Here is a 121,896-nt window from a genome sequence, read left to right as displayed (position 1 = left end):
GTTTTATGAGCTGTGGAAAAGAAGTTCCTGTAAAATAGTCTAATAGGGGGTATAGGTGTTGTGTTAGTTGTCTCTTCAGAGGTTGCATGGCTTTTCACTTTCCTTCTTATGATGTCTTCGACGAAACCATTGGAGAAGCCGTTATTGACTAGGACCTGCCTTACCCTACAGAGTTCTTCGTCGACTTGCTTCCATTCTGAGCTGTAGCTGAGAGCACGGTCGACATATGCGTTAACAACACTCCTCTTGTACCTGTCTGGGCAGACGATGTTGGCATTTAGGCACATTCCTATGTTCGTTTCCTTTGTGTAGACTGCAGTGTGGAAACCTCCGCCCTTTTCCATGATTGTTACATCTAGAAAGGGCAGCTTCCCATCCTTTTCCATCTCGTAAGTGAAACGCAGCACGGAACTCTGCTCAAATGCCTCCTTCAGCTCCTGCAGATGTCTGACATCAGGTACCTGTGTAAAAATGTCGTCAACATACCTGCAGTATATGGCCGGTTTCAAGTTCATGTCGACTAACACTTTTTGCTCGATGGTACCCATGTAGAAGTTTCCAAACAGGACACCTAGGGGAGAACCCATGGCGACCCCATCTACTTGCTTATACATGTGCCCATCCGGGCTCAAGAAGGGTGCCTCTTTAGTACAAGCTTGGAGTAGTTTCCTCAGAATATTTTCTGGTATGTCAAGAGGAGTACAGGCTGGATCACGATACACTCTGTCGGCTATCATTCCGATTGTCTTGTCCACAGGTACGTTGGTAAACAGCGATTCTACGACCAACGAGGCTCTTATCCCTGTGGCCCGTGTGCCCCGCAGTAAGTCAACAAATTCCTTTGGAGACTTCAGGCTGAAGGCGCAAGGAATATAAGGAGTCAGCAGGCCGTTGAGTCGCTTCGCCAGTCTGTACGTGGGTGTGGGTATCTGGCTAATGATTGGCCGAAGTGGGTTTCCAGGCTTGTGTGTCTTGACATTTCCATACGCATATCCATTAGCCAGATACCCACACCCACGTACAGACTGGCGAAGCGACTCAACGGCCTGCTGACTCCTTATGTTCCTTGCGCCTTCAGCCTGAAGTCTCCAAAGGAATTTGTTGACTTACTGCGGGGCACACGGGCCACAGGGATAAGAGCCTCGTTGGACGTAGAATCGCTGTTTACCAACGTACCTGTGGACGAGACAATCGGAATGATAGCCGACAGAGTGTATCGTGATCCAGCCTGTACTCCTCTTGACATACCAGAAAATATTCTGAGGAAACTACTCCAAGCTTGTACTAAAGAGGCACCCTTCTTGAGCCCGGATGGGCACATGTATAAGCAAGTAGATGGGGTCGCCATGGGTTCTCCCCTAGGTGTCCTGTTTGGAAACTTCTACATGGGTACCATCGAGCAAAAAGTCTTAGTCGACATGAACTTGAAACCGGCCATATACTGCAGGTATGTTGACGACATTTTTACACAGGTACCTGATGTCAGACACCTGCAGGAGCTGAAGGAGGCATTTGAGCAGAGTTCCGTGCTGCGTTTCACTTACGAGATGGAAAAGGATGGGGAAGCTGCCCTTTCTAGATGTAACAATCATGGAAAAGGGCGGAGGTTTCCACACTGCAGTCTACACTAAGGAAACGAACATAGGAATGTGCCTAAATGCCAACAGCGACTGCCCAGACAGGTACAAGAGGAGTGTTGTTAACGCATATGTCGACCGTGCTCTCAGCCACAGCTCAGAATGGAAGCAAGTCGACGAAGAACTCTGTAGGGTAAGGCAGGTCCTAGTCAATAACGGCTTCTCCAATGGTTTCGTCGAAGACATCATAAGAAGGAAATTGAAAAGCCATGCAACCTCTGAAGAGACAACTAGCACAACACCTATACCCCCTATTAGACTATTTTACAGGAACTTCTTTTCCACAGCTCATAAAACGGAGGAAAGGGTCCTGAAAGATATTGTTAATAGAAACGTTATCCCTACAGACAAAAATCAGAGGATACAACTGACGATTTACTATAAAACCAGAAAAACGGCCAGCCTACTCATGAGAAACTCTCCAGACACAAAACAGAACGCTTTAAAAAAGACTAACGTCGTCTATGCCTTCAAATGCCCTCTTGGGGACTGTAAGCTCAAAAAACCCCAGTATATAGGCAAGACAACAACATCTCTTTCTAGGCGTTTAACGATGCATAAGCAACAAGGCTCCATTAAGGAACATATAATCTCTTCCCACAACCAAACCATCGCCAGAGAAATCCTAGTAAACAACACAGAAATCATCGACAGATACAGCGATAGCAGGCGGCTTGACGTTTGCGAGGCACTACACATCAAGAAGTCAACACCAGCAATCAACAGCCAATTATTGCACAACTATATTCTACCCACCTCAAGACTCCGCTCCAATATAGAAGCATCAAGAAATATGGACCAATAGGCTTTCTACAAACACTTCTATTCAATATCCATTGTTTCGTGTTCTGTCTTGTGTTGATGAAATTAATACCCTATTAATACCATCTTGTTCTGTCTTGTGTTGATGAAATTAATACCCTATTAATGCCACATCTTGTTCCGTCTTGTGTTAATGCCACATCACCCCTTCCACCTCACTCAAAGGTAGATATAAAATCGGAGATGCGTAAGTTCTATTCAGTTGTGTATTTGTGAACTAAAGTCTTTGAAAATGTAATAAGTTTTACGAAACGCGCTCGTGTCGCGTCAGACTAGAAATAAAAATGAATTTTGGAGAATTGATTTTTGATTTACCTCCAACAGTGAAAAGAAATGTATGAAAGATTGAGAAAATTCGTGTTAGAATTATTAATCTTACTTTTTCGGTCATATTTAATAATATATGTCTACAAGAAAGACTGCTACCAAAATATACTAATATATATATATATATATATATATCTATATATATATATATATATATATATATATATATATATATATATATATATATATATATATATGTCGTACCTAATAGCCAGAACGCACTTATCCGCCTACTATGCAAGGCCCGATTTGCCTAATAAGCCAAGTTTTCCTGAATTAATATATTTTCTCTAATTTTTTTCTTATGAAATGATAAATCTAACCATTTCACTATGTATGAGGTCAATTTTTTTTTATTGGAGTTTAAATTAACGTAGATATATGACCAAACCTAACCAACCCTACCTAACCTAACCTTACCTATCTTTATAGGTTAGGTTAGGTTAGGTGGCGGAAAAAGTTAGGTTAGGTTAGGTTAGGTAGGTTAGGTAGTCGAAAAATAATTAATTCATGAAAACTTGGCTTGTTAGGCAAATTGGGCCTTGCATAGTAGGCTGAGAAGTGAGTTCTGGCTACTAGGTACGACATATATATATATATATATATATATATATGTCGTACCTAGTAGCCAGAACGCACTTCTCGGCCTACTATGCAAGGCCCGATTTGCCTAATAAGCCAAGTTTTCCTGAATTAATATATTTTCTCTAATTTTTTTCTTATGAAATGATAAAGCTACCTATTTCGTTATGTATGAGGTCAATTTTTTTTTATTGGAGTTAAAATTAACGTAGATATATGACCGAACCTAACCAACCCTACCTAACCTAACCTAACCTATCTTTATAGGTTAGGTTAGGTTAGGTAGCCGAAAAAGTTAGGTTAGGTTAGGTTAGGTAGGTAAGGTAGTCGAAAAACAATTAATTCATGAAAACTTGGCTTATTAGGCAAATATATATATATATATATATATATATATATATATATATATATATATATATATATATATATATATATATATATATATGAATATGACGCATATATACAATAGTTATATATATATACTGTATATACAGGTACACATTCTGGCAGAGCCAATCACAATGAATTTTTATAAAGAAAAAAACTATTAATTAGAGCTAACATTATTCAGAACCTTCAAACATACACACATATCTACTGATGGTATGCAAAATATATAATCTAATAGTTGAAATGTAGTGACTTAGCTCTGTATAAACTATAACATTAAGCAACCTTTCTTGAGTTGTGTCAAACAAAGTAGCTCTTCATCTTTGAGAAAAACATAGCAATACCATAATTTAAGACTCCAAAAAAATCGTGCCATAGGAGGCGAGCCGTCTGCCTGGCTACCAGCCATCCCAGATCCCACCATGTGTGCACCACTTGCATGTCCAGCATCTCTGTCACACAGTCATTGCTGTCAATCTTGTACCGATATTTCTTGAATGTATTAACTGAATAGTAATGCCTAGTTCGTGTAATACAGAGAATTTTTATTATAGAGGGTTTTTCAGAAAGGATTCCAATTAGTGCCGACACCTCATCTGTGAAGTTTTGCTGCCTCTCTAGTCCTAACTTATGGAAGTGTCTGTCAGCGTATCCGAGACGGCGACGCCGATGGAGCTCTGACAGTGTGGCATCATCCATTTCCTCGCGGGACAGCAGAGTAATCACTCCTTTCATCACTGCCATGAAGTACTGAACCTGGGTAAAAATTTATATTCATTGTCCTAAATTCTGCTTATGTGATGCATTTTTTTGTTTTGTTGATTGGTTTTCATATCTGCAGAACAGTACTACTACCACTTCCACAGTCAAGTAATTTACTCTAGCCACCTTTTACGATCAAACATTAAATATTCCTCAACTGAATTTAGTTTTTGTAATTCTTACCAATTCTTCCTTTCAAAAATTTATTTCAACTTGCTCATCCTTAAGTAAAATATTGATCTCTCATTGAGTTACCACATTTTATTAAGGTGGTCTCTATTTCTTTAATTATCAGTACTGAAGACATTCAAACATCTTTACTAGCACTTTTATCATAGTAAATCATTTACTTGGTTTTTAATTTTCTTCACAATTAATGACCTTCATTCTTAGGAAGTAAGTAATTATCAAAACAAGGCACCAAACCGGGAAGGCTATGTAACACCATCAAATGTATGGAATAATCAGAGGGCGCTAAATATCGCTAAGGATGCCAATACGAGAACAGAAACGCATAAGGCGACCACCCCTCAAGTGACCATGACTGGCGGTCAGAAAGCAACACACACGCTCATCCTGGAAGTCAGGACATTCAACAAGGATATGCACGACGGTAAGACGGACAACGCAATTTGGACAATAAGGATCTGGGCGGCGCTCCATTAAGTGACCGTGAGTTAAGCAAGTATGGGTAAGATGCAACCTCGCCAGAGCCGTTTTCCACCGCCGGTTACGGTGGCAGGAGGAAGGCCACGGCGGAACACAACGCTTAAGAGTACACAGTTTGTTACCAACAACAGAAGACCAACAACCCTGTCAACGGGCAAGGATGGAGGAATAAATAACTGGATAAAAGTCGGAAAAAGGAATACCTTTAAGGGAAACGGGACAAGAGCGGATTGCCTCTCTAGTGGCAGCATCCACACGCTCATTTAAAGAAACACCAACATGGTTGGGAACCCAGCAAAACTCCATGGATTTTAATTTACTAGAGATAAGAAACAGCCAATGTTGATTCTCGACGACAACGAGATGGACAGGATTAAAGAACCCGAGAGTCACGAGGGCACTACGAGAGTCAACGACAATCACAAAGGAGGATTGACAACGAAAAGGCAGGAGACGGAGAGCATGGAGTATAGCATAAAGCTCTGCTGTGAAGATGCTAGTCTCCGAAGAGAGGCAACACATATAAGTGCGGTCAGGAAAACACCGGAGTAGCCCACACCGTCCGCGGACTTAGACCCATTGGTGAAGATGGAAACGGAGCGAGAGTATGAAGAAGTGCACTCACGAAAAAGGCGTTTCAGAACCATAGGAGGAGTATAAGCTTTAATAATGCAGGTCAAGGATGTACAAAACTTCGGAAGGGGGCCCCCTTCACGGAGGCAAGGAAGGAGCAATACGAGGAGAAATATGAGAAAGATGAATGGAATGAGACCTGTAAGCGAGATAGCTGGACAGAAAGAGGGAGGTGGTGAAGAGGAACAAGAACAACAGGAGGGGTAAAAGTCAAAACACGACAGAGGCAAGAGGAAGGATGTTACAAGGACTGCGCCAGATAGCGAAGACAGCAGCAATCACGTGGGTCCTGGAGAGACAGGAAACCAGCGTCAACATGCAAGCTGAGGGCAAGAGTCGAACGAAAGACACCAGAGCTGAGGCGCAACCCAGCATGGTGCAAAGCATCAAGATGGCGAAGAGTAGAAGAAGAAGTGGACGAGTAAGCAGGGCAACCATAATCAAGTTTAGACAGGACGAGTGAGGAATGTAGAGAGAGGAGCGTACACCTATCTGCCCCCCAAGAAGTATGGGACAAAACCTTAAGTAGGTTAAGGGCCTTAGAGCATTCAACTCGGAGGTAAGAGATATGGGCTGACCAAGACAAAAGCGTGTCAAAGATTAACCCCACAAACTTAGCGAAATCCTTATACACAAGGGGGATGTCCATAAATTGATAAAGAGGGACGAAGAATGACATGCTTCCGAGTAAAAGTCATAGCAAAAGTCTTAGACGCAGAGAACTTGAAGCCATGATCGGTGGCCCAAGACAACACGGCATCAATTGCAAGTTGAAGTCGCCATTGAAGGAGAGGCGAATCACCCCGACAGCAAAGGGTAAGATCGGTAAGGTAACATAGAGAGCAGAGAAGACGCCAGAAGGGAGGGAGGAAAGAAGACCATTGAGAGCAACAAGAAAATGAGTAGTGCTCAGAGTAGTAGTGAAAGGAACGATGTGCTCAGAGTGGTGAAAGTATGTGTAGAGTAGTGCTCAGAGTAGTGAAAGGAACGACGAGACAGGAAACTTTGGAGGAAGAGAGGGAGAGTCCCACGAAGGCCAAAAGAATGAAGTTGGGACAGAATATGATACCGCCAGGTAGTGTTTTAAGCCTTTTCCAGGTCAAAAAGGACGGCAACAACGGAGGTCTTCGCAACAAAAGCAGTACGAATATAGACCTCCAAGTTCACCAGGACATCTGTTGTGATGTGGCATTTGCGAAAACCAAATTGAGAAGGGGAAAGGAGGTGATAGTGCTCTAAGAACCACATCAGACGAACGTTAACCATATGTTCAAAGAGCTTGCAGACACAACTCGTAAGGGCAATAGGGCGGAAGTCCTTGGGGGAAGACCCGAGAGACCCTGGTTTCCGAATAGGGAGGACAACAGCATCGAGCCAGTCCTCAGGGACTGACGACGACTCCCAGACCCGATTAAAGACTCAGTAAATACTGAGACGAGCACGAAGGGAGATGTCGAAGCATCTCATAATGAATGCCATCGGAGCCTGCCGCCGTAGAACCGCAGAGGGTCAGGAAGACTGGAGCTCAGAAATAGAGAAGGGATTGTTGTATTGAAGGCAGAGATAGGTACAGAAATTCAAAGGACGAGATTCAAGAAGAGGCTTACGAAGAAGGAAGGAATGGGGAAGATGAGAACCAAAGTTAGCAGACGAAAAGTGGGAACCCAATTCGGTCACAACTTCCAACAGGTCCGCCACAAGAGTACCAACGAGGTGAAGGACCGGGGAGATATCGGGAACGAACTTACCTGCTATCTTGCACATACGCTTCCCATACTTGACAAGATCATTGGCAAAAATGCTTGCCCTGATGGAAAACAAGGTCAATGAGTCTACCAGGAGATAAGAAACCTTGATAGATCATATTGGCTCTGGCACAGTGAGCATCCAAGGCTTCCCCTTGGACAAGTACCAGTAGGTTTCCTTCCAACAAGTCTCCATGTATGCAGTTTCCATTACAGCACACTTAGATTATATTTGCCATTATATTGTAATAATAGTTATTAATTCTTCCACTTTCCTTTATCTTATACAGGAACTGTGTTCTAAAGACCATTCGGTAACAAGTGTCTCTATCTATAACATTTTGCAACTAAACTAAACGCATCACTCTGAACTATGACAATATATTTACCTGCAGTATATAGTGATTTTGGCTGATTTAAGGATTTGCAAAGGATTCAACACGTAACACTTCACTCAGAAATCAGCTAACAGCTTTGCTTTTAATGCTCTGGTAAACACAAACATGAGCTTCTTCATTTAATTTGCTCAAAGGTATCTGGCCCAGTGATACAAAAACAATATTCTTTATAGAACATTAGTTGCATTTTCCTCAAGTCACTTACAGCCTTATATAGTTTTAGCACAACACTTTGTAAACCTGGAATACCCGCCATTCTAGCAAGATCCTCATTATATTCCCACTGCAATCCCTGGAAACACAAACCGTAACTGTCTCTATTTTCCGCTTGTTACAACTTGTAATAAAGTTGCTACATCTTGGCTTAACGTATTTATGACGTATTAGAACGTTGTTACAACTTGCTATATTGATTATTATAACTGGTTAGGTGTTAAAACTTGTTCGAACGTTGTACCAACGTCGTAGTTTCAGTGTGTTTGGCGGGATGAACCCAATTTAGGAAAATATCTAATGGGAAGGCCTTTACTACACAGATCCCTAATAGCTTTGTCAGTATCTTCATCCATTTCCACCTTGCTAGGTAAAGTAACAATTTGTGTTACTGTCTTCAGAAAGATATCTGAAAACAGCATGAAGACTATACTATTTCTTCCTATGAAGAAGAAATACTATAGTAAGAAAAGTGCAACCATCTTTCAGTTGTTATGTCAGGTAATATATCTAAAAACATTCTACCATATACAACAATGATTTACCCAAATACTGTACTGTACGCAGATGATGAGTCACAATAACGTGGCTAAAGATATAAAGACTAAATCACACACCAAAAGATGAGGAGACGACAAAGTTTCAGTCCGTCCTGGATCATTATCAAGTCGATTGTGAGGACCATTATCACAATGGACTTGATAATGGTCCAGGACAGACCGAAACGTTGTCGTGTCCTCATCTTGTCGTCCATGTAATAGGACCCATTATCACCACACTAGAAATACATATCTCTTTGATATCCCCAGAGTCAAACTTAATCTATGTAAACACTCTATGCAAACAAAGAGACCCAGTCTATGGAACTCACTCCCTATTAAATTGAAAAGCTGTCCAACTTTTGCGTCATTCAAAAACAAAACTAAAAAGTACCTAATTTCATCTTCATAGTTTTTTACCTTGTTGCTTTAAAATTGCACTGTATCTATTGCTACCTAATCTCCCAATATTTATGTACCCAATCCGAACATCTTTACCATTGTGATCATTGCTGTCTTCTTATATATACTATCAATTTGCTGTATGATGCCTATTAATCTTGTTAAAATTATCAATCAAGCTGTCAATGTAATCAATCAGAGCTTTAATATACCAATGTGCTTTAATATACTTACTAATCTCTCTCATTTGATTTATTCTTGCAATGTATCTTATCAATTTATTAATTCTGCTAGAATTTACCTACTTAAAATTATCTGTTAAATTTTCTTTCCTCCTATTTGGACACAAAACAGGACAACTATTTTTCTCTTGAATGTGAGCGCGCGACATATTTTCATGTCTGACGAACAAATAGTTCTATAATATTGAATTCTTATCCGATCGAGTTGGGATAGTATGAAGATGTTTGCCATGAAATTTACGTTTTTTCTAATAGCCACATAACCTATTTGGGAGAACGGAATTGTCGTGTATCTTCGTGGTAGAAACTATTGTATTGTTGACATGCGAAGTGTAATCAACGAAGTTTCTTTATATGGTGCCGGTCTAACGCATTCTTGTGTGACATTTTATACATATGTTCTTCTAGAACATTCTATTGCGAACACATTTGTATAAAAATGAAATACGTACATAGAACATTAAAGTCAGGACAGTGAAAAGAATATACACTTTTCAATACTAGTTTCGCTGATGTGCAGTAACAGGTAACACTTTGCCCACGTCCCACACACTTGCGGGTGGGCCGCGATCATGATTCTACATTTATATGCATATGTCCTTGTAGAGAATTTTATTGCGATCTCTGAGATACCAAATTTAACGCTGTAGGACATGTGTGGAGTTGACAACCCTGAAAAGAATAGAAACATTTCGTCGCTGTTTGGAGCTCACGGCTAGTGATCGACGTAGTTCTTTATTTGGTGGTGGATTAACTCATACTTTAAAGACATTTTATACATATGTTCTTCTAGAACATTCTATTGCGAACACATTGGTACTAAAATGAAATGTGTACATCGAAAATTAAGGTCAGGACAGTGAAAAGAGTATACACTTTTCAGTGTTTCCGCTCCATGGCCCGAAACGCTGAGAGCACTTTGTGCTTACTTTTTTCCTAGTTTGCTGGGAGGATGAGAGTGTTAAGGACCTGCCCGAAACGCTGTACTAGTGGCTTTACAAGATTGTAATTAATTACCTAAGTGTAGTTAATTACCTAAGTATTACCATTAAATACGTCAGGCTGCGAGCCGAGTCTAACAGCCTGGTTGATCAGTCCTGCAACCAGGAGGCCTGGTCGACGACCGGGCCGTGGGGACACTAAGCCCCGGAAGCACCTCAAGGTAGCCTCAAGGTAGTTACAGGATGAGAGCTACGCTCGTGGTGTCCCGTCTTCCCAGCACTCTTTGTCATATAACGCTTTGAAACTACTGACAGTCTTGGCCTCCACCACCTTCTCCCCTAACTTGTTCCAACCGTCTATCACTCTGTTTGCGAAAGTGAATTTTCTTATATTTCTTCGGCATCTGTGTTTAGCTAGTTTATATCTATTACCTCTTGTTCTTAAAGTTCCAGGTCTCAGGAAATCTTCCGTATCGATTTTATTAATTCCTATTACTATTTTGTATGTAGTGATCATATCACCTCTTTTTCTTCTGTCTTCTAGTTTTGGCATATTTAATGCCTCTAACCTCTCCTCGTAGCTCTTGCCCTTCAGTTCTGGGAGCCACTTAGTAGCATGTCTTTGCACCTTTTCCAGTTTGTTGATGTGCTTCTTAAGATATGGGCACCACACAACTGCTCCATATTCTAGCTTTGGCCTAACAAAAGTCGTGAACAATTTCTTTAGTATATCGCCATCCATATATTTAAAAGCAATTCTGAAGTTAGAAAGCGTGGCATAGGCTCCTCGCACAATATTCTTTATGTGGTCCTCAGGTGATAGTTTTCTATCTAGAACCACCCCTAGATCTCTTTCTTTATCTGACTTCTTTAAAGATTTCTCACATAATATATAAGTTGTGTGGGGTCTATGTTCTCCTATTCCACATTCCATAACATGGCATTTATTAACATTAAATTCCATTTGCCAAGTGGTGCTAAATGTACTTATTTTGTCCAGGTCTTCTTGAAGGGCATGACAATCATCTAAGTTTCTTATCCTTCCTATTATCTTAGCATCATCAGCAAACATGTTCATATAATTCTGTATACCAACTGGTAGATCATTTATGTAGACAATAAACATCACTGGTGCAAGAACCGAACCCTGTAGTACTCCACTTGTGACATTTCTCCAGTCCGATACATTGCCTCTGATCACAGCCCTCATTTTTCTATGAGTCAGAAAATTTTTCATCCATGTTAGAAGCGTACCTGTCACTCCTCCAATATTTTCCAGTTTCCAGAACAACCTCTTATGTGGAACTCTGTCGAAAGCCTTTTGTAGGTCCAGATAGATGCAGTCAACCAAACCATCTCTTTCCTGTAATATCTCTGTTGCTCGATCATAGAAACTGAGTAAATTCGATACACAGGATCTTCCAGATCGAAAACCATACTATCTGTCGGATATTATATCGTTTCTCTCCAGGTTTTCTACCCATTTAGATTTAATTATTTTTTCCAGTATTTTGACTATTACACTTGTCAATGATACTGGTCTATAATTAAGGGGGTCTTCCCTGCTTCCACTTTTGTAGATTGGAACTATGTTAGCCTTTTTCCACACATTAGCTATTACTCCTGTAAACAGGGATGCCTGAACATCAGGGATGTTCTTATTTAGCTCCTTGAGCATTTTTTTCACTTCGTCTCTAGACACCTCTATGTGCTCTATGTTGTTCTCTGGAATTCTTATTGTATCTGGTTCCCTGAAGATTTCATTTTGTACAAACAGACTTTGGAACTTTTCGTTTAATGTTTGACACATTACCTTTTCATTTTCTGTGAATCTATTTCCCATTTTCAACCTCTGAATATTATCCTTTACCTGCAATTTGTTGTTTATGAATTTATAGAATAGACCTGGTTCTGTTTTACATTTGTTTGCAATCCCTTTTTCAAAATTTCTTTCTGCCTCTCTCCTCACTGCTGTGTAGTTGTTTCTCGCATCTTTGTATCGCTGGTATGTTTGGGGGTTTGTAAACACCATGCTATGTATTTTCACAAACCCAATATACCTTCTTGTATATATATAAATAAATAAATAAATAAATAAATAAATAAATAAATAAATAAATAAATAAATAAATAAATAAATAAATAAATAAATAAATAGCCAAACGTCTCTGACCTGCTGCAGGAATCGAACCTAGAACTTTTCAGTTAATGAACTGACTGCATTGACCATTGTATTACAGGACCCTCCTTTTATTTTATGTATATACAAAATGTACAGTGGGTCGTGAAAGTACATTTTTGCCAAGCCACTAACATGCATAGCATTTCAGGAAGGTCCTAAAGCTAACAGAATTTGCAATTGATTTAAAACTAGGTGAGACAGTCAATCTTGTATACAAAAAAAATGTGATTACAGAATCTTAATCCACATAATTACTACCATGTACAGTAATAATGCAAGGTACAAAGAATGGCCGCTAGCTTCCCAGATTCCAACTTTGTGAATCACAGATTCACGAAGCAAAACTTGTTTAAAAACTTAACACATCCTCATGAATTCAAAATAGTTCTGCAACAAACCAGAACATAACAATGAATGTAGGCAAGAAATTCACAATTCATCACTCTAGATCAAAGTAAATCTAGAATGCCAAAATCTATATATGCAGCCATTCAAGGGTTCAATCCAACTGATAAACTATACAAAAAGGTGGTTAAAAAAAAGCTTCATCATCTCAGGTATACTGTATACTTAGATAAAGCATTAGGAACATTTAACTCGTATCTAGAAATTTTCCTCTATAAAGTTATATTTACTACATCTTTAGTATATACCATACATTGCAAATTCTATACAAGAAAAATTAAACCAGATTTATGTATAATGTCTACATTAACCAGTACAGTAATATTTTATTTCCCATGAAAGACTAAAGTTGATAATATGAAAAGCATCTTTCTAAGATCATCCAGCTACTAAAGATTCCACCATGTCATAAAACAGGATCATGTACACTCACTGTTATCACAGTTGACTACCAAGAGAGAGCTCTCTCTGTACCGACCACTACAACTTGGCAGTCCCCACACACTTCTGGGTTTCCCTCACGTTAGTCACCTAACATGCTGCCATTAAAAACAAAGTAACAGAAAATGTGGAGGCCATAAGGAAGGGAACAGCAACAGCCAAATCTGATCTGAAAGGCTTTTTTCACATAAAGTGTAGGTTTTTCTGAGCTATTCCATTACGCTACACAATAACAATATCTACCAGATACATAAAAAGGAGAAATATATAGGGCGACTCCTGTGCTGCCAAAAATCCCTTGAAGGATGTTTGCGGTGTGTATGTGTAATTACCTAAATGTGTGTGTACTCCTCTAGTTGTGCTTGCGGGGGTTACACTAAGGCTCTTTGGTCCAGCCTCTCAACTGTCAATCAAATGGTGTTGTTACGACCCTGGGTTCTTCAGTGGAAACCAGAGGTCAAAAATTTAACTAATTAAGCTACGTTAGAGTAGGAAATCGCAACCCGATGTGGCTTTGTTTGTATCTTCCCTGCCAGACGTAAGACTATTCTTGTTTCTGAAAGAGCATTTAAAGACTGAGCTGGGGGTTGATTATTAAATAATAACATAGGCACCAACTATGCTTACTATTACTTTCTAATCATTTATAAAGTAAACCTGAGTAAACTTGGTATAGGGCTGCAGTACGATTAGTTGAGCAGTCTGCCGGCAGCTGTGGGGAAGGAGACTGAGACTGCATCTTTTTCTGAGCTGGCGTGGTGTGGACAGGAACCTCTTACCCTTCCTCTTCGTTTCCTTATTTCTGTGTCTTGTTCAAGCTAAGTATATACTGTGTACATTATTCAATTTCTGGCATACTCATGTTCTATGTGTAGGGTATTATATTTCGTGTGTAGTAGGTGTGTTTAGAGTTTATATTACTAGTTATTCTAAAGGGGGTCCCATTGGAACCACGTGGTCCCCTACCCTAAGCTGACTCTAACTTCAAGTTATTCAATAGTAGACCTTTACCCTAGCTTGTGCTCAGTGTAAAACCTTGTATCCTGTGTATGTGGACCAAGGCTTTTAACGTAAGGTAGTGTGGTAAAGTTATTATTATTATTGTTATTGGTGTGAATGTATATGGGAGGGCTGTTAAGGGGTTAATAAATAAGTACCTTAAAACAGAGTATCCCTTCTTCCTGTGTGGGAGTGCATTGATCAACCCTTAGACTGACATATATGGTCTAGTAACAAGTTATTATTACTGTGGATAGTTTATTTTGGGGGCCAGGCCTTTTAGCTCTCCCATATTTGATAACTCTGTCTTCTAACTACCCTTACCCCTTAATAGTACCAGTTCCCCCATAGCAAGCCCACCACCCATTTATATTTATAACAAGTGGGGGCCTGTCCGGGATGAACAGTATAAGTGTAAAAAATTAGATTCTTGAGTGCCAAAACTAAAATTTGTTGTTTTCCGCAGAACGGTTGTGTGCTAGCCTAGGGTCCAGCTCATCTAGCAAAGGACATTCTTGCACTGACTGGACACCCAGCTGGATCCCTTCACGATTAAGGTTAGTGTGGCCTTGTGTTAGGGGCCGTGCAAATTTTTTTTTTTCCAATTTTTATTTTTTAATTTTTTCTTTGGCTGGGAGCTAAAATTATTAGTGATGTCATCTGAAATGCAGAGACTGGCAAGGGAGCCTTCAGTGGTAGAGATAAAGAAACTTACCAAGTCTTATTTAGTATTGTTAGGCAAGGAATTTGGCCTAGAATTAAATGACGTGGATAAAAAGTGGACTTTGGTGAATGAAATATTACAGCATTGTATTGATGAAGAACTATTGGCAAGTGATACACCTTTATGCCAACCTAGCCAAGCAGAAAGTGCAACTCATAGGGATAGAGAATTAGCTCTAGAGTTAGCAAAAATAAAATTAGAGGAGCAAAGACTCAAAACCGAGGAGGCTAGAATTAGAGCGAATGCCACTGGACCTCCACCTGCTAGGGATTCAAACCCCAGGCATTATGAGAAAGAGCATAATTCACCTGAATTTTCTGAGTCGGACCCCGAAAGGTTTTTCAACCATTTTCAGAGATTGGCCACGTCCATGAACTGGCCAAAGGAAGAGTGGGTGAAAATCCTACAGGGAAGACTTAGGGGTAAAGCACAAGATATTTTTATAAACATGCCTGACGACGAGTGTTTTGAATATGATAAAGTCAGGGAACGTATTTTGCGGGCATATGAAATTACTCCTGAAGCTCACCGCCAAGTTTATCACAACCTTAGGCCTACTTACAACCAACCGCTCACTGAATTTGCTAATGATCAAATTAGATTGTTTGATAAATGGATTCGCTCGGCTAAAGCCGAAACATATGAGGCACTCAAGAATACTTTGTTAATTGAACAGTTTATAGATAGTATGCCAGACATTGTAGCTCAGTATATTAGAGGAAGGGTAGAGGTAAATTCTAAAATAGGGGATTTGGCCAAGTTGGCAGAAAACTACCAATTGGCGGGCAAAAGGCCCAATAAAAATAATTGTACCCCACAGAGTAGCAAAACTTATACCCACAGCCAGTCCAGACCAGCTCATTCTAACCCTTTAACTAATGCACCTTCTGTTTCAGACATAACTAACCCTGTTAAAGTGTCTAGCCCCACGGTACCTAAGGGTGAACCGAAGGGTAATTCTGTTAGTAATGTCTTTTCTCCCTGACGTTTATGTGGTCACTGTAAATGTCCAAACCACACTATTAGCCATTGTTGGCAACTGTACCCGGAAAAAAGACCCAATGCTCTAGTTGTGACACAGGGCTTGAGGCCTTCGGAAGGGTTAGGGAGTAAGACCTCAAACCCACAGTGGTTGGTCTTGCTTACCCCATTCTTATCGAAAGGGAGACTACTTTTGTCTGAGGGGTTCTTCCTGGAAAGACGTGGTGATCTTCCGAGACACCGGTGCCATCCAGACTTTAATTTTAGAGAGTGCGTTGCAAGGTGCCAACACTCTCGACACTGGAGAGGTGGTACTGGTCGAGGGTGTCACTAGTGATACTCGAGCAGTACCCCTCCATAAGGTTACCCTGGAATCTGATTTCCACAAGGGTGTACAGTTGGAATCACTTCATACCTACCTTTCCCTAATGTTGATGTAATAGTTGGTAATGATTTAGCAGGGGATAAGGTAGGGGACTCCAGACTGCCTATTATGTTGCCTACCCCTAAGGTTTGCCTGGATCCACCCGCCGCAGAGGATAATGTTGTGTACCCTGCGTGCGCAGTGACCTGGTCTATGGGACTTAAATGTAAGGGCAGCCCTTTGCTTGCCAAGGTGGTAAATCCCGAGGACACAAGGAACTTTCCGAGTGGTGAAAACCAAGTGGACCTCGCGGACACATTCATGGCCCGACTCGATGATGTGGCCGAGGACATTGTGGAGAGCCTGCCACCGCCATCTACCGAGAGTAGTGGGGAGGTGGAGGAGAACACTGTTGAGCCTCAGCCAATGGCATCTGACCAAGGCCTAGATGCCTCCTTGAGTGAGTTACAGAAAGCTGACCCCACTCTTGCAGATTGTCATGAGACGGCCGTCTCTATGGAGGAAATTGTAGACGCAGCAACTGGGTACTACTACAATGATCGGATTTTGATGAGAAAATGGAGACCACAGAGTGCTCCCTTGTCAAATGAGTGGGAGGTAGTCCACCAGGTTATGTTGCCGACCTGTTATAGAGAAAGTTTTGGCAGCTGCTCATGATGATCCTATGGGTGGACATCAAGGTATTAATATTACGTATCACAAAATTTTAAAGTATTTTTTCTGGCCCAAGCTGAAAAGCGATGTGGCAAAATTTTGTAATGCGTGTATTGTTTGTCAACTGGTTGGGAAACCAACCCAGACTCCACCTAAAGCTCCTCTAAGGCCTATTGTCGTGCCAGAGGAACCATTTTCTCATGTTGTAATGGACTGTGTTGGACCATTACCTAGAACTAAGTCTGGTAATATTTACCTAATCACGATGATGTGTATCACTACTCGTTACCCAGAGGCTTTTGCTGTAAGGAACATCCGAGCAAAAACTGTTGTTGCTCATATGTTGCAATTTTTTCCACTTTTGGACTGCCTCGGGTCGTGCAAACTGACAATGGTACTAACTTTAAGTCTGATATTTTTGAGCAATTTTGTAAGGACTGTGGAATAACTCATAAGGTTTCCATCCCATACCATCCACAAAGTCAGGGGGTAATTGAACGTTTCCATCTAACTCTGAAGCAAATGTTGAAGACATCGTGCGAGAGTTCCCACACCTTCTGGGACGAGAATTTACCGTATGTTTTGTTTGCGGCTAGAGAGGGATTACAAAGTTCACTGGGTTGTTCTCCTTTTGAGTTAGTCTTTGGCTATAAAGTTCGTGGACCCTTGCAAATGTTACAGGAGAATCTGTTAGGGAACGTAACGTTAACCGAAGGTTCGGCTTTCTTTGCGCAACACCACCAGAGACTCAAGGACTGCAAGGCGGCTGCACTAAAGTATCTTGGGAAGGCCCAAGAAAACATGAAAGACCGAAACGATGCTACGGCTAAGTTACGGGTATTTCAGCCTGGCGACCCTGTCCTGGTATTAAAGTCTCGACTAGGGAACACTATGTCCCACAAGTACGAAGGCCCCTACATTGTGACAGAAAAGACTGGGGACCTCACGTACAAAATGAGGCACTCTGACAAACGTAACCAGGTAATGCTCGTACATGTAAATCGGCTGAAGAAGTTCCAGGGCCCCAGGCCCATTGCACTAACCAATGTTTCCATTTCCAGTGAGGGAGGGGATGATTGTTCTGGGGACCCAACTAATCTCATTCTTAATAATTCTAGTTCTGTGAATGCTGTGGAGGAGGGACTGTCCCATTTGCAGATGGCCCAACGTGAAGAGGTGCAGTCGTTGGTTGATGAATTCTCCAATCTGTTCGGGGAGGCCCCGACCAAGACTGATGCCATTTGCCATGATGTTGAGTTGACGGACTACACTCCCATTCGCCTTCAACCCTATCGGATGAGTTCATAAAAGAAGGCCATCGTACGGAAGGAGGTCGACTTCTTGCTCCAGCACGGCCTCATCCAGCCGAGCCAGGGCTCTTGGTGCTCGCCCTGCCTTTTGGTCCCCAAACCAGACGGCTCCTGGCGATTATGCACCGACTATCGGCAGCTCAACAAGGTGACCATTGTGGATGCCTACCCGCTGCCCCTCCTCGAGGACTGCATCGACAAGCTGGGAAACGCCAAGTACGTCTCGAAATTCGACCTCTCGAGGGGGTATTATCAAATCCCACTCACTGAACGTGCTAAACAACTAACTGCGTTCGTGACACCCGAGGGTGTTTTTGAGTATCAAGTGTTACCGTTCGGCTTGCGTAATGCCCCTGCCACGTTCCAGAGACTCATGAACTCTCTGCTCGCTAAGGTGCCAAATTGTTGGGCGTATTTAGATGATATCGTGCTCTTTGACAGTAATTGGGCTGACCACATAGCTAGGTTACGCCAGTTGTTCGCAATCTTGAAAAAGGCAAATCTTACCTTAAATGCTAAAAAGTGTCATTTTGGCCAAGGCACAGTGACGTACCTCGGTTATGAAGTGGGCCAAGGAAAAGTGTTACCTCGGTAAGATAAAATCAGTGCCATTCTGGAATATCCAGTGCTCCAGTCTAAAAAGGACGTTCAAAGATTTATTGGTATGTGTGCGTACTATCGACGTTTTTGTCAGAACTTTTCCAGTGTTGCCACTCCTCTCACAGACTTGTTGCAGAAGGCCGTTAAATTTAAGTGGTCATCAGACTGTGCAGAGGCATTTAAAAATTTGAAATTGATCTTAGCTTCCGCCCCAGTGCTTGCTAGTCCAAGGTTCGATCGACTGTTTAAAATTCATGTGGACGTGTCTGACTTGGGTGCTGGTGCAGTGTTATTGCAAACTGGGGATGATCAAGTGGAACACCCAGTATATTATTACTCTGTGAAATTCGACAAGGCGCAACGCAATTATTCAGTGGTAGAAAAAGAGGCGTTGGCGCTAGTGTTAACATGTAAAAAAGTTCGAAGTTTACCTCACAGGTAATATAGTGGAAGTGTACACGGACCATAACCCACTAGTCTTCCTGACTCAGATAAAGGGTAAGAATAAACGCATCCTCAGGTGGGCGTTGTACCTACAGGACTTCAATCATTCCATTACCCACCTACCGGGCCGACTCAACGTGATGGCGGACGCTCTGTCCAGGTTGCCGGAATAACATTCATCTAGGCCACAGGAAGCCATTTACCTACTGTCATGCTCTAGTTATTTTTTTTTTAGGTTCTCCTGTGACATTAAATATTGCGTGTCCAAATTATTTACTTCCCTGTTTTTTTTGTGTATGTTTTTTTTTTCTTTCAGAGAACTCCTTTGTATTTTTCTTGCAGAGAAATTGTTGTTTTTGATTGATTTTTTTTTTGTCATATGATTTTCTTTTTATTCTCTGTATACTCTTACAAAAAAATATGACTACTATTCTAGTAGTCACATTTTTTTATTCTCTGAAGGGGGGAGGAGTGTTACGACCCTGGGTTCTTCAGTGGAAACCAGAGGTCAAAAATTTAACTAATTAAGCTACGTTAGAGTAGGAAATTGCAACCCGATGTGGCTTTGTTTGTATCTTCCCTGCCAGACGTAAGACTATTCTTGTTTCTGAAAGAGCATTTAAAGACTGAGCTGGGGGTTGATTATTAAATAATAACATAGGCACCAACTATGCTTACTATTACTTTCTAATCATTTGTAAAGTAAACATGAGTAAACTTGGTATAGGGCTGCAGTACGATTAGTTGAGCAGTCTGCCGGCAGCTGTGGGGAAGGAGACTGAGACTCCATCTTTTTCTGAGCTGGCGTGGTGTGGACAGGAACCTCTTACCCTTCCTCTTCGTTTCCTTATTTCTGTGTCTTGTTCAAGCTAAGTATATACTGTGTACATTATTCAATTTCTGGCATACTCATGTTCTATGTGTAGGGTATTATATTTCGTGTGTAGTAGGTGTGTTTAATGTGTAGGGTATTATATTTCGTGTGTAGTAGGTGTGTTTAGAGTTTATATTACTAGTTATTCTAAAGGGGGTCCCATTGGAACCACGTGGTCCCCTTCCCTAAGCTGACTCTAACTTCAAGTTATTCAACAGTAGAGCTTTACCCTAGCTTGTGCTCAGTGTAAAACCTTGTATCCTGTTTCTGTGGACCAAGGCTTTTAACGTAAGGTAGTGTGGTAAAGTTATTATTATTGTTATTGGTGTGAATGTATATGGTGGGGCTGTTAAGGGGTTAATAAATAAGTACCTTAAAACAGAGTATCCCTTCTTCCTGTGTGGGAGTGCATTGATCAACCCTTAGACTGACATATATGGTCTAGTAGCAAGTTATTATTACTGTGGATAGTTTATTTTGGGGGCCGGGCCTTTTAGCTCTCCCATATTTGATAACTCTGTCTTCTAACTACCCTTACCCCTTAATAGTACCAGTTCCCCCCATAGCAAGCCCACCACACATTTATATTATAACAGGTGTACAGATTCCTGACCCTACTGGGCTCTATCATATCTACATTTGAAACTGTGTATGGAGTCAGCCTCCACCACATCACTGACTGTAATGACACGAAGTGTAAACTATGTGGTATGTTAAGGTCTCACACCCTTGCCCATTATATTCTTGATTGTCCGTTGATTAGTGTATATAGAAACACTGAGATAAGGACTGTTCCTGAACAAATAGCCTGGATGTGTCACAACGGAAAGGTTGATGATATTCTTGAGAGATATAAGAATTTTGCACCAAGATTGTAATATTTTGTTGAATTATCTGCAGGTGTCTTGCAAATTGTCTATACAGTATACCTAGGTCATAAAAGTATTTGTGTGTACGTCTGATACCATACTCCTTGTGAGGGAGGAAATGTATATTTTTACCTCTCAGAATGTTTGGTAATATGTTTATTTGTGATGTGTGTATATGTATATATTAACACGTTGTACTGAACGGGGTGAGAATAGCTTGAGCTACCTCATCCCTTTGTGTGTATTTTACCTCAATAAACTTATTTCAATTTCAATTTCAATTTCACATCACTGACTAATGCATTTCATTTGTTAACGACTCTGACACTGAAGAAGTTTTTTCTGACGACCCTGAGGCTTACTTGGGTAATAAGTTTCCACCTGTTTCCCCTTGTTCACGTACCACCCATGCTATGTGTGTGTCTCCAAGACTGAACCTTTACTTTTATATTTATCATTACTTATTTTGCAAATTTTTAGAGAACGTACTGTGATTTTTTAAAAATTCTTAACCTTGCTACCATTAAAGTAACAAAAGTGACCATATAATTCTAAGTAGAGAGCCATACCATTATTTAGGGAAACTGAACATATGTTGCAAAAAATCACATTGAAAATCAGTAATTCAACAGATGTACTCTACATGCCTGGAAATCAAACATAGGAAAAGGGCAGACCATGGAAGGTATGCCAATGAATGCCATGGAGGTATACTTAGTGTTAATGAGGTGCTTGTACAGGGGTTTGACAACATTGTCTTCCACAGTAATGCCACACTCCTTTGACAAAAATGGGTATGAAAACGTATAACCTAGAACGAAAATGTAAAAAAAATGTATTAGTAGAATGTACAACATATTTATTAGTAATTTATACATTATTCATGCCTCATTGGACATGTATATGGACATCGACTGGAGATGTATATGAGTGGGATTGGGTGGTTATAGATAGGAGCTGCAACGTATCGGCCAATAGGCCTTCTGCAGTTGCTTTTGTTCTTATGTTCTTATTGTTTCCACTGTGTCTCAGCCCCATTAACTACTGTTTTTTTGTCACCAAAATTAAATAAGATTAGGTTGGTTGATCAAGTGAATATATCCATGCAAAGAATTACACACAAACACAAGATAGAAGCTAAAAAATAGAAGAAAAAGAGGTGATTTGATCACTATATACAAAACAGTAACAGGTACAGGTATTGACAAAATTGGCAAAAGAATTTTTGGAAACTGGAACTTCAAGAACAAGAGGACATATATTTAAGCTATGGAAACAAAGTTGCTAAAAACCAGCGTTGAATGTAATGAAACGCCATTTTCTGGGTGAGTCCCTGAGGCTCCCCGAAGCTATCCAGGCTGAATGGATATGTATATCTTTCTGGTATCAGTCAGTGCATGGAGTCTTTGCCTACCGGGGATCACAAGCCAGAACCTGGCCCCCTCTAGAGAGGCACGAGGAGCAATTACCTATAGAGACCCCCCTGTGGTTGGGAGCATTCTGTCTGACATCGACCGTGACAGGCACCCAGAAAGGTAGGCGCCCCAAAACAAACCCCTATTCTGGTAAAACTATTGCGACCGAAGGCCGAACAAGTGGACAGAACTCCCCAAACGAATTAGCAAACTAGCATGACGTCATCGCGCTGCTGTCTGCGCACCCCCCTCTCCCCTCCCCGGGAGGGGGAAGGGGGAGCCCCAGACCCACCCGCCGGCGACCCAACCTTTAGTTCTTAGGCTGGATCTCAAAAAGCGCGATAAACACAGCCGACCAGAGGGAGGGATGCCGGGGAGCCTCCGGGACTCACACAGAAAATTGTGTTTCATTACATTCAATGCTGATTTTCTGGTTGGAGCCCTGTCGGCTCCCCGGAGCTACCTCACCACAGATAAGGAAAAGAGCGAAGGATCCAGGAGGCGGACGCCACGTGCCCTAACATAAAATCAAGACCACAGACGAAACTAAAAGACCTTGCAGACTAACCCCAGAACAGGAAAAAGGGAAGGAAGGGAACCCAGGCAAACCAAAACGCATCCATGGGCCTGTCATGTTCACAGAAAATGGTACCATCCGTTTTCTATGTGCGGCGGCTGAGACGCCAGGGAGAGGAAGGTAAACAAGAGCGTACAGGACGCCCGCCAAGCTTGGTAGCTACTAGTCATGTAATCATATTAAGTATTAAAGTCAGTAACCAAGTCATGACTTTACATCAACCCTACAACCAAGACTTCCTCAGTAACACACAAACACCACATTGGCGACGAGGATGGGATGTGAACGCAGGTATTTGTTCAGTTTCAAACACAAGGGAGAAGCATGCTGCCTGGAGGAGGAAGAGAAGCTGTGAGCGCCATACCCGATGCTGTATGCTAACCGATGCTGTGTGCTAACCAATGCTGTGTGCTAAACGATGCTGTGTGCTAACCAATGCTGTGTGCTACCCAAGCTGTGTGCTACCCAAGCTGTGCTGAAGAAACAGTACTGAGGAATCTGCCGACGTTGTGTACGAAACGACGCATTGATGTGTACAAAACCTGATGTTTTGGTTACGAAACTACGCTTCGTGCTACAAAATTCATCACACTGAATTGACTGCTGTACCAACTGCTGCACCAACTGCTGTACCAACTGCTGCTGTACCAACTGCTGCTGTACCAACTGCTGTGCCAACTGCTGTGCTGCTGCTGTGAGTAGGAACAACACATGTACACAAGGGCTAGGTAAGAAGTCAGTTGCTGCTATATTGTGCACTGTTGTGAATTTTTGCATTAAAATGCTTGTGTGCTTTGCAAAATTAAAGTAATTACAGTGAATTCTTGACTAACATATTCAGTGCAGTAAGTGTTTAATATTCTGAGGAACATTTAAGTGATAAGTTACATTTATTCAGTAAAAATGGCAAATATACCTCTGTTTCCTGCATTTGATCCTGACTGTGACCAGACAAACCTGTCACAGAGGTGGGTCAAATGGCTTAAAAGGTTTGAAAATTTGTTGATAGTTTCTGACATCAAAAGTGCTGAAAGAAAGCGTGCCTTTCTACTTCATTATGCAGGTGATAGAGTTTGTGACATCTTTGACACACTGAAAGACACTGGTGGTGCCAAAGATTATGACACTGCCAAAGCCAAACTAACAGAGCATTTCAAACCAAGGCAAAATACTGCAATGGAAATTATGCATTTCAGGAGAGCAAAACAACTCTCTAATGAAACTGTGGATCAATACCACACACACGTCTGCAGGGTTTAGCAGCCCATTGTGAGTTTGCTGATGTTGACAAAGAAATCAAACAGCAAATAATTGAAACATGCACATCTACACGTCTCCGTCGAAGAGCTCTAGAACTTGTTGATGATGACAGTTCTCTTACCAAGATACTGGATATGGCTCGTCGAATGGAAGATGCTGCACGTGATGCTCGTGTCATGGAGTGCAGTGCCAACAACGGTTCTGCCACTGTTACTAACAGTGATGAGGTATGTAAGGTTCAGGGAGGACATCGCAATCAAAGAAGATATGCCAAACCTAACAGTAAATTTAGCCGAGAACCACGTCACAACTGGGGTCAAGGAACAAGGCTCAAGCAGTCACAACGACCCACATCAGAGGGTGTCAATAATAAATGTTACAATTGTGGAGGAGACTACCCACACCAAGATAATGTTTGTCCTGCTCAAGGTAAGAAGTGCTATGAGTGTGGAAAACTAGGTCATTTTGGTGCTATGTGTCGTTCCGCACTAAAGAAACCACAGTCAATGAATAAAAGCACTGTACGAGGATCAGGTCATAGGGGTCGAGGTGGTAAACACAATATTGCACCTCATATCCAGAATGTTAATAATATACAAGACAACATTTCATTACAACCAGTCTCAGATGACAGTGAATGTGATTATACTTATGGAGTACAAGCAATCACAGAATGGAATGATCTTCCAAACAACCCAGAGACATGTGTATACATTGCTGGTATTTGTCTCAAGGTTCTCATTGACACTGGATCAAACATTGATACCATTGCTGAGTGCCACTATGAGAAATTTAAAAAACAGTTCCCAAAGCTTGAGAACTATAATGGCAAAGCCACTGCCTATGCTTCAAAGGTAGCCTTGCCAGTGATTGGAACTTTCACTGCAGAGATTAAGTCAAAGAATGCAATGCTCATTACTACATTCCATGTTGTTAGGAATGCAAAGGAGTCTTTACTCAGTTACAAGTCTTCAACCAAATTGGGGCTACTTCAGCTTTCTAATGCTGTAGCAGTGGAATCTGCAAACAATGTTGATGGTATTGTTGCTGAATTTTCTGATCGATTTAAATCCATAGGTTGTTATACTGATAGCAAAGTACATCTGCATATCAACCCAGATGTAATTCCAGTTGCCCAACCACATCGCCGACAACCATTCCATACTCGCAAGAAAGTCGATGCCGAACTGGATAGGCTGATAGAACTAGATATCATTGAACCAGTAACAGGCCCAACACCATGGGTAAGCCCAATTGTCACTCCACCAAAGCCGAAGAATCCAGATGAGATACGCATTTGTGTGGACATGCGTGTTCCCAACAAGGCAATAATGCGTGAACGCCATCCTACACCGACTGTAGATGATATGATCTACCGCTTGAATGGTGCAACTGTATTCAGCAAGTTAGATTTAAACAAGGGCTATCATCAGCTTGAACTTGATGAGGAGAGTCGATTCATCACAACGTTTACGACACATCGAGGTCTGTATAGGTACAAGCGCCTGAGTTTTGGTATTAACAGTGCTGCCGAGGTATTCCAGCACATCATCAGCCAGGTATTGCAAGACATACCTAATGCTGACAACATGTCTGATGACATCATTGTTTATGGCCGTACCCAAGCTGAACACGACAAAGCTCTTCGTGCAACATTGCAACGCTTACGAGAAAAGAATTTGACGCTAAGCCGAGCAAAGTGTGAGTTCAATCAACATAAAATTGAATTCTTTGGACATGTACTTAGTGACAAAGGTCTGTCTCCAGATCCTAAGAAAGTTGCAGATATCAAGAATGCTGCACCTCCTTCAACGTCCACTGAAGTACATAGTTTTCTGGGAATGGCAAACTACTGTTCTCGCTTCATTCCAGATTTTCCTACCATTACGAAGCCTCTACGTGAGCTCCTGAAGAAAAATGCATCATGATACTGGAGCGATATCGAGCAAAATGCATTTGATGCTGTGAAAGATGCACTAGTAGAGAATGCGACTGCTGCGTATTTTGATCCATCAATGGACACTGAATTAACGGTGGATGCTAGTCCTGTTGGTTTAGGTGCTGTTTTAGCCCAACACAAACCTGGTCAACCAGATTCCAGAGTAGTAATTGCCTACGCCAGCCGTTCTCTCACAGATGTTGAGCAACGATACAGTCAGACAGAGAAGGAAGCTCTTGCTCTTGTATGGGGCTGTGAACACTTCAATGTGTATCTGCTTGGTGCACCCTTCACCACGATAGTCACTGACCACAAACCGTTGGAGACCATCTTCAATAATCCAAAGTCCAAACCACCAGCTCGCATTGAGAGATGGGCTCTTCGTCTGCAACCATACAACTTTACGGTGAAATACAAGCCGGGTGCAGGCAATCCCGCTGATTACATCAGTCGACATCCTGCCAACAGTTTCACCATCACCAAGCATCAGCAAGTTGCCGAGGAATATGTACACTCTGTAACCTGTGATGCAGTCCCTAAGGCTCTTACTCTTGATGAAATCCGTACTGCAACCCTAGGGGACCCAACTCTGCAAGCAACAGTGGATGCATTGACTAAGAAAAAGTTTCCACGCATCCCACCCTCAGGAGTTGACCAAGATGCATTCAAAGCACTTGAACGCATCCAGACAGAATTAAGTGTTACGCAACAACGCGACACTGTGCTGCGAGGTACTCGTATCGTGATTCCAGCTGTTCTCCAGCAACGTGCTCTGAAGCTTGCACATCAAGGACACCAAGGTCTTGTTAGGACGAAACAGCTGCTACGAGAAAAGGTGTGGTTTCCTGGCATTGATCGTCAAGCAAAGGATATGCATGATGCCTGTGTCCCTTGCCAAGCTGCAGTGGATACTTCAAGACCAACACCTCTACAACCTTCACCACTACCTGCTGCACCATGGACGGAAGTATCAATGGACTTCTGCGGACCACTACCAACTGGAGAGTACTTGATGGTAGTCATTGATGATCACTCACGTTATCCAGAAGTAGAAATCATTAATTCCACATCTGCAAAGGCCGTCATCCCGAAACTTGACAAGATCTTTTCAAATTTTGGCATTCCTGAAGTTGTCAAGACGGACAATGGACCGCCATTCAATGGACAAGACTTTGTCAACTTTGCTGAGCATATTGGATTCAAACACCGCCGTGTGATGCCACTACATCCTCAAGCAAATGGAGAAGTTGAGAGATTCATGCAACCTCTCATGAAAGCGGTACGCTGTGCTCATGCCGAAGGACGATCCTGGAAACAAGCTATGTATGCTTTTCTCAGGAACTACCGTGCAACACCACATGGAACACTGGGCAAGTCGCCTGGCGAACTTTTATTTGGACGTCCTATGAGAATCGCACTACCCGTCATGCCAGCCGAGGTAACGGATAAACGTCTCGCTCAGAAGGATGCACTAGCCAAGGGCAAAATGAAAATTGCTCATGATCAACGTGCAAAGGAACAGTTCATAAAGGTTGGAGACACTGTTCTCGTTAAAAAGAAAAAAGAGGGAAAGTTAGATATGCCGTATGATACAAAACCATATAAAGTGATTAGTGTAAAAGGAACTATGGTAACAGCTAGTAATAGAGATCATAGTATAACACGTAATATGGCTTATTTCAAAGTGATTCCAACTAGTGTAGAAAATGATGAAGTGCAAAGTCGTGCAAAAGAAAAAGAAAAAAATAGTTATAACCCGACAAACAATTCATCAAGGGATGTTATTGCATTTAAGGACTCTCGTCCTAAACGTCATGTTAAACGCCCTACACGATTTGATGATTAATTGTGTTCCTATGTAATGAAAAGTATTTACTTATTATGCTAAACTAAATTTAATATTGTTTGAATAATGCAGATCTCTCATTCAATATTTTGTAACTTTGTATTACAGTTTCTTTCATGTTTAACATTGCATATGTATTTTTAACATTGAAATCCTTTGTGGAAAAGATTAAGTTGTTTAAATTCTTTGTGTGCTTAATTAATGTTAAATGTATGCAGTATCTCTTGATATGTTAATAACTTACTTTGTGTCAATAACTTTGCTTTGTGATACAAGCATGGTAGACATCCTGTATTCATTCTTTTTAAAGAAAAGGAGGGATGTCATGTTCACAGAAAATGGTACCATCCGTTTTCTATGTGCGGCGGCTGAGACGCCAGGGAGAGGAAGGTAAACAAGAGCGTACAGGACGCCCGCCAAGCTTGGTAGCTACTAGTCATGTAATCATATTAAGTATTAAAGTCAGTAACCAAGTCATGACTTTACATCAACCCTACAACCAAGACTTCCTCAGTAACACACAAACACCACAGGGCCCAGAGGCCAAGATGCGCAGAGAACAGCGAAGAGCCGCAACCGAACAACAAAGGAGCCACCCCTGGCTTGACCAACCAGGCAGCAACCCAAGGACCCCTCCAGAAAGCAGCAGACCCAAACAGAACCCGAGAAGAAAGAGACTGCATCAAACGAACCTATCACGAGGACCAAACAAGGCAGAAAAACACGGGCGCCGGAGGAGAGCCAGAAACTCCCCGACCCGCCCCTAGAGGTCAACACCAACAGAAGAATGAGACATGAAAGATAAAACAAAAACACACCAGAACCAAAACAAACAAACCGAGGAGAAGAAAGAAAATGACCACCCGGGCCAACGACCAGGATGGCACCGGAAGCGCAACAGCAGGCCGGAGGTGAAACAACGCCCAAGACAGCAAGTGGAACGGAGAAGAAGGAACAGCAACATCGAAAGTGACATCGTAAAAGCGGCCGGTCCGCCTGAGCCGGTAACCACCCCCCCCCCCTCCCCCAATATTGGGAGGGTAGGTTATGCTAATGAACAAGAGTACTAGTTAAGGACAGGGTTGTTAATTAATTTGATTTCAGCAGGAGTCTCTGTCCTTTCTGGCGGTCGATAGTAATTTTACCGACTAGCTTTTTTTTTTTGGTTTGTCTATCTTTCTAGGTAACCACCTCGGTCGATGACGGAATATGACACTTTTAATGTAAAGTGCTCACATGCCATTGTTCCCTGTTTCTCTGAGTGGACCAGGTTACCGGTATACATAAGAACTCCGGTAACTGATGACTACAAACTGTTGTAATCCACAAGTTAGTAGGAATTATTAGCTAGAGGATCATTACTACAACACTTAACGAATGATGATTGGAAGTACATGTAAGTAGTCAGACTATGGATCACATATCTAAGAAAGTTCAATGGATTAAGACCGAAGCTGTTTAGCCAAATTACTAATTCCTGGAAAGAGGAATTATTCTTCGTCAGGCTTCTAGGATCAAGGTTACCGCTCTAGGGATAAGGTTAATCGGATTATACCTTCCTTGAGAGGCGGGGTGAAATGTTTGAGGCCATGGCTGACTGGAGTCAGTCTGATTGTGGGATTTGAACTGGCAAGTCCTCTGGATCCCCGTTTGCGGCAGCAGCGAAGTGTAGCAGACAGCTATGCGAGAACCTGATGTGATCTTAGTGACGAAGTTAAGTCTGCAGTATGTGAGTATTGAATGAAAGACTAACCGGGTGTGGAGCATTGTAGTAATCATTCCGTATTAGGGACTTAGGCGGAAGTTACGAGTGTGGGTGGTGATCGCGGAGGTCAAGTGGTCTAAGGGTATTGGAAGTGTATTGACCTAATAGAGTATGTTAATATGTATTTATTTGTCAGAGTCTATTCTTTGTAATTAAATGACAAAACCCGACAGCCTTTAAATACCTTCCATATGTTCATTCATTGTGTTCAAGTACAAACCGAGTGGTACGCCTCAAGGGTCTGGTGTGTGTAGGTGTTACGAACCCGGATCCGACGTCCGAGCACGGAGCAGTGACGACCGCGCCATCTGTGGGTCCGCTCCCGAAACCCCCGCCAAACGGACGGCGACACCTGGTGAGGACGGCGAATACTGGCCACAAGGGCCAGTTTCCAGTCCTGTGCAGCTCACAACACCGCCGCTGCTGACCTCTGGTGAGGTTGTGCTCAGACACCAGCGCCATCTATGGAGTGGATAGGTGGGCGTTTGTGTCTGAGCCTGTAAGTGAGGTGCCTTAGTGTTGTCCCAGTTATTGATGACGTGTCTGCTTACAGAGTCGACCTGGGACTGCTGTGATGGAAGTTGAGTCAGTCTACCCAAGGCAGCCGTCTCCATACCTTGTGCTTTGCTGCAGCAGCTGTGAAGTCGTCCCCCAGAAGAACACTGTGGTGTTACCCTGCCAGTGGAGTGGCAGTAGAAGGATTACCCGGGACCGACTGCTGGAGACGATTATCCACTGGGGTATTGAGGACAGGAGAGTGATTTGTGGTATCACACGAGGCTCCTGTCCAGGGCGTTACCCTAATATCGCCCGTGGAGTGGCCTGACCAGCCTTGCTGATCCGGAACCTGCCAGCAGACCTGCTGGACGTGTGGTTGACGGCCTCCACGGCGGTGCCCCCAGTGGACCTGTGTTTTGGCTGACCTGTGGCCAGGGTAGGCTCAACTTCTCAGAAGAATTCGTCAATAGGCCACGAGGATCAAGAGCACCGAGGACTCAGCACCGAGAGTTTTGCACCAGAGTCTTCAGCAGAAGACAATTGTGTGACTAATTCCCCTGTATAGTGTTTATACCCCTTCCCCTGTGCACTCTTTTATATATTATTTATTTGGTGATGGTGACAATTATAGTCTTAAGTTCTTAACTTTCTTTCCCTTCCCCCTTTAAGTTTCTTGTGTCACGGATCACATCCCTTGAAAGCCACTACTGGCTTGGGGTCGGATACAACTTCCTCTAACAACATCAGAGTAAGAACCCCGTTGCGTCCAGAGAGGGCCGTAACATAATTGGCATCCCCAGCGGGATCCGTCCCCTTGTTAAGTACGTTTGACAGGGGTGGTGAAGTGCCGTAATCCCTGTATATAATTCCCCCTGTGTGTGACGATTGTGACGTTATACGTCCTGTGCGGTGCTCAAGAGTGACTAAGTGCAATATTGTGCAGTGCGGTGCTCGCTGTGACTAAGCGATTAAGTGCAATATTGACTAGTGCGGTGCTCAGTGATTCAGTGCAATATTGTAGAGCGAAGGGTTCGCTGTGATTAAGTGCAATATTGTGTAGTGCGGTGCCCGAAGTAATTACGTGCAATATTGGCAAGTGAGGCGCCAGGTGTGATAAAGTGCAATATTGGCGTAGAACAGTACTCGGGGCGTTAAGTGCTAACGTGAAAGCGGTGTGTTAAGTGCTAGTTGAGTGTTCCGTCTGTGAAAATGGCAGAAAAAGCTACCATCGATGATCTGGACGAGGTTCAGGCTTTTCTGAACAGAGAGGACTGTCTTGCCAGATTAAAATATCTGAGCAAACCGGAACTTGTGCTAGTGAGCGCCTTCCTGGAGATCAAGATCCGTGCCAGTGATTCCCGTGTGGAGATCTTGTCCAAGGTTCACCGGCACTTGAAGGCAGAGAAACAGGAAGGCGAGACTCCTAGTATAAGGGAAGGTGAGGAAATAGCTTCCACTGAACAGGAAGGTAAGAGCAGTGATATCGAAAGTGATGAGAGTGAATTAAATATAAGTGTGCTTACTGTAAAAATGCGTGAACTAGAGATCCATCGAGAAATAGAATGGAAGAAACTAGAAATCGCTAAAGAAAGGGAAGAGGAAGCGAGAAAGAGAGAAGATAAGAAATTAGAAATGGAAAGAGAAAGACAAGAAATGGAAAGAGAGAGATTACGAAAAGAATTAGAGATAAGGCGTTTCCCAGCAAACACAAATCATCTACACAACGTTCGCCTATCTCTTCCCATAGGTGTGGGAATGATTTGCATTGAGAATGGTGCAGGAGAGCCTTTGAGAAACTTTTACTCAAAAAATCCAAACACAAAGGTTTAATTATAAATTGTTTTTCTACAATTATTTTCTTCCAAATGTAAAACAAATAGTTTTTACATGTTTAAATATAAAATTTATGGTGTTTTTTTGTAAAATTCATTAATAAATTGTGAATGATATATATTGGCTGAGTGAAACCTTTAAAATCCATTTAGTTATAATATGAACAGAAAAAAGTAGTTTTCCAAATTTTCTAAAAATCGCTCTTTTTAACACAATTTGACTCCTTATGCATTCCACTAAACACTAATATCATGTTTAAATATATAATTTATGTATTATTCCCTAAGATAATTTATATAAATTTTAAAAGTTGCTGGAAAGTGGTGAGAACGAATCTGAAAACGTTTTGTTGTCTTATATTGGCGTGTTCTTATTAACTAGAGTGAGTAAGAGTGAGCGAGAGTGGGTAAGAGTGAGTAAGAGTGAATGAAGGTGAGTGAGAGTGCCAGAGAGTGTGTAAGTGTGAGTAAGAGTGAGTATAAGTAAGAGTGACTGAGAGTGAGTAAGAGTGACAGAGTGAGTAAGAGTGACAGAATGAGTAAGAGTGAGAGTAAAGTGATTGAGAGTAAGGGTGAGTATGAGAGTAAGAGTGATTGAGAGTTAGAGTGAGAGTAAGAGTGATTGAGAGTTAGTGAGAGTAAGAGTGATTGAGAGTAAGAGTGATTGAGAGTAAGAGTGATTGAGAGTAAGAGTGATTGAGAGTAAGAGTGATTGGGAGTAAGAGTGATTGAGAGTAAGAGTGATTGGGAGTAAGAGTGATTGGGAGTAGGAGTTAGAGTGAGAGTAGGAGTAAGAATGAGAATAAGAGTGATTGAGAGTAAGAGTGAGTAAGAGTAAGAATGAGAGTAAGAGTGATTGAGAGTAAGAGTGATTGAGAGTAAGAGTGATTGAGAGTAAGAGTGATTGGGAGTAAGAGTGATAGGGAGTAAGAGTAAGAGTGAGAGTAAGAATGAGAATAAGAGTGATTGAGAGTAAGAGTGATTGGGAGTAAGAGTAAGAGTAAGAATGAGAGTAGGAGTGATTGAGAGTAGGAGTGATTGGGAGTAGGAGTGATTGGGAGTAAGAGTGATTGAGAGTAAGAGTAATTGAGAGTAAGAGTATGAGAGTAAGAGTGAGAGAGTGAGTATGAATGGGTAAGGGTGACTGAGAGTGAGTAAGAATGACAGAGTAAGAGTGACAGAGAGTAAGAGTGACAGAGAGTAAGAGTGACAGAGAGTAAGAGTGAGAGAGAGTAAGAGTGACAGAGTAAGAGTGACAGAGAGTAAGAGTGACAGAGAGTAAGAGTGACAGAGAGTAAGAGTGACAGAGTAAGAGTGACAGAGTAAGAGTGACAGAGAGTAAGAGTGACAGAGTAAGAGTGACAGAGAGTAAGAGTGACAGAGAGTAAGAGTGACAGAGTAAGAGTGACAGAGAGTAAGAGTGACAGAGTAAGAGTGACAGAGAGTAAGAGTGACAGAGTAAGAGTGACAGAGAGTAAGAATGACAGAGAGTAAGAGTGACAGAGAGTAAGAGTGACAGAGAGTAAGAGTGACAGAGTAAGAGTGACAGAGTAAGAGTGACAGAGAGTAAGAGTGACAGAGAGTAAGAGTGACAGAGTAAGAGTGACAGAGAGTAAGAGTGACAGAGAGTAAGAGTGACAGAGTAAGAGTGACAGAGTGTAAGAGTGACAGAGTAAGAGTGACAGAGAGTAAGAGTGACAGAGAGTAAGAGTGACAGAGTAAGAGTGACAGAGAGTAAGAGTGACAGAGTAAGAGTGACAGAGTAAGAGTGACAGAGAGTAAGAGTGACAGAGAGTAAGAGTGACAGAGTAAGAGTGACAGAGAGTAAGAGTGACAGAGAGTAAGAGTGACAGAGAGTAAGAGTGACAGAGTAAGAGTGACAGAGTAAGAGTGACAGAGAGTAAGAGTGACAGAGTAAGAGTGACAGAGAGTAAGAGTGACAGAGAGTAAGAGTGACAGAGTAAGAGTGACAGAGAGTAAGAGTGACAGAGTAAGAGTGACAGAGAGTAAGAGTGACAGAGAGTAAGAATGACAGAGAGTAAGAGTGACAGAGAGTAAGAGTGACAGAGAGTAAGAGTGACAGAGAGTAAGAGTGACAGAGTAAGAGTGACAGAGTAAGAGTGACAGAGAGTAAGAGTGACAGAGAGTAAGAGTGACAGAGAGTAAGAGTGACAGAGTAAGAGTGACAGAGAGTAAGAGTGACAGAGTAAGAGTGACAGAGTGTAAGAGTGACAGAGTAAGAGTGACAGAGAGTAAGAGTGACAGAGAGTAAGAGTGACAGAGTAAGAGTGACAGAGAGTAAGAGTGACAGAGTAAGAGTGACAGAGTAAGAGTGACAGAGAGTAAGAGTGACAGAGAGTAAGAGTGACAGAGAGTAAGAGTGACAGAGAGTAAGAGTGACAGAGTAAGAGTGACAGAGAGTAAGAGTGACAGAGAGTAAGAGTGACAGAGAGTAAGAGTGACAGAGAGTAAGAGTGACAGAGTAAGAGTGACAGAGAGTAGGAGTGACAGAGTGTAAGAGTGACAGTAAGAGTGACAGAGAGTAAGAGTGACAGAGAGTAAGAGTGACAGAGAGTAAGAGTGACAGAGAGTAAGAGTGACAGAGTAAGAGTGACAGAGTAAGAGAGTGAGAGTGATTATGAGAGATTTAAGAGTGTGAGGTGTGTGAGTGTAGCAGGCCAGGGAGGCAGGATGTGTGGTCACAGGCGAGGCCTAGGCCTCGTGATCTCTAATGTTGGTTTTTATATATATGTGGGATTTTTTGTCCTGTTTCAAATTATAATTATTTAGCAGGAATGTAATAAGATATTGCACAGTATTAATGTGACAATAATATATGCATTATTTCCTTGATAATCAAACTTGTTGTTCAAAGATAATATACAATCTTTGAAGGAAACATTTTGAGAGCGCGAGCTGGCAACACTGGGCTGGTGGGTGAGAGAGACATATGGTTAGTTGTGCTGAGACCTTCAGTGGTGAAGGGTGTGTCCCAGCTGGCCGCCACCAGCCGCCACCCGCCGCCACCCGCCGCCACCCGCCGCCACCCGCCGCCACCCGCCGCCACCCGCCACCACCCGCCACCACCCGCCACCACCCGCCACCACCCACCACCAGCCGCCACCCACCACCAGCCGCCACCCGCCGCCACCCGCCACCCACCACCAGCCGCCACCCGCCGCCACCCGCCACCAGCCGCCACCTGCCACCACCCACCACCAGCCGCCACCCGCCGCCACCCGCCGCCACCCGCCACCACCCACCACCAGCCGCCACCCGCCACCACCCACCACCAGCCGCCACCCGCCACCAGCCACCGCCACCCACCACCGCCACTCACCACCCGCCGCCACCACCCACCACCAGCCGCCACCCGCCACCACCCACCACCAGCCGCCAGCCGCCACCCACCACCAGCCGCCACCCGCCGCCACCCGCCGCCACCCACCACCCGCCGCCACCCACCACCAGCCGCCACCCGCCGCCACCCACCACCAGCCGCCACCCGCCACCACCCACCACCAGCCGCCACCCGCCACCACCCACCACCAGCTGCCACCCGCCACCGCCCACCACCAGCCGCCACCGCCCACCACCAGCCGCCACCCGCCACCAGCCGCCACCCGCCACCGCCCACCACCAGCCGCCACCCGCCACCGCCACCCACCACCGCCACCCGCCACCCGCCACCACCCACCACCAGCCGCCACCACCCACCACCAGCCGCCACCACCCACCACCAGCCGCCACCCGCCACCAGCCACCGCCACCCGCCACCAGCCACCGCCACCCACCACCACCCGCCACCAGCCACCGCCACCCACCACCGCCACTCACCACCCGCCGCCACCACCCACCACCAGCCGCCACCCGCCACCCACCACCGCCACCCGCCGCCACCACCCACCACCACCACCCACCACCACCAGCCGCCGCCGCCACCACCACCCACCACCACCGCCGCCACCACCCATCACCGACGCCGCCACCACCACCCACCACCACCGCCGCCGCCACCACCCACCACAGCCGCCGCCGACACCACCGCCACCACCCACCACAGCCGGCACCACCACCCACCACCACCACCACCACCACCCACCACCGCCGCCACCACCAGCCGCCACAAGCCGCCACCGCCCGCCACCGCCCGCCACCAGCCGCCATCACCACCACCACCACCACCAGCCGCCATCACCGCCACCAGCTGCCACCACCACCAGCCGCCACCACCACCACCACCAGCCGCCATCACCGCCACTAGCTGCCACCACCACCAGCCGCCATCACCGCCACCAGCTGCCACCACCACCAGCCGCCACCACCGCCACCACCACCTGCCACCAGCCGCCACCACCGCCCGCTATCAGCAGTCACCGCCCGTTGCCACAGTCGCCACCGCAAGCCGCCACCGCCAGCCGCCACCAGCCCCCCCCACCGCCGATCGTCACCACCCACCACAGCCGCCGCCGCCCGCCACCGCCCGCCACCACCCACCACAGCCGCCACCACCCACCACCACCCGCCGCCACCACCCACCACCACCCGCCGCCACCACCCACCACCACCCGCCGCCACCACCCACCACCACCAGCCGCCGCCGCCACCCACCACCCGCCGCCGCCGCCACCACCACCCACCACCACCGCCACCACCACCCACCACCACCGCCGCCACCACCCACCACCACCAGCCGCCGCCGCCACCACCACCACCCACCACCACCGCCGCCACCACCAGCCGCCGCCACCGCCACCACCACCCACCACCACCGCCGCCACCACCCACCACCGCCAGCCGCCACGACTCATCACAGACCCCGCCACCGCCCGCCAGACACAGCCGCCAGTGTCCGCCACCGCCGCCACTGTCCGCCACCGCCGCCATTGTCCGCCACCGCCGTCACTGTCCGCCACCGCCGCCACTGTCCGCCACCGCCACCACTGTCCGCCCGCCGCCACCACTGTCCGCCCGCCGCCACCACTGTCCGCCCGCCGCCACCACTGTCCGCCCGCCGCCACCACTGTCCGCCCGCCGCCACCACTGTCCGCCCGCCGCCTCCACTGTCCGCCCGCCGCCTCCACTGTCCGCCCGCCGCCGCCACTGTCCGCCCGCCGCCACCACTGTCCGCCCGCCGCCGCCACTGTCCGCCCGCCGCCGCCACTGTCCGCCCGCCGCCTCCACTGTCCGCCCGCCGCCTCCACTGTCCGCCCGCCGCCTCCACTGTCCGCCCACCGCCTCCACTGTCCGCCCGCCGCCTCCACTGTCCGCCCGCCGCCTCCACTGTCCGCCCGCCGCCGCCACTGTTCGCCCGCCGCCGCCACTGTCCGCCCGCCGCCGCCACTGTCCGCCCGCCGCCGCCACTGTCCGCCCGCCGCCACTGTCCACCACCGCCGCCACGGTCCGCCCGCCGCCACTATCCGCCACAGCCGCCACTGTCCGCCCGCCGCCACTGTCCTCCCGCCGCCACTGTCCGCCCGCCGCCACTATCCGCCACCGCCGCCACTGTCCGCCCGCCGCCACTGTCCGCCCGCCGCCACTATCCGCCACCGCCGCCACTGTCCGCCCGACGCCACTGTCCGCCCGCCGCCACTGTCCGCCCGCCGCCACTGTCCGCCCGCCGCCACTGTCCGCCCGCCGCCACTGTCCGCCACCGCCGCCACTGTCCGCCACCGCCGCCACTGTCCGCCCGCCGCCACTGTCCGCCACCGCCGCTACTGTCCGCCCGCCGCCACTGTCCGCCCGCCGCCACTGTCCGCCCGCCGCCACTGTCCGCCACCGCCGCCACTGTCCGCCACCGCCGCCACTGTCCGCCCGCCGCCACTGTCCGCCACCGCCGCCACTGTCCGCCACCGTCCGCCCGCCGCCACTGTCCGCCACCGCCGCTACTGTCCGCCCGCCGCCACTGTCCGCCCGCCGCCGCCACTGTCCGCCCGCCGCCACTGTCCGCCCGCCGCCACTATCCGCCACCGCCGCCACTGTCCGCCACAGCCGCCACTCTCTGCCGTACAGCCTCCCCTCTCTCCGTTAGTAAATAATTATAATTGTTAGTAAATAATAAAAGAAATATAAATTATTAGATTTTTTTTACCCTTAAATTGGTTTTAATATTTAAATTGAAAATAATAATATAATATGAAATATAATAAAAATAATATAATATAAAATATAATTTAATTTCAAGAAATTTGACTTTAAACACAAAGATGTAAAAAGGGTTCAGATTATTGGCTCAAACCTTTCATAAGAGATTCATATTGGTATATGAATGGATTATGAATGACTCATGTTAGGAGTGTAAAGTTGCCACAACATCTCAAATTAGTGTTAGATACATATGTCTTGGTTATAAGTTTTGGAAACCTATTTAAGTCCACACACAATATCGTATCTGATACGATAAAACAAACGTTTCCAATACTTTCAAATACTTTCCAGATATGTTGTGGCAACCTAAAATTGTTTGCTGGGTTAGAATTAGAAAGAGAAGAGAAACGAGAGAGAGAAGAGAGAGAAAGAGAAGAAAGAAGAGAAGAGAGACGAGAGAGAGAACAGTGAGAGAGAGAAGAAAACGAAAGACAGAGACAACATGAACTAGAAGTATTGCGACTAGGCGGTGGTCGGAGGCCAACAACGGAAACCAGTAGTTTCGATCCGGTAAGAAACATCAAAATGGTCCCCAAATTACATGAGAAGGAAGTGTCAAAGTTCTTTGCAGCCTTCGAGAAAGTCGCTGCCTCTTTGGAGTGGCCAAGGGAGAATTGGGCCATCATGATACAGTCAGTCTTGACTGGGAAGGCCCAAATCGCCTACTCTACGTTATCCCTTGACGACTCCGGCGATTACGACAAGGTGAAGAAGGTTGTGCTCATGGCGTACCAATTGGTACCTGAGGCTTACAGGCAAAAGTTCAGAAACCTGAAGAAAACCTCAGAGCACACTTTCACCGAATTCGCCACCATCAAGGAGCGACTTTTTCAGGAATGGTGTGCCTCTCAGAAGGTGGAGACCAAGGAAGACCTCGAGCAGCTTATACTGCTAGAGGACTTCAAGGATTGTTTGTCTGGAGACCTGAAGACGTACTTGGAGGAGCAGCAGGTGGAGACCTTGAGTGCGGCAGCCACCATGGCTGAAGAGTATATCCTGACGCATAGGCCTTCTGCTAAGTACGTCCCGAGGAATTACCAGCGCCGGTTTGACAGACCTCAGGACGAAGAAGAGACCCCCGTCCCACGAAGCGCTAAGAAGACGCCCCCAAGTAGCCCTCAAAGGACTAGTCCTAGCAGTCCGAAACACCGGAGTCTGAGGAGGAATATGGTGTGCTGGACTTGTGGGCAGAAAGGGCATGTAGCTGCTATGTGCTGAGGCAGAAGAGGTGGCGGCGCACGAAGGGAGGTGATGTTGATGAGCTGTGGAACATCACCAGCAGGAAACCAGTCTACGACTACGCAGGAAGAACCCAGATTGTTTTCCCCTCACACTTCAGGCGGGTATGTATCGAGTGATCATACTAGTAGATCAGTTGTAGTGCTCAAAGATAGTGGAGCAGCCCAGTCCCTGATCGTGAAGAGCTCGTTACCCGAGGGAGTAAGTGTGGATGGGAGACAAAAGGTTGTCCTGGTTGGGTTTCCTAGGACGCAGTACATCGCCCCCTTAGTGACGGTACATCTCGACTCGCCTTACTTCAGCGGCACATGTGCGTTGGCAGTAGTCGATACCCTCCCTGTGGCTGGGATTGACGTGGTACTAGCCAACGACTTGGTGACAGATTGGAGCATCAATCTTCCCAAGGTTGCGGACGAGTCTACCGGAACAGCACGGTCTGAGGTAACAGGCAATGGTAATATCCAGGTAAAGGCAGACCCGGATTCAAACAGGTTTAATTTGTCCTCTCACCCGCAGATCGACAGAGTTCTAGCAGAGTCTCCTGATTCTTCTCTCGACAAGGAACATGAGGTTACGATGGCAGAAGTACCTGAGCAAGAAGAGAGGCCTTGTGTGCAGGCACCCACGGATACCAACGAGTCTGGAGCGAAGGCGGATGTGTACTCGCGGTATGGCATTGTACAGCGTTCATTGAACCAGCCAGAGATTCCCCAGACGTCAGAGGTATGTGAGGTGTGTTCGAAAGGTCTAGTGCCCTCTTTGGTCCAAACCAGGCTAGTGGATATAGCCGGTTATGGACATGACAGGCTCGGGAAGCTTATCCCTCGATTGGCCCCATGTTTCTTAGCGATATTTTGTTTTATTCTCGTGTGTGGTCTCGGTAAGGATCAGTGGACGACCCGAAGGATGATGGCTCCCTTGAACATCGGGAAGAAATCCCAGGGATTAGAGACGTGCACTATGAGTGTTGCAGTCGAAGAAGGGACCTAGAAGGTGATGGTTGATACAGGAGGTACGAGATATGATAATGTGAGTGACTGTTTCCGACAGGTTGGCACCCCCCGCGTGACTGCTGAGCCTCAATGCAGCGTTATGTGGAACGTTGGTCGACCTGACGATGGCAGAGCGAATGCCATCTGCGACGTACGAACAGCCCTGTTGAAACTAGGTGTAAGCCTAGTAGAGGTGTATGCAGTAAGTATTGACTTACCCACTGTCGCTATCACTCTGAATTATCAGACCCCTGTATTCCAGGTTCCTGTCTCCCTGAAGGACCATCGGACCGGTACCAGAAATGCCGTCTGTGATCAGCCATCATCGGTGCCACGACACAGAGAAGTGTCGAGTCGCCCCCAGATCGTGACTACACCGATTCTTACTCGAGAGAGGTGAGATGATGCCCCTGCTTGACATCGCAGTGGAGACGTGGAAGATTACGCCAGGCAGGACATTGCCTTACATCTGCAAGTTTCCTTTGTGCGAGAGTTCCCCAGTGGTACGGTTCTGTGGACAAGACAGCCTCGCCATTCCAGTTCATAGAGTAAGTGAATCCATTTGGAGTTGTGTCGCCGTACTAATTTGGTTTGTGTTTCTTTTTATAGAACCCCAAACCAAATTCTTTTTGGCGGGGAGGTGTTACGAACCCGGATCCGACGTCCAAGCACGGAGCAGTGACGACCGCGCCATCTGTGGGTCAGCTCCCGAAACCCCCGCCAAACGGACGACGACACCTGGTGAGGACGGCGAATACTGGCCACAAGGGCCAGTTTCCAGTCCTGTGCAGCTCACAACACCGCCGCTGCTGACCTCTGGTGAGGTGGTGCTCAGACACCAGCGCCATCTATAGAGTGGATAGGTGGGCGTTTGTGTCTGAGCCTGTAAGTGAGGTGCCTTAGTGTGTCCCAGTTATTGATGACGTGTCTGCTTACAGAGTCGACCTGGGACTGCTGTGATGGAAGTTGAGTCAGTCTACCCAAGGCAGCCGTCTCCATACCTTGTGCTTTGCTGCAGCAGCTGTGAAGTCGTCCCCCAGAAGAACACTGTGGTGTTACCCTGCCAGTGGAGTGGCAGTAGAAGGATTACCCGGGACCGACTGCTGGAGACGATTATCCACTGGGGTATTGAGGACAGGAGAGTGATTTGTGGTATCACACGAGGCTCCTGTCTAGGGCGTTACCCTAATATCGCCCGTGGAGTGGCCTGACCAGCCTTGCTGATCCGGAACCTGCCAGCAGACCTGCTGGACGTGTGGTTGACGGCCTCCACGGCGGTGCCCCCAGTGGACCTGTGTTTTGGCTGACCTGTGGCCAGGGTAGGCTCAACTTCTCAGAAGAATTCGTCAAGAGGCCACGAGAATCAAGAGCACCGAGGACTCAGCACCGAGAGTTTTGCACCAGAGTCTTCAGCAGAAGACAATTGTGTGACTAATTCCCCTGTATAGTGTTTATACCCCTTCCCCTGTGCACTCTTTTATATATTATTTATTTGGTGATGGTGACAATTATAGTCTTAAGTTCTTAACTTTCTTTCCCTTCCCCCTTTAAGTTTCTTGCGTCACGGATCACATCCCTTGAAAGCCACTACTGGCTTGGGGTCGGATACAACTTCATCTAACAACATCAGAGTAAGAACCCCGTTGCGTCCCGAGAGGGCCGTAACAGTAGGAGTATAGGTGGTAGTAACGGTTGCTGAGGCAAGGTGTTATGTGTTGTGTATTCGCTGTGTTCGGAATGAACCGGGGTTCAGCGTCACGACAAAACTAGTAACTCACATCAGCTCAGATAGCTTCAGGGAGCCGACAAGGCTTTCCCAGAAAATCACAAAACATTGAATATAAATTCAAAGAGCCACAGAAATCAAAATATGTCTGTTTTTGTGTCTAATAACACAAAAACACGAAACCATTCCAATATTGTACTTTATATTCTTCTGCCCCCCCCCCCCCTCGCACTCCTTCCCAACAAAGTTGACTTTATAATAATTTTATTTACAAGAAGGTACAATGGGTTTGTGAGTTTACATAAGATTGGTATTTTTACATTCTTCCAAATCCACTAACATGCATACTGTTTTGGGCAGGTACTTAATTTAACAAGTCATATATTAAAGTTTATTTGATATCACATATTAAAGTAAAACTCGGGTACAGAAAGCGACAATGTGTTAAAGAACATAAGCAGTGGAAATGAGAATGGAAAACATGTGGTTAAACACAGAATGTGTGATGAGTATAGTAATGAGGAAGGAAATGATAGGTTTGGAATAAGAAACGAGTGAGTGAATAAAAACAGATGATTTTCCACCCGTAGAATTATAAACCCATGGAACCCCCTATCTACCGAAGCCGTAAATGCCAAAACAATTGAATTTTTAAATCCAGCTTGAAAAAATCATCAGGACAAGTGTGGGGACCTTTGAAAAGCTGCCAGCATCCTATTCTTGGTGAGCCCACTCTAGTGTGTTAGTGGTGTACCCATTCTGGTAAATTCAGGAAATACAGTGTGGTGGGGAGGGTGACGTGCGATACACTTAAGTGGTATGGACATTGGTAGCATGACAAAGCATCATTTAACAAGATGCATAATGGTGATATAAGGGGACTAATGGTGAAATAAGGGGACAATATAATTGAGGCACATGACCAGTGTTTGGGGTAAGGCAGAGCAGAACAATACATGAAAGAAAGGGAGAGATGTTAGGACATCATGACTATAGATATTGATGCACAAATTAAGTGGTACTGCTTTGAAATATTCTAAAAATAATTTGCACAAAGTAAGAGTGGGATGTTTCACATAAAATATATACTGGTATTATAAAAGTCTCTTTTCTTACCACTACAATACATGATAGCATCAGCCTCAGCAGAGGACCCATCTCCAAACACAAAACCATTTTCCAAGGCAGACACCACACCACGAACTTGACGAACATTGGGTGGCAACTCTGATGTTACTGGTGTTGGAAGGTTGTGTGACAGTATCACCTGAAAATCACAAATAATTTTTAGATTATTTATTATTATTTGGTATAAGAGTAATTAATAAAGAATGATTATGATTGCATTGGCACCATGCTGTGGTGAAGAGCAGCATGGAAATAAGGCATACAGTGAGGAATATACATGTCTTACTACAACTTGACAACTACAATACTTGTAATAATGTTGCTATAACAGTTGCAGCTGCAACCACCAGCATGGCAACGACAATAGCTGCTACTATTTCTACAAGCACACAAAGCAGTAGTGTCATGTATTGCATATATACTGTGTCTGACCTGTAACAGTTATCTATAGGCTTTCTACAACTGTGGCATGACTAGAAACAAAACTTTCTAGGTGAAAACTTGATTCAGAAGGAGTTGACAATAGCTTGCAATTTCTGTTCTGGAAAGATTTGTAATATTTTCTGGAAAAGGGTTAAAAAGTGTATGGACCTCTGATCCTCACACAATGTTCTCTAATTGTACTTGTGGTCATCTTATACTTCACTGGGTCTATTCTATACTTCTGATCTTATCTTTCACTATGGTAAGATATTTTATTGTGTAGATTTGAGACTGGACCTCTGAGTATCATCAATTAAAATATTATTTTACAAACTCACTCATCTCTGCCCAGAGGGGCCAGTACAACTGGCAAGAGAGACCAGGAACTAAGACTGAGTCAGCCACATGGAAGACTACAAATTCTACACCAAACCTACTGTCTAGTGAAAAAACCCAGCTTTGAATGTAATGAAACACCATTTTCTGGGTGAGACCCGGAGGCTCCCCGGAGCTTACTAGGCTGATATGCAAATGTCAGACTTGGCATCAGTCATGTGTATGGAGTTCTGTGGGCCTACCGGGGACCACGAGCCAGAACCTGGTCCCCTCAGAGAGGCAAGGGGAGCAATGACCTATAGAAACCACCGTGTGGTTTGAAGCATTCTATGTCTGCCATCGACGGGTCAGGCACCCAGAAAGGTAAGCATCCCAAAACAAACCCTTATTCTGGTGAAATTATTGCTACCAAAAGCCGAACAAGTGATAGAACTCCCCTAAAAGAAACGAGCAAACGATCATGACGTCACACGTCGCCGCGACGCTGTCTGCACAGCTCCCCCCTCCCTGGGAGTGGAAATGGGGAGCCCCAGACCTCTTACGCCGGCTATCCACCCGTCAGTTCTGAGGCTGGATGTCAAAACACACACAAAAAAACGCCAACCAGGGGGAAGGAGGGATGCCAGGGAGCCTCTGGGTCTCACCCAGAAAATGGCGTTTCATTACATTCAACGCTGGTTTTCTGGGGGGAGCCCCTTCGGGTCCCCGGAGCTAACTACCTACAGAGGAAAAACTTTGGGACGTACCCCGGGAGGCGGTCGTTGCTCACTCCACAACTCTAAAGTCTAGACAATTGGCTGCAACCGCCGACACAAAATGACACAGGCCCGACTAGGCCCAGGGACGTGCACGAGGTAACGAGCAGCCAGGACCCTGTTCGACCACCAAAAGCCCCGTGCCCAAATGCCAGCCCAGGACACGGTGCCAAAGACGGCAGCAAGAGCAGCTAACTTACATACGTCATGGGTACGGGGATAGACCGCAGGCTGGCTAGCCTGAAGAACTCTGCGGACAACCTGGGAGACCCGCACCCGCGATCAGGGAAGAAGGGGAACCGGATCAACCTAAAGCGCGTCAAAGGACACAGAATTCATGGCGTGCAATAACAGCGAAGAGCCGTCACCGGACACAAAACACGATGCACCCCGGCCCAACCAATTAAGCATCAACTACCCAGGGACCCCTACGGAAAGCAGCAGTCCCATTCTTCGTCTTCGTCAGAAAAGAAGGAGACTGCTGCAAACGAACAAAACCAACACGAAGACCGAAAGAGCAGAAACCCCTGCGCCAGAGGAGAGCATGAAGCTCCCCAACCCGACCCCCAGAGCCCAATGCCAACAGAAAAAGAGCCCTGGAAAACAATCCTGAACCGAAGGGGCCACACCAAACCAAGGAGAAGAAAAGAGCACTCTGTCCAATGACCAGGACGCCTCAGGCGGCGCAAGAGCAGGTTGGAGGTGAAACAATGCACGAGACAGCTTGCTAAACGGCACAGAAGTAACATCAATACCGAAAGCAAGTGAAAGCGGCTCTGCCAGCGCCGCAGGATACGAGGCGACAGTATGGGGCAAGAGGACGGCCCCAAACCTCCAAAAGAGAAGGACAAGACAACGCCAACAAACGCAGCAACCGCAGAAGGAAAAGAAAGAACCACCAAAAACCCCACACCGCTGCCAAGAAGGAGCACGCAAGTGGGACACCATCACCGAAGCCACCCGACTACCAACAGAAGGTGAGAGACTCGAGGCAGAACCGAACCAGCCCCGCCATGGCCAATCGAGCCCAAGAAGAGGCGGAACCGCAGGAAGATCCCGGGTGCGACCACGGAGCCAGCAGAGCTGGAAACCCAAGCCGGCAAAGGAGGAGATGGAACGTTCGCCATACAGAAAAATATCCCAACGCCCGCAAGCCCACCAGGAGATCGGAGACGAAAGTCCCGACACGCGATTCTAGAGAAGAGAAACCGAGAGACTGTGAACATGCCAACAGGTCGGGTAAGCCAGGAAACCAGGAACCCAAACTTGGTAATAGGAGAGCCAAAAGGCACAAACAAAACACAACCATGTAATTACCTAAGTGTAGTTACAGGATGAGAGCTACGCTCGTGGTGTTCCGTCTTCCCAGCACTCTATCATATAACGCTTTGAAACTACTGACGGTTTTGGCCTCCACCACCTTCTCACCTAACTTGTTCCAACTGTCTACCACTCCGTTTGCGAAAGTGAATTGTCTTATATTTCTTTGGCATCTTTGTTTAATTAGTTTAAATCTATGACCACTTGTTCTTGAAGTTCCAGGTCTCAGGAAATCTTCCCTGTCGGTTTTATCAATTCCTGTTACTATTTTGTATGTAGTGATCATATCACCTCTTTTTTCTGTCTTCTAGTTTTGGCATATTTAATGCCTCTAACCTCTCCTCGTAGCTCTTGCCCTTCAGTTCTAGGAGCCACTTAGTAGCATGTCTTTGCACCTTTTCCAGTTTGTTGATGTGCTTCTTAAGATATGGGCACCACACAACCGCTGCATATTCTAGCTTTGGCCTAACGAAAGTCGTGAACAATTTCTTTAGTATTTCACCATCCATATATTTAAAAGCAATTCTGAAGTTAGAAAGCGTGGCATAGGCTCCTCGCACAACGTTCTTTATGTGGTATTCAGGAGATAGAAAACTATCTAGAACCACCCCTAGATCTATATCAGAATTCTTTAAGGATTTCTCACATAATTTATAGGTTGTGTGGGGTCTATGTTCACCTATTCCATAACATGGCCTTTATTACATGCCCGTGCCACCTCTTGGGTGGCCTAATCTTTATCAATCAATCATCTTCCTCTTCACACAGGGAAATAGCAGTTAGGTTATATAGACTACGTCTAGGTTACAGATGCAACTGGGAGATTTGTGAACCCCGACAGAGAGAGTGCATCTTCTGCCAAACTGTCACAGAAAAGCCATTACTTCACTATCTTCTGGAATGTGAAGCAACCAATGACCTTAGAAGAGCTTTAAGAGTTCCTGAATCATGCAGTGGCCACCCTGAAGCCATCAACACAGCCACTCACCTGGTCAACAAAGGTGTCCAGCAGCTGGACACCCTCATAAAGACCGTGAAGCAGTATCCTCCCCCACGATAACAGCTTGATGGTTAAATGCAACCTCAGAATACTGAGAAAAAAAAATTGTACCACTTACGGGCTATTCATGCCCGTGCCACCTCTTGGGTGGCTTAATCTTTATCAATCAATCAATCAATTCCTCTTCACACGGCACCGCTCTTGTGCCAGGTAAGTCCACTACGGGCTCACCATAGCCCATGCTATTTGCCCCGCTCCTGTGCCAGGTAAGTAGACTTACGGGCTCACCATAGCCCGTGCTATTTGCCCCGCTCCTGTGCCAGCTAAGTTACGGGCTCACCATAGCCCGTGCTACTTGGAACCTCTCTACTTGGAACCTGTTCCGAATAGCTGAATCTATAACAACAACAACATTCCTCTTCACAATCGACTTGACAATGGTCCAGGACGGACCGAAACGTCGTCGTCCCTTCACCTTCTAAAGTCTGCTCAACTTACTTTAGCCACGTTATTGTGACTCATCGCCTGCATACTCAACTATGTTATGCCATTTGGCATATACTTTTACTTATAGTCAATAAGCATAATTGGTGTTCTGCGGAATTTTGCCTTATCTTGTTACTTGGCTTTAAGTATACTTTTAATAAAGGTTACTCTGGTTATTCCCATTATAAATTTGCTTTAACTGTACTTACTGTATCTACTCAACTATGTTATAGAATTTGTCTATAACATAGACAAATATGTTTGTCTATGTTAGACAAACATATTTGTCTTATAGCCATCAAACATATTTTGTGTTACTGCAGAACTTTACATCTTTATAATCTGAAATTTTAATAAGTCCCCCATACTGGCTTGCGTCTTTCTCCCCGAACAGAAAAAAGCCATTAAAAAGCAATGACATTGATTCTTCCCTTAAAACATTAAATAAATCAAACTGAGCTTAAAAACGGCTGAAAGAACGTTTTACGAAAACTTTAATGATCACTCACTTGAGGTTTTTATACGTGCTGGAATGAATGGGCAGACCGTGTTCATCGGTTCCCGTCTGAGGGGAGTACACCCAAGTCCCTCCGACCTCTGTTGCTTTTTCCCACACCACTGGCAGCATGTCACCCGCGGCCAGGATGTGGCGGGCGGCACACAGCCCTGCGGCGCCTCCTCCTATAACTCCCACAACCTTCATTATCCTGCAATTGCATTCATGATCACTCACATATATATATATATATATATATATATATATATATATATATATATATATATATATATATATATATATATATATATATATATATATATATATATATAACTGAAAAGATACATATATATATATATATATATATATATATATATATATATATATGACAATGTCAGACCACGGAGGAAAAAAGAAACAGGAAATTTCCTTAAGTACTTTCGTATATTAAATACACCTTCTGAAGATGTATTTAATATACGAAAGTACTTAAGGAAATTTCCTGTTTCATTTTTCCTCCGTGGTCTGACATTGTCACATTCTTAATCACGTGTTTATTTTCGTGATATACACACACACATATATATATATATATATATATATATATATATATATATATATATATATATATATATATATATATATATATCCCACCATGACCAGGGCTCCCACGCTGGGCGCTCCTACAGTGTGTATGTCTCCCACCATGACCAGGGCTCCCACGCTGGGCGCTCCCACAGTGTGTATATCTCCCACCACGACCAGGGGACGCACCATGTCAGACTAGAAATATATATATATATATATATATATATATATATATATATATATATATATATATATATATATATATATATATATATATATATATATATATATATATATATATGCCTATACTTGCATAAACCACAAGTGAAGATAAACAATCTTTGGACAACACCCACCAGTGGGACTCGAACCCAGAAAGCACAACTACCTTCCAGTAGCTGGCATAACTAGTATGCTTTAACCCACTACGCCATCAGACCTTACAAAAGAAGTAGATAGTTCGAGATATATATATCTCAAACATCTCTACCTCCCGAAGGCACCAGATGAGTGAGGGGTCAGTCTGCAATTTTCGTCAAGCCACTGTCAATGTGAGAGAACTCGTGTCCAGCTTATAAGCCTATACTTGCATAAACCACAAGTGAAGATAAACAATCTTTGGACAACACCCACCAGTGGGACTCGAACCCAGAAAGCACAACTACCTTCCAGTAGCTGGCATAACTAGTATGCTTTAACCCACTACGCCATCAGACCTTACAAAAGAAGTAGATAGTTCGAGATATATATATCTCAAACATCTCTACCTCCCGAAGGCACCAGATGAGTGAGGGGTCAGTCTGCAATTTTCGTCAAGCCACTGTCAATGTGAGAGAACTCGTGTCCAGCTTATAAGCCTATACTTGCATAAACCACAAGGTTAAAGGTTAAAGTGGGTTAAAGCATACTAGTTATGCCAGCTACTGGAAGGTAGTTGTGCTTTCTGGGTTCGAGTCCCACTGGTGGGTGTTGTCCAAAGATTGTATATATATATATATATATATATATATATATATATATATATATATATATATATATATATATATATATATAATATATATATATTAGTATATTTTGGTAGCAGTCTTTCCTGTAGACATATATTATTAAATATGACCGAAAAAGTAAGATTAATAATTCTAACACGAATTTTCTCAATCTTTCGTACATTACGCTTCACTGTTGGAGGTAAATCAAAAATCAATTCTCCAAAATTAATTTTTATTTCTAGTCTGACGCGACACGGGCGCGTTTCGTAAAACTTATTACATTTTCAAAGACTTTAGTTCACAAATACACAACTGAATAGAACTTACGCATCTCCGATTTTATATCTACATTTGAGTGAGGTGGAAGGGGTGATGTGGCATTAACACAAGACAGAACAAAATGTGGTATTAATAGGGTATTAATTTCATCAACACAAGACAGAACAAGGGTATTAATAGGGTATTAATTTCATCAACACAAGACAGAACACGAAACAATGGATATTGAATAGAAGTGTTTGTAGAAAGCCTATTGGTCCATATTTCTTGATGCTTCTATATTGGAGCGGAGTCTTGAGGTGGGTAGAATATAGTTGTGCAATAATTGGCTGTTGATTGCTGGTGTTGACTTCTTGATGTGTAGTGCCTCGCAAACGTCAAGCCGCCTGCTATCGCTGTATCTATCGATGATTTCTGTGTTGTTTACTAGGATTTCTCTGGCGATGGTTTGGTTGTGGGAAGAGATTATATGTTCCTTAATGGAGCCCTGTTGCTTATGCATCGTTAAACGCCTAGAAAGAGATGTTGTTGTCTTGCCTATATACTGGTTTTTTTGGAGCTTACAGTCCCCAAGTGGGCATTTGAAGGCATAGACGACGTTAGTCTCTTTTAAAGCGTTCTGTTTTGTGTCTGGAGAGTTTCTAATGAGTAGGCTGGCCCTTTTTCTGGTTTTATAGTAAATCGTCAGTTGTATCCTCTGATTTTTGTCTGTAGGGATAACGTTTCTATTAACAATATCTTTCAGGATCCTTTCCTCCGTTTTATGAGCTGTGGAAAAGAAGTTCCTGTAAAATAGTCTAATAGGGGGTATAGGTGTTGTGTTAGTTGTCTGTTCAGAGGTTGCATGGCTTTTCACTTTCCTTCTTATGATGTCTTCGACGAAACCATTGGAGAAGCCGTTATTGACTAGGACCTGCCTTACCCTACAGAGTTCTTCTCAGAATGGAAGCAAGTCGACGAAGAACTCTGTAGGGTAAGGCAGGTCCTAGTCAATAACGGCTTCTCCAATGGTTTCGTCGAAGACATCATAAGAAGGAAAGTGAAAAGCCATGCAACCTCTGAACAGACAACTAACACAACACCTATACCCCCTATTAGACTATTTTACAGGAACTTCTTTTCCACAGCTCATAAAACGGAGGAAAGGATCCTGAAAGATATTGTTAATAGAAACGTTATCCCTACAGACAAAAATCAGAGGATACAACTGACGATTTACTATTAAACCAGAAAAACGGCCAGCCTACTCATGAGAAACTCTCCAGACACAAAACAGAACGCTTTAAAAGAGACTAACGTCGTCTATGCCTTCAAATGCCCTCTTGGGGATTGTAAGCTCCAAAAAAAACAGTATATAGGCAAGACAACAACATCTCTTTCTAGGCGTTTAACGATGCATAAGCAACAGGGCTCCATTAAGGAACATATAATCTCTTCCCACAACCAAACCATCGCCAGAGAAATCCTAGTAAACAACACAGAAATCATCGATAGATACAGCGATAGCAGGCAGCTTGACGTTTGCGAGGCACTACACATCAAGAAGTCAACACCAGCAATCAACAGCCAATTATTGCACAACTATATTCTACCCACCTCAAGACTCCGCTCCAATATAGAGGCATCAAGAAATATGGACCAATAGGCTTTCTACAAACACTTCTATTCAATATCCATTGTTTCGTGTTCTGTCTTGTGTTGATGAAATTAATACCCTATTAATACTCTTGTTCTGTCTTGTGTTGATGAAATTAATACCCTATTAATGCCACATCTTGTTCTGTCTTGTGTTAATGCCACATCACCCCTTCCACCTCACTCAAATGAAGATATAAAATCGGAGATGCGTAAGTTCTATTCAGTTGTGTATTTGTGAACTAAAGTCTTTGAAAATGTAATAAGTTTTACGAAACGCGCTCGTGTCGTGTCAGACTAGAAATAAAAATGAATTTTGGAGAAGTGATTTTTGATTTACCTCCAACAGTGAAAAGAAATGTACGAAAGATTGAGAAAATTCGTGTTAGAATTATTAATCTTACTTTTTCGGTCATATTTAATAATATATATATATATATATATATATATATATATATATATATATATATATATATATATATATATATATATATATATAATATATATATATATAATATATATATATATATATATATATATATATATATATATATATATATATATATATATATATATATATATATATATATATATATATATATATATATTGTAATAGATCTATTACAGATCTATTGTAAGATCTGTTCACTTGAGAATGAACCATGGAGGTTCGAAACGTTGTGCAAATTATATAAATAAGTGTAATACACTCTATAGTAAATCACTTCTTTTCTTCACCTTAAAAGTACGAAAATGAGTTTTGGAGAACTCCTATTTCAATTAAGCCCTGATGCTAAGAAAATAGTTAGAGGGATAGGAGCCCTAAACCAGAAAATAATAAATACAGAATATGCGGTCATATTCAATGAAACATGTTTGAAAGAAAACCTGCTGCCAGTATACACCAATATATATATATATATATATATATATATATATATATATATATATATATATATATATATATATATATATATATATATATATATATATATATATATATATATATATATATGGGTCCCCTTCTTCCAACCAGAGGAAGTACCCCTATAAATAATAAATAATATTATGCACCTCATGTACTGAATTATATAAAATATGCATTATATGCAATATATATTATATAATATACAATATATAATATATTATTAAGCTACTAGCAAGGAGACTTACTAATATGAGAGGCGACTAGAGTATGGAGAGAGAGAGAGGAAGACAGGTGTGGACGGGACGACGTCTGGGCCAGCACTGACCCCCAGCCAGCAGCCACACCTCCCAGGTATGGTCACCCACCCACCTGCACCCAGTGGGTGCTGCTCCTGTGGTCTACCACGTGTTATATTCTACATTATAAAGTTTTACTTGATGAGTTGGTCAGTACATTACGGTGGTTGGCTTCATAATAACCCTGTTGGCTAGGTTGATAGGCCATCAACTCCAAATTACTTGGGAGAGGTTAGGCGGCCTCTGCATGGTAACTAGGCGGGTCCAGCACCTATCATGACCCTCATCAGTATGTGCTTCTTAAGATATGGGCACCACACAACCGCTGCATATTCTAGCTTTGGCCTAACAAAAGTCGTGAACAATTTCTTTAGTATATCGTTATCCATGCATTTAAAAACAATTCTGAAGTTAGAAAGTGTGGCATTGGCTCTTCGAAAAACAAGAAGATAAGCTCTGTTAATCTTTCTTCAGAAACTATTTGGATAGAATTAAACGAAAAAGCAAATAACATTATAATAGGAGTTATATATAGGCCACCAAACTTAGACAGAATGGAAGCAAAGCATCTATGGGATGAAATATCTAGAGCATCTAGATCTAACAGTATTTATGTCATAGGTGACTTTAATTTTAGTGGAATAAACTGGTTGAACACAACAGGAAATAATGAAGCAGAAGATTTTCTAGAATTAATTGATGATTGCTTTCTTATGCAACACATTAAGGAACCAACGCGGGGAAATAATATTTTAGATTTAGTGTTAACTAACAGGGAAACTCAAATTATGGACATCGAAATAGGGAGTGAGCTAGGGAACAGTGATCATAAAGAAATCAGAAATCAATGGAATAGGTTTGTAGGAGAAAATTATGTTATAGTGCCTAATTCTCGAAAAGCTGATTTCAATAGCTGTTAAAAATGGGAGTCTGTACTATGGGGGATCTCGTATAAATGGATGTAGGGGCAGTAGATAGCATTAAGAGTTATCAAATATGGGAGATCTAAAAGGCCCGGCCCCCAAGGAAAATATCTACAGTGAATATTAATTGGCTACACAATGTCAGTCTAGAGGTTGATCAAGATCTCCTACACAGGAGATCTGCACAAGCGCGGGTTGGACATGTATATGAGTGGGATTGGGTGGATAGGAGCTGCCTCGTATGGGCCAATAGGCCTTCTGCAGTTACCTTTGTTCTTATGTTCTTTCCTAAATCTAAACTTATCCAATTTATACCCATTGTTTCGTGTTCTGTTTTGTGTTGATACTTTTAATACCCTATTAATATCTCCTTTGTTATGTCGATTCATCAACTTGTAAACCTCCATTATATCACCCCTAACTCTTCGCCTTTCCAGTGAATGGAAAGAATGCTAGAGTTATGGCATTAATACCATGAGCCACTATTTTTTTAATCAGTCTTTCATGTGTGCACTTTATCAAAATCTTTGCTAAGGTCAAGGTAGACAACATAACAATCATTACCATTGTCAACTGCCTCAACTATGCTGGAATAAAGTTATCAATTCAATTCAAGTAACTTTCCCACAATAGACGTTAGGCTAATTGGCCGATAGTTTGACGCAAGTAACCTATCTCCTTTCTTAAAAATTGGTACCACATTAGCTACCTTAATGACTTTGGCAGTCTGCCTAACTCTATTGATTTATTAAATATGGTAGACAGTGGCTCGGGAAGCTCCTCTTTGCATTCTTTAAGCACCCTGGCAAACACTTCATCCAGCTCTGGGGATTTGTTTGTTATTTGTTTAATTACATCCTACTTGGTAACTGCTAAACTAGCCAACCTTTCCTCTTCCCCACCCACATAGACTTCTCCGGCTGAAGGCATATTGTTAAGTTCCTCTTTAGTAAATACAGATATAAAATATTTATTAAAAAACTACTCTTCTCGTCATTATCTGTTATTCGACCTGTCTCAGCTTTTTATGGACCCAACCTTTCCATAGTCTTAGTTCGATATAACTGAAAAATAAACTTTAGGATTTGTCTTCGCTTGCCGTACTACGCGAACTTCATAGTTTCTTTTTGCTTTCTTATCTCTTTTTTTTTTATTTTTAACCAGTTTTACGAATTCCTGCTCTAAACTGACTTCCCCATTCTTAATGCGTTTGTACCACGCTCTCATTTTACCTATTAGGTTTTTCAAATCCTTTGTTATCCACTTTGGGCCATTAGCATTCGATCTATTCAATTTGTATGGTATACTACGCTCCAGTACTTTGCATACAATATTCCTAAATAAGTTATACTTTAAATCCACATCGAAATCTCCTTTTACGTGACCTATCGCTGGGTTCATGTCCCGCTCCAAGACCTGCCCACCCCCCATGCCCAAGACTTTCCAATCTCTTTGCTACCCAAAAATTATTAGGCTATTGATGTCAGCTTTTCGAAAATTTGGCCATTTAACGGAGTTTTCTCTTACAAGTCTACTCCATTCTATGCTAAATCTAATTTCTTTGTGATCAATGTTCCCTAGTTCACTCCCTATTTCGATGCCATTAATTTGTGTTTCCATGTTAGTTATCAACAATAAATCACAAGTATTATTTTCCCCGAATTGGTTCTTTAAAGTGTTGGCTTAGAAAGTAATGGTCAATTAAATCTTGAAAATCTGCTTCATTATTCCCTGTTCTGTTAGACCAATTTATTTCACTGAAATTATAGTCACACAACAACTGCAAGACCTAGATGCTCTAGATATTTCCTCCCATAGGTGCTTTGCTTCCATTCTGTTTAAATTTGGTGGCCTGTATATAACTCCTATTTTAAGATTATTTGCTCTTTCGTTTAAGTATGTGGCTCAGTTTTGATTCCTTCTTTGAGACTACATTTCAAATTTTCCCTAACATATATGGCTACTCCCCCTCCTCGTCTAATATATCTATCTGTGTAAAATAGTTTAAATCCATTTATTTGATATTTAGCTAATAGATCTCTATTTTCTACATTCATCCACGTTTCGGTAAGTGCAATAATATAAATTTTTCTCTGCAGACAAGAGCATTTAACTCATTTATTTTGTTTCTTAGACTTCTTCTGTTAGTGTAATATACCCCTAAGTGAATTATTATTTTGAGGCCTTTCTCTTTCCCCTAATCATTTTGTCAATTTGTTTCTCCAACAAACACTTACTTTTATTACCTTCTTCCTCCCTATAAATTCACATACCACTATCTACTAACTGTTTAAACCCAAACAAATGCCTCTAACCACTGGTTCCAACGAGTTCGCAACAGCAACAACCCCAGCCCTCGATACATGCACCCCATCACGAGCATGCATTTCATTTCTTCCGTAGAAGTGTTCCCAGTTGTCTATGAAAGATATTGCATTTGATTTGCAATATCTTTCCAGCCTGCAATTGACACTAAGTGCCCTCGACTATCATTCATTCCCAAACTCTTTCTTGGATGATCGGGATATGATTCCTCCCCTGCTCCTAACTAACTCTCTGGCTTTGTAAAATTTCTGTATCAGTTCCTCACTCCTAACTCGTCCATCATCATTACCCCCCTGCACTAATACAAATATTGGGTTTGTATTATAATATCTTTCATGTTGTCAACAATATATCCCATTCCAGCTCTCGGATAATAAACCCTTAACCTGTTCCCCCTATCTCTGGCACAAAACGTCCTGTTTAAATGCCTCAGCTGGGAATCTCCCCCAACCAAAATTCATTTAGGAATTTTAGTTAAGGAGTGAATTCAAAATTCACTCCTTAACTTTCTGAGCACTTTGAGGGGCCTGTGATTCGATGTTCTTCGTTGATTTCCCTTGCGAGTGAGCTGCACGCTCACCACAGCACTCGTCAAATGACTCACGGCAAATGAATTTGAAGTCCTTAGGGCGTCTGTAGACGACCTTGTCAAGATCTTCTTAAGACCCTAGTCCTTTACAACTTTCCACGACGAGGTCTTTTTAATATTGGTCCCTTCCTTCGTTTTTTTCTCGATGTTTCAGCTGTCGTACCTCTTTGTTCCATGAATGTTGTCTCCTGATGTGGTTGTGCAACTTACAGCGGGAGTTGGATTTTGGCTTCAAGGTAATTTTAATCATCAATCTTCTGTACTGGAATGTTAATAATTTGGTGCGTTGCGGTGTCCCAAAAATGCTGAAGTCAAGGAACACAGCATCACAAACCTTTCAGCTATCAACTGCTTCAACTGTGCAGGAATATAATGATAACATATTGAACAAATAAATCCACAAAGGCCAGCTTGAGTGATTTGTTCATTTGAAGTATGACGCTATTGTTATTTCTGTGTGTAATAGCATATTTGTTAAGCTGAACGGCCAATTAAATCTACATATTTATATCATACATATACATACAGAGCACATACACATATCAATTTCAAAAAATTTTCTTTGTCAACTAAGACAACTTGATGGCAATAAATCTTTTCACTGCCAGAAGTGCTTTATTAAACAAACATTACTAAACAATAACAATTATTAAAATTTTTCAACTTTATCTTGTTGCAGAGATTATAGTAAGGAGGATGTGGAATGCCAGCGAGTTCTGTCTCAGCCATGGTTTCTGTCAACTTCTGGTCCTCAGTTAGTTCTGAACGCGAAGAGCCAAGATGATCGTAATCCAAGCTATAGGGACCTGCCTGCTCGTCTTCAACCTCTCTGGCTATCATCAGAACTCCATTCAGGAAACTGAAGGGAGTTCTGAGGAATGTAAGGAATCATTCAGAACCTTGTATACCACATAGGGAAGACCAATCCTAGAGTATGCATCCCCATCATGGAGCCTCGTACCTGGACAAGCACAAGACGAAGCCTGAAAAAATTCAGCTTTTTGTATTTATGAAGACACCAAAGAGCCAGAGCTCAACCTCGGCAAGCACAACTAGGTTCGTTCAAACAAAGAACAACGTTTTCTAGCTCTTCAAGCCACAGTTTTCTCTTCATAGGAGAGAGAACAGATGCTTTTTTCGTCACAGGGCTACAAACCAATGGAACTGCTTTGTCGCCGAAGCCGTTAGCGAGAAGACTATTGAATTTCAAAATCAAACTAAAAAAGATTATCAAGACGAATCGGGGACCGCTGGCTTATTTTTATCGTCAGGAATATCATGTAAATCAGGAAACGATACACTCCTATTCGTAAAGAAAAGGAATTATGAAATCAAAGTAGCATTCATTTAAAATATTAGCAGTAAAGAAATACTTAAAATTAGCCGTAAAGAATACTTAAAATATTCCATACAATGTTCAGGAATGCTTAACAATAAGCATTCCTGAACATTATACATTATAATTACAAATATTACATTGTAATTAAAATATTACTTTATCGATAATTTAAAAAGCAAATGAGGTAGTTAAATAGTAATTAAAGGAGTTATGAAGAGGCAAAGGAATTAACACCAGCTTTAGGAAAATATGAGTTGATATTCACATTTAATAAAATATATAAATACCTTACAACTGCCATATCAGTGTTAAAAACGTTCAGTCCATTGTATGACTTTTCTTTCCCTGGTGTTCTCAATTTCAAGCAACAAGCCACAATGTTTGTTGCGTTGTTTTCTAATCATAGACCTGAGAACAGGAGATGCTTTTTTTCCCACAAGCCTATAAACATATAGAACCGCTTAGCCGCCGAAGCCGTAAATAGAAATACTGTTGAATTTCAAAATCAAACTGAAAAAGATTGTCAAGGCAAATCGGGAGACAATCCGCTGGCACCTGTCATCGTCAAGACCATCATGTAAATCAGGAATGGATATGTTCCAAATCGTCACGAAAAAGAATTATGATATAAAATATAATTCATTTAAAATATTAACAGTAAAGAAAACCTAAAATATTCATTATAATCTTAAGGATTGCTTAACAATAAGCATTCCACAACATTATAATTAAAATATTGCTTTATCGACAATGTAAAAAGAAAATGAGGTTCGTAAGCAGTAATTAAATGAGATAAGAAGAGGCACTGGCATTAACTCCAAGCCTTAAGTAAGTATGAACTGATATGCGTATTAAATATAATATATAAATACCATATTACTGCCATATCAGTGTTGAAATCATGCAGTGAAATTATTTCACGACTCTTCTCTTTCCATGGTGTTCTCAATCTGATGAAAATAATGATTGATGATTGATAAAGATTAAGCCACCCAAGAGGTGGCACGGGCATGAATAGCCCATAAGTGGTACAATTTTTTTTTTGTTTTTTTTTCTCAGTATTCTGAGGTTGCATTTAACCATCAAGCTGTTATCGCGGGGGAGGATACTGCTTCACAGTCTTTATGAGGGTGTCCTGCTGCTGGACACCTTTGTTGACCAGGAGAGTGGCTGTGTTGATGGCTTCAGGGTGGCCACTGCATGATTCAGGAACTCTTAAAGCTCTTCTAAGGGGTTTAATCATTAAACTGCATCTGTCAATCTTTTGACCATTTCAAACCCTTATTTAGATCGTCTTGAAGTGATAGTGAATCTAATGAAAAAATCTACAAGAGCAGTGACGAGAATTCGAACCTGCTTCCGGAAGCACCCCAGACGCTGCCATAATCGACTGAGCTACGGGAAGAGTTGAAACCGGAGTTCTTCTGAACTTACTGGATCTTGCAGCCTCACCGAGACACAAACCAGGGTTTTACACAACTCTATGCACTACAGCTGTAAACAGGAGGGAAGAAATATAGGGGAGTTGTGAAAAACCCTGGTTTGTGTCTCAGAGAGGCTGCAGGATCTAGTATGTTTCAAAACCGAAGTTGAAACCGAAGTTTCAACTTCGGTTTCAACTCTTTTACCATGTCGTAGCTCAGTCGATTAAGGCAGCATCTGGGATGCTTTTGGACGCATGTTCCAATCATCGTCACGGGCCTTGTGGATTTGTTCATATGATACATCACGCTATTGTGATTTCTGTGTGTGATAGTGAGTCTTTTTCGTGATTATATACCTCCTGATTTTTGTATCGACAAAAATTGCCGATTTTTGCGGCAAATTTGCAGCTCAAACATGATTCTAAACCATTTATATGTATTATGAATATATATATATATATATATATATATATATATATATATATATATATATATATATATATATATATATATATAATATATGAATATATATAAATGATTAAAGAGCCGTGCACTGATGCACTTACAACATTTTCCCACTTTGACTTAACACTCATTCATACTAAATAAAAAGTGATAATGAGGATTATTTTTCTAGTCATCATATCTTCAGCAACGATATTTTTACTCATCGTCTGTATGTAAAAATTAGGTTAATAGTTGCTAAGAAAAAATTATGAAACATTTTTATTTTAATTTTATTCTATAGGAACTCTGACAATATGGACAAAATAAATTTCAAGTTACAAATGGCATTTACCACCATGCCAAAAAACATGTGCGCCTACACATGTGTATAATGAAAACAACTGGGTCTTGTCGCTTTTGTTATTGTGCATAATTCATAGATGAATGATCACTTTATGATACACATAATCTTTCACAATGACTAATGTATTGGAAACATAGTCGTCCAATTCAATTACACACAAATAATTCGTTATATATGCATTGAATTTGTAAATGAAGTCGTAGACCGCCATTGGTTAACAGAGACAGTCAAAGCCCCCGAAAAACGTTCGGATTTTCTTAGCAGTTCTCGTGGAATTTGAGCAGCACATCTTTTTTCCGTCTACAAGAATATGTGTGGCATTACAGGCTGACCTGTAAACATATAAACATTATATATCTAGTAACTGCATTAATATAAACAAATCTCGGAATAAAATTCAATATTCATAATTTTTTTAGCAGAGGATTTATCAGATAGCCGATTTCAATTTTATAATTCGTATCCAACTATATATATTTGCACAAAATAATTCTATAGTTTTAGATATATATAACAATAAAATAATACTTACTCCTCGACGCAGTCGTCGCCACATCTTGTAGTGAAGCAAGTTTCTGGGTTGCAAATGCTGTAACCGGTACACGACGCAAACCATTGACAAAGTTTGTTGCATCGTATTGGCAACTCTGAGTAGGTCATCTGCCTCGATAAATCTAGAACCTCAACAGAGCGCCTCTCGCCTAAAGGCAGTGGTGCGATCATGGCGATAAAAGCCAAGACTATCAAAATCCACATATTCTTCATGTATGCGGAATTATCAACTATTTACGAGTAAATGACAAGTTATACCAAGATTCGTGTATAAATAAATATTTACTTCAACAAAACACTTGAAATATATGTAGCGAGACTTTTAGTACCTTCGTACAAGTGAAAAAGGCAAAGGAACGGTATGTTGGATCTTTCCTTCAGATTATATCCAGAAGTCTTTGACATGAGAGTTTGTTATTGCTGTTTTAGATTATATCTACTCAGAACGTGTCCATATAGCACGGGTTATGGTTAGAAAATATAACGTGAGAGTTGTTGTTGTTGTTTCAGATTTAGCTACTCAGAATCAAGTGTCCATGTAGCACGGGCTATGGTGAGCCCGTAATGAAGTGAGAGTCGCGCCAGGATGATAAATACTTTGTTTCAAGTCAGGTGTCTTCGCCGCAGTCGAACATAAAAAACAAATGTAGTTGCAGAAGGCCTATTGGCCCATACGAGGCAGCTCCTATCTATAACCACCCAATCCCTCTTATATACATGTTCAACCCACGTTTTGAACAATCGAGGGACCCCACCTCCACTACGTTTTGTGGTAACTGGTTCCACAAATCTACAACCCTGTTACCAAATCATATTTGGTAACTATCTAAATCTAAACTTTTTTATTTGGTAACTACCTAAATCTAAACTTATCCAATTTATACCCATTGTTTCGTGTTCTGTCTTGTGTAGATACTCTTAATACCCTATTCATATCCCCCTTTGTCATGTCTATTCATCCACTTGTAAACCTGCATCATGTAAACCCTAACTCTTCGCCTTTCCAGTGAATGCAATTTAAGCTCTGTTAATCTTTCTTCAGAAACTATTTGGATAGAATTAAACGAAAAAGCAAATAACATTATAATAGGAGTTATATATAGGCCACCAAACTTAGACAGAATGGAAGGAGAGCATCTATGAGATAAAATATCTAGAGCATCTAGATCTAACAGTATTTATGTCATAGGTGACTTTAATTTTAGTGGAATAAACTGGTTGAACACAACAGGAAATAATGAAGCAGAAGATTTTCTAGAATTAATTGATGATTGCTTTCTTACGCAACACATTAAGGAACCAACGTGGGGAAATAATATTTTAGATTTAGTGTTAACTAACAGGGAAACTCAAATTATGGACATCGAAATAGGGAGTGAGCTAGGGACCAGTGATCATAAAGAAATCAGAAATCAATGGAATAGGTTTGTAGGAGAAAATTATGTTATTGTGCCTGAATCTCGAAAAGCTGATTTCAATAGCTGTTACAAATTGGAGTCTGTACTATGGGGGATCTAGTATAAATGGATGTAGGGGCAGTAGTTAGCATTAAGAGTTATCAAATATGGGAGATCTAAAAGGCCCGGCCCCCAAGTAAAATATCATAAGAACATAAGAAGAACATAAGAACAAAGGCAACTGCAGAAGGCCTATTGGCCCATACGAGGCAGCTCCTATTTACAACCACCCAATCCAACTCATATACTTGTCCAACCCGCGCTTGAAACAATCGAGGGACCCCACCTCCACAATGTTACGCGGCAATTGGTTCCACAAATCAACAACCCTGTTACTGAACCAGTATTTACCCAAGTCTTTCCTAAATCTAAACTTATCCAATTTATACCCATTGTTTCGTGTTCTGTCTTGTGTTGATACTTTTAATACCCTATTAATATCCCCTTTGTTATGTCCATTCACCCACTTGTAAACCTCTATCATGTCACCCCTAACTCTTCGCCTTTCCAGTGAATGCAACTTAGGCTTTGTTAATCTTTCTTCATATGAAAGATTTCTAATTTGGGGAATTAACTTAGTCATCCTATGCTGGACACGTTCAAGTGAATTTATATCCATTCTATAATATGGCGACCAAAACTGAACTGCATAATCTAAATGGGGCCTAACTAGAGCATAAGAACATAAGAACATAAGAACAAGGGTAACTGCAGAAGGCCTATTGGCCCATACGAGGCAGCTCCTATTCTATAACCACCCAATCCCACTCATATACTTGTCCAACCCGTGCTTGAAACAATCGAGGGACCCCCCCTCCACAATGTTACGCGGCAATTGGTTCCACAAATCAACAACCCTGTTACTGAACCAGTATTTACCCAAGTCTTTCCTAAATCTAAACTTATCCAATTTATATCCATTGTTTCGTGTTCTGTCCTGTGTTGATACTTTTAATACCCTATTAATATCCCCCCGGTTATGTCCATTCATCCACTTGTAAACCTCTATCATGTCACCCCTAACTCTTCGCCTTTCCAGTGAATGCAACTTAAGCTTTGTTAATCTTTCTTCATATGAAAGATTTCTAATTTGGGGAATTAACTTAGTCATCCTACGCTGGACACGTTCAAGTGAATTTATATCCATTCTATAATATGGCGACCAAAACTGAACTGCATAATCTAAATGGGGCCTAACTAGAGCAAGATATAGCTTGAGAACCACACCAGGTGTCTTGTTACTAACGCTGCGATTAATAAATCCAAGTGTCCGATTTGCCTTATTACGAACATTTATGCATTGATCCTTTTGTTTTAAATTCTTACTAATCATAACTCCCAGATCCCTTTCGCAATCCGACTTCGCAATCACAACACCATCTAGCTCGTATCTTGTAACTCTATCATCATTACCTAACCTCAGAACTTTACATTTATCAGCATTAAACTGCATCTGCCAATCCTTTGACCATTTCAAAACCCTATCTAGATCAACTTGAAGTGATAGTGAGTCCTCCTCCGAATTAATTTCCCTACCGATTTTCGTATCATCGGCAAATTTGCAAATGTTGCTACTCAAACCTGAATCTAAATCATTTATATATATATTATAAACAACAGAGGTCCCAGGACAGAGCCTTGAGGCACTCCACTTACAACATTTTCCCACTCTGACTTGATTCCATTTATACTAACTCTCTGTTTCCTTTGGTATAGCCATGCCCTAATCCAGCTTAATATAGCACCCCCAATACCATGAGACTCTATCTTTTTAATCAGTCTTTCATGTGGCACTGTATCAAAAGCTTTGCTAAAGTCAAGGTATACAACATCGCAATCCTTACCACTATCAACTGCCTCAACAATGCTAGAATAAAAAGATAACAAATTTGTTAAACATGAACGGCCATTTATAAAACCATGTTGCGACTCAATTATTAATTTATGTTTTTCAAGATGAAGACGAATTTTATTTGCTATTATAGATTCGAGTAACTTTCCCACAATAGACGTTAGGCTAATTGGTCGATAGTTAGACGCAAGTGATCTATCTCCTTTCTTAAAAACTGGTATCACATTAGCAACTTTCCAAAACTCTGGCACTCTGCCTGACTCTATTGATTTATTAAATATGGTTGACAGTGGGTCACAAAGCTCCTCTTTGCATTCTTTAAGCACCCTGGCAAACACTTCATCCGGCCCTGGGGATTTGTTTGGTTTGAGTTTTACTATTTGTTTAAGAACATCCTCCCTGGTAACTGTTAAACTCGTCAACCTGTCCTCGTCCCCACCCACATAGACTTGTTTGGCTGAAGGCATATTGTTAAGTTCCTCTTTAGTAAATACAGATACAAAATATTTATTAAAAATACTACTCATCTCTTCATCACTATCTGTTATTTGACCTGTCTCAGTTTTTAATGGACCTATCCTTTCCCTAGTCTTAGTACGATATAACTGAAAAAACCCTTTAGGATTTGTCTTTGCTTGCCCTGCTATGCGAACTTCATAGTTTCTTTTTGCTTTCCTTATCTCTTTTTTAACATTTCTAACCAGTTGTACGAATTCCTGTTCTAAAGTGACCTCCCCATTTTTAATCCTTTTGTACCAAGCTCTCTTTTTACCTATAAGGTTCTTCAAATTCTTTGTTATCCACTTTGGGTCATTAGTATTCGATCTATTCAATTTGTATGGTATACTACGTTCCTGTGCTTTGTTTAGAATATTCTTAAATAAGTTATATATTGAATCCACATCGAAATCCCCATTTAAGTCACCTATCGCTGGGTTCATGTCTCGCTCCAAGACCGGACCACACCCCATACCCAAGACTTTCCAATCAATTTGACCCAAAAAATTTCTTAGGCTATTAAAATCAGCTTTTCGAAAATCTGGCACTTTAACAGAATTTTCTCCTAGACTTGGGTAAAACTATTTGGATAGAATTAAACGAAAAAGCAAATAACATTATAATAGGAGTTATATATAGGCCACCAAACTTAGACAGAATGGAAGGAGAGCATCTATGGGATAAAATATCTAGAGCATCTAGATCTAACAGTATTTATGTCATAGGTGACTTTAATTTTAGTGGAATAAACTGGTTGAACACAACAGGAAATAATGAAGCAGAAGATTTTCTAGAATTAATTAATGATTGCTTTCTTACGCAACACATTAAGGAACCAACGCGGGGAAATAATATTTTAGATTTAGTGTTAACTAACAGGGAAACTCAAATTATGGACATCGAAATAGGGAGTGAGCTAGGGACCAGTGATCATAAAGAAATCAGAAATCAATGGAATAGGTTTGTAGGAGAAAATTATGTTATTGTGCCTGAATCTCGAAAAGCTGATTTCAATAGCTGTTAAAAATGGGAGTCTGTACTATGGGGGATCTAGTATAAATGGATGTAGGGGCAGTAGTTAGCATTAAGAGTTATCAAATATGGGAGATCTAAAAGGCCCGGCCCCCAAGTAAAATATCATAAGAACATAAGAAGAACATAAGAACAAAGGCAACTGCAGAAGGCCTATTGGCCCATACGAGGCAGCTCCTATTTACAACCACCCAATCCAACTCATATACTTGTCCAACCCGCGCTTGAAACAATCGAGGGACCCCACCTCCACAATGTTACGCGGCAATTGGTTCCACAAATCAACAACCCTGTTACTGAACCAGCATTTACCCAAGTCTTTCCTAAATCTAAACTTATCCAATTTATACCCATTGTTTCGTGTTCTGTCTTGTGTTGATACTTTTAATACCCTATTAATATCCCCTTTGTTATGTCCATTCACCCACTTGTAAACCTCTATCATGTCACCCCTAACTCTTCGCCTTTCCAGTGAATGCAACTTAGGCTTTGTTAATCTTTCTTCATATGAAAGATTTCTAATTTGGGGAATTAACTTAGTCATCCTACGCTGGACACGTTCAAGTGAATTTATATCCATTCTATAATATGGCGACCAAAACTGAACTGCATAATCTAAATGGGGCCTAACTAGAGCAAGATATAGCTTGAGAACCACACCAGGTGTCTTGTTACTAACGCTGCGATTAATAAATCCAAGTGTCCGATTTGCCTTATTACGAACATTTATGCATTGATCCTTTTGTTTTAAATTCTTACTAATCATAACTCCCAGATCCCTTTCGCAATCCGACTTCGCAATCTCAACACCATCTAGCTTGTATCTTGTAACTCTATCATCATTACCTAGCCTCAGAACTTTACATTTATCAGCATTAAACTGCATTTGCCAATCCTTTGACCATTTCAAAACCCTATCTAGATCAACTTGAAGTGATAGTGAGTCCTCCTTTGAATTAATTTCTCTACCGATTTTCGTATCATCGGCAAATTTGCAAATGTTGCTACTCAAACCTGAATCTAAATCATTTATATTTAATATGAACAACAGAGGTCCGAGGACAGAGCCTTGAGGCACTCCACTTACAACATTTTCCCACTCTGACTTGATTCCATTTATACTAACTCTTTGTTTCGTTTGGTATAGCCATGCCCTAATCCAGCCTAATATAGCACTCCCAATACCATGACTGGCAATAAAATCCATTTATTTGATATTCAGCTAATAACTCTCTGGCTTTGTAAAATTTCTGTATCAGTTTCTCACTCCTAACTCCTCCAACATCATTACCCCCCTGCACTAATACAAATATTGGGTTTGTATTATAATATCTTTCATGTAGTCAACAATATATCCAATTCCAGCTCTCGGATAGCAAACCCTTAACCTGTTCCCCCTATCTCTGGCACAAAACGTCCTGTTTAAATACCTCACCTGGGAATCTCCCCCAACCAAAATTCTTTTAGGTACCTCCTTAACTTTCTGAGCACTTTGAGGGGCCTGTGATTCGACGTTCTTCGTTGATTTCCCTTGCGAGTGAGCTGCACGCTCACCACAGCACTCGTCAAATGACTCACGGCAAATGAATTTGAAGTCCTTAGGGCGTCTGTAGACGACCTTGTCAAGATCCACCCGACTACCAACAGAAGGTGAGAGACTCGAGGCAGAACCGAACCAGCCCCGCCATGGCCAATCGAGCCCAAGAAGAGGCGGAACCGCAGGAAGATCGCGGGTGCGACCACGGAGCCAGCAGAGCTGGAAACCCAAGCCGGCAAAGGAGGAGATGGAACGTTCGCCATACAGAAAAATATCCCAACGCCCGCAAGCCCACCAGGAGATCGGAGACGAAAGTCCCGACACGCGATTCTAGAGAAGGGAAACCGAGAGACTGTGAACATGCCAACAGGTCGGGTAAGCCAGGAAACCAGGAACCCAAACTTGGTAATAGGAGAGCCAAAAGGCACAAACAAAACACAACCATGTAATTACCTAAGTGTAGTTACAGGATGAGAGCTACGCTCGTGGTGTTCCGTCTTCCCAGCACTCTATCATATAACGCTTTGAAACTACTGACGGTTTTGGCCTCCACCACCTTCTCACCTAACTTGTTCCAACTGTCTACCACTCCGTTTGCGAAAGTGAATTGTCTTATATTTCTTTGGCATCTTTGTTTAATTAGTTTAAATCTATGACCACTTGTTCTTGAAGTTCCAGGTCTCAGGAAATCTTCCCTGTCGGTTTTATCAATTCCTGTTACTATTTTGTATGTAGTGATCATATCACCTCTTTTTTCTGTCTTCTAGTTTTGGCATATTTAATGCCTCTAACCTCTCCTCGTAGCTCTTGCCCTTCAGTTCTAGGAGCCACTTAGTAACATGTCTTTGCACCTTTTCCAGTTTGTTGATGTGCTTCTTAAGATCTGGGCACCACACAACCGCTGCATATTCTAGCTTTGGCCTAACGAAAGTCGTGAACAATTTCTTTAGTATTTCACCATCCATATATTTAAAAGCAATTCTGAAGTTAGAAAGCGTGGCATAGGCTCCTCGCACAACGTTCTTTATGTGGTATTCAGGAGATAGAAAACTATCTAGAACCACCCCTAGATCTATATCAGAATTCTTTAAGGATTTCTCACATAATTTATAGGTTGTGTGGGGTCTATGTTCACCTATTCCATAACATGGCCTTTATTACATGCCCGTGCCACCTCTTGGGTGGCCTAATCTTTATCAATCAATCATCTTCCTCTTCACACAGGGAAATAGCAGTTAGGTTATATAGACTACGTCTAGGTTACAGATGCAACTGGGAGATTTGTGAACCCCGACAGAGAGAGTGCATCTTCTGCCAAACTGTCACAGAAAAGCCATTACTTCACTATCTTCTGGAATGTGAAGCAACCAATGACCTTAGAAGAGCTTTAAGAGTTCCTGAATCATGCAGTGGCCACCCTGAAGCCATCAACACAGCCACTCACCTGGTCAACAAAGGTGTCCAGCAGCTGGACACCCTCATAAAGACCGTGAAGCAGTATCCTCCCCCACGATAACAGCTTGATGGTTAAATGCAACCTCAGAATACTGAGAAAAAAAAATTGTACCACTTACGGGCTATTCATGCCCGTGCCACCTCTTGGGTGGCTTAATCTTTATCAATCAATCAATCAATTCCTCTTCACACGGCACCGCTCTTGTGCCAGGTAAGTCCACTACGGGCTCACCATAGCCCATGCTATTTGCCCCGCTCCTGTGCCAGGTAAGTAGACTTACGGGCTCACCATAGCCCGTGCTATTTGCCCCGCTCCTGTGCCAGGTAAGTTACGGGCTCACCATAGCCCGTGCTACTTGGAACCTCTCTACTTGGAACCTGTTCCGAATAGCTGAATCTATAACAACAACAACATTCCTCTTCACAATCGACTTGACAATGGTCCAGGACGGACCGAAACGTCGTCGTCCCTTCACCTTCTAAAGTCTGCTCAACTTACTTTAGCCACGTTATTGTGACTCATCGCCTGCATACTCAACTATGTTATGCCATTTGGCATATACTTTTACTTATAGTCAATAAGCATAATTGGTGTTCTGCGGAATTTTGCCTTATCTTGTTACTTGGCTTTAAGTATACTTTTAATAAAGGTTACTCTGGTTATTCCCATTATAAATTTGCTTTAACTGTACTTACTGTATCTACTCAACTATGTTATAGAATTTGTCTATAACATAGACAAATATGTTTGTCTATGTTAGACAAACATATTTGTCTTATAGCCATCAAACATATTTTGTGTTACTGCAGAACTTTACATCTTTATAATCTGAAATTTTAATAAGTCCCCCATACTGGCTTGCGTCTTTCTCCCCGAACAGAAAAAGCCATTAAAAAGCAATGACATTGATTCTTCCCTTAAAACATTAAATAAATCAAACTGAGCTTAAAAACGGCTGAAAGAACGTTTTACGAAAACTTTAATGATCACTCACTTGAGGTTTTTATACGTGCTGGAATGAATGGGCAGACCGTGTTCATCGGTTCCCGTCTGAGGGGAGTACACCCAAGTCCCTCCGACCTCTGTTGCTTTTTCCCACACCACTGGCAGCATGTCACCCGCGGCCAGGATGTGGCGGGCGGCACACAGCCCTGCGGCGCCTCCTCCTATAACTCCCACAACCTTCATTATCCTGCAATTGCATTCATGATCACTCACACATATATATATATATATATATATATATATATATATATATATATATATATATATATATATATATATATATATATATATGCGAACAAGCCTGAATGGTCCCCAGGACTATATGCGAATGAAAACTCACACCCCAGAAGTGACTCGAACCCATACTCCCAGAAGCAACGCAACTGGTAACTACAGGGCGCCTTAATCCGCTTGACCATCACGGCCGTCAAAAGGAAGTGATAGCCGAGGCTATTTGAGCCACTTCCCCGACGGCAACTCGGATGGTAATCTTGGGCATAGCATTTCACCAAATCACCTCATTCTTTGGGGCACACGTGAGGAACACAAATGCGAACAAGCCTGAATGGTCCCCAGGACTATATGCGAATGAAAACTCACACCCCAGAAGTGACTCGAACCCATACTCCCAGAAGCAACGCAACTGGTAACTACAGGGCGCCTTAATCCGCTTGACCATCACGGCCGTCAAAAGGAAGTGATAGCCGAGGCTATTTGAGCCACTTCCCCGACGGCAACTCGGATGGTAATCTTGGGCATAGCATTTCACCAAATCACCTCATTCTTTGGGGCACACGTGAGGAACACAAATGCGAACAAGCCTGAATGGTCCCCAGGACTATATGCGAATGAAAACTCACACCCCAGAAGTGACTCGAACCCATACTCCCAGAAGCAACGCAACTGGTAACTACAGGGCGCCTTAATCCGCTTGACCATCACGCTTGGACCATTCAGGCTTGTTCGCATTTGTGTTCCTCACGTGTGCCCCAAAGAATGAGGTGATTTGGTGAAATGCTATGCCCAAGATTACCATCCGAGTTGCCGTCGGGGAAGTGGCTCAAATAGCCTCGGCTATCACTTCCTTTTGACGGCCGTGATGGTCAAGCGGATTAAGGCGCCCTGTAGTTACCAGTTGCGTTGCTTCTGGGAGTATGGGTTCGAGTCACTTCTGGGGTGTGAGTTTTCATTCGCATATAGTCCTGGGGACCATTCAGGCTTGTTCGCATTTGAGTTCCTCACGTGTGCCCCAAAGAATGGGTGATTTGGTGAAATGCTATGCCCAAGATTACCATCCGAGTTGCCGTCGGGGAAGTGGCTCAAATAGCCTCGGCTATCACTTCCTTTTGACGGCCGTGATGGTCAAGCGGATTAAGGCGCCCTGTAGTTACCAGTTGCGTTGCTTCTGGGAGTATGGGTTCGAGTCACTTCTGGGGTGTGAGTTTTCATTCGCATATAGTCCTGGGGACCATTCAGGCTTGTTCGCATTTGTGTTCCTCACGTGTGCCCCAAAGAATGAGGTGATTTGGTGAAATGCTATGCCCAAGATTACCATCCGAGTTGCCGTCGGGGAAGTGGCTCAAATAGCCTCGGCTATCACTTCCTTTTGACGGCCGTGATGGTCAAGCGGATTAAGGCGCCCTGTAGTTACCAGTTGCGTTGCTTCTGGGAGTATGGGTTCGAGACACTTCTGGGGTGTGAGTTTTCATTCGCATATAGTCCTGGGGACCATTCAGGCTTGTTCGCATTTGTGTTCCTCACGTGTGCCCCAAAGAATGAGGTGATTTGGTGAAATGCTATGCCCAAGATTACCATCCGAGTTGCCGTCGGGGAAGTGGCTCAAATAGCCTCGGCTATCACTTCCTTTTGACGGCCGTGATGGTCAAGCGGATTAAGGCGCCCTGTAGTTACCAGTTGCGTTGCTTCTGGGAGTATGGGTTCGAGTCACTTCTGGGGAGTGAGTTTTCATTCATATATATATATATATATATATATATATATATATATATATAACTGAAAAGATATATATATATATATATATATAACTGAAAAGATATATATATATATATATATATGACAATGTCAGACCACGGAGGAAAAAAGAAACAGGAAATTTCCTTAAGTACTTTCGTATATTAAATACACCTTCTGAAGATGTATTTAATATACGAAAGTACTTAAGGAAATTTCCTGTTTCATTTTTCCTCCGTGGTCTGACATTGTCACATTCTTAATCACGTGTTTATTTTCGTGATATACACACACACATATATATATATATATATATATATATATATATATATATATATATATATATATATATATATATATATATATATATATATATATATATATATATATATATATATATATATATATATATATATATATATATATATATATCCCACCATGACCAGGGCTCCCACGCTGGGCGCTCCTACAGTGTGTATGTCTCCCACCATGACCAGGGCTCCCACGCTGGGCGCTCCCACAGTGTGTATATCTCCCAGCATGACCAGGGGACGCACCATGTCAGACTAGAAAAATATATATATATATATATATATATATATATATATATATATATATATATATATATATATATTGTAATAGATCTATTACAGATCTATTGTAAGATCTGTTCACTTGAGAATGAACCATGGAGGTTCGAAACGTTGTGCAAATTATATAAATAAGTGTAATACACTCTATAGTAAATCACTTCTTTTCTTCACCTTAAAAGTACGAAAATGAGTTTTGGAGAACTCCTATTTCAATTAAGCCCTGATGCTAAGAAAATAGTTAGAGGGATAGGAGCCCTAAACCAGAAAATAATAAATACAGAATATGCGGTCATATTCAATGAAACATGTTTGAAAGAAAACCTGCTGCCAGTATACACCAATATATATATATATATATATATATATATATATATATATATATATATATATATATATATATATGTCGTACCTAGTAGCCAGAACTCACTTCTCAGCCTACTATTCAAGGCCCGATTTGCCTAATAAGCCAAGTTTTCCTGAATTAATATATTTACTATAATTTTTTTCTTATGAAATGATAAAGCAACCCTTTTCTCTATGTATGAGGTCAATTTTTTTTTATTGGAGTTAAAATTAACGTAGATATATGACCGAACCTAACCAACCCTACCTAACCTAACCTAACCTAAATAAATATGTAAGGTTAGGTTAGGTAGCCAAAAAAAGCTAGGTTAGGTTAGGTTAGGTAGGTTAGGTAGACGAAAAAACATTAATTCATGAAAACTTGGCTTATTAGGCAAATCGGGCCTTGAATAGTAGGCTGAGAAGTGCGTTCTGGCTATTAGGTACGACATATATATATATATATATATATATATATATATATATATATATATATATATATATATATATATATATATATATGTCGTACCTAATAGCCAGAACGCACTTCTCAGCCTACTATGCAAGGCCCGATTTGCCTAATAAGCCAAGTTTTCCTGAATTAATATATTTTTTCTAATTTTTTTCTTATGAAATGATAAAGCTACCCATTTCATTATGAATGAGGTCAATTTTTTTTTATTGGAGTTAAAATTAACGTAGATATATGACCGAACCTAACCAACCCTACCTATCCTAACCTAACCTATCTCTATCGGTTTGGTTAGGTTAGGTAGCAGAAAAAGTTAGGTTAGGTTATGTTAGGTAGGTTAGGTAGTCTAAAAAACATTAATTCATGAAAATTTGGCTTATTAGGCAAATTGGGCCATGCATAGTTGGCTGAGAAGTGCGTTCTGGCTATTAGGTACGACATATATATATATATATATATATATATATATATATATATATATATATATATATATATATATATATATATATATATATATATATATATATATATATATATATATATATGTCGTACCTAGTAGCCAGAACTCACTTCTCAGCCTACTATGCAAGGCCCGATTTGCCTAATAAGTCAAGTTTTCATGAATTAATGTTTTTTCGTCTACCTAACCTACCTAACCTAACCTAGCTTTTTTTGGCTACCTAACCTAACCTTACCTATATATATAGGTTAGGTTAGGTTAGGTAGGGTTGGTTAGGTTCGGTCATATATCTACGTTAATTTTAACTCCAATAAAAAAAAAATTGACCTCATACATAGTGAAAAGGGTAGCTTTATCATTTCATAAAAAAAAAATTATAGTAAATATATTAATTCAGGAAAACTTGGCTTATTAGGCAAATCGGGCCTTGAATAGTAGGCTGAGAAGTGAGTTCTGGCTACTAGGTACGACATATATATATATATATATATATATATATATATATATATATATATATATATATATATATATATATATATATATATATATATATATATGGGTCCCCTTCTTCCAACCAGAGGAAGTACCCCTATAAATAATAAATAATATTATGCACCTCATGTACTGAATTATATAAAATATGCATTATATGCAATATATATTGTATAATATACAATATATAATATATTATTAAGCTACTAGCAAGGAGACTTACTAATATGAGAGGCGACTAGAGTATGGAGAGAGAGAGAGGAAGACAGGTGTGGACGGGACGACGTCTGGGCCAGCACTGACCCCCAGCCAGCAGCCACACCTCCCAGGTATGGTCACCCACCCACCTGCACCCAGTGGGTGCTGCTCCTGTGGTCTACCACGTGTTATATTCTACATTATTAAGTTTTACTTGATGAGTTGGTCAGTACATTACGGTGGTTGGCTTCATAATAACCCTGTTGGCTAGGTTGATAGGCCATCAACTCCAAATTACTTGGGAGAGGTTAGGCGGCCTCTGCATGGTAACTAGGCGGGTCCAGCACCTATCATGACCCTCATCAGTATGTGCTTCTTAAGATATGGGCACCACACAACCGCTGCATATTCTAGCTTTGGCCTAACAAAAGTCGTGAACAATTTCTTTAGTATATCGTTATCCATGCATTTAAAAACAATTCTGAAGTTAGGAAGTGTGGCATTGGCTCTTCGAAAAACAAGAAGATAAGCTCTGTTAATCTTTCTTCAGAAACTATTTGGATAGAATTAAACGAAAAAGCAAATAACATTATAATAGGAGTTATATATAGGCCACCAAACTTAGACAGAATGGAAGGAGAGCATCTATGGGATAAAATATCTAGAGCATCTAGATCTAACAGTATTTATGTCATAGGTGACTTTAATTTTAGTGGAATAAACTGGTTGAACACAACAGGAAATAATGAAGCAGAAGATTTTCTAGAATTAATTGATGATTGCTTTCTTATGCAACACATTAAGGAACCAACGCGGGGAAATAATATTTTAGATTTAGTGTTAACTAACAGGGAAACTCAAATTATGGACATCGAAATAGGGAGTGAGCTAGGGAACAGTGATCATAAAGAAATCAGAAATCAATGGAATAGGTTTGTAGGAGAAAATTATGTTATAGTGCCTAATTCTCGAAAAGCTGATTTCAATAGCTGTTAAAAATGGGAGTCTGTACTATGGGGGATCTCGTATAAATGGATGTAGGGGCAGTAGATAGCATTAAGAGTTATCAAATATGGGAGATCTAAAAGGCCCGGCCCCCAAGGAAAATATCTACAGTGAATATTAATTGGCTACAGAATGTCAGTCTAGAGGTTGATCAAGATGTCCTACACAGGAGATCTGCACAAGCGCGGGTTGGACATGTATATGAGTGGGATTGGGTGGATAGGAGCTGCCTCGTATGGGCCAATAGGCCTTCTGCAGTTACCTTTGTTCTCATGTTCTTTCCTAAATCTAAACTTATCCAATTTATACCCATTGTTTCGTGTTCTGTTTTGTGTTGATACTTTTAATACCCTATTAATATCTCCTTTGTTATGTCGATTCATCAACTTGTAAACCTCCATTATATCACCCCTAACTCTTCGCCTTTCCAGTGAATGGAAAGAATGCTAGAGTTATGGCATTAATACCATGAGCCACTATTTTTTTAATCAGTCTTTCATGTGTGCACTTTATCAAAATCTTTGCTAAGGTCAAGGTAGACAACATAACAATCATTACCATTGTCAACTGCCTCAACTATGCTGGAATAAAGTTATCAATTCAATTCAAGTAACTTTCCCACAATAGACGTTAGGCTAATTGGCCGATAGTTTGACGCAAGTAACCTATCTCCTTTCTTAAAAATTGGTACCACATTAGCTACCTTAATGACTTTGGCAGTCTGCCTAACTCTATTGATTTATTAAATATGGTAGACAGTGGCTCGGGAAGCTCCTCTTTGCATTCTTTAAGCACCCTGGCAAACACTTCATCCAGCTCTGGGGATTTGTTTGTTATTTGTTTAATTACATCCTACTTGGTAACTGCTAAACTAGCCAACCTTTCCTCTTCCCCACCCACATAGACTTCTCCGGCTGAAGGCATATTGTTAAGTTCCTCTTTAGTAAATACAGATATAAAATATTTATTAAAAAACTACTCTTCTCGTCATTATCTGTTATTCGACCTGTCTCAGCTTTTTATGGACCCAACCTTTCCCTAGTCTTAGTTCGATATAACTGAAAAATAAACTTTAGGATTTGTCTTCGCTTGCCGTACTACGCGAACTTCATAGTTTCTTTTTGCTTTCTTATCTCTTTTTTTTTTATTTCTAACCAGTTTTACGAATTCCTGCTCTAAACTGACTTCCCCATTCTTAATGCGTTTGTACCACGCTCTCATTTTACCTATTAGGTTTTTCAAATCCTTTGTTATCCACTTTGGGCCATTAGCATTCGATCTATTCAATTTGTATGGTATACTACGCTCCAGTACTTTGCATACAATATTCCTAAATAAGTTATACTTTAAATCCACATCGAAATCTCCTTTTACGTGACCTATCGCTGGGTTCATGTCCCGCTCCAAGACCTGCCCACCCCCCATGCCCAAGACTTTCCAATCTCTTTGCTACCCAAAAATTATTAGGCTATTGATGTCAGCTTTTCGAAAATTTGGCCATTTAACGGAGTTTTCTCTTACAAGTCTACTCCATTCTATGCTAAATCTAATTTCTTTGTGATCAATGTTCCCTAGTTCACTCCCTATTTCGATGCCATTAATTTGTGTTTCCATGTTAGTTATCAACAATAAATCACAAGTATTATTTTCCCCGAATTGGTTCTTTAAAGTGTTGGCTTAGAAAGTAATGGTCAATTAAATCTTGAAAATCTGTTTCATTATTCCCTGTTCTGTTAGACCAATTTATTTCACTGAAATTATAGTCACACAACAACTGCAAGACCTAGATGCTCTAGATATTTCCTCCCATAGGTGCTTTGCTTCCATTCTGTTTAAATTTGGTGGCCTGTATATAACTCCTATTTTAAGATTATTTGCTCTTTCGTTTAAGTATGTGGCTCAGTTTTGATTCCTTCTTTGAGACTACATTTCAAATTTTCCCTAACATATATGGCTACTCCCCCTCCTCGTCTAATATATCTATCTGTGTAAAATAGTTTAAATCCATTTATTTGATATTTAGCTAATAGATCTCTATTTTCTACATTCATCCACGTTTCGGTAAGTGCAATAATATAAATTTTTCTCTGCAGACAAGAGCATTTAACTCATTTATTTTGTTTCTTAGACTTCTTCTGTTAGTGTAATATACCCCTAAGTGAATTATTATTTTGAGGCCTTTCTCTTTCCCCTAATCATTTTGTCAATTTGTTTCTCCAACAAACACTTACTTTTATTACCTTCTTCCTCCCTATAAATTCACATACCACTATCTACTAACTGTTTAAACCCAAACAAATGCCTCTAACCACTGGTTCCAACGAGTTCGCAACAGCAACAACCCCAGCCCTCGATACATGCACCCCATCACGAGCATGCATTTCATTTCTTCCGTAGAAGTGTTCCCAGTTGTCTATGAAAGATATTGCATTTGATTTGCAATATCTTTCCAGCCTGCAATTGACACTAAGTGCCCTCGACTATCATTCATTCCCAAACTCTTTCTTGGATGATCGGGATATGATTCCTCCCCTGCTCCTAACTAACTCTCTGGCTTTGTAAAATTTCTGTATCAGTTCCTCACTCCTAATTCGTCCAGCATCATTACCCCCCTGCACTAATACAAATATTGGGTTTGTATTATAATATCTTTCATGTTGTCAACAATATATCCCATTCCAGCTCTCGGATAATAAACCCTTAACCTGTTCCCCCTATCTCTGGCACAAAACGTCCTGTTTAAATGCCTCAGCTGGGAATCTCCCCCAACCAAAATTCATTTAGGAATTTTAGTTAAGGAGTGAATTCAAAATTCACTCCTTAACTTTCTGAGCACTTTGAGGGGCCTGTGATTCGATGTTCTTCGTTGATTTCCCTTGCGAGTGAGCTGCACGCTCACCACAGCACTCGTCAAATGACTCACGGCAAATGAATTTGAAGTCCTTAGGGCGTCTGTAGACGACCTTGTCAAGATCTTCTTAAGACCCTAGTCCTTTACAACTTTCCACGACGAGGTCTTTTTAATATTGGTCCCTTCCTTCGTTTTTTTCCCGATGTTTCAGCTGTCGTACCTCTTTGTTCCATGAATGTTGTCTCCTGATGTGGTTGTGCAACTTACAGCGGGAGTTGGATTTGGGCTTCAAGGTAATTTTAATCATCAATCTTCTGTACTGGAATGTTAATAATTTGGTGCGTTGCGGTGTCCCAAAAATGCTGAAGTCAAGGAACACAGCATCACAAACCTTTCAGCTATCAACTGCTTCAACTGTGCAGGAATATAATGATAACATATTGAACAAATAAATCCACAAAGGCCAGCTTGAGTGATTTGTTCATTTGAAGTATGACGCTATTGTTATTTCTGTGTGTAATAGCATATTTGTTAAGCTGAACGGCCAATTAAATCTACATATTTATATCATACATATACATACAGAGCACATACACATATCAATTTCAAAAAATTTTCTTTGTCAACTAAGACAACTTGATGGCAATAAATCTTTTCACTGCCAGAAGTGCTTTATTAAACAAACATTACTAAACAATAACAATTATTAAAATTTTTCAACTTTATCTTGTTGCAGAGATTATAGTATGGAGGATGTGGAATGCCAGCGAGTTCTGTCTCAGCCATGGTTTCTGTCAACTTCTGGTCCTCAGTTAGTTCTGAACGCGAAGAGCCAAGATGATCGTAATCCAAGCTATAGGGACCTGCCTGCTCGTCTTCAACCTCTCTGGCTATCATCAGAACTCCATTCAGGAAACTGAAGGGAGTTCTGAGGAATGTAAGGAATCATTCAGAACCTTGTATACCACATAGGGAAGACCAATCCTAGAGTATGCATCCCCATCATGGAGCCTCGTACCTGGACAAGCACAAGACGAAGCCTGAAAAAATTCAGCTTTTTGTATTTATGAAGACACCAAAGAGCCAGAGCTCAACCTCGGCAAGCACAACTAGGTTCGTTCAAACAAAGAACAACGTTTTCTAGCTCTTCAAGCCACAGTTTTCTCTTCATAAGAGAGAGAACAGATGCTTTTTTCGTCACAGGGCTACAAACCAATGGAACTGCTTTGTCGCCGAAGCCGTTAGCGAGAAGACTATTGAATTTCAAAATCAAACTAAAAAAGATTATCAAGACGAATCGGGGACCGCTGGCTTATTTTTATCGTCAGGAATATCATGTAAATCAGGAAACGATACACTCCTATTCGTAAAGAAAAGGAATTATGAAATCAAAGTAGCATTCATTTAAAATATTAGCAGTAAAGAAATACTTAAAATTAGCCGTAAAGAATACTTAAAATATTCCATACAATGTTCAGGAATGCTTAACAATAAGCATTCCTGAACATTATACATTATAATTACAAATATTACATTGTAATTAAAATATTACTTTATCGATAATTTAAAAAGCAAATGAGGTAGTTAAATAGTAATTAAAGGAGTTATGAAGAGGCAAAGGAATTAACACCAGCTTTAGGAAAATATGAGTTGATATTCACATTTAATAAAATATATAAATACCTTACAACTGCCATATCAGTGTTAAAAACGTTCAGTCCATTGTATGACTTTTCTTTCCCTGGTGTTCTCAATTTCAAGCAACAAGCCACAATGTTTGTTGCGTTGTTTTCTAATCATAGACCTGAGAACAGGAGATGCTTTTTTTCCCACAAGCCTATAAACATATAGAACCGCTTAGCCGCCGAAGCCGTAAATAGAAATACTGTTGAATTTCAAAATCAAACTGGAAAAGATTGTCAAGGCAAATCGGGAGACAATCCGCTGGCACCTGTCATCGTCAAGACTATCATGTAAATCAGGAATGGATATGTTCCAAATCGTCACGAAAAAGAATTATGATATAAAATATAATTCATTTAAAATATTAACAGTAAAGAAAACCTAAAATATTCATTATAATCTTAAGGATTGCTTAACAATAAGCATTCCACAACATTATAATTAAAATATTGCTTTATCGACAATGTAAAAAGAAAATGAGGTTCGTAAGCAGTAATTAAATGAGATAAGAAGAGGCACTGGCATTAACTCCGGGCCTTAAGTAAGTATGAACTGATATGCGTATTAAATATAATATATAAATACCATATTACTGTCATATCAGTGTTGAAATCATGCAGTGAAATTATTTCACGACTCTTCTCTTTCCATGGTGTTCTCAATCTGATGAAAATAATGATTGATGATTGATAAAGATTAAGCCACCCAAGAGGTGGCACGGGCATGAATAGCCCATAAGTGGTACAATTTTTTTTTTGTTTTTTTTTTTCTCAGTATTCTGAGGTTGCATTTAACCATCAAGCTGTTATCGCGGGGGAGGATACTGCTTCACAGTCTTTATGAGGGTGTCCTGCTGCTGGACACCTTTGTTGACCAGGAGAGTGGCTGTGTTGATGGCTTCAGGGTGGCCACTGCATGATTCAGGAACTCTTAAAGCTCTTCTAAGGGGTTTAATCATTAAACTGCATCTGTCAATCTTTTGACCATTTCAAACCCTTATTTAGATCGTCTTGAAGTGATAGTGAATCTAATGAAAAAATCTACAAGAGCAGTGACGAGAATTCGAACCTGCTTCCGGAAGCACCCCAGACGCTGCCATAATCGACTGAGCTACGGGAAGAGTTGAAACCGGAGTTCTTCTGAACTTACTGGATCTTGCAGCCTCACCGAGACACAAACCAGGGTTTTACACAACTCTATGCACTACAGCTGTAAATAGGAGGGAAGAAATATAGGGGAGTTGTGAAAAACCCTGGTTTGTGTCTCAGAGAGGCTGCAGGATCCAGTATGTTCAGTAGAACTTCGGTTTCAACTCTTTTACCATGTCGTAGCTCAGTCGATTAAGGCAGCATCTGGGATGCTTTTGGACGCATGTTCCAATCATCGTCACGGGCCTTGTGGATTTGTTCATATGATACATCACGCGATTGTGATTTCTGTGTGTGATAGTGAGTCTTTTTCGTGATTATATACCTCCTGATTTTTGTATCGACAAAAATTGCCGATTTTTGCGGCAAATTTGCAGCTCAAACATGATTCTAAACCATTTATATGTATTATGAATATATATATATATATATGTGTGTATATCACGAAAATAAACACGTGATTAAGAATGTGACAATGTCAGACCACGGAGGAAAAATGAAACAGGAAATTTCCTTAAGTACTTTCGTATATTAAATACATCTTCAGAAGGTCACCTTCTGAAGATGTATTTAATATACGAAAGTACTTAAGGAAATTTCCTGTTTCATTGTTTCTTCAGAAGGTCACCTTCTGAAGATGTATTTAATATACGAAAGTACTTAAGGAAATTTCCTGTTTCATTTTTCCTCCGTGGTCTGACATTGTCATATATATATATATATATATATATGACAATGAATGGTGTTAAGTCAAAGTGGGAAAATGTTGTAAGTGCATCAGTGCACGGCTCTTTAATCATTTATATATATTCATTTATATATATTCATATATTATATATATATATATTATGACAATGTCAGACCACGGAGGAAAAATGAAACAGGAAATTTCCTTAAGTACTTTCGTATATTAAATACATCTTCAGAAGGTATCATCTAAGTATCATCTTATCATCATATAAGTATCATCAGTATCATCATATCATCTTAAGTATCATCTTAAATACACCTTCTGAAGATGTATTTAATATACGAAAGTACTTAAGGAAATTTCCTGTTTCATTTTTCCTCCGTGGTCTGACATTGCCACATTCTTAATCACGTGTTTATTTTCGTGATATACACACATATATATATTATATATATATATATATATATATATATATATATATATATATATATATATATATATATATATATATATATTATATATATATATATATATATATATATATATATATATATATATATATTATATATATATATATATATATATATATATATATATATATATATATATATATATATATATATATATAATATATATATATATATATATATATATATATATATATATATATATATATATATATATATATATATATATATATATATATATAATATATATATATATAATATATGAATATATATAAATGAATATATATAAATGATTAAAGAGCCGTGCACTGATGCACTTACAACATTTTCCCACTTTGACTTAACACCATTCATACTAAATAAAAAGTGATAATGAGGATTATTTTTCAAGTCATCATATCTTCAGCAACGATATTTTTACTCATCGTCTGTATGTAAAAATTAGGTTAATAGTTGCTAAGAAAAAATTATGAAACATTTTTATTTTAATTTTATTCTATAGGAACTCTGACAATATGGACAAAATAAATTTCAAGTTACAAATGGCATTTACCACCATGCCAAAAAACATGTGCGCCTACACATGTGTATAATGAAACAACTGGGTCTTGTCGCTTTTGTTATTGTGCATAATTCATAGATGAATGATCACTTTATGATACACATAATCTTTCACAATGAATAATGTATTGGAAACATAGTCGTCCAATTCAATTACACACAAATAATTCGTTATATATGCATTGAATTTGTAAATGAAGTCGTGGACCGCCATGGGTTAACAGAGACAGTCAAAGCCCCCGAAAAACGTTCGGATTTTCTTAGCAGTTCTCGTGGAATTTGAGCAGCACATCTTTTTTCCGTCTACAAGAATATGTGTGGCATTACAGGCTGACCTGTAAACATATAAACATTATATATCTAGTAACTGCATTAATATAAACAAATCTCGGAATAAAATTCAATATTCATAATTTTTTTAGCAGAGGATTTATCAGATAGCCGATTTCAATTTTATAATTCGTATCCAACTATATATATTTGCACAAAATAATTCTATAGTTTTAGATATATATAACAATAAAATAATACTTACTCCTCGACGCAGTCGTCGCCACATCTTGTAGTGAAGCAAGTTTCTGGGTTGCAAATGCTGTAACCGGTACACGACGCAAACCATTGACAAAGTTTGTTGCATCGTATTGGCAACTCTGAGTAGGTCATCTGCCTCGATAAATCTAGAACCTCAACAGAGCGCCTCTCGCCTAAAGGCAGTGGTGCGATCATGGCGATAAAAGCCAAGACTATCAAAATCCACATATTCTTCATGTATGCGGAATTATCAACTATTTACGAGTAAATGACAAGTTATACCAAGATTCGTGTATAAATAAATATTTACTTCAACAAAACACTTGAAATATATGTAGCGAGACTTTTAGTACCTTCGTACAAGTGAAAAAGGCAAAGGAACGGTATGTTGGATCTTTCCTTCAGATTATATCCAGAAGTCTTTGACATGAGAGTTTGTTATTGCTGTTTTAGATTATATCTACTCAGAACGTGTCCATATAGCACGGGTTATGGTTAGAAAATATAACGTGAGAGTTGTTGTTGTTGTTTCAGATTTAGCTACTCAGAATCAAGTGTCCATGTAGCACGGGCTATGGTGAGCCCGTAATGAAGTGAGAGTCGCGCCAGGATGATAAATACTTTGTTTCAAGTCAGGTGTCTTCGCCGCAGTCGAACATAAAAAACAAATGTAGTTGCAGAAGGCCTATTGGCCCATACGAGGCAGCTCCTATCTATAACCACCCAATCCCTCTTATATACATGTTCAACCCACGTTTTGAACAATCGAGGGACCCCACCTCCACTACGTTTTGTGGTAACTGGTTCCACAAATCTACAACCCTGTTACCAAATCATATTTGGTAACTATCTAAATCTAAACTTTTTTATTTGGTAACTACCTAAATCTAAACTTATCCAATTTATACCCATTGTTTCGTGTTCTGTCTTGTGTAGATACTCTTAATACCCTATTCATATCCCCCTTTGTCATGTCTATTCATCCACTTGTAAACCTGTATCATGTAAACCCTAACTCTTCGCCTTTCCAGTGAATGCAATTTAAGCTCTGTTAATCTTTCTTCAGAAACTATTTGGATAGAATTAAACGAAAAAGCAAATAACATTATAATAGGAGTTATATATAGGCCACCAAACTTAGACAGAATGGAAGGAGAGCATCTATGAGATAAAATATCTAGAGCATCTAGATCTAACAGTATTTATGTCATAGGTGACTTTAATTTTAGTGGAATAAACTGGTTGAACACAACAGGAAATAATGAAGCAGAAGATTTTCTAGAATTAATTGATGATTGCTTTCTTACGCAACACATTAAGGAACCAACGTGGGGAAATAATATTTTAGATTTAGTGTTAACTAACAGGGAAACTCAAATTATGGACATCGAAATAGGGAGTGAGCTAGGGACCAGTGATCATAAAGAAATCAGAAATCAATGGAATAGGTTTGTAGGAGAAAATTATGTTATTGTGCCTGAATCTCGAAAAGCTGATTTCAATAGCTGTTACAAATTGGAGTCTGTACTATGGGGGATCTAGTATAAATGGAAGTAGGGGCAGTAGTTAGCATTAAGAGTTATCAAATATGGGAGATCTAAAAGGCCCGGCCCCCAAGTAAAATATCATAAGAACATAAGAAGAACATAAGAACAAAGGCAACTGCAGAAGGCCTATTGGCCCATACGAGGCAGCTCCTATTTACAACCACCCAATCCAACTCATATACTTGTCCAACCCGCGCTTGAAACAATCGAGGGACCCCACCTCCACAATGTTACGCGGCAATTGGTTCCACAAATCAACAACCCTGTTACTGAACCAGTATTTACCCAAGTCTTTCCTAAATCTAAACTTATCCAATTTATACCCATTGTTTCGTGTTCTGTCTTGTGTTGATACTTTTAATACCCTATTAATATCCCCTTTGTTATGTCCATTCACCCACTTGTAAACCTCTATCATGTCACCCCTAACTCTTCGCCTTTCCAGTGAATGCAACTTAGGCTTTGTTAATCTTTCTTCATATGAAAGATTTCTAATTTGGGGAATTAACTTAGTCATCCTATGCTGGACACGTTCAAGTGAATTTATATCCATTCTATAATATGGCGACCAAAACTGAACTGCATAATCTAAATGGGGCCTAACTAGAGCATAAGAACATAAGAACATAAGAACAAGGGTAACTGCAGAAGGCCTATTGGCCCATACGAGGCAGCTCCTATTCTATAACCACCCAATCCCACTCATATACTTGTCCAACCCGTGCTTGAAACAATCGAGGGACCCCCCCTCCACAATGTTACGCGGCAATTGGTTCCACAAATCAACAACCCTGTTACTGAACCAGTATTTACCCAAGTCTTTCCTAAATCTAAACTTATCCAATTTATATCCATTGTTTCGTGTTCTGTCCTGTGTTGATACTTTTAATACCCTATTAATATCCCCCCGGTTATGTCCATTCATCCACTTGTAAACCTCTATCATGTCACCCCTAACTCTTCGCCTTTCCAGTGAATGCAACTTAAGCTTTGTTAATCTTTCTTCATATGAAAGATTTCTAATTTGGGGAATTAACTTAGTCATCCTACGCTGGACACGTTCAAGTGAATTTATATCCATTCTATAATATGGCGACCAAAACTGAACTGCATAATCTAAATGGGGCCTAACTAGAGCAAGATATAGCTTGAGAACCACACCAGGTGTCTTGTTACTAACGCTGCGATTAATAAATCCAAGTGTCCGATTTGCCTTATTACGAACATTTATGCATTGATCCTTTTGTTTTAAATTCTTACTAATCATAACTCCCAGATCCCTTTCGCAATCCGACTTCGCAATCACAACACCATCTAGCTCGTATCTTGTAACTCTATCATCATTACCTAACCTCAGAACTTTACATTTATCAGCATTAAACTGCATCTGCCAATCCTTTGACCATTTCAAAACCCTATCTAGATCAACTTGAAGTGATAGTGAGTCCTCCTCCGAATTAATTTCCCTACCGATTTTCGTATCATCGGCAAATTTGCAAATGTTGCTACTCAAACCTGAATCTAAATCATTTATATATATTATAAACAACAGAGGTCCCAGGACAGAGCCTTGAGGCACTCCACTTACAACATTTTCCCACTCTGACTTGATTCCATTTATACTAACTCTCTGTTTCCTTTGGTATAGCCATGCCCTAATCCAGCTTAATATAGCACCCCCAATACCATGAGACTCTATTTTTTTAATCAGTCTTTCATGTGGCACTGTATCAAAAGCTTTGCTAAAGTCAAGGTATACAACATCGCAATCCTTACCACTATCAACTGCCTCAACAATGCTAGAATAAAAAGATAACAAATTTGTTAAACATGAACGGCCATTTATAAAACCATGTTGCGACTCAATTATTAATTTATGTTTTTCAAGATGAAGACGAATTTTATTTGCTATTATAGATTCGAGTAACTTTCCCACAATAGACGTTAGGCTAATTGGTCGATAGTTAGACGCAAGTGATCTATCTCCTTTCTTAAAAACTGGTATCACATTAGCAACTTTCCAAAACTCTGGCACTCTGCCTGACTCTATTGATTTATTAAATATGGTTGACAGTGGGTCACAAAGCTCCTCTTTGCATTCTTTAAGCACCCTAGCAAACACTTCATCCGGCCCTGGGGATTTGTTTGGTTTGAGTTTTACTATTTGTTTAAGAACATCCTCCCTGGTAACTGCTAAACTCGTCAACCTGTCCTCGTCCCCACCCACATAGACTTGTTCGGCTGAAGGCATATTGTTAAGTTCCTCTTTAGTAAATACAGATACAAAATATTTATTAAAAATACTACTCATCTCTTCATCACTATCTGTTATTTGACCTGTCTCAGTTTTTAATGGACCTATCCTTTCCCTAGTCTTAGTACGATATAACTGAAAAAACCCTTTAGGATTTGTCTTTGCTTGCCCTGCTATGCGAACTTCATAGTTTCTTTTTGCTTTCCTTATCTCTTTTTTAACATTTCTAACCAGTTGTACGAATTCCTGTTCTAAAGTGACCTCCCCATTTTTAATCCTTTTGTACCAAGCTCTCTTTTTACCTATAAGGTTCTTCAAATTCTTTGTTATCCACTTTGGGTCATTAGTATACGATCTATTCAATTTGTATGGTATACTACGTTCCTGTGCTTTGTTTAGAATATTCTTAAATAAGTTATATATTGAATCCACATCGAAATCCCCATTTAAGTCACCTATCGCTGGGTTCATGTCTCGCTCCAAGACCGGCCCACACCCCATACCCAAGCCATTCCAATCAATTTGACCCAAAAAATTTCTTAGGCTATTAAAATCAGCTTTTCGAAAATCTGGCACTTTAACAGAATTTTCTCCTACTGGTCTATTCCATTCTATGCTAAATCTGACAAGCAAGATATAGCTTGAGAACCACACCAGGTGTCTTGTTACTAACGCTGCGATTAATAAATCCAAGTGTCCGATTTGCCTTATTACGAACATTTATGCATTGATCCTTTTGTTTTAAATTCTTACTAATCATAACTCCCAGATCCCTTTCGCAATCCGACTTCGCAATCTCAACACCATCTAGCTTGTATCTTGTAACTCTATCATCATTACCTAGCCTCAGAACTTTACATTTATCAGCATTAAACTGCATTTGCCAATCCTTTGACCATTTCAAAACCCTATCTAGATCAACTTGAAGTGATAGTGAGTCCTCCTTTGAATTAATTTCTCTACCGATTTTCGTATCATCGGCAAATTTGCAAATGTTGCTACTCAAACCTGAATCTAAATCATTTATATTTAATATGAACAACAGAGGTCCGAGGACAGAGCCTTGAGGCACTCCACTTACAACATTTTCCCACTCTGACTTGATTCCATTTATACTAACTGTTTGTTTCCTTTGGTATAGCAATGCCCTAATCCAGCCTAATATAGCACTCCCAATACCATGACTGGCAATAAAATCCATTTATTTGATATTCAGCTAATAACTCTCTGGCTTTGTAAAATTTCTGTATCAGTTTCTCACTCCTAACTCCTCCAACATCATTACCCCCCTGCACTAATACAAATATTGGGTTTGTATTATAATATCTTTCATGTTGTCAACAATATATCCAATTCCAGCTCTCGGATAGCAAACCCTTAACCTGTTCCCCCTATCTCTGGCACAAAACGTCCTGTTTAAATACCTCACCTGGGAATCTCCCCCAACCAAAATTCTTTTAGGTACCTCCTTAACTTTCTGAGCACTTTGAGGGGCCTGTGATTCGACGTTCTTCGTTGATTTCCCTTGCGAGTGAGCTGCACGCTCACCACAGCACTCGTCAAATGACTCACGGCAAATGAATTTGAAGTCCTTAGGGCGTCTGTAGACGACCTTGTCAAGATCTTCTTAAGACCCTAGTCCTTTACAACTTTCCACGACGAGGTCTTTTTTAATATTGGTCTCTTCCTTCGTTTTTTCTCGATGTTTCAGCTGTCGTACCTCCTTGTTCCATGAATGTTGTCTCCTGATGTGGTTGTGCAACTTACAGCGGGAGTTGGATTTTGGCTTCAAGGTAATTTTAATCATCAATCTTCTGTACTGGAATGTTAATAATTTGGTGCGTTGCGGTGTCCCAAAAATACTGAAGTCAAGGAACACAGCATCACAAACCTTTCAGCTATCAACTGCTTCAACTGTGCAGGAATATAATGATAACATATTGAACAAATAAATCCACAAAGGCCGGCTTGAGTGATTTGTTCATTTGAAGTATGACGCTATTGTTATTTCTGTGTGTAATAGCATATTTGTTAAGCTGAACGGCCAATTAAATCTACATATTTATATCATACATATACATACAGTGCACATACACATAGCAATTTCAAAAAAATTTCTTTGTCAACTAAGACAACTTGATGGCAATAAATCTTTTCACTGCCAGAAGTGCTTTATTAAACAAACATTACTAAACAATAACAATTATTAAAAATTTTCAACTTTATCTTGTTGCAGAGATTATAGTAAGGAGGATGTGGAATGCCAGCGAGTTCTGTCTCAGCCATGGTTTCTGTCAACTTCTGGTCCTCAGTTAGTTCTGAACGCGAAGAGCCAAGATGATCGTAATCCAAGCTATAGGGACCTGCCTGCTCGTTTTCAACCTCTGGCTATCATCAGAACTCCATTCAGGAAACTGAAGGGAGTTCTGAGGAATGTAAGGAATCATTCAGAACCTTGTATACCACATAGGGAAGACCAATCCTAGAGTATGCATCCCCATCATGGAGCCTCGTACCTGGACAAGCACAAGACGAAGCCTGAAAAAATTCAGCTTTTTGTATTTATGAAGACACCAAAGAGCCAGAGCTCAACCTCGGCAAGCACAACTAGGTTCGTTCAAACAAAGAACAACGTTTTCTAGCTCTTCAAGCCACAGTTTTCTCTTCATAGGAGAGAGAACAGATGCTTTTTTCGTCACAGGGCTACAAACCAATGGAACTGCTTAGTCGCCGAAGCCGTTAGCGAGAAGACTATTGAATTTCAAAATCAAACTAAAAAAGATTATCAAGACGAATCGGGGACCGCTGGCTTATTTTTATCGTCAGGAATATCATGTAAATCAGGAAACGATACACTCCTATTCGTAAAGAAAAGGAATTATGAAATCAAAGTAGCATTCATTTAAAAAATTAGCAGTAAAGAAATACTTAAAATTAGCCGTAAAGAATACTTAAAATATTCCATACAATGTTCAGGAATGCTTAACAATAAGCATTCCTGAACATTATACATTATAATTACAAATATTACATTATAATTAAAATATTACTTTATCGATAATTTAAAAAGCAAATGAGGTAGTTAAATAGTAATTAAAGGAGTTATGAAGAGGCAAAGGAATTAACACCAGCTTTAGGAAAATATGAGTTGATATTCACATTTAATAAAATATATAAATACCTTACAACTGCCATATCAGTGTTAAAAACGTTCAGTCCATTGTATGACTTTTCTTTCCCTGGTGTTCTCAATTTCAAGCAACAAGCCACAATGTTTGTTGCGTTGTTTTCTAATCATAGACCTGAGAACAGGAGATGCTTTTTTTCCCACAAGCCTATAAACATATAGAACCGCTTAGCCGCCGAAGCCGTAAATAGAAATACTGTTTAATTTCAAAATCAAACTGGAAAAGATTGTCAAGGCAAATCGGGAGACAATCCGCTGGCACCTGTCATCGTCAAGACCATCATGTAAATCAGGAATGGATATGTTCCAAATCGTCACGAAAAAGAATTATGATATAAAATATAATTCATTTAAAATATTAACAGTAAAGAAAACCTAAAATATTCATTATAATCTTAAGGATTGCTTAACAATAAGCATTCCACAACATTATAATTAAAATATTGCTTTATCGACAATGTAAAAAGAAAATGAGGTTCGTAAGCAGTAATTAAATGAGATAAGAAGAGGCACTGGCATTAACTCCGGGCCTTAAGTAAGTATGAGCTGATATGCGTATTAAATATAATATATAAATACCATATTACTGCCATATCAGTGTTGAAATCATGCAGTGAAATTATTTCACGACTCTTCTCTTTCCATGGTGTTCTCAATCTGATGAAAATAATGATTGATGATTGATAAAGATTAAGCCACCCAAGAGGTGGCACGGGCATGAATAGCCCATAAGTGGTACAATTTTTTTTTTTTTTTTTTCTCAGTATTCTGAGGTTGCATTTAACCATCAAGCTGTTATCGCGGGGGAGGATACTGCTTCACAGTCTTTATGAGGGTGTCCTCATGTTGTATATATATATATATATATATATATATATATATATATATATATATATATATATATATATATATATATATATATATATATATATATATATATATACACTTTCCCACCAGGAGAACCACTTTAGTTCTCTAAAACCACTAAAGTTCCCACTTTAGAACACTTTCCCACCAGGAGACTCGAACCCTAGCCAGCACAGAAGCCTTCCAGCAACTGGCATAACAGGTACGCCTTAACCCTCTCCACCACCTGCTCAGACCCTTAAAAGAGATGGTAATTTTGGAGTATTTAAATACAACAAAGATCACCACCTCCCAAGAGCACTAGAGCAAGTGAGGGGTCATTTAGACGTTAATTTCATCAAGTCCCTGTTAATATGGGTAGACACAGTGTCTATGCTTAAGGCACAACTCTCCTAAACACGAGAGTCAAGTATACAACTTTAGAACACTTTCCCACCAGGAGACTCGAACCCTAGCCAGCACAGAAGCCTTCCAGCAACTGGCATAACAGGTACGCCTTAACCCTCTCCACCACCTGCTCAGACCCTTAAAAGAGATGGTAATTTCGGAGTATTTAAATACAACAAAGATCACCACCTCCCAAGAGCACTAGAGCAAGTGAGGGGTCATTTAGACGTTAATTTCATCAAGTCCCTGTTAATATGGGAAGACACAGTGTCTATGCTTAAGGCACAACTCTCCTAAACACGAGAGTCAAGTATACAACTTTAGAACACTTTCCCACCAGGAGACTCGAACCCTAGCTAGCACAGAAGCCTTCCAGCAACTGGCATAACAGGTACGCCTTAACCCTCTCCACCACCTGCTCAGACCCTTAAAAGAGATGGTAATTTCGGTGTATTTAAATACAACAAAGATCACCACCTCCCAAGAGCACTAGAGCAAGTGAGGGGTCATTTAGACATTAATTTCATCAAGTCCCTGTTAATATGGGAAGACACAGTGTCTATGCTTAAGGCACAACTCTCCTAAACACGAGAGTCAAGTATACAACTTTAGAACACTTTCCCACCAGGAGACTCGAACCCTAGCCAGCACAGAAGCCTTCCAGCAACTGGCATAACAGGTACGCCTTAACCCTCTCCACCACCTGCTCAGACCCTTAAAAGAGATGGTAATTTCGGAGTATTTAAATACAACAAAGATCACCACCTCCCAAGAGCACTAGAGCAAGTGAGGGGTCATTTAGACGTTAATTTCATCAAGTCCCTGTTAATATGGGAAGACACAGTGTCTATGCTTAAGGCACAACTCTCCTAAACACGAGAGTCAAGTATACAACTTTAGAACACTTTCCCACCAGGAGACTCGAACCCTAGCCAGCACAGAAGCCTTCCAGCAACTGGCATAACAGGTACGCCTTAACCCTCTCCACCACCTGCTCAGACCCTTAAAAGAGATGGTAATTTCGGAGTATTTAAATACAACAAAGATCACCACCTCCCAAGAGCACTAGAGCAAGTGAGGGGTCATTTAGACGTTAATTTCATCAAGTCCCTGTTAATATGGGAAGACACAGTGTCTATGCTTAAGGCACAACTCTCCTAAACACGAGAGTCAAGTATACAACTTTAGAACACTTTCCCACCAGGAGATTCGAACCCTAGCCAGCACAGAAGCCTTCCAGCAACTGGCATAACAGGTACGCCTTAACCCTCTCCACCACCTGCTCAGACCCTTAAAAGAGATGGTAATTTCGGAGTATTTAAATACAACAAAGATCACCACCTCCCAAGAGCACTAGAGCAAGTGAGGGGTCATTTAGACGTTAATTTCATCAAGTCCCTATTAATATGGGAAGACACAGTGTCTATGCTTAAGGCACAACTTTGTTGTATTTAAATACTCCGAAATTACCATCTCTTTTAAGGGTCTGAGCAGGTGGTGGAGAGGGTTAAGGCGTACCTGTTATGCCAGTTGCTGGAAGGCTTCTGTGCTGGCTAGGGTTCGAGTCTCCTGGTGGGAAAGTGTTCTAAAGTTGTATACTTGACTCTCGTGTTTAGGAGAGTTGTGCCTTAAGCATAGACACTGTGTCTTCCCATATTAACAGGGACTTGATGAAATTAACGTCTAAATGACCCCTCACTTGCTCTAGTGCTCTTGGGAGGTGGTGATCTTTGTTGTATTTAAATACTCCGAAATTACCATCTCTTTTAAGGGTCTGAGCAGGTGGTGGAGAGGGTTAAGGCGTACCTGTTATGCCAGTTGCTGGAAGGCTTCTGTGCTGGCTAGGGTTCGAGTCTCCTGGTGGGAAAGTGTTCTAAAGTTGTATACTTGACTCTCGTGTTTAGGAGAGTTGTGCCTTAAGCATAGACACTGTGTCTTCCCATATTAACAGGGACTTGATGAAATTAACGTCTAAATGACCCCTCACTTGCTCTAGTGCTCTTGGGAGGTGGTGATCTTTGTTGTATTTAAATACTCCGAAATTACCATCTCTTTTAAGGGTCTGAGCAGGTGGTGGAGAGGGTTAAGGCGTACCTGTTATGCCAGTTGCTGGAAGGCTTCTGTGCTGGCTAGGGTTCGAGTCTCCTGGTGGGAAAGTGTTCTAAAGTTGTATACTTGACTCTCGTGTTTAGGAGAGTTGTGCCTTAAGCATAGACACTGTGTCTTCCCATATTAACAGGGACTTGATGAAATTAACGTCTAAATGACCCCTCACTTGCTCTAGTGCTCTTGGGAGGTGTTGATCTTTGTTGTATTTAAATACTCCGAAATTACCATCTCTTTTAAGGGTCTGAGCAGGTGGTGGAGAGGGTTAAGGCGTACCTGTTATGCCAGTTGCTGGAAGGCTTCTGTGCTGGCTAGGGTTCGAGTCTCCTGGTGGGAAAGTGTTCTAAAGTTGTATACTTGACTCTCGTGTTTAGGAGAGTTGTGCCTTAAGCATAGACACTGTGTCTTCCCATATTAACAGGGACTTGATGAAATTAACGTCTAAATGACCCCTCACTTGCTCTAGTGCTCTTGGGAGGTGGTGATCTTTGTTGTATTTAAATACTCCGAAATTACCATCTCTTTTAAGGGTCTGAGCAGGTGGTGGAGAGGGTTAAGGCGTACCTTTTATGCCAGTTGCTGGAAGGCTTCTGTGCTGGCTAGGGTTCGAGTCTCCTGGTGGGAAAGTGTTCTAAAGTTGTATACTTGACTCTCGTGTTTAGGAGAGTTGTGCCTTAAGCATAGACACTGTGTCTTCCCATATTAACAGGGACTTGATGAAATTAACATCTAAATGACCCCTCACTTGCTCTAGTGCTCTTGGGAGGTGGTGATCTTTGTTGTATTTAAATACTCCGAAATTACCATCTCTTTTAAGGGTCTGAGCAGGTGGTGGAGAGGGTTAAGGCGTACCTGTTATGCCAGTTGCTGGAAGGCTTCTGTGCTGGCTAGGGTTCGAGTCTCCTGGTGGGAAAGTGTTCTAAAGTTGTATACTTGACTCTCGTGTTTAGGAGAGTTGTGCCTTAAGCATAGACACTGTGTCTTCCCATATTAACAGGGACTTGATGAAATTAACATCTAAATGACCCCTCACTTGCTCTAGTGCTCTTGGGAGGTGGTGATCTTTGTTGTATTTAAATACTCCGAAATTACCATCTCTTTTAAGGGTCTGAGCAGGTGGTGGAGAGGGTTAAGGCGTACCTGTTATGCCAGTTGCTGGAAGGCTTCTGTGCTGGCTAGGGTTCGAGTCTCCTGGTGGGAAAGTGTTCTAAAGTTGTATACTTGACTCTCGTGTTTAGGAGAGTTGTGCCTTAAGCATAGACACTGTGTCTTCCCATATTAACAGGGACTTGATGAAATTAACGTCTAAATGACCCCTCACTTGCTCTAGTGCTCTTGGGAGGTGGTGATCTTTGTTGTATTTAAATACTCCGAAATTACCATCTCTTTTAAGGGTCTGAGCAGGTGGTGGAGAGGGTTAAGGCGTACCTGTTATGCCAGTTGCTGGAAGGCTTCTGTGCTGGCTAGGGTTCGAGTCTCCTGGTGGGAAAGTGTTCTAAAGTTGTATACTTGACTCTCGTGTTTAGGAGAGTTGTGCCTTATATATATATATATACATTGAATATGACCGCATATTCTGTATTTATTATTTTCTGGTTTAGGGCTTCTATCCCTCTAACTATTTTCTTAGCATCAGGGCTTAATTGAAATAGGAGTTCTCCAAAACTCATTTTCGTACTTTTAAGGTGAAGAAAAGAAGTGATTTACTATAGAGTGTATTACACTTATTTATATAATTTGCACGACGTTTCGAACCTCCATGGTTCATTCTCAAGTGAACAGATCTTACAATACTAGTTGATTTTATACCCGCACTGGGTCAGGTGATAATACAATGAAGGTGAAAACATGGGGGGATACATAAGGGATAAATGTGAGGTGAAACATAGAGGCTGCAGAAGGCTTATTGGCCCATACGAGGCATCTCCTATCTAAACAAAGATTAATCCAGTGTAATTGGCCTGTTATGTTGGACATTGTCTTCTGTGTTGGCATCGATATGTTCTTGTCTTGTCCTTACTCTCATGGTGGGTAGAGTAAATAGTTCCGTGATTTGGGTGTTCATGGTAGGTCGCTCTATTCTTATGTGAATTGCCTCAAGAATTTGTAATCTTCTTGCATCTTGGGTTTTGTCTATTATGCAAGTATTCTTGTTCAACATTTCTCTTGTTAGAGTAATGTCATGGGCTTGTCTCATGTGATTCCTAGGGGCACCAGATTGAAGATGGCATGTCAAACGCCTCGTCAGCTTGGTCGACGTCATACCTATGTACTTACATTGAAGGTTACATCCTTCGTGGGGGCAAGTGTACATGTATACAACGCTTGACTGCTGTAGAGGGTTCTCCGTCGGCTTCGGGCTGTTTTTGATAAGGAGTTCGGAAGTCTTCTTGGTTTTGTAGAATATTATCAGGTTTATGTTTTGGTTAGGGGTAGTGCTTTTTACTCCTTTACGGATTATTTCTTTCATTATTCTTTCCTCTTTTATATGTTCACTGTGCATGGTTGATTTGTAATATAATTTTATTGGGGGTGTTGTGGTTTCTGTTCTAGGTTCTGAATTATACCAACGGTCCAAGTGTCTTCTTATAGCAGCGTTTATTTCTGCGTTGCTATATCCGTTGTTCACCAATACCTGAGTTACTCTTTCAAACTCTCTACTCACGTTGCTCCATTCAGAGCAGTGGGTAAGCGCTCGACGAATATAAGCATTGAGAACACTGGCTTTGTATCTTTGGGGGCACTCCTACCGTTCAGGCATAATCCTATGTTGGTGGGTTTGGTATATACGTTGGTGCTTAAAGAGGTTCCTGTTTTTGTTATTAGTACATCCAGGAATGGCAGACTGTTATTTTCACTATTTTCATGTGTAAATCGGAGTACTGACTCTCTCTCTAGGAGTTTTTTTAAGGTCAATTAGTTCATCTGAGTCTTTTACTATTACGAATATGTCATCTACATAACGGCAGTATACAGTTGGTTTTTGTCTGCTACTGAAGACCCTGTCTTCGATGGTTCCCATATAAAAATTAGCAAATAAAACTCCTAAGGGGGAGCCCATTGCTACTCCGTCTATTTGTAAATACATGTCTCCTTGTGGACTGATGAAAGGGGCTTCCTTTGTACATGCTTCGAGAAGACTTTTCAAGTGTGGCTCAGGTATGTCTAATTTGGGGGTGCTCTCGTCTCTGTATACTCTGTCCAGTATCATTCCTATGGTTGTGTCGACTGGGACGTTGGTAAATAGGGATTCAACGTCCAGGGAAGCGATGATTCCATCGGGCTGGGTAGATTTGATCAATTCTAGGAAATCTGCTGATGATTGTAGACTAAACTTACTTGGAGTGTATAGAGTTAGGAGTTCATTGAGTTTCTTTGCCAGGTGATAAGTTGGGGTTGGTATTTGGCTGATTATAGGGCGTAGTGGGTTACCTGGTTTATGCGTCTTAACATTGCCGTAGGCATATCCTAAGCCATAGTCGCCTTGAAGTTTATTGAAATGCACACTACCTTTCTTTGCGTTGATTGCTGTAATTGTTTTGTTTACTTTCCGCTTAAGGTCTTCTACGGGGTTCCTCGTGATTCGTTGAAATTTGGAGTCGTCACTAAGGTCGTATATGTCGCTAATTTTGTTCATGTATTCATGGGTACGCTTGTTCGCATTTGTGTTCCTCACGTGTGCCCCAAAGAATGAGGTGATTTGGTAAAATGCTATGCCCAAGATTACTATCCGAGTGCCGGCGGTGGGGTGGTTCAAATAGCCTCGGCTATCACCTCATTATGTCCGGTCGTGATGGTCAAGTGGATTAAGGCGTCTTGTACATACCAGTTGCGTTGCTTCTGGGAGTATGGGTTCGAGTCACTTCTGGGGTGTGAGTTTTCAGTTGCATATTGTCCTGGGGACCATTCAGGCTTGTTCGCATTTGTGTTCCTCACGTGTGCCCCAAAGAATGAGGTGATTTGGTAAAATGCTATGCCCAAGATTACTATCCGAGTGCCGGCGGTGGGGTGGTTCAAATAGCCTCGGCTATCACCTCATTATGTCCGGTCGTGATGGTCAAGTGGATTAAGGCGTCTTGTACATACCAGTTGCGTTGCATCTGGGAGTATGGGTTCGAGTCACTTCTGGGGTGTGAGTTTTCAGTTGCATATTGTTCTTGGGATCCATTCAGGCTTGTTCGCATTTGTGTTCCTCACGTGTGCCCCAAAGAATGAGGTGATTTGGTAAAATGCTATGCCCAAGATTACTATCCGAGTGCCGGCGGTGGGGTGGTTCAAATAGCCTCGGCTATCACCTCATTATGTCCGGTCGTGATATATATATATATATATATATATATATATATATATATATATATATATATATATATATATATATATATATATCTCTGAGTAGGTCATCTGCCTCGATAAATCTAGAACCTCAACAGAGCGCCTCTCGCCTAAAGGCAGTGGTGCGGTCATGGCGATAAAAGCCAAGACTATCAAAATCCACATATTCTTCTTGTATGCGGAATTATCAACTATTTACGAGTAAATGACAAGTTATACCAAGATTCGTGTATAAATAAATATTTACTTCAACAAAACACTTGAAATATCTGTAGCGAGACTTTTAGTACCTTCGTACAAGTGAAAAAGGCAAAGGAACGGTATGTTGGATCTTTCCTTCAGATTATATCCAGAAGTCTTTGACATGAGAGTTTGTTATTGCTGTTTTAGATTATATCTACTCAGAACGTGTCCATGTAGCACGGGTTATGGTTAGAAAATATAACATGAGAGTTGTTGTTGTTTCAAATTTAGCTGCTCAGAATCAAGTGTCCATGTAGCACTGGCTATGGTGAGCCCGTAATGACGTGAGAGTCGCGCCAGGATGATAAATACTTTGTTTCAAGTCAGGTGTCTTCGCCGCAGTCGAACATAAAAAACAAAGGTAGTTGCAGAGGGCCTATTGGCCCATACGAGGCAGCTCCTGTCTATAACCACCCAATCCCTCTTATATACATGTTCAACCCACGCTCTGAACAATCGAGGGACCCCACCTCCACTACGTTTCGTGGTACTTGTTCCACAAATCTACAACCCTGTTACCAAACCATATTTGTAACTATCTAAATTTGAACTTATTTATTTGGTAACTACCTAAATCTAAACTTATCCAATTTATACCCATTGTTTCGTGTTCTGTCTTGTGTAGATACTCTTAATACCCTATTAATATCCCCCTTTGTCATAAGAACATAAGAACAAAGGCAACTGCAGAAGGCCTATTGGCCCATACGAGGCAGCTCCTATTTATAACCACCCAATCCCACTCATATACTTGTCCAACCCTCGATTATGGGCATCTTTTCCTATATGTTGAATTTCTGTGAGGAGATGTATATTATCTCTGTGCTGACTGGATAACAATGCCTGGAGCGAAGATTTAGAGTCTGTATGAATGATGACATCATGTAAATCATTCTCAATTGTATAGTTTATTGCCTCCTTCAGGGCATATAATTCTGTTTGCAATGTTGAGCACCCACTATTCATGCTCCAGTAAGCTTCATGGTTGGTAGTGTAAACTGCTGCCCCAGCAGAACCTTTTTCTTGATCAACTGATCCGTATGTGAAGATGTGAGTCGTTTTGGGTCTAGAGATAGTTTCCATTTCCATACTATTACTTCCTTGAGCCTCTGCGTGTCACATGCTGATTTTTTAACTGATAATCTTTCAATGATTATCTTTAGAGTCGATTCTTCCCATGGAGGAGGCTGTCGAAAGTGTTGATATGGTCTATCTTCCCCTTTGTTTTTAATGGTCCATTTCATGTCCATTTTCTCTAAAAACTTGACCACAAGCTTGTTCTATACTGTAGGTTTTTCTGAAAGGATCTCTGTATGCTGTCTTTGATTGACAGCCTGGCGGTTGTTCCAGTAAGTTTTCCTATTATGGTGGCTATCCTTTGTTTCATCCTGTTTTCTAATGCTGGTAAATTTGTTTCCATTCTAAGGTTCTCTCTACGCGTCCATATAGGTGCTCCCAGCATTGTTCTCAGAGCATAATTTTGAGACACTTCCAGTTTCTCTCATTGGTTATCACTGAGGGATGTAAGAGCAGGAGCAGCATCGTCGATGAGTGACCTAACTGCTTGAACGTAGTACATTTTGAGTACTGGTAGAGATGCACCCTCTCTAAGACTGGTCAGAGAGCGCAAAGCTGAGTTTCTGGCTTTACAGCGTTGCCGAAGATATTAAATTTCTTGAGTGAATTTCAACTGGTTGTCTATTATGACTCCTAGGTATTGAAAAGAGTTAACCCACTCAATTTCTTGTCCTTGTATTGCCAGTCGGATGTCTTGAGTTCTCATTTTAACAGCCATTGCTTTTGTTTTATTGTTGTTTATTTTCATTGCTATGCGCTCTGCTTCCTTGCTGATAATATCAAGGCATTTTTGTGCATGGTTCCTTTCTTTTTTAGAAATGTTAAAAAAGAGATAAGGAAAGCAAAAAGAAACTATGAAGTTCGCATAGCAGGGCAAGCAAAGAGAAATCCTAAAGGGTTTTTTCAGTTATATCGTACTAAGACTAAGGAAAGGATAGGTCCATTAAAAACTGAGACAGGTCAAATAACAGACAGTGATGAAGAGATGAGTAGTATTTTTAATAAATATTTTGTATCTGTATTTACTAAAGAGGAACTTAACAATATGCCTTAAGCCGAACAAGTCTATGTGGGTGGGGACGAGGACAGGTTGACGAGTTTAACAGTTACCAGGGAGGATGTTCTTAAACAAATAGTAAAACTCAAACCAAACAAATTCCCAGGGCCGGATGAAGTGTTTGCCAGGGTGCTTAAAAAATGCAAAGAGGAGCTTTGTGACCCACTGTCATCCATATTTAATAAATCAATAGAGTCAGGCAGAGTGCCAGAGTTTTGGAAAGTTGCTAATGTGATACCAGTTTTTAAGAAAGGAGATATATCACTTGCGTCTAACTATCGACCAATTAGCCTAACGTCTATTGTGGGAAAGTTACTCGAATCTTTAATAGCAAATAAAATTCGTCTTCATCTTGAAAAACATAAATTAATAATTGAGTCGCAACATGGTTTTATAAATGGCCGTTCATGTTTAACAAATTTGTTATCTTTTTATTCTAGCATTGTTGAGGCAGTTGATAGTGGTAAGGATTGCGATGTTGTATACCTTGACTTTAGCAAAGCTTTTGATACAGTGCCACATGAAAGACTGATTAAAAAGATAGAGTCTCATGGTATTGGGGGTGCTATATTAAGCTGGATTAGGGCATGGCTATACCAAAGGAAACAGAGAGTTAGTATAAATGGAATCAAGTCAGAGTGGGAAAATGTTGTAAGTGGAGTGCCTCAAGGCTCTGTCCTGGGACCTCTGTTGTTTATAATATATATAAATGATTTAGATTCAGGTTTGAGTAGCAACATTTGCAAATTTGCCGATGATACGAAAATCGGTAGGGAAATTAATTCGGAGGAGGACTCACTATCACTTCAAGTTGATCTAGATAGGGTTTTGAAATGGTCAAAGGATTGGCAGATGCAGTTTAATGCTGATAAATGTAAAGTTCTGAGGTTAGGTAATGATGATAGAGTTACAAGATACGAGCTAGATGGTGTTGTGATTGCGAAGTCGGATTGCGAAAGGGATCTGGGAGTTATGATTAGTAAGAATTTAAAACAAAAGGATCAATGCATAAATGTTCGTAATAAGGCAAATCGGACACTTGGATTTATTAATCGCAGCGTTAGTAACAAGACACCTGGTGTGGTTCTCAAGCTATATCTTGCTCTAGTTAGGCCCCATTTAGATTATGCAGTTCAGTTTTGGTCGCCATATTATAGAATGGATATAAATTCACTTGAACGTGTCCAGCGTAGGATGACTAAGTTAATTCCCCAAATTAGAAATCTTTCATATGAAGAAAGATTAATAAAGCTTAAGTTGCATTCACTGGAAAGGCGAAGAGTTAGGGGTGACATGATAGAGGTTTACAAGTGGATGAATGGACATAACCGGGGGGATATTAATAGGGTATTAAAAGTATCAACACAGGACAGAACACGAAACAATGGGTATAAATTGGATAAGTTTAGATTTAGGAAAGACTTGGGTAAATACTGGTTCAGTAACAGGGTTGTTGATTTGTGGAACCAATTGCCGCGTAACATTGTGGAGGTGGGGTCCCTCGATTGTTTCAAGCACGGGTTGGACAAGTATATGAGTGGGATTGGGTGGTTATAGAATAGGAGCTGCCTCGTATGGGCCAATAGGCCTTCTGCAGTTACCTTTGTTCTTATGTTCTTATGTCCATTTTCTCTAGAAACTTGACCACAAGCTTGTTCTATACTGTAGGTTTTTCTGAAAGGATCTCTGTATGCTGTCTTTGATTGACAGCCTGGCGGTTGTTCCAGTAAGTTTTCCTATTATGGTGGCTATCCTTTGTTTCATCCTGTTTTCTAATGCTGGTAAATTTGTTTCCATTCTAAGGTTCTCGCTACGCGTCCATATAGGTGCTCCCAGCATTGTTCTCAGAGCATAATTTTGAGACACTTCCAGTTTCTCTCATTGGTTATCACTGAGGGATGTAAGAGCAGGAGCAGCATCGTCGATGAGTGACCTAACTGCTTGAACGTAGTACATTTTGAGTACTGGTAGAGATGCACCCTCTCTAAGACTGGTCAGAGAGCGCAAAGCTGAGTTTCTGGCTTTACAGCGTTGCCGAAGATATTAAATTTCTTGAGTGAATTTCAACTGGTTGTCTATTATGACTCCTAGGTATTGAAAAGAGTTAACCCACTCAATTTCTTGTCCTTGTATTGCCAGTCGGATGTCTTGAGTTCTCATTTTAACGGCCATTGCTTTTGTTTTATTGTTGTTTATTATCATTGCTATGCGCTCTGCTTCCTTGCTGATAATATCTAGGCATTTTTGTGCATGGTTCCTTTCTTTTTTAGAAATGTTAAAAAAGAGATAAGGAAAGCAAAAAGAAACTATGAAGTTCGCATAGCAGGGCAAGCAAAGACAAATCCTAAAGGGTTTTTTCAGTTATATCGTACTAAGACTAAGGAAAGGATAGGTCCATTAAAAACTGAGACAGGTCAAATAACAGACAGTGATGAAGAGATGAGTAGTATTTTTAATAAATATTTTGTATCTGTATTTACTAAAGAGGAACTTAACAATATGCCTTAAGCCGAACAAGTCTATGTGGGTGGGGACGAGGACAGGTTGACGAGTTTAACAGTTACCAGGGAGGATGTTCTTAAACAAATAGTAAAACTCAAACCAAACAAATTCCCAGGGCCGGATGAAGTGTTTGCCAGGGTGCTTAAAAAATGCAAAGAGGAGCTTTGTGACCCACTGTCATCCATATTTAATAAATCAATAGAGTCAGGCAGAGTGCCAGAGTTTTGGAAAGTTGCTAATGTGATACCAGTTTTTAAGAAAGGAGATATATCACTTGCGTCTAACTATCGACCAATTAGCCTAACGTCTATTGTGGGAAAGTTACTCGAATCTTTAATAGCAAATAAAATTCGTCTTCATCTTGAAAAACATAAATTAATAATTGAGTCGCAACATGGTTTTATAAATGGCCGTTCATGTTTAACAAATTTGTTATCTTTTTATTCTAGCATTGTTGAGGCAGTTGATAGTGGTAAGGATTGCGATGTTGTATACCTTGACTTTAGCAAAGCTTTTGATACAGTGCCACATGAAAGACTGATTAAAAAGTTAGAGTCTCATGGTATTGGGGGTGCTATATTAAGCTGGATTAGGGCATGGCTATACCAAAGGAAACAGAGAGTTAGTATAAATGGAGTCAAGTCAGAGTGGGAAAATGTTGTAAGTGGGGTGCCTCAGGGCTCTGTCCTGGGACCTCTGTTGTTTATAATATATATAAATGATTTAGATTCAGGTTTGAGTAGCAACATTTGCCGATGATACGAAAATCGGTAGGGAAATTAATTCGGAGGAGGACTCACTATCACTTCAAGTTAATGCTGCTAATGTAAAGTTCTGAGGTAAGGTAACGATGATAGGGTTACAAGATACGAGCTAGATGATGTTGAGATTGCGAAGTCGAATTGCGAAAGGGATCTGGGAGTTATGATTAGTAAGAATTTAAAACAAAAGATCAATGCATAAATGTTCGTAATAAGGCAAATCGGACACTTGGATTTATTAATCGCAGCGTTAGTAACAAGACACCTGGTATGGTTCTCAAGCTATATCTTGCTCTAGTTAGGCCCCATTTAGATTATGCAGTTCAGTTTTGGTCGCCATATTATAGAATGGATATAAATTCACTTGAACGTGTCCAGCGTAGGATGACTAAGTTAATTCCCCAAATTAGAAATCTTTCATATGAAGAAAGATTAACAAAGCTTAAGTTGCATTAACTGGAAAGGCGAAGAGTTAGGGGTGACATGATAGAGGTTTACAAGTGGGTGAATGGACATAACAAAGGGGATATTAATAGGGTATTAAAAGTATCAACACAAGACAGAACATGAAACAATGGGTATAAATTGGATAAGTTTAGATTTAGGAAAGACTTGGGTAAATACTGGTTCAGTAACGGGGTTGTTGATTTGTGGAACCAATTGCCGCGTAACATTGTGGAGGTGGGGTCCCTCGATTGTTTCAAGCATGGGTTGGACATGTATATGAGTGGGATTGGGTGGTTATAAATAGGAGCTGCCTAGTATGGGCCAACAGGCCTTCTGCAGTTGCCTTAGTTCTTATGTTCTTATGTTCCTTGCACCTTTGCCATTGATGATGACCACAAAGTCGTCTGCATAGTTAAGAAGCTTGGCTTTTGGTAGCTTGAGCTTCATGAATTGTTCCATGAGACAGTTGAAGAGGAAGTGGCTTAGTATTCCTCCCTGCGGAAAAATTTATAAAACCATGTTGCGACTCAATTATTAATTTTTATTTTTCAAGATGAAGACGAATTTTATTTGCAATTATAGATTCGAGTAACGTTCCCACAATTGACGTTAGGCTAATTGGTCGATAGTTAGATGCAATTGATCTATCTCCTTTCATAAAAACTGGTATCACATTAGCAACTTTCCAATACTCTGTCACTCTGCCTGACTCTATTGATTTATTAAATATGGTAGACAGTGGGTCGCAAAGCTCCTCTTTGCATTCTTTAAGCACCCTGGCAAACACTTCATCCGGCGCTGGGGATTTGTTTGGTTTGAGTTTTACTATTTGTTTAAGAACATCCTCCCTGGTAACTCGTCAACCTGTCCTCGTCCCCACCAACATAGACTTGTTCGGCTGAAGGCATATTGTTAAGTTCCTCTTTAGTAAATACAGATACAAAATATTTATTAAAAATACTACTCATCTCTTCATCACTATATGTTATTTGACCTGTCTCAGTTTTTAATGGACCTATCCTTTCCCTAGTCTTAGTTCGATATAACTGAAAAACCCTTTAGGATTTGTCTTTGCTTGCCCTGCTATGCGAACTTCATAGTTTCTTTTTGCTTTCCTTATCTCTTTTTTAACATTTCTAACCAGTTGTACGAATTCCTGTTCTAAAGTGACCTCCCCATTTTTAATCCTTTTGTACCAAGCTCTCTTTTTACCTATAAGGTTCTTCAAATTCTTTGTTATCCACTTTGGGTCATTAGTATTCGATCTATTCAATTTGTATGGTATACTACGTTCCTGTGCTTTGTTTAGAATATTCTTAAAAAAGTTATATATTGAATCCACGTCGAAATCCCCATTTACGTCACCTATCGCTAGGTTCATGTCTCGCTCCAAGACCGGCCCCCACCCCAAACCCAAGACAACAGGTCAGAAATACTAAAAAAGAGATAAGGCAAGCAAAAAGAAACTATGAAGATCGCATAGCAGAGCAAGCAAAAACAAATCCTTAAGAACATAAGAACAACGGTAACTGCAGAAGGCCTATTGGCCAATACGAGGCAGCTCCGATCAATAACCACCCAATCCTACTCATAAGAACATAAGAACAAAGGTAACTGCAGAAGGCCTATTGGCCCATACGAGGCAGCTCCTATTCTATAACCACCCAATCCCACTCATATACTTGTCCAACCCGTGCTTGAAACAATCGAGGGACCCCACCTCCACCACGTTACGCGGCAATTGGTTCCACAAATCAACAACCCTGTTACTGAACCAGTATTTACCCAAGTCTTTCCTAAATCTAAACTTATCCAATTTATATCCATTGTTTCGAGTTCTGTCCTGTGTTGATACTTTTAATACCCTATTAATATCCCCCCGGTTATGTCCATTCATCCACTTGTAAACCTCTATCATGTCACCCCTAACTCTTCGCCTTTCCAGTGAATGCAACTTAAGCTTTGTTAATCTTTCTTCATATGAAAGATTTCTAATTTGGGGAATTAACTTAGTCATCCTACGCTGGACACGTTCAAGTGAATTTATATCCATTCTATAATATGGCGACCAAAACTGAACTGCATAATCTAAATGGGGCCTAACTAGAGCAAGATATAGCTTGAGAACCACACCAGGTGTCTTGTTACTAACGCTGCGATTAATAAATCCAAGTGTCCGATTTGCCTTATTACGAACATTTATGCATTGATCCTTTTGTTTTAAATTCTTACTAATCATAACTCCCAGATCCCTTTCGCAATCCGACTTCGCAATCACAACACCATCTAGCTCGTATCTTGTAACTCTATCATCATTACCTAACCTCAGAACTTTACATTTATCAGCATTAAACTGCATCTGCCAATCCTTTGACCATTTCAAAACCCTATCTAGATCAACTTGAAGTGATAGTGAGTCCTCCTCCGAATTAATTTCCCTACCGATTTTCGTATCATCGGCAAATTTGCAAATGTTGCTACTCAAACCTGAATCTAAATCATTTATATATATTATAAACAACAGAGGTCCCAGGACAGAGCATTGAGGCACTCCACTTACAACATTTTCCCACTCTGACTTGATTCCATTTATACTAACTCTCTGTTTCCTTTGGTATAGCCATGCCCTAATCCAGCTTAATATAGCACCCCCAATACCATGAGACTCTATTTTTTTAATCAGTCTTTCATGTGGCACTGTATCAAAAGCTTTGCTAAAGTCAAGGTATACAACATCGCAATCCTTACCACTATCAACTGCCTCAACAATGCTAGAATAAAAAGATAACAAATTTGTTAAACATGAACGGCCATTTATAAAACCATGTTGCGACTCAATTATTAATTTATGTTTTTCAAGATGAAGACGAATTTTATTTGCTATTATAGATTCGAGTAACTTTCCCACAATAGACGTTAGGCTAATTGGTCGATAGTTAGACGCAAGTGATCTATCTCCTTTCTTAAAAACTGGTATCACATTAGCAACTTTCCAAAACTCTGGCACTCTGCCTGACTCTATTGATTTATTAAATATGGTTGACAGTGGGTCACAAAGCTCCTCTTTGCATTCTTTAAGCACCCTAGCAAACACTTCATCCGGCCCTGGGGATTTGTTTGGTTTGAGTTTTACTATTTGTTTAAGAACATTCTCCCTGGTAACTGCTAAACTCGTCAACCTGTCCTCGTCCCCACCCACATAGACTTGTTCGCCTGAAGGCATATTGTTAAGTTCCTCTTTAGTAAATACAGATACAAAATATTTATTAAAAATACTACTCATCTCTTCATCACTATCTGTTATTTGACCTGTCTCAGTTTTTAATGGACCTATCCTTTCCCTAGTCTTAGTACGATATAACTGAAAAAACCCTTTAGGATTTGTCTTTGCTTGCCCTGCTATGCGAACTTCATAGTTTCTTTTTGCTTTCCTTATCTCTTTTTTAACATTTCTAACCAGTTGTACGAATTCCTGTTCAGTGTTGTTATATTATCATAGCAATATGGAAGTTGTAGTTAAGGACCTGGTGACTCTAGTGGGAGCCCTAAGGACAGAGTTGGACTCTCTGCGGGAGGAGGTGCGTCAGCTTAAAAAACAACGAGAAGTAACGAAGGAGGAGACCAGCAGTAAAGGGACCTCGTCTTGGAGAGTTGCGAAAGACAGGGGCCTTAAGAAGACTTTGATAAAGCCGCCTTCAAACGCCATAGCAACTTCAAATTCATTTGACGTTTTGGAGGACGAGTGCTGTGGAGAGACTGTGGATCGCGCAAAAGGGAAAGCAACGAAGAGAAAGGAAGCGCAGGCCCCTCAGAAAGTAAAGGAAGTACCTAAGCAAACATTAGTTGTGGGAGATTCCCAGATAAGGTATTTGGATAGAACGTTTTGTGATAGAGATAGGGGGAACAGGTTAAGGGTTTGCTATCCCGGAGCTGGCATTGGTGATATTATAAACAACATGAATGATATTATGGCTGGTAATGGGAACAATCCCATTATTTGCATTAGCGTGGGAGGAAATGATGTTGGTCGAGTCAGGAGTGAGGAACTGATTCAGAGGTATAAAACAGCCATAGAGTTAGTTAGGAGCAAGGGAGGAATCCCGATCATATGTGGCATTCTTCCAAGAAAGGGAGTGGGAAATGAATGGATATCGAGGGCACTTGGTGTCAATTGCCGGCTGGAAAGATATTGCAAATCAAATGCAATATCTTTCATAGACAACTGGGAACACTTCTATGGAAGAAATGAAATGTATGCTCGTGATGGGGTGCATCTATCGAGAGCTGGGGTTGTTGCTGTTGCGAACTCGCTAGAAGAAGTGGTTAGAGGTGTTTGTTTGGGTTTAAACTGTTAGTAGTTAGAGGTATGGGAATTGATTTGGAGGAAGGAGGTAATAAAAGTATGTGTTTGTGGGAGAAAGGAATTGGCAAAACGATCAGGGAAAGAGAAGGTCCGCAAAATAACAATTCACTTAGGGTATATTACACTAACAGTAGAAGTCTAAGAAATAAAATTAACGAATTAAATGCTCTTGTCTGCACAGAAAAAATAGATATTATTGCACTTACCGAAACGTGGATGAATGTAGAAAATAGAGAACTATTAGCTGAATATCAAATATATGGATTTAAACTATTTCACACAGATAGATATATTAGACGAGGAGGTGGAGTAGCCATATATGTTAGGGACAATTAGAAATGTAGTCTCAAAGAGGGAATCAAAACAGAGCCACACACAGAAACTATTTGGATTGAATTAAACGAAAAAGCTAATAATATTATAATAGGAGTAATATATAGGCCACCAAATTTAGACAGAATGGAAGCAAAGCATCTATGGGATGAAATATCTAGAGCATCTAGATCTAACAGTATTTATGTCATGGGTGACTTTAATTTTAGCGGAATAAACTGGTTGAACAAAACAGGGAATAGTGAAGCAGAAGATTTTCTAGAATTAATTGACGATTGCTTTCTTACGCAACACATTAAGGAACCAACACGGGAAAATAATATTTTAGATTTAGTGTTAACTAACAGGGAAACGCAAATTAATGACATCGAAATAGGGAGTGAGCTAGGGAGCAGTGATCACAAAGAAATCAGATTTAGCATAGAATGGAATAGACCAGTAGGAGAAAATTCTGTTAAAGTGCCAGATTTTCGAAAAGCTGATTTTAATAGCCTAAGAAATTTTTTGGGTCAAATTGATTGGAATGGCTTGGGTATGGGGTGTGGGCCGGTCTTGGAGCGAGACATGAACCCAGCGATAGGTGACTTAAATGGGGATTTCGATGTGGATTCAATATATAACTTATTTAAGAATATTCTAAACAAAGCACAGGAACGTAGTATACCATACAAATTGAATAGATCGTATACTAATGACCCAAAGTGGATAACAAAGAATTTGAAGAACCTTATAGGTAAAAAGAGAGCTTGGTACAAAAGGATTAAAAATGGGGAGGTCACTTTAGAACAGGAATTCGTACAACTGGTTAGAAATGTTAAAAAAGAGATAAGGAAAGCAAAAAGAAACTATGAAGTTCGCATAGCAGGGCAAGCAAAGACAAATCCTAAAGGGTTTTTTCAGTTATATCGTACTAAGACTAGGGAAAGGATAGGTCCATTAAAAACTGAGACAGGTCAAATAACAGATAGTGATGAAGAGATGAGTAGTATTTTTAATAAATATTTTGTATCTGTATTTACTAAAGAGGAACTTAACAATATGCCTTCAGCCGAACAAGTCTATGTGGGTGGGGACGAGGACAGGTTGACGAGTTTAGCAGTTACCAGGGAGGATGTTCTTAAACAAATAGTAAAACTCAAACCAAACAAATCCCCAGGGCCGGATGAAGTGTTTGCTAGGGTGCTTAAAGAATGCAAAGAGGAGCTTTGTGACCCACTGTCAACCATATTTAATAAATCAATAGAGTCAGGCAGAGTGCCAGAGTTTTGGAAAGTTGCTAATGTGATACCAGTTTTTAAGAAAGGAGATAGATCACTTGCGTCTAACTATCGACCAATTAGCCTAACGTCTATTGTGGGAAAGTTACTCGAATCTATAATAGCAAATAAAATTCGTCTTCATCTTGAAAAACATAAATTAATAATTGAGTCGCAACATGGTTTTATAAATGGCCGTTCATGTTTAACAAATTTGTTATCTTTTTATTCTAGCATTGTTGAGGCAGTTGATAGTGGTAAGGATTGCGATGTTGTATACCTTGACTTTAGCAAAGCTTTTGATACAGTGCCACATGAAAGACTGATTAAAAAAATAGAGTCTCATGGTATTGGGGGTGCTATATTAAGCTGGATTAGGGCATGGCTATACCAAAGGAAACAGAGAGTTAGTATAAATGGAATCAAGTCAGAGTGGGAAAATGTTGTAAGTGGAGTGCCTCAAGGCTCTGTCCTGGGACCTCTGTTGTTTATAATATATATAAATGATTTAGATTCAGGTTTGAGTAGCAACATTTGCAAATTTGCCGATGATACGAAAATCGGTAGGGAAATTAATTCGGAGGAGGACTCACTATCACTTCAAGTTGATCTAGATAGGGTTTTGAAATGGTCAAAGGATTGGCAGATGCAGTTTAATGCTGATAAATGTAAAGTTCTGAGGTTAGGTAATGATGATAGAGTTACAAGATACGAGCTAGATGGTGTTGTGATTGCGAAGTCGGATTGCGAAAGGGATCTGGGAGTTATGATTAGTAAGAATTTAAAACAAAAGGATCAATGCATAAATGTTCGTAATAAGGCAAATCGGACACTTGGATTTATTAATCGCAGCGTTAGTAACAAGACACCTGGTGTGGTTCTCAAGCTATATCTTGCTCTAGTTAGGCCCCATTTAGATTATGCAGTTCAGTTTTGGTCGCCATATTATAGAATGGATATAAATTCACTTGAACGTGTCCAGCGTAGGATGACTAAGTTAATTCCCCAAATTAGAAATCTTTCATATGAAGAAAGATTAACAAAGCTTAAGTTGCATTCACTGGAAAGGCGAAGAGTTAGGGGTGACATGATAGAGGTTTACAAGTGGATGAATGGACATAACCGGGGGGATATTAATAGGGTATTAAAAGTATCAACACAGGACAGAACACGAAACAATGGATATAAATTGGATAAGTTTAGATTTAGGAAAGACTTGGGTAAATACTGGTTCAGTAACAGGGTTGTTGATTTGTGGAACCAATTGCCGCGTAACATTGTGGAGGGGGGGTCCCTCGATTGTTTCAAGCACGGGTTGGACAAGTATATGAGTGGGATTGGGTGGTTATAGAATAGGAGCTGCCTCGTATGGGCCAATAGGCCTTCTGCAGTTACCCTTGTTCTTATGTTCTTATGCTCTAGTTAGGCCCCATTTAGATTATGCAGTTCAGTTTTGGTCGCCATATTATAGAATGGATATAAATTCACTTGAACGTGTCCAGCGTAGGATGACTAAGTTAATTCCCCAAATTAGAAATCTTTCATATGAAGAAAGATTAACAAAACTTAAGTTGCATTCACTGGAAAGGCGAAGAGTTAGGGGTGACATGATAGAGGTTTACAAGTGGATGAATGGACATTACCGGGGGGATATTAATAGGGTATTAAAAGTATCAACACAGGACAGAACACGAAACAATGGATATAAATTGGATAAGTTTAGATTTAGGAAAGACTTGGGTAAATACTGGTTCAGTAACAGGGTTGTTGATTTGTGGAACCAATTGCCGCGTAACATTGTGGAGGTGGGGTCCCTCGATTGTTTCAAGCACGGGTTGGACAAGTATATGAGTGGGATTGGGTGGTTATAGAATAGGAGCTGCCTCGTATGGGCCAATAGGCCTTCTGCAGTTACCTTTGTTCTTATGTTCTTATGTTCTTATGTAAAGTGACCTCCCCATTTTTAATCCTTTTGTACCAAGGATTAAATATACTTGTCCAACCCACGCTTGAAACAATCGAGGGACCCCACCTCCACCACGTTACGCGGTAATTGGTTCCACAAATCTACAACCATGTTACCGAACCAGTATTTACACAAGTCTTTCCTAAATCTAAACTTATCCAATTTACACCTATTGTTTCGTGTTCTGTCTTGTGTTGATACTTTTAATACCCTATTAATATCCCCTATGTTATGTCCAATCACCCACTTGTAAACCTCTATCATGTCACCCATAACTCTTCGCCTTTCCAGTGAATGAAACTTAAGCTTTGTTAATCTTTCTTCATATGAAAGATTTCTAATTTGGGGAATTAACTTAGTCATCCTACGCTGGACACGTTCAAGTGAATTTATATCCATTCTATAATATGGGGACCAAAACTGAACTGCATAATCTAAATGGGGCCTAACTAGAGCAAGATATAGCTTGAGAACCACACCAGGTGTCTTGTTACTAACGCTGCGATTAATAAATCCAAGTGTCCGATTTGCCTTATTACGAACATTTATGCATTGATCCTTTTGTTTTAAATTCTTACTAATCATAACTCCCAGATCCCTTTCGTAATCCGACTTCGCAATCTCAACACCATCTAGCTCGTATCTTGTAACCCTATCATCATTACCTAATCTCAGAACTTTACATTTAGCAGCATTAAACTGCATCTGCCAATTCTTCGACCATTTCAAAACCCTATCTAGATCAACTTGAAGTGATAGTGAGTCCTCCTCCGAATTAATTTCCTTACCGGTTTTCGTATCATCGGCAAATTTGCAAATGTTGCTACTCAAACCTGATTCTAAATCATTTATATATATTATAAACAACAGAGGTCCCAGGACAGAGCCTTGAGGCACCCCACTTATTACATTTTCCCACTCTGACTTGACTCCATTTATACTAACTCTCTGTTTCCTTTGGTATAGCCATGCCCTAATCCAGTTTAATATAGCACCCCCAATACCATGAGACTGTCTTTTTAATCAGTCTTTCATGTGGCACTGTATCAAAAGCTTTGCTAAAGTCAAGGTACACAACATCGCAATCCTTACCACTATCAACTGCCTCAACAATGCTAGAATAAAAAGATAACAAATTTGTTAAACATGAACGGCCATTTATAAAACCATGTTGCAACTCAATTATTAATTTATGTTTTTCAAGATGAAGACGAATTTAATTTGCTATTATAGATTCGAGTAACTTTCCCACAATAGACGTTAGGCTAATTGGTCGATAGTTAGACGCAAGTGATCTATCTCCTTTCTTAAAAACTGGTATCACATTAGCAACTTTCCAATACTCTGGCACTCTGCCTGACTCTATTGATTTATTAAATATGGTTGACAGTGGGTCACAAAGCTCCTCTTTGCATTCTTTAAGCACCCTGGCAAACACTTCATCCGGCGCTGGGGATTTGTTTGGTTTGAGTTTTACTATTTGTTTAAGAACATCCTCCCTGGTAACTGCTAAACTCGTCAACCTGTCCTCGTCCCCACCCACATAGACTTGTTCGGCTGAAGGCATATTGTTAAGTTCCTCTTTAGTAAATACGAATACAAATTATTTATTAAAAATACTACTCATCTCTTCATCACTATCTGTTATTTGACCTGTCTCAGTTTTTAATGGACCTATCCTTTCCCTAGTCTTAGTACGATATAACTGAAAAAAACCCTTTAGGATTTGTCTTTGCTTGCCCTACTATGCGAACTTCATAGTTTCTTTTTGCTTTCCTTATCTCTTTTTTAACATTTCTAACCTGTTGTACGAATTCCTGTTCTAAAGTGACCTCCCCATTTTTAATCCTTTTGTACCAAGCTCTCTTTTTACCTATAAGGTTCTTCAAATTCTTTGTTATCCACTTTGGGTCATTAGTATTGGATCTATTCAATTTGTATGGTATACTACGTTCCTGTGCTTTGTTTAGAATATTTTTAAATAAGTTATATATTGAATCCACATCCAAATCCCCATTTAAGTCACCTATCGCTGGGTTCATGTCTCGCTCCAAGACCGGCCCACACCCAAGACTTTCCGAATTAATTTGACCCAAAAAAATTCTTAGGCTATTAAAATCAGCTTTTCGAAAATCTGGCACTTTAACAGAATTTTCTCCTACAGGTCTATTCCATTTTATGCTAAATCTGATTTCTTTGTGATCACTGTTCCCTAGCTCACTCCCTATTTCGATGTCATTAATTTGTGTTTCCCTGTTAGTTAACACTAAATCTAAAATATTATTTTCCCGTGTTGGTTCCTTAATGTGTTGCGTAAGAAAGCAATCGTCAATTAATTCTAGAAAATCTGCTTCACTATTCCCTGTTTTGTTCAACCAGTTTATTCCGCTAAAATTAAAGTCACCCATGACATAAATACTGTTAGATCTAGATGCTCTAGATATTTCATCCCATAGGTGCTTTGCTTCCATTCTGTCTAAATTTGGTGGTCTATATATAACTCCTATTATAATATTATTAGCTTTTTCGTTTAATTCTATCCAAATAGTTTCTGTGTGTGTGGCTTAGTTTTGATTCCCTCTTTGAGACTACATTTCAAATTGTCCCTAACATATATGGCTACTCCACCTCCTCGTCTAATATATCTTTCTGTGTGAAATAGTTTAAATCCATTTATTTGATATTCAACTGGGAACACTTCAATGGAAGAAATGCAAGTATGCTCGTGATGGGGTGCATCTATCCAGGGCTGGGGTTGTTGCTGTTGCGAACTCGTTGAAACCAGTGGTTAGAGGAGTTTGTTTGGGTTTAAACTGTTAGTAGATAGTGGTATGGGAATTGATTTGGAGGAAGGAGGTAATAAAAGTATGTCTTTGTGGGAGAAAAGAATTGGCAAAATGATCAGGGAAAGAAAAGGGCCACAAAATAACAATTCACTTAGGGTATATTACACTATTAGATGTCTAAGAAATAAAATTAACCAATTAAATGCTCTTGTCTGCACAGAAAAAATAGATATTATTGCACTTACCGAAACGTGGATGAATGTAGAAAATAGAGAACTATCAGCTGAATATCAAATAAATGGATTTAAGAACATAAGAACAAAGGTAACTGCAGAAGGCCTCTTGGCCCATACGAGGCAGCTCCTATTTTATAACCACCCAATCCCACTCATATACTTGTCCAACCCACGCTTGAAACAATCGAGGGACACCACCTCCACCACGTTACGCGGCAATTGGTTCCACAAATCAACAAACCTGTTACTGAACCAGTATTTACCCAAGTCTTTCCTAAATCTAAACTTATCCAATTTATACCCATTGTTTCGTGTTCTGTCTTGTGTTGATATTTTTAATACCCTATTAATATCCCCTATGTTATGTCCGTTCATCCACTTGTAAACCTCTATCATGTCACCCCTAACTCTTCGCCTTTCCAGTGAATGCAACTTAAGCTTTGTTAATCTTTCTTCATATGAAAGATTTCTAATTTGGGGAATTAACTTAGTCATCCTACGTTGGACACGTTCAAGTGAATTTATATCCATTCTATAATACGGCGACCAAAACTGAACTGCATAATCTAAATGGGGCCTAACCAGAGCAAGATATAGCTTAAGAACCACACCAGGTGTCTTGTTACTAACGCTTCGATTAAGAAATCCCAGTGTCCTATTCGCCTTATTACGAACATTCATGCATTGATCCTTTTGTTTTAAATTCTTACTAGTCATAACTCCCAGATCCCTTTCCGCAATCCGACTTCGCAATTTCAACACCATCTAGCTCGTATCATGTAACTCTATCATTATTTCCTAGCCTCAGAACTTTACATTTATCAGCATTAAACTGCATTTGCCAATCATTTGACCATTTCAAAACCCTATCTAGATCAACTTGAAGTGATAGTGAGTCCTCCTCCGAATTAATTTCCCTACCGATTTTCGTATCATCGGCAAATTTGCAAATGTTGCTACTCAAACCTGAATCTAAATCATTTATATATATTATAAACAACAGAGGTCGCAGGACAGAGCCCTGAGGTACTCCACTAACAACATTATCCCACTCTCACTTAACCCCATTTATACTAACTCTCTGTTTCCTTTGGAATAGCCATGCCCTAATCCAAGTTAATATAGCACCCCCCAATACCATGAGCCTCTATTTTTTTAATTAGTCCTTCATGTGGCACTGTATCAAAAGTTTGCTAAAATCAAGGTACACAACATCACAATCCTTACCACTATCAACTGCCTCAACTATGCTGGAATAAAAAGTTAGCAAATTTGTTAAACATGAACGGCCATTTGTAAAACCATGTTGCGACTCATTTATTAATTTAATTTATGTTTTTCAAGATGGAGACGAATTGTATTTGCAATTATTGATTCAAGTAACTTTCCCACAATAGACGTTAGGCTAATTGGCCGATAGTTTGACGCAAGTGATCTATCTCCTTTCTTAAAAATTGGTACCACATTAGCTACCTTCCATGACTCTGGCACTCTGCCTGACTCTATTGATTTATTAAATATGGTAGACAGTGGCTCGGAAAGCTCCTCTTTGCATTCTTTAAGCACCCTGGCAAACACTTCATCCGGCCCTGGGGATTTGTTTGGTTTTAGTTTTTCTAATTGTTTAATTACATCCTCCCTGGTAACTGCTAAACTAGTCAACCTGTCCTCATCCCCACCCACATAGACTTGTTCCGCTGAAGGCATATTGTTAAGTTCTTCTTTAGTAAATACAGATATAAAATATTTGTTAAAAATACTACTCATCTTGTCATTATCTGTTATTTGACCTGTCTCAGATTTTAATGGACCTATCCTTTCCCTAGTCTTAGTTCGATATAACTGAAAAAACCCTTTAGGATATGACTTTGCTTGCTCTGCTATGCGAACTTCATAGTTTCTTTTTGCTTTCCTAATCATTTTACTTTAACATTTCTAACCAGTTGTATGAATTCCTGTTCTAACCTGACTTCCCCATTCTTAACCCTTTTGTACCAAGCTCTCTTTTTACCTATAAGGTTCTTTAAATTATTTGTTATCCACTTTGGGTCATTAGTATTCGACCTATTCAATTTGTATGGTATACTACGTTCCTGTGCTTTGTTAAGAATATTCTTAAATAAGTTATATATTAAATCCACATCGAAATCCCCTTTTACGTCACCTATCGCTGGGTTCATGTCTCGCTCTAAGATCGGCCCACACCCCATACCCAAGAGTTTCCAATCTATTTGACCCAAAAAATTTCTTAGGCTATTAAAATCAGCTTTTTGAAAATCTGGCACTTTAACAGAATTTTCTCCTACAGGTCTATTCCATTCTATGCTAAATCTGATTACTTTGTGATCACTGTTCCCTAGCTTACTCCCTATTTCGATGTCATTAATTTGTGTTTCCCTGTTAGTTAACACTAAATCTAAAATATTATTTTCCCGCGTTGGTTCCTTAATGTGTTGCGTAAGAAAGCAATCGTCAATTAATTCTAGAAAATCTTCTGCTTCACTATTCCCTGTTTTGTTCACCCAGTTTATTCCCCTAAAATTAAAGTCACCCATGACATAAATACTGTTAGATCTAGATGCTCTAGATATTTCATTCCATAGATGCTTTGCTTCCATTCTGTCTAAATTTGGTGGCCTATATATAACTCCTATTATAATATTATTTGCTTTTTCGTTTAATTCTATCCAAATAGTTTCTGTGTGTGGCTCAGTTTTGATTCCCTCTTTGAGACTACATTTGAAATTGTCCCTAACATATATGGCTATTCCCCCTCCTCATCCAATATATCTATCTGTGTGAAATAGTTTAAATCCATTTATCTGATATTCAGCTAAAAGTTCTCTATTTTCTACGTTCATCCACGTTTCGGTAAGTGCAATAATGTCTATTTTTTATGTGCAGACAAGAGCATTTAATTCATTACTTTTATTTCTTAAACTTCTACTGTTAGTGTAATATATCCTAAGTGAATTGTTATTTTGAGGCCCTTTTCTTTCCCTGATCGTTTTGCCAATTCTTTTCTCCCACGAACACATACTTTTATTACCTCCTTCCTCCAAATCAATTCCCATACCACTATCTACTAACAGTTTAAACCCAAACAAACACCTCTAACCACTTCTTCCAACGAGTTCGCAACAGCAACAACCCCAGCCCTCGATAGATGCACCCCATTACGAGCATACATTTCATTTCTTCCATAGAAGTGTTCCCAGTTGTCTATGAATGATATTGCATTTGATTTGCAATATCTTTCCAGCCGGCAATTGACACCAAGTGCCCTCGATATCCATTCATTTCCTACTCCCTTTCTTGGAAGAATGCCACATATGATCGGGATTCCTCCCTTGCTCCTAACTAATTCAATGGCTGTCCTAAATCTCTGTATTAGTTCCTCACTCCTAACTCGCCCAACATCATTACCCCCTGCACTAATACAAATAATGGGTTTGTTCCCATTTCCCGCCATAATATCATTCATGTTTTCAACAATATCACCAATTCCAGCTCCCGGATAGCAAACCCTTAATCTGTTCTCCCTATCTCTGGCATAAAACGTTCTGTCTAAATACCTCACCTGGGAATCTCCCACAACCAAAATTCGCTTCGGTACCGGCCTAACTTTCTGAGCAGCCTGAGGGGCGTGCGCTCCACCGTTCCTCGCTGCAGGCGCACTACAGCACTCATCCTCCAACATGGCAAATGAATTTGCTGTCCTTACGGCGTCTGTAGGCGGCCTTGTCAAGGTCTTCTTAAGACCCCTGTCTTTCACTACTCTCCACGATGAGGTCTCGTCAACACTGGTCTCCTCCTTCGTTTCCTCTCGAAGTCTCAGCCGTCGTACCTCCTCCCGCAGGGAATCCATCTCTGCTCTCAGAGCTCCAACCAAACTCACCAAATCATTAACTAATCCTTCCATTATTGCAATAATAATGTTACTCCAGAGCTCCAGCTAACACAACCTCTCACTGTGACAGCACCTGACTGACTGTGACAGCACCTGACTGATTTAAACTATTTCACACAGATAGATATATTAGACGAGGATGTTGTTGTTAAAGATTTAGCTATTCAGGATGGAGTGTCCATGTAGCACGGGCTATGGTGAGCCCGTAATTGAGTTTGGTGATATTCATGATAACCTTTTTCCTGTGATATTTAGGTCTAAGTTTAAAATGGAGGAGAGGACTTCTCCTTTTTCCCTGCTTATTTTGTCGCTTCTGTTTTATTGCACTGGTTTTTAATCTTTTTTTGTTAACTTTATCTTGGTGGCGGATGTAGATGCAGAATGCTCACTAATGAGTCCCATTCCTCAACAGCTTTTCTAATCATTGTAGTCGCGGTGGAATGTGCATCTAATGCAGCTGCTGTCGTTGGATTAATGTTGAGTTTGATGCGCAGGGGTTCAGTAGCTTCACATTCTAGTAAGTAGTGCAATAGCGGCGCCTCTGCCTCAGTTTCACAGATGTGACACTCTTTAACTATTGGGTTCATTACCTCCCAGCAGCACTTGTACCCAAGTCTGAGTCTTTGTATGGCTACTGCAATGTCTCTGGATATCTTTTTGCCAGGCTTGAAAGAGGAGTAACCAGTGGCTTGTTCATACCATATCGCAGTGGATCTTCCTTCCGCTACTTTGGCTCTGTGGCGACTTTTGATAGTTGAGAATATTTTCTTCTTGATTTGCTCCTTTATCTGTGAGAAACTTGGAGGGATTTGAACCTGTACAGCAGGTAGAGCAGTGGCAGTTTTTGCTAGTGAGTGTGCCTTTCCATTACCCTCTATGCCAATGTGACTTGGTATCCAATTTAGGGTGATTGACAGCCCTCGATTATGGGCATCTTTTCCTATATGTTGAATTTCTGTGAGGAGATGTATATTATCTCTGTGCTGACTGGATAACAATGCCTGGAGCGAAGATTTAGAGTCTGTATGAATGATGACATCATGTAAATTATTCTCAATTGTATAGTTTATTGCCTCCTTCAGGGCATATAATTCTGTTTGCAATGTTGAGCACCCACTATTCATGCTCCAGTAAGCTTCATGGCTGGTAGTGTAAACTGCTGCCCCAGCAGAACCTTTTTCTTGATCAACTGATCCGTCTGTGAAGATGTGAGTCGTTTTGGGTCTAGAGATAGTTTCCATTTGTTGCTCTATTACTTCCTTGAGCCTCTGCGGGTCACATGCTGATTTTTTAACTGATAATCTTTCAATGATTATCTTTAGAGTCGATTCTTCCCATGGAGGAGGCTGTCGAAAGTGTTGATATGGTCTATCTTCCCCTTTGTTTTTAATGGTCCATTTCATGTCCATTTTCTCTAAAATCTTGACCACATTATTCATCCTTGAGCTTGATCTATACTGTAGGTTTTTCTGAAAGGATCTCTGTATGCTGTCTTTGATTGACAGCCTGGCAGTTGTTCCAGTAAGTTTTCCTATTATGGTGGCTATCCTTTGTTTCATCCTGTTTTCTAATGCTGGTAAATTTGTTTCCATTCTAAGGTTCTCTCTACGCGTCCATATAGGTGCTCCAAGCATTGTTCGCAGAGCATCATTTTGAGACACTTCCAGTTTCTCCCACTGGTTATCACTGAGGGATGTAAGAGCAGGAGCAGCATAGTCGATGAGTGACCTAACTGCTTGAACGTAGTACATTTTGAGTACTGGTAGAGATGCACCCTCTCTAAGACTGGTCAGAGAGCGCAAAACTGAGTTTCTGGCTTTACAGCGTTGCCGAAGATATTCAATTTCTTGAGTGAATTTCAACTGGTTATTATGACTCCTAGGTATTGAAAAGAGGTAACCCACTCAATTTCTTGTCCTTGTATTGCCAGTCTGATGTCTTGAGTTCTCATTTTAACGGCCATTGCTTTTGTTTTATTGCTGTTTATTTTCACTGCTATGCGCTCTGCTTCCTTGCTGATAATATCTAGGCATTTTTGTGCATGGTTCCTTGCACCTTTGCCATTGATGATGACCACAAAGTCGTCTGCATAGTTAAGAAGTTTGGCTTTTGGTAGCTTGAGCTTCATGAATTGTTCCTTGAGACAATTGAAGAGGAAGGGGCTTAGTATTCCTCCCTGCGGAGTTCCATTTTCCAGCCTCTTTGAGGTCGATGTTTTTCCTTGGAATTTGACTTTAGCTTCTCGGTTAAGCAGGCTTCCTTTGGCAAAAGCAAGAGCGTGTCCTTTGATTTCCTTATCCACAAGGCAGCACAGTGTAGCTGGAGCACTGGCTAACTCGAGGGCTTTTTCAACGTCTAGAAAAATAAGGCTTCCAGGTTTGTCATTGATTTTATCCAGGAGGGAGGTAAGGCATTCTGTGGTTCCAACACCTTTTCTGTAAGCAATCATATTTTGGTGTAGTGGATTGGCTTTCCATTCAATTCGATTAAGAGCCATTCTTTCTGCAGTTTTAGCCAGACAACTTGTTAATGAGATGAGTCTTGGATTTCCTGGGTCTTTAGGTTTTGGAATGGGAACTATAATTGCACTGTTCCAAGAGAGTGGTCGGGTTCTTGTCACCCATACTCTGTTGATGAGATTCAAGAAGGATTCTTCACCCTTTTCTCCTAGCTTGGCTAGCATGTTGTAAGTGATTTTGTCCTTGCCTGGAGCTGTATTTTTAGTTTTCTTTGTAGCACTTCTGAGTTCTTTTAGATTGAAAGGTTGGTCTAGTTCGTCAGGTAAGGCTAAAGCATCATCTATTTTTTTCCATCTTGCTGCTTGAAGTCTTTGTTGGTGAGTCAGAGTTGCTTGAGAAAGTTGAGTGGAACTGGCTCTTGAAGCAAATAGATTTGCTAGCCTTTCTGCTTCTTGCTCTGGATGAACATGGTGCGGCGGAGCAGGAGACG

General features: G+C 40.8%; 1 protein-coding gene across 1 annotated transcript; it reads right to left on the bottom strand.

The window, feature by feature from the left end:
• Positions 1-4,058: 4,058 nt before the first annotated feature.
• On the bottom strand, positions 4,059-43,887 carry LOC138370923 (uncharacterized). Its single transcript, XM_069335586.1, has 4 exons — positions 43,843-43,887; positions 43,523-43,673; positions 21,818-21,981; positions 4,059-4,514 (listed from the first exon to the last, which is right to left on the bottom strand). The coding sequence occupies exons 1-4, from the start codon at positions 43,885-43,887 to the stop codon at positions 4,059-4,061; spliced, it is 816 nt and encodes a 271-aa protein (XP_069191687.1).
• Positions 43,888-121,896: the final 78,009 nt, after the last annotated feature.

The sequence above is a fragment of the Procambarus clarkii genome, chromosome 34, assembly GCF_040958095.1.
Source record: "Procambarus clarkii isolate CNS0578487 chromosome 34, FALCON_Pclarkii_2.0, whole genome shotgun sequence".
In the NCBI taxonomy this organism is placed as follows: Eukaryota; Metazoa; Arthropoda; class Malacostraca; order Decapoda; family Cambaridae; genus Procambarus; species Procambarus clarkii.
Note: the sequence above shows the minus strand (reverse complement) of the source record. Positions and strands in the feature narration are given on the sequence as shown.

What these genes read in the sequence shown, in the direction of transcription:
- LOC138370923 (XM_069335586.1), bottom strand. Translation starts at nt 43,887, where the DNA reads ATGCTGGTGGTTGCAGCTGCAACTGTTATAGCAACATTATTACAA. An exon ending in TTATAGCAACATTATTACAA is followed by an intron (nt 43,674 to 43,842) that starts GTATTGTAGTTG and finishes TGTGATTTTCAG; the next exon opens with GTGATACTGTCACACAACCT. An exon ending in TGCTATCATGTATTGTAGTG is followed by an intron (nt 21,982 to 43,522) that starts GTAAGAAAAGAG and finishes TTTTCGTTCTAG; the next exon opens with GTTATACGTTTTCATACCCA.